The sequence below is a fragment of the Sminthopsis crassicaudata genome, chromosome 3 (assembly GCF_048593235.1).
Source record: "Sminthopsis crassicaudata isolate SCR6 chromosome 3, ASM4859323v1, whole genome shotgun sequence".
NCBI classification, from domain to species: domain Eukaryota; kingdom Metazoa; phylum Chordata; class Mammalia; order Dasyuromorphia; family Dasyuridae; genus Sminthopsis; species Sminthopsis crassicaudata.
This window is the reverse complement of record NC_133619.1, coordinates 512,683,923-512,810,308: the sequence shown is the minus strand read 5'-3', so window position 1 is coordinate 512,810,308 and position 126,386 is coordinate 512,683,923. Positions and strand designations below refer to the sequence as shown.

The following is a 126,386-nucleotide window of genomic DNA, read 5'->3' as shown; positions in this document are numbered from 1 at the left end:
ATGGTTTACCTCTCAGACTTGTGGAGGAGGAAGGAGTTTGTGTCCAAGGGAGAACTAGAGACCATTATTGATCACAAAATAGAACATTTTGATTACACCAAATTAAAAAGTTTCTGCACAAACAAAACTAATGCAAACAAGATTAGAAGGGAAGTAACAAATTGGGAAAAAATTTTTACAGTTAAAGGTTCTGATAAAGGCCTCATCTCCAAAATATACAGAGAATTGACTTTAATTTATAAGAAATCAAGCCATTCTCCAATTGATAAATGGTCAAAGGATATGAACAGACAATTTTCAGATGATGAAATTAAAACTATTTCCACTCATATGAAAGAGTGTTCCAAATAACTATTGATCAGAGAAATGCAAATTAAGACAACTCTGAGGTATCATTACACACCTGTCAGATTGGCTAAGATGACAGGAACAAATAACGATGAATGTTGGAGGGGCTGTGGGACAACTGGGACACTGATGCATTGTTGGTGGAGTTGTGAAAGAATCCAACCATTCCGGAGAGCAATCTGGAATTATGCCCAAAAAGTTATCAAAATGTGCATACCCTTTGACCCAGCCATACTACTACTGGGCTTATACCCCAAGGAACTACTAGAGAAGGGAAAGGGTCCTGTATGTGCCAAAATGTTTGTGGCAGCCCTTTTCATAGTGGCTAGAAGCTGGAAGATGAATGGATGTCCATCAATTGGAGAATGGTTGGGCAAACTATGGTATATGAATGTTATGGAATATTATTGTTCTATAAGAAATGACCAGCAGGAGAAATACAGAGAGGCTTGGAGAGACTTACATCAACTGATGCTGAGTGAAACGAGCAGAACCAGAAGATCATTATACACTTCAACAATGATACTGTACGAGGATGTATGCTGATGGAAGTGGATTTCTTCAACATAGAGAAGAGCTAATCTAATTCCAATTGATTAATGATGGACAGAACCAGCTACATCCAGAAAAGGAACACTGGGAAATGAATGTAAACTGTTATTTTTACCTTCTGAATCCAATTCTTCCTGTGCAACAAAAAATTCGGTTCTACACACATATATTGTATCTAGAATATACTGTAATATATTTAACATATATAAGACTGCTTGCCATCTGGGGGAGGGGGTTGGGGGAGGAAGGGAAAAAATCTGAATAGAAGTAAGTGGAAGGGATAACGTTGTAAAAAATTACCCATGCATATGTACTGTCAAAAAATGTTATAATTATAAAATAAAATAAAAATTAAAAAATAAATAAATAAATAAAAAATGAGCTGGAGAAGAAAAAAAAAAAAAAAAAAAAAAGGAATGATGCTAATGTAGATGTGTATATACCAAGGACCAGTTAATCACTGTTTTAGAGTAATTACATTGTGAGTTTAATATTCTGCAGACTATTACCCTGTCACAGGCTAAGGAAGCCCTATATATAATTTTCAGTAATAAAGCATATATTTTCTGCTTTCATTAAAAAAAAAAAAAAAAGAAAGTCAATGGAGAGAGAAACAGAAGCTATAATGTAGGGATAGTATACTAAATAGATAAGGAGTTTGTGAAACAGATCATAAACCCAGAGACATGATATGTTGGTCAACCATATACTGGAGCACTCTCTCTCTCTCTCTCTCTCTCTCTCTCTCTCTCTCTCTCTCTCTCTCTCTCTCTCTGTGTGTGTGTGTGTGTGTGTGTGTGTGTGTGTGTGTGTGTGTCTCTCTCTCTCTGTCTCTCTGTCTCTCTCTCTCTCTCTCTGTCTCTCTCTGTCTCTCTCTCTTCCTCTCTCTCTCTCTGTCTCTCACTCTTTGTCTCTCTCTCTCTTCCTCTCTGTCTCTCTGTCTCTCTCTCTCTCTCTCTCTCTCTCTCTCTCTCTCTCTCTCTCTCTCATTTTTACAAAAGCTGAGTGACTGGAGTAAGCTTTTAACTTATTTTACTTATAATACCATTCTTCAAAAATAAGGGAAGTGAACAGGAGAATAAGCATTTTGGATCTGATTCTGATGAATGAGAGGAAACTTGTTAAAGTATAAGTGATGGGGATCTTTGAAGGAAGTGACCTCTGCCTTGGAATTCACAATGGACAAAGAAAGGAAAGTAGAATATAATCTAGCACGCTACTTATATTAAGGAAAAGGAGATTTCAAAGAATTCAGAGAAAGACATAAGATACTGTAGTGGAGGTTTTCTCAAGAGGGCTGGAATGTTCTTAAGAAATTACATACAAGAACAACATCCCCTCTAAATCCCAACCCACAAGAAAACATGATTCCTATAAAGAAAAGGCACTATAATGTTGTGTAAAGAGATCCATGTGGGTGTGGGGAGAACTCATCCACTAATTTGAATTTCTTTCCTATTTTTTGGTAATTTTTAAATTTCAAACTTGAATACAAAATGAAAAAAGACAAAACCTTTGCTATGTACATAGCAGAACAGGAGAGGATTCAATATAAAATGATAAATTTCCATTTCAAGAAAACCTATATTATAAACATTACAACTTGTTTATAAAACTTCCCATATTTTCTTTGCTTCCTTATTGGTTTTCTTTTGTTCTGTTCTGCATACTTTTTACTTTATTTTTCCTTCTCCCTCTCCCTCCCACTCTAAAAAAGGCTACAATTACGCATGGACATACACACACATATGAATATCTATGAATATTCATATATATATGTATGTATATATATATACATATATATATATATATCTCCTATGTTTATTTCCTCCTATCTGTTTCTCTGAAAGTGGATAGCTTCTTCCTTCATAAGTCTAAGTCTTCCCATGTTTTTCTAAATAAGCCAGCTCATCATTTCCTACACCACAGCAATATTCAATCCAACCACATACTGAGAGATTGTCTATGACTGTTTTTCCCCACATTTTCTGATCTGATATAACTGAATCTACTTTCTTTATATCTTTCCCCCCTGATTATTTAAGGGCCTGACCTTTTGTTCTCCCAAATAAACTGTGTTATTATTTTTTCTAACTCAATAAAATCATTTTTAGTAATTTAATTGAGATGATATTGACTGAATAGTTAGTTAAAATTATCTTTTTTAGAATTACATTGGCTTTACCAACCCATTAACAATAAATATTACTTAAATTTGAGTTTATTTCTATAAAAAGTATTTTATGTTTCTGTTTCTGTTTTGGCTATACCTACTATACTATACATAGTTTCTGTATCTGTTTTGGCAGGTATATACTCAGGTATTTTGAACTATCAACTTATATTGTCTCAAACAATATTTAATAATGTTGCTAACATAGTATAGTTTCTAATTTTCACTTTTAACTAAATCTATTTTAACTTTAACATAGTCTGAGATCATGCTTACTATTTCTGCTTATTTTAACATACTAAATTCTACTTCTGTCTTTTATTTTTTGTCTGTGTGTATCTCTCATTTTTATATAATGTTTCCTGAAAGTGACATATTGATGAATTTAAATTTTTAATCTGCTAATCATTTATTTTATTTTTATTTTATGGGTAATTTTATGGGTAAATTCATTTAATTCATATTTTAAGCTACAATTACTTGTTACAGATTTTCCTCCTTCCTATTTTTCCTCACTATCTTTCTCATCTTATTTACCCTATTTATTCTTCCTCACTTTTCTGCTTTACCTCCACCTACCTCCTTTTCCTTAACCTATCCATACTTCTTAAGAATTCCTCTTCCAGGACTATCCCTTTATCCCCTTATTTCTTTTTTTTTGTATTTCTTTTTTATTAATTTTATAATTATAACATTTTTTTGAGAACACATATGCATGGGTAATTTTTTACATTTTCCCTTGCACTCACTTCTGTTCTGAAATTTCCCCTCCTTCCCCCCACCCTCTCCCCTAGATGGCAGGCAATCCCATACATGTTAAATATGTTATAGTATATCCTAGATAAAATATATGTGTGCAGAATGAATTTTTTGTTGCACAGGAAGAATTGGATTCAGAAGGTAAAAGTAACCTGGGTAGAAAGACAATAGTTCAAACAGTTTACACTCATTTCCCAGTGTTCCTTCTCTGGGTGTAGTTATTTCTGTCCATCATTGATCAACTGGAAGTGAGTTGGATCTTCTTTATGTTGAAGATATCCACTTCCATCAGAATACATCCTCATACAGTATTGTTGTTGAAGTGTACAGTGATCTCCTGGTTCTGCTCATTTCACTCAGCATCAGTTGATGTAAGTCTCTCCAAGCCTCTCTGTATTTCTCCTGCTGGTCATTTCTTACAGAGCAATAATATTCCATAACCTTCATATACCATAATTTACCCAACCATTCTCCAATTGATGGACATCCATTCATTTTCCAATTTCTAGCCAGTACAAAAAGGGCTGCCACAAACATTTTGGCACATACAGGTCCCTTTCTGCTCTTTAGTATTTCTTTGGGATATAAGCCCAGGAGTAGCACTGCTGGATCAAAGGGTATGCACAGTTTGATAACTTTTTGGGAATAATTCCAGATTTCTCTCCAGAATGGTTGGATTCTTTCACAACTCCATCAACAATGCATCAGTGTCCCAGTTTTCCCACAGCCCCTCCAACATTCATCATTAATTTTTCCTGTCATCTTAGCCAATCTGACAGGTGTGTAGTGGTAGCTCAGAGTTGTCTTAATTTGCATTTCTCTGATCAGTAGTGATTTGGAACACTCTTTCATATGAGTGGAAATAGTTTCAATTTCATCATCTGAAAATTGTCTGTTCATATTCTTTGACCATTTATCAATTTGAGAATGGCTTGATTTCTTATAAATTAGAATCAGTTCTCTGTATATTTTGGAGATGAGGCCTTTATCAGAACCTTTAACTGTAAAAATGTTTTCCCAATTTGTTACTTCCCTTTTAATCTTGTTTGCATTAGTTTTGTTTGTACAAAAGCTTTTTTAACTTGATATTATCAAAATTCCTCTATTTTGTGATCAATAATGGTCTCTAGTTCTCCTTTGGTCACAAATCCTTCCTTCTCCACAAGTCTGACAGGTAGACTATCCTATGTTCCTCTAATCTATTTATGATCTCATTCTTTATGCCTAAATCTTGGACCCATTTTGATCTTATGCTTGGTATGTGGTGTTAAGTGTGGATCCCCTTCTTTCTTTCTTTCTTTTTTTTTTTTTTTTTGCTGAGGCAATTAGGGTTAAGTGAGTTCCTTGCTAGGAAGTGTTAAGTGTCTGAGACCAGATTTGAACTTGGGTTCTCCTGACTTCAGGGCTGGTGCTCTATCCACTGAGCCACCTAGCTGCCCCTGTCCTCTTATTTCTTTCTGAATTTAAAATACTTTTATTCCCTTCAGATCTATATAGATTATTCTCTCTTTAACTCATTTGTTAGTAATGAGTTATGTAATGAGAGTAATATACTAAATAGATAAGGAGTTTGTGAAACATCATAAATCCAAAGACATGATACGTTGGTTAACCATCTACTGAAGTACACTCTGTGTGTGTGTGTGTGTGTGTGTGTGTGTGTGTGTGTGTGTGTGTATGTGTCTGTCTCTGTCTTTCTTATTTATTTATTTTTTAAAAACAAAAGTAGAGTAACTGAAGCAAGCTTTTAACTTACTTTTGTTATAATACCATTCTTCAAAAAGTAAGGGAAGTGAAAAGAAGAATAAGCATTCTGCATTTGATTCTAATGAATTGGATTGAGTTGTGTCACAGTTCTCTTTTACTGTCTCAGTTTCCCTAATTGTCCTGCCTCAGTTACCCTGAATTGTCCTGCCTCAGTTTATAATTGTTCTGCTCAGTCACCCCTCCCTCCTAATCATGATGATCCAGATGAGGAAAAAGGCCTTCTATCTTAGGCATCATCAGAATGTTGGGTGCCTCTCCCCATTCTATAATCCCAGTTATCAATCAGATGTCTCCCATGCCTCCCCTCACCTTGTCAGAACCGATCTGTTAGTCCCATGTTCCAGCTCTCAGCATCCTGACTCCTCCCCTGCCTCTGTCTACACCCTGTAGCTGAACCATGTGTATTTACATCATTGAGAACTCACACTGCTGGATTCTTGGAGAAGATAGTCTCTTTCAGCTCTGGGACAAAACCATGGATCCATTTGGTCCCAGTAAATTTCTCCCTTTCAAATAAAACATTAAATACTCCCAAATCTCTATCTTACCTCAGTTTCTCCATCATTACAATTGTTCCTTGGTTTTAGGAAGAAGTTTGGGTTCATAAAAGCACTAAATAATTTCTCAAAGGCAAGCCAACTTGCTTTCCTCCTTTTCAATTCTGGTCTCAGCTCATTTACTATGTTATTCAGACTTTTTGTGACTCCATTTGAAGTTTTGTTGGTAAGGATACTGATGTAATTTACCATTTCCTTCTCCAACTGATTTTATGGGTGAGGAAACCAAGTAAATAAGATTAAGTGATTACCCAGGGTCAGATTAGTAAATATCTGAAGTCAGATTTGAACTAAGGAAGATGAGTCTTTCTGACTTCAGACCTGGGATTCTATGCATTGCACCACCTAACTGTGGTATATATGTAATGTCTGTCAGATTTATAGATTGTCCATTTAGTTTCATATTGTAATTAAGACAATAAGTTTTCTTCATCCATTTAGTTTTCCCTGAACTCTTTTGAGCAATAATGGATTTCATTCAAAATGTTCTGAAAAGTCTCAAGGCTTGGTGAAATCAGAATGATGCTATCTTGCAAGTGTTAGCATGTGAAAAACTTTTCTTGACTCTGTGTTGAATATCTTCCCATCCCACCCACCCTATCTTTTCATCTGTCACTGGACAGATTGGACCAAAGATGATAATTCTGGGTGACTTAAACCTTTCAGATAGAGACTTAAGTCTTTCAGATAAATAGATAGAGTCATAATTAAATGCTTTGTGTTAGCCATTCTCTTGTACTTGTGAAATTTTAAACTCCATCTCTTCCTGAAAAAATAGTCACCATTATCATAAAATTTGGGGTAGCTCAGTTTAAATGAACAAATGTTTTTAGTTGTTAAAAGAAGAATAAACGTGGAATCAAACACAGTGGAATGAACCATGGAACCTCAGAATTGAAAGATATCTCAATTACTATTATAGTCCCATCCCTTATGTGAACAGAAATTTTCTCTCCCACATATTCAGCAAGTGGTTGTCCATTCTTTGCTCCAGGGACAGAGAAATCTACCATTTCCTAAAACAATCCATTCCCCTGTAGGACAGCTCTAGTTTTTAAGAAGTGTCAATCACTTTGCTGATCTTGCAAGTAAGTCAAACAATCTTTGCTCCCAGGAATTTACAACTTAATGAGGGAAGACAACAAATAAAGGGGAAGTTTTGGAAATCTTATTCCAGGTAAGATAAAGTGGAAGTTTCTCTAGCACCAAAGGTTCAAAGTTCTGGTAGGAGGGGGATAAGGATGATGACGAGTTCAGGCAACATGATGTGGAGATGGCTGGAAATCTGAGCTCCAGAACTTACTGCTTTGCCAATTCCTTTTCCTACATCAAATCTACTATACTTCCTTAGCTGCTCCATTCACATCTCATTTTACTCTCTCTCCCATCCCTTTTCTCACCAAGCCTTCTATAGCTCTGAAACCATTATCAAAGCCACCTTGCCGCTGCTATGGAAAAGGATGTATCAATCTACTTTCACTCTGGTTCCACTCACAGTCCCTCTCATTTTCTGAACCTAAATTATTATTAAGAATGTGACCTTCTCAAGGACAAATATTGTCTTTGCCTTTAGTTTCTGTAGTTTTAGTATTTATAGCACTTGGCACATAGTGAACATTTTACTAAGGACTTATTAATGAATTTATTCATTCTTTTTTTTTTTTTTTTTTTTTTTTTGCTGAAGCATTTGGGGTTAAGTGGCTTGCCTAAGGTCACAGATTACGTGTCTGAGGGCAGATATGAACTCAGGTCCTTCTGACTTCAGGGTTGGTGTTCTGTCCATTGCACCACTTAGCTGCACCTGAATTTATTCATTCTTTAGACATGTCTCACTTGATATTAATGATCAGAGCATGTATTTGTAGTCTTTCAAAGAATCTTATATAATTTTGACAAAGGCAAGATTGCTGTTGGAGGACAGCCATTGAGCCTGCAATTTGCTGTTGAGGATGCTTTTTTTTTTTTATAAACAATGATCTATGAATGTGATTCTGTATCTACCTGCCTTCCTTCTAAGATTATTTTGCATTTTATTTGCATATATCCATATATTTGCATGCTCTCACTCTCCATTACAATGTAAGTTCCTCAAATAGTGAGACTATTTGACCTTCGTCTTGACCTAATGCTTAGCCTGGTGACTTGCAAATATTAAGTGCTTAATAAATGCTTATTGATTGATTAAATAATTGATTGTAAAGATGTGATCTGTTATAAAATATCATTTGTACAAACCTACCATTCCTTTCTCAAGTCTTCAAGAATGTACTTCATGCATTTGTAGAGTATTCATAAAAAATTTTGTAGGAGTCAAATATTCCTTAGCTCTGAGGTTTTTGTTTTGTTTTTGTTTTGTATTTTTGGTAACAATAAAGACTGAGTTCTGTCCCACCCCCAGCATTTGGTATCCTCTTTTATTTCATATATTCTGAGAACCTATCAGTTTCAATATCTACACATCTCAGCCTCCCTAGTAATAGAGTTTATAGATATATTCCCCTATGTGTGGCTAAAGCAATCTTTTCACTCCTCCATAATTAATTTTCTATTTCATTCTCTACAATAGTTATTACAAAACCCTTTCTCAAGTCCTACATAACACCCCCCTCCTAACATCTTCTCAACTAAGGTTCTTGCCTTCCATTTTATGAAGAAAATATAAGTAATTCAACAAAAGCTACCTCTTTTCTCACCTTCTATTCATTCCACAACTCCTGGATAAAATTCTCAAATATTTTCTCCTTTATTAGTCTCTGATGAAAATGTAGCCCCCTTCTCCTCACTCAAAACAATATATATATATATTTGTACCATAGAAACACCTCCTTCTGTCTTTTCCAGCAGATTGCCTCCATTTTCCTTCATTCTGTGTCTGTCTCTCTGTTTGTTTCTCTCTCCTTTCCTTCTCCTCTTCTCTTCTTTCAATTGGTTCTTTCTCTACAGACTGTTGTTTGTCTTTCATTTTGAAGACTAATGACATCACTGGGTGATGTCTTAATTCCCATGTAAATTAGTTAAGTGAGGTAGACTTGCATAAAGTCATCAGATGCACCCTTTTTTCCAGAGTCATCAAAGTCCAGTGGCAAGGAAAGTAAGGACTACTAGGTGGTCTGGGATGCATTGGGTGAATTTGGCATTTTTGATATCTGACCAAGCGCTATCTACTTTATAATGCCTATTTAGGCTGCTTTCATGTTCATTGGAACAGATAGTTTGAATTTGGAAGTACAGCCTTGATAAGAATTCAGCAAGCCTCATACGAGAGGTGCTAATCCTCCCTGAACACTCCATATATCCTCACAACTGCCTATAAATAAGCCCAAGTCTCTCCTATCCTTTTAAAAAATAAATTTTATTCATCCTCCCATTATATTTAAACTAATTTTTTAACATTTGGGATTTTTTCTTTGAAGCTTTGAATTCCAAATTCCATCTCTCTCTCCTTCCCCCTTTCTGAAATGGTAAGCAGTTACATAGAATTCATATCTATACTCTCTCTCTCTCTCTCTCTCTCTGTATATATATATATATATGTATATATATATATATATATATGAAATATACTGTATATATTATACATGTTCAATCATGTAAAATATTTACATATTAGTCATTTTGTATAAGACTCAAATAAAAGAAAATGAACAAATGAAGCAAGTGAAAAATAGCTTGCTTCAATCTATATTCAAACACTATCAGTTCTTTCTCTGGAGGTGGGTTCTACTCTTCATCATTAGTACTTTGGAGTTTTCTTGGATCATTATATTGTTGAGAATAGCTAAGTCATTCATAGTTCTTTGTCGAACAATATTACTGTTGTATATGACATAAAATTGTTATGTTCACTTCTCTTTGCATCAATTCACGTATTTCTAAGTTTTTCAAAAATCAACTTGTCATTTCTTATAACATAATAATATTCCATTATAATCACATACCACAACTTGTTTAGCCATTTCCCAATTCAGGGGTATCTCTTCAATTTCCAGTTCTTAGCCACCACACAAAGAATTGTTATAAATATATTTTTTTGTTCAAATAGAACCTTTTCTCTTAAAAGAAATCTCTTTGGAATACAGACCTATTAGAGGTATTGCTGGATCAAAGAGTGTGCACAGTTTGATTGCTCTTTGGCATAGTTCCAAATTGCTCTCCAGAATGGTTGAATCAATTTACAACTCCACCAATAGGGGAGTAGTATCCTCATTTTCCCACAAGTCTTCCAACAACTATAATTTTCTATTTTTGTTGTATTAGACAATCTGATAACCATGATATAGTACCTCACAGCTGTTTTAATTTGCATTTCTCTAATCAATAATGCTTCAAAAATTTTTTTTCATGTGACTATAGATAGCTTTGATTTCTTTGTCTGAAAATTGTCAGTTCATATCCTTTGATCGTTTATCAATTAGAGAATGACTTATATTTTTATCAATTTGATTCTATATAATTGAGAAATAAGGCCTTTATCAGAGATACTTGCTACAAAATTTCCCCCTAGTTTTCTGCTTTCCTTATAATTTTGCATTGGTTTTGTTTGTGCAAAGCCCTTTTAATTTTATGTAATCAAAATTATCTACTTTACATTAATGCTCTCTATCTCTTGTTTGGTCATACATTTTTCCCTTATCCATAGATCTAACAAACTATTTCATGCTTTCCTAATTATGACCCTTTATGTATAAAACATGTACTAATTTTGACCTTATCTTGGCATATGGTATGGAATATTGGTCTATACCAAGTTTCTGTCATACTGTTTTCTAGTTTTTCTGCCAGTTTTTGTGAAATAATGAATTTTTGTTCCCAAAGTTTGGATCTTTGGGTTTATCATATGCCAGATTATTATGGTCATTTATTATAATCTAATTCCACTGATCCAGCACTCTATTTCTTAGTATCATATTGTTTTTTATAATTATCATTTTATAATTTGAAATCTGTTATGGCTAGACCACCTTCCTTCACATTTTTTTCATTGATGCTCTTGATGTCCTTAACCTTTTATTTTTCCAGATGAATTTTGTTATTATTTTTTCTAGCTTTATAAAATATTTTTGATAGTTTGATTGGTATAGCATAAATTTAAGTACAATTATCACTTTTATTACATTGGCTTGACCTACTCATGAGCAATTAATATTTTTCTAATTGTTCAGATGTGACTTTATTTGTGTGAAAAATGTTTTATAGTTGGGTTCATATAGTTCCTGAGCTTATTTTTACAGATAAACTCCCAAATATTTCATTTTGTCAACAATTATTTAAATGGAATTTCCCTATCTCTTGTTTCTGAACTTTGTTAGTAATATAAGTCCCCCCAACATTAAAAAAAAAAGCACTCACTATATACAACCATCCTCACTAGCTCTTGTTTTTATATATATATATATAGCTTCCCCTTCTGAGTCAATCTTGTGGAAAATTCTGTCTATCCTCAAAATTCCATTTGTGCTCCTCTCATTCATTGCTAGACCTTCTGTAATCTGGTTTCCATCCTTATCACACAATTGCAGCTGCTCTGTACAAAGTTTAACAATGACTTAAGTTGCCAGATCTAATAGCCTCTTCTCAGACTTCATTCTTCTTGACCTCTCTGAAGTACTGGACATAGATGATCAGCTTTTCCTCTCTGCTACACTCTTCTCTGAATATTCAAGGTGTTGCTTTCTCCTGCTTCTTCTCCTACTTGATTGACCACTCCCTAGACATCTAGGTTCTTTCTTTCTATATTCTCATTTTGTGACCTCATCAGTACTCATGAATTTAAATGTCATCTTTATGCAAATGACTCCCAGAGAGGTGTATATGTTTGTAAATATCTGTATCTATCTATCTAGCCCCAGTCTTTCTCCTGAGCTATATGTTCACATTACTAACTGCTCATTTGATATTTCATCTTTGATGTCCCATAATCATCATAAACCCATCTTTCTTCAGAACTTCCCTATTATTGTCAAAGTTACCATCATTCTTTTAGTTTTCCAGTTTCCCAATCTCCTCTTTATCCTGAACAACTTACTCTCTTTCACCCATCTTACATATCCAATTAATTGCCAAACTCAGTTATTTGTATCTCTACAACATCTCTCATATATATCCTCTTCTCCCTATTCCCATTGTTAGCACCATTAATTATTTAGTGCTTCAAAACTCAAAACAATTTTTAATGTAATTGAAAAACATTTAATGAAATAAATAAAAATATATTTTTATAAGAATTGGATTATTCTAATTTTTACTACCTGATATTATTAATCTTTCAAAGAGTTTTCATTAGTTATATATATTAATAATAACAGCAAATGAAATTAAACATCTTAGTAATATTAAGAAAAATAGCTTTGATCTTAAAGACTTACTGACAAATTTTCTTGGACTATACTTTGAGAATGATTGAATTAGGGGCAAAATTTACAACTTTCTACAAGATGTGGTGCCTAAATTGAGCCTTAAAAGAACTTAAGGATTTTAAAATACAAATAGAAGGTTCATTCCAAGTATGGGGAACAATCTGTACAAAGGCAAGAAAGTGGGAGAAGAATTCAGAATTCAGGAAACAGCAAATAGAAACACTTGGCTAGAAAATAGAATTAAAAAAAATTTTCAATGATATTTTATTTTCCAAATACATGTAAAGATAGTTTTCAACATTTGTTTTTGTGAAACTTTGCATTCCAAATTTTTCTCTTCACCTCCCTGACCTTCCCTCTCCCCAAGATAGAAATTATTTGATATAGGTTAAATATGTGCAATTCTTTTAAATATATTTCTGTAATTGTCATGTTGTGTAAGGAAAAAAAAACAGACCAAAAGGAAAAAAGCCCTCCCAAAAGGGAGAAAGAAAAAAAAAAAACAAACAAAAAATGAAAATACTATGTTTCGATTTATATTCAATCTTCATAGTTTTCTCTTTGGGTGTAGATGGCATTTCCATACCAAGTCTATTGGAATTTCCTTGAATCACCAAATTGTTGAGAAGAACCAAGTCATCACAGTTGATCATCACAAAATCTTGTTGCTACTTCCTACAGTGCTTTCTTGGTTCTGTTTATTTAATTCAGTGTTAAGTACATAGAATCTTTGATGGGGATCTAAATTTGGAAATAAAGAGCTTTAAATGCCAAGCTAGGTGATTTTCACTTAATATAAAGGTGATGGGAAGAGACATTATTCTTTTTAAATTTTTTTATTATAGCTTTTTATTTACAAGATATATGCATTAAGTAATTTTTCAGCATTGACAATTGCAAAACTTTTTGTTCCAACTTTTCCCCTCCTTCCCCCAACCCCTTTGCCCAGATGGCAGGTTGTCCAGTACGTGTTAAATGTTAAAGTATAAGTTAAATACAATATATGTATACATGTCCAAACAGTTATTTTGCTGCACAAAAAAAAGAATCAGACTTTGAAATAGTGTACAATTAGCCTGTGAAGGAAATCAAAATGCAGGCAGACAAAAAGAGAGGGATTGGGAATTCTATGTAGTGGTTCATAGTCATCTCCCAGAGTTCTTTCGCTGGGTGTAGCTGGTTCAGTTCATTATTGCTCTATTGGAACTGATTTGGTTCATCTCATTGTTGAAGAGGGCCACATCCATCAGAATTGATCATCATACAGTATTGTTGTTGAAGTATATAACGATCTCCTGATCCTGCTCATTTAATTCAGCATCAGTTCATGTAAGTCTCTCCAGGCCTTTCTGAAATTATCCTGCTGATTGTTTCTTACAGAACAATAATATTCCATAACATTCATATGCCACAATTTATTCAGCCATTCTCCAATTGATGGGCATCCACTTGGTTTACAGTTTCTGGCCACTACAAAGAGGGCTGCCACAAACAGTCTTGCCCATACAAGTCCCTTTCCCTTCTTTAAAATCTCTTTGGGATAAGAGCCCAGGAGTAACACTGCTGGGTCAAAGGGTTGGCACAGTTTGATAACTATTTGAGCATAGTTCCAAATCATTCTCCAGAATGGCTGGATGTATTCACAATTCCACCCTGTTGATAATTTCTTACAGAACAATAAATTCCATAACATTCATATATCACAATTTATTCAGCCATTCTCCAATTGATGGGCATCCACTCAATTTCCAGTTCTGGCCACTACAAAGAAGGCTGCCACAAACAGACACTGATTATTCTTAAGCAGGAGAATGATATGCTCAGGTCTGGGCTTTTAGGATAATAGTTCTTGGTGATCAATGAAAAGGCTCCAGATGAGCAGACATGATGACCCAAACTAAAAGAGTAGTCATTTAAATGGAAAGGATGGGATAGAACTAAGAGATGTGGAAGCAGATTGTGTATGGTATGTAAAAGTTAGGAAGATTGTAGTTTTGAGAATGAAACTGGGGTTTAAAATCTGAGTATCTAGATGGATAATGGCACCATCAATAGAAGTTTTAGGAAAAAGTGGAGTTTGAGACAGAAGAATTCTCTCTGTTGACTTTGAGTTGACTATAAGATATCTAGCTAGAGATGTAATTGGTATGGGACTGAAGTTCACAGGAGAGATTAGAGGCTAATATTTGGATCTGGGTAGGACTTACCTGTAGAGAAATAATAATTAAACCCATGGAAGCTGACAAGATCACCCGTGTAAGCTTGTTTTATTGAATGTTTAGATTTAAGATAATGATGGAGAAAATGTTGCAGATTAACCTGAAAAGTATGTCAAGGTAAATTTAAAGAGCATGTTTTTGGAAAAACATTTGTTAAACATTTACCAGAGTATGCACACTCTTGCTGCAAACTATAGTTCATTCCTAAATAGTGGTTTCCTTTACAGTATTTCTCTAGGACAAATGTTAAGTAAATTGTTAGCTTTACTCTTAATTTCATTTACTTCAGGCCAATGCTAAGAATAGGAAGATTTTCTCTCACAAAGCTGAAGCCATTATTTAAATGTCCAACCATCCTCTTAGTTGTTGCCTTCTGAGAACAAAAAGAGCAAACTAATTCAATTCAACACATTTTATCTATCTTCACTGTGAAAAGTCTACCAATGATTTCAAGACAAGTATCAGATCCTCCTTAAGTTTTCTCTTTTCCAGGATGAGCATCCTCAGTCTCTTCCACTGATATTTGTGTGATGAGCTGTCCAGCCATCTCCAGCTCCTAATTATATTCTCCTGAACATGTTCTAGCTTGTCAATTTCTTTCCTTAACTGTTTCCCAGAATTCAACTCAAAATTCCAGATACAGTCTGAGAGAAAGAGATTATAACATAACGGTTACTTCCTGGTCCTGTACATATTCTTCTCTATACAACCTAAGGTAACCCAATATTGTGGAGTTGTCACATCATACTATTATTGCATTTTGAGCTTGTAGTCCACAAAGATCACCAGACCTTTTCCCATAGAAACTGTGTTCAAGAATACATCTGGGGAGCAGGAATCTCCAGGCAGGGACTATCAATCCTGTTCTGACAACTTGGAGGTAGGACCATAAATTCTAACAAATTGGGAGTTAAGGAGGTGTCTAACTAGAGCCAGGAAGTCTGGAATTTAGAGTTACAAACGATGCCATTAGGTATCTGATATAGGAAATCTGGAGTCTTATCTTCTGGAATTCAGATCTCCACAGCCCTAATTATCTCAGTTCTAATAAGCAGAAAAAAAGAGGTTGCAACCAGGGAAATTGAGGCAGGACAATTCAGGGAAACCGAGGCAGGACAATTTAGGGAAACTGAGGCAGACAATTTAAGGAAACTGGGCAGGACAATATAAGGGAACTGTGGCACAACACTTAGACCCAGTCCTCTGTTCCTCTCCACCATCTAAATGTCTTGAAAAGTGAGTGGAACTTCAAAAGAAAGAGAGGGATCAGAAAGAAGGAACAATCTCTGGAAAGGAAGGAAAGAGAAGAATGAATTTAGAAATGAATCCAATGTAATAGAATCACAGGGTTTGGGTTTGAGGAATGTGATGTGAAATAAAATCAGAAAAATAGTTGGGATGAGGGAGTCTCGTAATATACATGACTTTGAATTGCAGGACAAGAAATTGGCCTTTTATCCTGAAGATAATAGGAATAATAGAAATCACTGAAGGATTGCAGTTTTTGGTTTTGTTTTGTTTTTTTTTTTTGTTTTGTTTTGCTTTTGTTTTGTTTTGTTTAGCAAAAGAGTGACAGGATTGAGTCAATTTTGTAACAGTACAAGTCATTCCCCAATTGATAAATAGTCAAAGGATATGAACAAATAGTTTTCAAAGAAATCAAAACTATATCCATGTGAAAAATGCTCTAAATCACTATTGATCACTATTGCTTTTGAGAAAAGCAAATTATAATAATTCTGGGGTATCATATCATTCATATCCTTCAGATTGGCTAATATGACAAAAAAGAAAAATGATAATGTTGGAGGGGATGTGGGTAAAATGGCACACTAATGCATTGCTAGTGGAATTGTAAATTGCTTGGATAACCATTCTGGAAAGCAATTTGAAACTATGCCCAAAGGTCAGTCAAACAATGTATACTGTTTGATCCAGCAGTATTGATGAGACCTCACCAGCTTTTCTTTCCCCAAGACCAAAATTCCTTAATTCACTCTGAGATCATCTCCCCAACTCTCCCCTGACTTTGCCTTCAGGTATTCTCTTACTCTCCCCTGACTGCCCTTATCCTTCAAGCATTTTCTCCAACTTCTCCCTGATTTTATTCTTCAAGCATTTCCCCAATTTTATTCTTCAAGTATCTCCCCAACACCTTCCAGATTTATCTTTTATCTCTCAACTCTCTATCTGGGCTCTCTCCCCTTGTTTCTGTCTATAAAAATCACCCCTTCCGAATATATGGCATGAAATCATATTTGGATTTTGTCCATCATCTTTACTCATCACTAAAGGCACCCTTTGGCAGAGAGAATGCCTCACTATAACTTGTCATGTAATCAAAGGGATGCCCATTAATTGGGGAATAGGTAAATAAACTGTGGTATATTATTGTAGTGGAATATTATTGTGCTATAGAAAATGGCAAGCAAGATGATTTCAGAAAAACCTGGACAGATTTACATGAACTGATGCACAGTAAAGTGAATATTACTGGAAGAACCTTGTACACAATAACAGCAATATTGTATAATAAATAACTATGAATCATTTAGCTATTCTCAACAATACAATGATCCAAGACAATTTCAAAATACTTGTGATGAAAAATGCTATATATTTTCTTGTGCAGCATGATGATTGTGGAAATATGTACAAAAGAATTACACATGCTTAACATATGTTGGATTATTTGCCATTTAAAGAAGGGAGTAAGGGGGAAGGAGGGAGGAAAAAATTCGGACACAAGGTTTTATAAGGGTGAATTTTGAAAATTGTCAATGTATATGTTTTGAAAATAAAAAGCTTTAATTTAAAAAAAAAGAAAGAAAAATGCTATCTATCTCCAGAGAAAGAACTGATGGCATTTGAATACAAACTGAAGCATGTTTCTCTCCATCTTTTCTTCCCTCTCTTCCTTCTTCCTTTCTCTCTCTCTTAGTCCCTCCCCCTCTTCCTCTTTCTTTTCTTCCTTCCTTCCTTCCTTCCTTCCTTCCTTCCTTCCTTCCTTCCTTCCTTCCTTCCTTCCTTCCTTCCTTCTTTCCTTCCTTCCTTCCTTCCTTCCTTCCTTCCTTCCTTCCTTCCTTCCTTCCTTCCTTCCTTCCTTCCTTCCTTCCTTCCTTTTTTCTTCTACAAAATGATTAATATGAAAATGTTTTACAAGATTGCACATGTATAAGAATACTTACTGTCTCAGAGCAGGAGGGAGGGATAGAATTTGGAACTCAAAATTTAAAAAGAAAAATGTTAAAAACTGTTTTTAGATTTAATTGTGAGGGGAGAGAAATAAAATATGATTTAAAAAAAGACAAGGTCAGGACTGAGCTATAAAAATCTAATGCTTTCCATGTTTAACCTGCATCAGATTGCTTGCTGTCTTGGGGAGGAAGGAAGAAAAACTCAGAACACAAATTCTCATAAAAATGAATGTTGAAAACTAACTTTACATGTATTTGGAAAATGTATTTGGAAAAATAAAATACTATTGAGAAAAAAAGAAAAGGAAAAGGATTTTTTTGGCTGTTCTAGATGAATAGAATAAATTCCAAAGGAAACTTCATAAATAATGCTGGTCAAGGCAAAAAGAATCTAGAAGAATCATTGTCAGAGTATAAAAGAAAGAGGCTTAGTTTTGGAGAGAGGAACAAGGACTAAGCTTATCTTCGGGATAAAACCAGTTTTCAACTAATGGTGGAACTTGTTAACAGCAGAGCAATAGTTTCAGAGAATGTAGTAGGAAAGAAGAGAGAGCATTGAGGGAAAGGCTGAATATGACAGAGATGAGAGTACAGAGAAGAGGGAAATGGATTTTGCCTTCTAGGTGAAGCCTTTGAATTAAAGGGAGCAGAGCAGTCAGATTCTTACAAGAGGCCTGTAAAATTATGGAGTGCAGCCAGAATCAGATTAAAATATAATTGGGAGTTGTTTAACAAAAATAAATAAAAACATAATACAACAGGAAAAAATATCTAAAGCTTCCCAACTTCATGGAAGACCCTCCCAGCTAACAAAGAAGAAATAACACAGAGACTAGTTCTTGAGGCTATTTAAAATAATTCAGACAAGAAGTATTGAGATCTTGATCTAGCTAAATGGTTATATTAGGGAATGGGAGGGGATGGATGGCTACAAGAGAAATTAGGGAGGAAGAATTGATAGATTTGGTAATTGCTGGGATTTAGGGGAGAGGGAACTATCCAAGATCACTCTGATGTATCAAATCTGGGTTATTGGGAGGGTGGTAGTGCCAGTAAAAGAAATTAGGAAGTAGATTAGAAGGATAAATTTTGAAGACACTTTAAGGTATGTCTAATAATAAAGTTATTTATGGCCTCTTGCTTAAATTTGCCTCTTTGTAATGTTACCACTTAAAAAAAGAGAATCATTGAGTAAGGATAATTTCTTAGTTAAATATTTTTATTTATTATTAAATTTAAATAACTTAAATAAAATTATGAAAAAAGGATAGTTAATAAATATTTATGGAAATGTAGAAATGGAAGAGATCTTAAAACAGAGAACATGATGGACTGGAAGGAAGCGTAGAGTGGAAAATGTCAGAGCTGAAATTCAGGGAACTTAGATCAGAAAATGTCTGGACCTTAGAATGTATCTTAGAATATAGAATATCAGAGATTAAAGAGACCTTAAGATTTAGCATATAGAAAAAAACCTTAAACACCAGGAAAAATTCCTAAAGATCATTAGTTTAACTCCTTTATTTTAGAGAACATGATATGGTTTCTTTAAGGTTATAGAAGGAACAAATACTTGTTGATTAATTGAATCAAGGCCAAGAAAAAAACTAAAATCTAGACTTCCTGATTCTCAGCTAAATAATTTTTTTTAACTGTACTGCTTTTTCCAACACAAATCATGATAATTTGGAAGAAAAGGATCATTGGACAAGGCTGTTATTTATATAAAACAAAATAAAGGATGGGGCCCAAACACCTTCTCCCCCCCAATTATTCTTTAATACCCTTTCCATCAGAAGTTCTCTCTCTCTTCTTTGAAATCCCACAGCTCTCTATCTAATGCTCTCTTTTTATCATTCCTTTAAGTCTTGTGAATTGTTATCAGGACTATCTATCTCATCTTATCTCTCCCATTCCCTAACAAACTGGGAATTCTTCGAGGTTAAGGCTCTCACCTTGTTCATCTCTCTCTCCCTCAACTTCCAATTACAGGTCCTGTCCAAGTAAAACTCAATAAAAATCTATTGAATTAAGTGGGAAAATATTTGAAAATCAGAAAGTAGAAACAAAAAAGCAGAAGTGTGATATGAGAGAAAGACTGGGAATCAGTACACAATGATATTGCTGTAACCAAAGACAAATTGTTTCTTCTCTGGAGGATCAGTTTTTTTTCCTCCATAAAACTAAGAGGTTGGGCTAAGGGGCTCTTCTAGGTGTTAGCCACTCTTTTTTCTATTTTAATTAATATAACTTCTAATCCTAGCATTCTATTTTCTATTTTGAGCTCTACCTCTAACATTCTGTTTGAAATTCTATTATTCCATGATTTTGTGACTTCATTGGGTTGTTGGCAGAGGGATGGCATGGGTCTCAACTTGTGATTTCTTCATTGTGTGGAACTCCCACTGTGGAAAATCCCTCTATCAATGCAGCTAGGCAACTCATCCTAACCCGTGGTTTTAGAGAGTAGCCTCTGATTCAAAGAATTTCAGTAGTTTACCACAGTCACACAATTAGTATATGTCAGAGACTTGAACCCAGATCTTCTTGATTCCAAGTTTCATACTGTCTTTCCTGGAAAAAAATATCTTTACTCCTCCATCATCTTTTGAAACAGGGAACTTAAAGGAATCAGACCAAATGTACAGGCTGTTCTAGAAACACCGAATAGATATGAATTGCCAAGATGTCAATTTGAGAGTTTGAAGGAATTCAAGAGTGAAATTGTCAAGGATTGTGCAAATTGTCCTTAGGGAGATCCACTGAGCCAGGGGCTGGAATTCTGCCCATCCTTGGGGAAGTCTCCAGAGAGAACCCTACATACCCATCCATCCTTGCTGTACCACTGTGTGACCTTTGGCAAGCCACCAAACCCCCAGGGACCTCAGCTTCCTCATCTGTGAAATGGGGTTAATGACCCTTTCTTTTCTTGCCTCCCTCTCAGTGCTGTTGGGAGGACTAAATGTGAAAATGAATTTGAAAAGTGTTTAAAGTACTCTTCAAAATTGCTACAGTCATTATTACAGTTGTTGCTGCTTATCACATTAGCTGAAAACTGGTCAAATTTCTCTGAAAGAGGAAAAAGGGAAGAAATGGCTAAATGATCCTTCACAGCTGTGAATTTATATAGACTCAAATTCCAGTTCTGCTATTTACCACTGATAGTGCCTAAACTACTTCTCTCTCTGGGTCTCCTTTTCTTCCATTATGAAATGAGGGATTTGGATATAGATGGTTTCTAAGGTCCTTTTCATCTTTGCAAATCTGTATTTTATGTTTTATATTCTCAGTTCTGATATTCTAATTTTCTAAGGTCTCTTCCACTCTTGACATTTTGTATTCTCTCCCATTTCTGACACTCTCTGTTCTAAGGGCCCTTCCTGTTCTGATAGTCTCTGTTCGAAAGTTCTTTTCAGTTCTCACATTCTCTGTTCTAAAATCCCTCCCAGTTCTGACAGTCTCTGTTTTAAAGTCCTTGTCAGTTCTGATAGTCTCTGTCTAAAATCCCTCCTAATTTTGATATTCTCTGTTCTTATATTCCTTTCGTTCTGACAGTCTCTGTTTTAAGGTCCTTTTTGGTTCTGATAGTCTCTGTTCTAAAATTCCTCCCAGCTTTGACATTCTCTGTTCTAAGCTTCCTCCAGTCTCTGGTATTCCATAGTCTCAGCTCCCTTCTCCCTCTAGCATTTTTCCATCACTTCAATACTCCCTCCAGTTTGGCAGATTCTTTTCCTGGAGGATGCAAGAACTCATCAGCTTTTTGGTGGATATTTTAAGGATCTAGAATCTAGACACTAACTAATCTCATCCAAAATTTATCTAATTTATGCCTTTTTTTTTTTTTTTTTACACAAGTTGTTCCCTTGCCTGGAATGTGCTCTCTTCTCACCTCTGCCTTTTAGAGTCCATAGCTTCCTTTAAAGATTAGCTCAAATGCTGTTTTCTATGTAAGACCTTTCCTGATCCCCCAGCTGTTATTTCCTTCTTTTGCTACAGCAACCTTGTATTTATTTTGTATTTGTATTTACTTAGCTGTATTTGTGTTGTTTATCCTAATAGAATATAAGTTCCTTGAGAATAGATTGTTTCATTTTTCTCTTTGTATCTTAACATCCAGCAGGTGTTTAATAATAAATACTTGTTGATCGATTGAATATTTACCCACTCCCTAGTCCCATCTTTCTACCTCCCTTCCATTTTCTGTGGTGCTAAATCAAGTCTTCCAGTATAATTTAAAAAAAATTTCATTCTTCATTAGAACATAGTTCTGTGGAACCCAAAGTCAGAAGTAGTCTTTGAGAGTCTAGGGTCACCTCCACTACAGGGCAAGATGACTCCTAGAAGTCCTGCCAAAGAAAAAAGCCAGGTGATGGATTGAGTGTCTTTTCTCTGAGGAACAGATCAGCCAAACACCAAGAGACTCAACATTGGATTGGCTAGCTAAAGCACCTGTGTAATGCCTTCTATATAAAGACATACAGGGGCATGCAATCTGCATTTGTGGAGGAACTATACATTTGTATCAAATGATAGATTTTTTGGGAGCACAGAAGTGAGAAGAGAAAGATCAGCTGGGGAAACTCAATCTTTTTTTTTTCAAGGCAACATCCTTAGTTTGTTCTGGACAGTGCTCTTCTCATATTGTGGACCTGGAATCTGATACAATATTTCAGATAGGGTCTGGAAAACAAAGGACAGCAGGTTCATCATACTTTCCTTATGGAGAGTCATTCTCTTTTTGTCAACTAAAATCACATAAGGTTTTTGTTTGTTGTTTTCTTTTAATAGTATTTTATTTTTCAAAAAACATGTAAACATAGTTTTCAACATTCACCCTTATAAAACTTTGTGCTCCAAATTTTTCCCCTTCTTTCCTCTCCTTCCCAAGATAGCAAGCAATCCAATGTAGATTAAACATCACCTAAGGTTTTGAGGTCACCACATTATCCCCCACCCCAGCTCTCTTTGTGTGTGAATATTTGATCACATTTCCTCAGACCTTTTCTTAACTCACATATAAAGACTTTACATGTATCTCCATTAAATTTTATTTAATTAGAGTTGGCCAAGATCTTTCAGAATCTGAATTCTGCACCACAATGTTAACTTTCCCATTAAGTTATGTGTCATCAACAAGTTTGATAAGCACTTATCCAATACCTTTATACAAGTTATTAAATAAAATATTGAACAAAACAGGGTTGAAAATAAACCCTCAGGACCCTCCCCTAGACATCTTCCTCAAAATGGTCTTGTTGTTTATCCACTTAATTGCAATCATTTAGTCTATGTTTCTTGATTTTGTAAGCCAGGATATCATGAGAATCTTCATCAAATGTTTTATTAAAATCAGGGTGTACTGTGTTAACAGTATTGTCAGACTTATCAACCTACTTAGTCTATGAAAAAAAGGAACAAATTTGGCATGACCTAGTCTTCATAAACCCATGCTTCCTTCTAGTAATCACTACTTCTTTTTTTCTAAATGCCCACAAGTCATTCTAAATAGTAATAATCATAACAGTTAGTAGTAATTTGGTGTTTTAAGGTTTGCAAAGCACTTCACATCTGTTAATTAATTTAATTCTTATAACAAGGTAGGTGCTTTAATTATTTTCATTTTACAGATGGAGGAACTGAGGCTGTCTAAAGGTCACACAGCTAGTATCTATGAAAGGATTTGAACTCAGGTCTTCCTGTTTCCAAGTCTAGAATTCTAGCCACTGTAACATCTCACTTCCATATTGAAGATATGTGTTGTAAAGATTCAGAGGATTTAAAAATTTTACTAGGAACCTACACTAAGCTCATTGGCCTATAATTTATAAATGTTCTTTCTGTCTATTTTTTTAAAAATGAGCAGATTAAAAAAATAAATGAGCACATTTGCTGATCTTCAAATATGATAAAGAATCTTTCATCCTCTATTCTAATCTCTATAATTTTTCAGAGATCATAGATTTCAATGATTACTCCTACCAAATATTTTGGTACTCTGGAATATAGTTCATCCAATCCTAATGACTTGAACTCACTGAAGACAGCACTGATGAACTCATCATCATCCTCATCTTGGGGTCTTACATCACATTTCCCAGTGTTGCCTTGAAAATAGCTCAAGAATTAAAAAACAGAAATGGATGTACTTATAAAAAATTTATAAGAGTTCTTTTTATGGTGACTAAGAATGGGGAATTGAGGGGAAATTATCAAATGAGGAATGGCTGAAAAAGTTGTGGTATATGACTGTAATTGGATATTATTGTGCTATAATAAATGACAAGTAGGATGAGTTCAGAAAAACCTGGGAAAACTTACATGAACTGAAGCTGAGTAAAGTGAGCAGAACCAGGAGATCATTGTACACATAATAAGATTGTATGATGAATACCTGTGAATGCCTTAGCTATTCTCTACAATACAATGATCTAACAGGGATTCTCAACCTATGGCCCAAGGGCCAGATGCAGCCTGCTGATGACATTTATGGCCCTCCAGGTTATGGCAAATGGGCTGAGGGGCAGAGACAGAGTGTGTGCTTTTGTTTTTACTATAGTCCGGCCCTCCCACAGTCTGAGGGACAGTGAACTGGCCCCCTATTTTAAAAATTTGAGGACCACTGATAAGACAATCCCAAAGGATTCATGATGACAAATGAAATTCACTTATAAAGAGAACTGATAATTGTTTGAATACAGACTGAAGCACATAATTCCTCTCTATTCTGTCTCTGTCCGTCTGTCTGTCTCTTTCTGTTTCTCTGTCTCTCTCTCTGTGTCACTGTCTCTCTTTCTTGTTCATCTTCTTACATAAAAAGACTAATCTGGAAATTTATTTTACATGATTGCACATGCTTACCATCTTCAGGAGGGGTATAGGAAGGGAGAGAAAATTTGGAACTCAAAACTTTTTTTTTTTTAATGTTTAAAATTGTTTTTACATGTAATCTGAGGGAAGCATTTTTGAAATAATTTAAGAATGGTTTTTTGATGTTCTTAATCATTCTGATCTATTTTCATGGAATGGAACTGAGCCTGTATTCTTATTTTATTCCTATCAGGACAAATTCCAATTAAGTCATACATGTCTATTGGACCAGGACCAGTCTAGCTAAGGGCAGAGAGATTGACTCTTCACAAAGAAATGAGTTTTAAGGCAAGGAGCGATTACTGTCTGTTTTGTTGTAAAGAGCTAGTGTCTTATTACTATTGCAATCATGCCTATATTTTAAGATGCTAATGTAAACTTTGATGATACCAAACCCAAACTATTTCTAGGACTTATCTAGCCTAAACTTATATTGGACTTTATTTTTCCCTTGCACTGTTTTTACGAAATCAGACCATATTTATGTTTTTGCCCTCAGCCATTTGCTTTTGTTTTCATTTTTTGTACATGTTCTTTTAAATTCTGAATGGAACTAACAAATAAATATAACAAAAGATTTATTAAGTAACTGCTGTATGCTGGGTACTGTGCTAGTAACTAAGTATAAAAAAGACAAAGATGGAAGAAATGAACAGCTACTGTTGCTAGTCATTGTAGAAATGCCAGGTACTCATGTTATCTTTAAGCAAACTTTTTTTTAAAATTAATTTTATAATTATAACATTTTTTTGACAGTACATATGCATAGGTAACTTTTTTTTTTTTTTTTTTTTTTTTTACAACATTATCCCTTGTACTCCCTTCTGTTCCGAGTTTTTCCCCTCTTTCCCTCCACTCCCTCCCCTAGATGGCAGGCATTCCCATACATATTAAATATCTTATAGTATATCCTACGTACAATATATATGTGCAGAACCGAATTTTGTTGTTGTTGTTGCAAAGGAAGAATTGTATTCAAAAGGTAAAAATAATCTGGGAAGAAAAACAAAAAAAAAATGCTCACAGTTTACACTCATTTCCCAGTGTTCCTTTTCTGGGTGTAGCTGATTCTGTCCATCATTGATCAATTGGAATTGGATTAGCTCTTCTCTATGTTGAAGATATCCACTTCCATCAGAATTCATTCTCATACAGTATCATTGTTGAAGTGTATAATGATCCCCTAGTTCTGCTCATTTCACTCAGCATCAGTTGATGGAAGTCTCTCCAAGCCTCTCTGTATTCCTCCTGCTGGTCATTTCTTACAGAACAATAATATTCCATAACATTCATATACCATAATTTACCCAACCATTCTCCAATTGATGGACATCCATTCATTTTCCAGTTTCTAGCCACTACAAAAAGGGCTGCCACACACATTTTGACACATACAGGTCCTTTTCCCTTCTTTAGTATTTCCTTGGGATATAAGCCCAGTAGTAGCACTGCTGGGTCAAAGGGTATGCACATTTTGATAACTTTTGGGGCATAATTCCAGATTGCTCTCCAGAATGGTTGGATTCTTTCACAACTCCACCAACAATGTATCAGTGTCCCAGTTTTCCCACATCACCTCCAACATCCATCATTATTTGTTCCTATCATCTTAGCCAATCTGACAGGTGTGTAATGATACCTCAGAGTTGTCTTAATTTGCATTTCTCTGATCAATAGTTATTTGGAACACTCTTTCATATGAGTGGAAATAGTTTTAATTTCATCATCTGAAAATTGTTTGTTCATATCCTTTGACCATTTATCAGTTGGAGAATGGCTTGATTTCTTATAAATTAAAGTCAATTCTCTGCATATTTTGGAGATTTTATCAGAACCTTTAACTGTAAAAATATATTCCCAATTTGTTACTTCCCTTCTAATGTTGTTTGCATTAGTTTTGTTTGTGCAAAACCTTTTTAATTTTATGTAATCAAAATTTTCTATTTTGTGATCAATAATGATCTCTAGTTCTCCTTTGTACACAAATTCCTTCCTCCTCCACAAGTCTGAGAGGTAAACTATCCTATGTTCCTCTAATTTATTTATGATCTCATTTTTTATGCCTAAATCTTGGACTCATTTTGATCTTATCTTAGTATGTGGTGTTAAATGTGGGTCCATGCCTAGTTTCTGCCATACTAATTTCTTGTTTTCCCAGCTGTTTTTGTCAAATAATGAATTCTTATCCCAAAAGTTGGGATCTTTGGGTTTGTCAAACACTAGATTGCTATTTTTATTCCCTATCTTGCCCTGTGAACCTAACCTATTCCACTGATAACTAGTCTATTAATTAGCCAATACCAAATGGTTTTGGTGACTGTTGCTTTATAATATAGTTCTAGATAAGGTACAGCTAGACCAACTTCATTTAATTTTTTTTTTCATTACTTCCCTTGAAATTCTAGATCTTTTGTTGTTCCATATAAATTCTGTTGTTATTTTTTCTAGGTCATTAAAATAGTTTCTTGGGAGTCTGATTGGCATAGCACTAAATAAATAGATTAGTTTAGGGTATTGTCATCTTAATTATATTCGCTTGGCCTATCCAAGAGCACTCAATGTCTTTCCGATTATTTAAATCTGACTTTATTTTTGTGGCAAGTGTTTTGTAATTTTGCTCATATAATTCCTGACTTTCCTTTAGTAGATATATTCCCAAATATTTTATACTATCGACAGTTATTTTGAATGGAATTTCTCTTTGTATCTCTTGCTCTTGGATTGTGTTGGTAATGTATAAAAATGCTGAGGATTTATGTGGATTTATTTTGTATTCTGCAACTTTGTTAAAGTTCTGAATTATTTCTAATAGCTTTTTAGCAGAGTCTTTGGGGTTCTCTAAGTATACCATCATGTCATCTGCAAAGAGTGATAATTTGATTTCCTCATTTCCTACTCTAATTCCTTGAATCTCTTTCTCAGCTCTTATTGCTGAGGCTAGAGTTTCTAGTACTATATTGAATAGTAATGGTGATAGTGGGCAACCTTGTTTCATTCTTGATCTTACATGGAAAGGTGAAAGGTTCCAGTTTATCACCATTACATATGCTGTTTACTGACTTTTTTTTTTTTAACCTTTATTATACTCTAAGATGGGGGAGGATTGTGAGAAGATGGCAGAACAAATCAGAAAATTCTAAGCTCTCCTTCCCCCACCAATGAAACAAAATTGTGTCTTAGGGCTAACATAGACTATTGAAAAACAAATAAGATCTTCTAGGACAATTAGAGAAACCCAGAAGAAAAACCCCAGGCAGAAGATTAACCAACATGAAATGTAAATACCTCCAGGTTAGCTCCGCAGTACTAGCAAGTAGGAGCCATGGGCTAGCTGAGTTTGGAGGTAGCCTTTAGCCCAAACTACAGGAACTTTTACCTCCCAGACAGTTGAAGAATCTGGAGTTGGAATCCAGGAAGATTGAGGGGACTTCTGCTGATAAGGAATGCCAGGCCCAGCTGTGCTGCAGAGAAGCTGTCCTGGACAAGAAGGAAACAGCAGGAGTAAATGTGGAAGCAGTGGGATAGAAAAACTGCTGACTGTGGGCACTTACTGAACAGTCAAATTCTTAGTTTGGGGATCCAGGCCAGAGGGGATAACTAAAATGAAATCAGAGGCACCACTCCTTGACCCCAGGATGTGAGATGATAATACTATTAAGTTCCTATTTTTTTTTTTTAAATGAGCAAAGGAGAAAGAGTCCAATCATACTAAGTTACCATGTGAATAGGGAAGACCCAGGATCATCATCATCATAGGATACTGAAATTTTTAAAAAGCCTTTTCTGTCCAAAAGAATAATGTTAAATGGATCCCTGACCAGAAAGAATTTGTAGAATTTAAAAAGACTTTAAATATCAAGAAAGAGATTTCAAGGAAAAACTGAGAAAAAATGATAATCAAAGAAAAATAAGTTATAGAACCAAAGCCTTAGAGAAGAAAATGATTCTTTGGAAATTAGAATTAGGCAAAGCCAAGTCAATGAAGTTATAAGAGAACAAGAAATAATAAAACAAAATAGAAAGAATAAAAAAATAGAAGAGAATGTGAAACATTAAAAAAAACATATTTGGAGAATAGATCAAAAAAGAAAACGTAAGAATAATTGGACTTCCTAAAAGCTACAATCAAAAAGACACACAATATTACAATAAATAATTAAGGAAAATTGTCTTGAAAGGAAGTACAAGAGAGAAAAGTAGAAATAGAAAAAAAATTCCACCAATCACTACCTCAAGGAAACCCTAGAAGGAAAACATAGAAATATTATTGCTAAATTTTGAAACCCCCAGATCAAAGAGAAAATTGTATAATTAACAACAATAACAAAAAACCCCCAAACAAAAACAATTCAAATATGATGGAACTACAATTAGACTTGTATTGGCTACAATAAAAGATCATAAGTCCTAGAATACTGTATATCAACAATCAAAGAAACTAGGTTGTGACCAAAAATACTTTATCAAGCAAAATTAAACATAATTTAGTGAAGAAATACAAATGGACATTTAATGAACTATCAGATTTTTAGGGTTTTGTCTAAAACAAACTCAAACTCAATAGAAAGTTTAACATATAAGAATGTGTATTGTGTGTATGTATATGTATATGTAAATATATCCCTGCTTAATTGTAGCCTATTTAGAAAGAAGAAAGGGGGCGAAATAATGAAGTAAAATGTATAATACAGAGAACAAAGTAAAAGTTACACAGGAGCAAAGAAAAGATGGACAGTTATGAATACATCTTCTGTTATTTTACATGCTTTCTTACAATGGAAATTTATTGTTATATATTTTGAATCCTCACTGATGTTTTGCTGGATGCATAATAATGTTTTCTTGAGATTTTACTTTTCTTTTCTTTTTCTGTCTTTCTTTTTTCTATTTTGTTTTTCCCCTTATTTTGCACTTAAGTTTCAAATAAGTAAATATAGTTTTTTATTAAAGATTTTTATTTTCAAAACATATGCATGGATAATTTTCAGCATTAATTCTTGCAAAAGTTCAAATTTTACCTCCTTCCTTCTACCTCCTCCCCTACATGGCAAGTAATCTAATATATGGTAAACATGGTAAAAACTATATATTAAATCTAATATAGGCATACATATTTATACAATTATCTTGTTGCACAAAAACATCAAATCAAAAAGGAAAAAAATGAGAAAGAAAATAAAATACAAGCAAATAACAACAAAAAGAATGAAAATGATATGTTGTGATCCACACAGTTCCCACATTCCTCTCTCTGGGTGCAAATGGCTTTCTTCATCACAAGATCATTGGAACTGGCCTGAATCATCTTATTGTTGAAGAGAGCCACATCCATCAGAATTGATCATCATATAATCTTGTTGTTGCTGTGAATGATGATCTTCTGGTCCTGCTCATTTCCCTCAGTATTAGTTCATATAAGTCTCTCCAGTCCTCTCTGAAATCATCCTGCTGATTATTTTTTACAGAACAATAATATTCCATAACATTCATGTACAACTTCTCCAACCGACGGACATCCACTCAGTTTCCAGTTTTTTGCCACTACAAAAAGGAGTGTCACAAACATTTTTGCACATGTGGGTCCTTTTCCCTCCTTTAAGATCTCTTTGGGATATAAGCCCAGTAGAAACATTGCTGGATCAAACGGTATGCACATTTTGATAACCCTTCAGGCATAATTCCAGATTGCTCTCCAGAATGGTTGGATCAGTTCACAACTCCACTAACAATGTATTTGTATCCCAGTTTTCCCACATCCCCTCCAAAATTCTTTATTATCTTTTCCTGTTATCTTAGTCAATCTGAGAGGTGTATAGTAGTACCTCAGAGTCGTCTTAATTTGCATTTCTCTGATCAATAGTGAGTAAATATAATTTATTGAAAAAATCCTGGGAATCCTTATCTCATTCCTATTTACAGTGATTGGTTAGATAAAAAAAAAAAAAAAAAAAAAAAAAAAAAACTCGCACTAGCTACATTTACCCCTCAGAGTTCTCAGAGTTCACAAGAGATGATGGGGTGTCCTAATGCTATAGATTCAAGCCACCATTTAAGTATATTCTGACCAATATAAATAACCAGTAATCTCTTCAATAATCATCTAACTAGTTTCAATTAATATCTTCACCACATCATCAATATCATTGATAAATGTCTTACTATCATTTAACCCAGGGCTTCTTAAGCTTTTTACATTCATGACCCCTTTTCACTCAAGAATTTTTATGCAAACTTTGGTATATATGTATGTAAAATAGTTATACAAATGAAAATTTTATTATAATAATCACTCAGTTACACATTCAGTTACAAGACCTCATAATGGGGTTGTGAACCAAAATTTAAGAAGCTGGGATTTAATCAATAAGCATCAATTAGCAAAAATGACCAATATGGAAGTGTTTTACATAGATTCACATGTATAATTTATATCTGATTGTTTACATCTAAGAAGGCTTGAGAGGAGGGAAGAAGGGAGGGAAGGAAAGAATTTGGAATTAAAATATTTTTAAAATGTTAAAAAGAATAAATAAGAAGTAAAATAAAATTTAAAAACAATTCTTGACACTTAAGGGTACATTTTCTTCTATATCACCTCAGCTTCTAGATAGAGTGAGCTCAAATTTAGTATAGTTGCCACAAAGCATTCATCTCTACCAAGTTCACTTCCAAATGTAGTGTAACAAATAATCAGAGTTGTTACTTTTCTTTAAAGACCCAACATCTTGGCTGTGGAATCAATACTCTGCTAGGTTGGATTCCAGTCATTATTCTGAGTTTTTCTTGAGGGTCCAACTCAATTGCCCTAAAACTCAGGCATGGGCTCTGGTCCTTGAGCCTCTGATGGCTTTCCTCAGTGTTTTAAGTTCTCAAGGTCAAAGCATAGTCTGTTTCATCTCTGATACTGTTTTATCTAAGGGAGTAAAGGATGCCTACAACTGAGACAAAAACTTGGGTAGGCTTCAGGTGGACCTTTGTGGGGATAGTGAGCTGCTGATGTCATGTCTTTCAGGATAAAAAAGGCAAGGCAATATTTTTAATGTTTCATTCTGCCTCCAGGTGAGAGAGAACTGGAAGGTCTTCCCCAACCTGGAAGATCTCAGCAGCTCATCATTCTTACTCTTGCAAAAAACATAAATTTTTGTGTGCCTCTTTCAGATCACAGAGGGCACCATGTCCCCTTCCTTGTAATATGGAAGGGATTGTTGTATGTGTATAATAACATGTTTTGAAGGGTAGCTAGATGGCATAATGATTAGATCACCAACCCTGAAGTCAGGAGGATCTGAGTTCAAATCTAGCCTCAGACACTTCCTAGCTGTGTGACCCTGGGCAAGTCATTTAACCCCAATTGCCTCACCCAAAAAATAAATAAATATATTTTGATTAATAAATGATCTTATGAACTTCTTGGGGGGAGACCTTTGCCTTCTACTCTAAGAAATTGGATTTTAGGTACTTTTTAACCTTCTTTGTTCTGATCTTTGAATCCTTCAAAAGGCATTGAACTTCTGAACTTTGCCTTATCCCAGAGTCTGTTTGCCTACTGGGGTTCAAAAACCTTTGATAAGGGATCTCTGATTGCTTTGCCTCTTCTTTAGCTCATTGATTTATGTAAATTCCATTTCCAATCTTCCCTTCCCTCTCTCTACCCCATCTCCAACACCATCATACCCATTTTGTGTTGCCAGAAAGTGTTTTGGGGGTCTCTTCATAAAGGAAAAGCAAATATATGGATTCAGAAATAACACACTAGGATCAAGTTTTTAGTAGTACAAGAGAAAAACACAGTCCCACAATGGTCAGCCTATACACTTTCCTTCAACAAATATTAATTAAATACTATGTCAGTCACTAAAGAAAATACAAAGATGAAGAAAAAGTGCTGCTTTACAGTATATAGAAGAGGATTACAATTTACAGAATTTCATATTTGGAAAGATCCTCATACCTGACCAAGTACTGGCTCTATAATATCCCCAAGAATTGGTCAAACATGCTTTCTTAGATATATTTGAAGGCCCCTAGGAATTTTTAATCTGAGGCATGTGGATAGGTTTTTGGAAGGTTCATGAACTTGAATGGAGGAGGAAAAAGTACCTTTTTTAGCTAATGTCTTAAGGAAATGTAGCATTTCCTATAATTATGAATTTTAAGAATTGTATTCATATAATTATGAATTTTATGAGAAGAGGGCTGACTAGGCTTCCCCAAAAGGATCTATAGCACAAAGAATGTTAAAAACCCCTGGTCCAAGCAGAGGGAATCCAATGTTTCCCAAAGAAGCCCATTCTATTTTTGGATAACTCTAATTACAGAATCACAGAAATTCAGGTTGGAAGGACTTTGAAAAGCTAAAAGTTTTATATAAATACCAGTTATTTTAATATGGCATGAAGTCAAGATTATTCAGCATCTTCGTTGCTTTTCTTTTGGCATTTTACATCTTAGCAAGGTCTTTCCTTCATATGTTACAGTAACTGAACATAATTTTCCAGATATAGAGTATGGTAACACAATTATCTTCCTACTTCTGAAAACCATAACTCCTTTAATCCTAAAATCATTTTACCTTGTGTATATAGTTAATACAGTGTCAAATTGTTAGAGCACTAAGCCTGAAGTCAAGAAGAACTGAGTTCAAATCTAGCCTATTTACTTATTAGTTGTATGACCTTGATCAGGTCACTTTATATCTGTCTTAATCCGTTTTTTCATCTGTAAAATGGAGATAATAATTAGAACTTACCTCTCTGAATTTTGGGAAAGACCAAAAGAGATAATATTTGTAAAATGTGTTGCAGGTTATGAAATGCTATATAAATTGTTAATATTATTGTTGTTTCTTGTTCATTTTTTCAATTGTATCTGACTTTTTGGGACTCCTTTTTGGAATCTTCTTGGAAAAGACGCTGGAGTGGATGGCCATTTCCTTCTCCAGCTCATTTTAAAAATGGAGAAACTGAGGCAAACAGAGTGAAGTGACTGACCTAACTAGTAAATGTTTGAGGTCACATTTGAACTCAGATCTTCTTGACTCTAAGCCTGACACTCCATCTACTGTGCCACCTATGCATTATGGCAACAATTAGCATTGTTACTATGATCATTTGTCATCGAGGTTGGGGTTAAAGCTTTCATTAAGATTAATAATTGGAGTAAATTTTAGGAATAAGATATGAGTTTGGATTGAAATGAAAGCTGGACCTAAAGTAGGGTTTGTGGCTATGTTTAAATTTCGATTAGAGCTGAGCTTAGTGGAATTTTCAATTAGCTTCGTCAAGCTAATAAATCTCCCCAAATCTTTTTCAGATGAATAGACATGTCTTGCTCTCCATTTTGTGCTTCTGAAGAATATTTTTGAACCCTTGTTAGGAGTTTACATCTATTCCTACAAAATTTAATTGAATTTTATTGATATTTTGGGGGAGTTTCTTGAAAAATTTTAAATTCTGAATTTAATAAAATGGATTGGATTAATAGAAGAGAATTGAATGTGGAATTGTGGATCTCTAAGAAAAACTTGTTTTTCTTTTAAATATATAATGAGTTCAACAAACTTTCAAAGCTGTCTTATCTGTAATTTTCTTTTGCTTGTCTTATGTTCTCTTCTATTTCCTTTCACCTCTACCCCCAAATGGGGAGGAAAGTTCTTATGATAAATATGCACAGTCAAACAAAGCAAATTTGTACATTGGTTGTGTTCAAAAATGTATGTCTTAATCTGCATTTTGGTTCTTTCACTTTCTTATCAGTAAAGGATAGCATGTTTTATAATGAATACTTTGGAACCAGTACTTTGGAACTGTGTGGTTGGTTATTACATTGATTAGTGGTTTTAAATGTTTCAAAGTTGTTTTTCTTGATAATGTTGCTGTTGTTGCATGAATTATTCTCCTGGTTCCACTTTACTTACTCTGCATCACTTTATACAAGTCACCACGTTTTTTTTTCTGAAATCTTCTATTTCATCATTTTTTATGACACAATAATATTCCATATACCACAATTTCTTTAGCCAATCAATGATCCCCCTTTAGCTTTCAATTCTTTACTACCACAAAAGAGTGGCTATAAATATTTTGTACGTGTGGATTTTTCCTTCTTTATTTTACATCTTTGGGGGTATGAGCATCATAGAGTCAAAGAGTATAAATAATTCAGTAACTTTTGGGATCATGGTTTCACAGTGCTTTCCAGTATACCTGGACCAATTCACAATCCCACCAAGATATTTAATTTCCCATAATTCCCTCCAATTTTTTTTTTTTTTTTTGGTTCTCCTAACTTGGCTGATGGGTGAAATCTCAGCATTGCTTTAATTTGCATTTCTCTAATTATTAGTGATTTGCAGACTTTTTTCATATTGCTATTGACAGCTTGGATTTTTTCCCCCCTTAAAAACTGTCTGGTCATATCATTTGGCCATTTATCTATTGGGCAAATTGCCTTTTTATTACATTCATTTCTAAATATATCCCTTTCTTCTTTTTTTCTCACAGATGACTGGGTTTTAGTCTAATGGAGCTATTATGGGTCACATGGGCTTCCAAACCAAAGTCTACAAGGCGTCATGTGGAAGAAGAGAACACATGATGCTGGAGAGTTTGAGATCAAGAGTGATGGGAAATGATATTAATGAGATGCCTCTCCTCTCAAAGAGGAAGGTTTTGCAGCATCTAACAGGTGCATGAAGACATTTACACTTTCAAAGAGATAGTCCCCATTTTAACAAAGATTTAAAATAAAGAGAGGAGTTTTAAAAGCCCAGATAAACAAAATTAACCAATATGAAGTCCATACCAAACAGCTTCTATAATATAGTGTATACATCATCCTCTATTTCTACAATGGGATGAAAGGGTACATTTTCTCAATCCTTCTAAAAAGCAGAATTTGGTATTATAATTACAATCAAGAATGTGTTGGGGCCCTTTTAAACAAGTCAGTGAGAGCTGATTGTTAAACTTTCAGTGTAAGGATTTATACCTCATAAATCAGCAAATACTACAATCAGGGCTTGATTTATTGTTTTGCTGATTGTCCTAGCAGAAGAAAGTGATGAATAAAATGTAAATAATGCAGATTCAACTATAAAAATGTGTTGTGGATACAATTTTTTTCCATTTAGTTAGTCATTAAGCATCTACCAGCATATTCCTGGCAAAATAATCAATGTCATTCTTTTGGTTCTTTCCATTTACATTATAGAGTCATTGAATGTTATTTTCCTGGTTTTTCTTTGTTTACCTTTATATCTTTCCTGAATTCTCCATATTGATTGTTTAATACAGTTAAAGAACTATTAGATTTCCTTCTGTCTTTGACCCCAGGAGATATAGCAATAGAATATCTGGGCCAAAGAGTATGTATATTTTAGTCACTTTTTTACATAATTCCATATTCCAGAATTGTCATATCAATGGTCATGACTTTACCAACAATATATTAATATATTTTATTTCCATAACCCTTTGTACAACAATCATTTTTATCTTTTGCTATCTTTACCAATTTGCTGAGTTTGAGGTAGAACCTCAGAATTCTTTTGATTTTTTTCTCACTTATTATTTGGAACATTTGTTCATATCCTTTGATAATTTATTTATCCATTGAGAAATGGTAGTTGTACTTAAATATTTACCAATTTCCTATATATCATGGGCATCAGATTCTTATTAGAGATATTTACTGCAAAGATTGTTTTATTTTTTAGTAACTCCCCTTCATATCTGTCTACATTGATTTTATTCTTGGAAAAGTTTGCCAATTTCACTGAATTAAAAAAATACCTATTTTTAAAAATCTTTATCTCTTAATTGATTAAAATTTTTCTCTCTACACATGATTTGAAAAATATCTATGTCCTTCTGTGCCAATATTTTGTTGTTATACATTTATATTCAGATTACTCTTATATTCAGATCCATGTAGAGCTTATTATGGCATTTGGTGAAAGACGTTGATCTTAACCTAGTTTCTACCAGACTATTTTCCAGTTCCCAGAAGTTTTTATCAAATAGGTCATTCTTTTCTTATGGGGTTAATTCTCTTGAATTTATTAAATACTGGGTTATTGAAATAAATTGTGGGTCTTTATTATGTACAGCTTGCTTTTCTTTTAAATATAGTAATTTAATTTAATTAACTAAAAATTAATTAATTAAATATATATTAAATTCAGAAAACTTTCAAAACTGCTGAAAAGTATCTAATTGGGATAATAGTTTCATTGCTGGAATTGAGATTAGGGAGACCTCAATAGCTGTGTGAATGTGGGCAAGTAATTAACCTCTCTGAGCCTCATTTATACAGCAGTTTTCTTATCCACAAATTGGGGATTATAAAAGCATTCTGTTTCTGGAGTTGTATAATATTTAAGGTGCTTTGTAAATCTTATGCACTATATAAATGTTAGTTATTAATATCACTTATCTGTGACTCTGTGGTTTCCTTCTTTCCTCATCTGTAAATTTTTTTTAAAAAATGTTTCAGTTTTTCTGATTTTGTCAATCCAGTTTGATCTATTTTTCTATTATTTAATCAGTGTCAAATAGTTTTTGATGATTATTGATTTATAATACAATTTGAGGTATGGAAGTGATATTCCTCCTTTACTCCTTTTACTCATTACTTTTCCTGAAATTCTAGATGTTTTGTAATGATTTTGTTTTGTTCTATAAAGTATCTCCTTTGGTAATTTGATAGATATTACACTATCCCAATTAAATTCCTTTTTACTGGATTTGGTTCAATGTTCTAGGCTGTCAAGATCTTTTTGGCTCCAGACTCTGTCATCTAGAGTGTTATCAGTCCCTCCAAGACTTGTGTCAGTTTGATAAGCATGCTATTTGTGCTTTTGTCTAAGTTCTTAATAGAAATCCTCCCTAATTCTTCTTTTTTTCCATTTCCTCAACCTATTGCTATTATACATCAGGGCTCTCTTTCCCTTTCCATCATGGCCATCATTTTCTCAAATTTATTCTTATTTGCCAATGCCCTTCTTAAATGTGTTGCCCAGATCTGAACAAAAGATTCAGTACTGAAGTGTCCCTTGTCCATTATCCAGCACATGGTAGAGACTCACTTGAATAATTCTGTACTAAGAATTTACTACTGGTTGTGAAATGAGTTTATCTAAACCTGGTCTTTCACCTCATGACTATCACAGTGAAATATATACAGAGAAGGTGCTTAATAGTGTGTGTGTGTGTGTGTGTGTGTGTGTGTGTGTGTGTGCTCATATTTGCTGAATAGAATTTCTGAATTTACCAGGAAATGGGATGACTTATATATGTGCTCTGTTTGAATTCTTCTAAATCTAACTCTTTAGATTAAGAAGATAAAGTGAGGAAGAAGAAGGGAATAAACATTTATATTATCCCTAGCATGTACCAGGCTTTATGCTAAATCTTTAATTATTATCTCATTTGATCCTCATAACAATCTATAAGGTAAGTGTTATTATTTTTTTCCTTACTATAGTTGAGAAAAGTGACTTGTCCAGGATTACAAAATTAATAATTATCTGAGACTGGATTTGAACTTAGATATACCTGACTCCTGGTCCAGTATTCTGTACACTGCACCACCACCAAGTGTCCGAAGATAGGGTAAGGAATGAAGGTAGCAGTGGAGGAGGAGGTGTATAAGAGGGGTATCTCATAGTTCTAGCATTCCGGGGTTTGATAAATTAAATTCTTATTCATCCTTGAGAATAAAACCATCATCTTTCTAGGTTTGAAATTCTTCATCTTTTTTATTTTTTTTAATATTTTAACTTATCTTCAAGCTTGATCATCCAAAATGCTCTCTGCTGGATTAATTGACTGTACTTAAACATTGAATTTGGACACAGCATTCTGGCATGGCTAAATTTTGGCACAAAGAACAGCAAATTTTGTAAATTGGACTAATGCACACAAGTCAGTCATCCCACCTCCAAATAAATATAGCGATTCTATTGCAATAAATATGTCAACACATTCACATACACATATTATTAAACATCTATCCTGTGCACTTCACTGTGAGAGTCACAAGGAGAAACATTAGGTTTGGATAAGCCATAGTCCATTTGCTAATGAAGCTAATAGGTTATAGAGAAAAATAACAGTATTGTATAATGGTTATAGTGTTGTATAGTTTTATATTACAATCCAGCTATGAAGTGGGGTTCCTACTGTGGGGATAGGGTTCCTTATCTGTCCTTGCTTTCTCCCAGATGCCTCGGTTTATGGATGAAGGAAGGGGAACTCAAAAGGGTCACCACCTGGGTCAGAGTGAACAAGCCTAATTCTTTGGATACTCACTAGGAAAGCCTGCTGGTAATAAGTGGAAAATAATGCATCAATAATCCTTTAATAAGGCACAGAGATTCCAGAGGCAGATTGCCTATCTGCTGGAGGATTTCCAGGTCTCCTCTAAGAATACCTTTCATATACAAACACATGCAATTTTATATACATATATACATAAATATATATACATATGTATACTTGCAATTATATATTTGTGTGTCTTTGTTGTTGCTTGCTTGCATTTCATTTTGCTTTTTTTTCTGGTTTGGTTTGATTTTTCTTGTGCAGCACAATAATTGTATAAATATGTATGTATATATTAGAGTTAACATATATTTCTACCATGTTTAACATGTATTGGACTACTTGTCATCTAGGGGATGGTATGGGGGAAGGAAAGAAAATTGAAACACAAGGTTTTGCAAAGGCTAATGTTGAAGAATTGTCCATGTACATGCTGTGAAAAATAAAAAGCTTTAATAAAAAAATATATATTTGTGTGTATACACATGCAACTCTAGAAATACGTATATATGTATATACTACCCACCTGCTGGAAGATTTCCAAGTCTCCCTTTAAGAATGCCTTTCATATACAAACACATGCAATTTTATATATATATGTGTGTGTGTGTGTGTGTGTGTGTGTGTGTGTGTGTGTGTGTGTATGTATAGGCATGCAACTCTTAAAATTTATATATATATATATAAATATATATAATTGCATGTGTATGGTTAGTTATATGTCAATTCCCCATTATTAGAATGTAAGTTTCTTGAGGGTAAGAATTATTTTTTTTATCTTTCTATTTTCAGTACTTAGCACCATGTGCCTGGCACATAATAAGCACTTAATAAGTACTTGCTAATGGATTTTCGAAGCATTAAGCGCATTGGAGTAAGCCCAAAGAGGTAAAAAGTGCCATATTGAGGTCTGAGAGGATAAAAGAAAGGTCATTAATGCCTAGGATACAAAACACCAATAAGTATAATAACAATTTGTTACCAGCAAGGGCATTAGGTGGACCAAAGTGCTATCTGAGGTCTGGGGAGGAAAGTTATCATCAGTCAATAAAGTAGGGCTTCCTGGGTGACATGCCATTTGATTTGGACTTGCTGGGTTTTTAACAAGTAAAAAAGGAGAGGGAGGGTGCTCTAGACGTAGGAAACTGCCCGAGCAGAGACATGGAGACAGAACTTATATCTTCAAAGGACAGAGCGTTCTGCAGCTTGACTGGCACAGAGAACATATGGAATAATGGTAATGATAAGATAAGATTAGGGGCAGATTGTGGAAAACTTTGAATGCCAGGGAGTTTGGACTTTATTTGGGAAGCAAGAAGGAGCCACTAAAAATCTTGAAGCAAAAGAAAGATTTATAGGGAGCAGATACAATTTTATTTTTTACTTTCCACACTTTTCTGACATACAATAATAGTGACCTCTCCCTCCCACTAAGAATATATAGGGAGGAATTCTAGAAAGTTTGCATAATCTCACTCAGTTTGTTTTCAGAGGTAATTGAAGCTATTTGAAAGACAATTTGGAGAGAGAATTAGACATTTTGGATTGAGTCTAGCAGAGGAGGAAACACCAAGTTGTACTGGGTAGGGGAGTCACCATATTGCAATCTAGTGCCAATGACATGCCAGAGATGAGAAATATAGAGCTACATTCTTGATAAGGGAGAGAGTTTCAGGCTTTGAGAATAGCCAGTAAAAATACACAGATTGGAGATGCAACACTGTGTATGGAACACAGGTAGGAGGATAGTGTCACTGCATCACCAAAGGAGGAGTAAGACGACTGGGAAGGTAGGGAAGGACAATGTTATGGGAGGCTTTAAAAGCCAAACCAGGTTTTTCAGTTGATCCTTAGAAGAAATGGGTGCCATTGGAGTTGACTGAATTAGGAAGAGGATGATTAGTCAAGCTTGAGATTTAGGAAAATAAATTTGACAGCTAAGTGGAGAAAAGATTAGTCTTGGGAGAGACTTGAGACAGAAGACTCAACCAAAAGATGTTGCACAAGAGATGTTGGAAGATAAGAGATAAAGTTTGACCACAGATTGAGTATGAGGGGTGAGACAGAATCAGAGCTACAATTTAGGATGAGATGTAAGCCTATTAGGAGGATGGTGGTGCCGTCAATAGTAAAAGGGAAGTTAGGAAGAGAGGAGGGTTGGGGGAGGGGGAAGGTAATGAATTCAGTTTTGGATATGTTGAGTTTAAGATACTACAAGATAACCAATTTGAGATATTCAATTAGCAATTGAAAGGTTAGGGCTGCATGAATAGATCTAAAAATCATCTACATAGAGATGATGATTAAATCCTCAAAAACTGATGAGCTCACCAAATTAAATAATATAGAGGGAGAAGAGTGCTTAGGACAAATTCCTGGGAGTCATTCCCAGTTAATGATCAAATCCTAGATGAAAATGCAGAAAATGAGGTTGAAAAAAAAAAGACAAGTAGGAAGAGAACTATGAGAAAGTATTATCATGAAAATCTAGGGAGAAAAGAACATCAAGAAGAACAGAGTAATCAACAGTGTCAGTTAATCTATAAGCTTCCTGAGGGCCTGGCAAGTCACTCTTAATATTACATAAATATTTAGATTATTAAATTCCTCTTGTATTTCTTACCAAAGTTGATGGTAGATGGAAAGAACAGTCATATAATGTTTTCTCCAATGTCTCAAAAGTCAGAATTCTTTAAGATTTTGGTAACATAACTCAGTTCAAACTTGGAAGAAATGTTTCTTTGTGTCTGGAACACACTCACTATTTATATGTTTCTCCCTAGAGAAGCTATCCCAGATGTAAATTCCTCTGTGGGTCAGTCCCATAGCCTTACTGATGTGCTTACTGTTAATAGCTACCTGGAGGATACTTTAGGTCAAAACAATGAATGGAGCTATAATTTCACTAGATAGCAAAGAGTTAGAGAACAATTAAAGAACTGATTAAATCACTAAGTGATTAAATGATTGTCCAGAGTCACAATATGTATCAGAGATGGTACTTAAAAATCAGATTTTCTCAGCTTATAGGCTGGCTTTTTATTATTCCATACTGCCTTTGTTCAAAACAAATAGCATAACAAATAATAAACAAAGTAGTATTTATTAAACATAAGAAAGTTGTGATCACTTGCAACAATTTGAATGTGGAACAAAACTAAGAATTAGGAGGACCCGGAAATGAATCTTACTTAGAAAGTGAAATTTTAGCAGATATTTGAAAGGCAGCAAAGCCAGGAAGTAGAGTTGAAGACAGTTCCAATCTTGCATGACAAGCAATGAAAACACCCAGTTTTCAGTAATGGTATCTTTTATATATCGTTTGAGCAGTTATTTGAATGTTGTCTTCCTTATTAGAATGACAGTCCCTTAAATGCAAAATTATTTCTTTTACCTTTCTTGGATCTTCACTCCAGCCCCCAGCACTTAGCACAGTGCCTGACACATAGTAATACTTTATAAATGTTTCTTGATTTGACTTGTATAGTTTCTTCTGGGATTTCAAATTGATCTTATAGGCAAGCTGTATTTTTCTCAAGAGCTTTGCTGGTACATGTTTTGGGTGAGATACCATTTCTCATTTCTAATTGAGGGATCCAAAATCCTTAGTCTCCCAGATTCTTAATCTCAGAACCATTCTTAACATCTCAGTCTCCCTCGTCTGACTGATTCAGATTCCAAGTCACCACAACTTCTCTCACATGGGTAGCTTAGGTTTTCACTTGAGAAAACAACTCAAGGCCATCCTCTTGGCAGTGATTAGGCAATTTAAAAACAGAACTCCCCAACTATATTCTTTGGCTACTGTCTTGTATTCGTATTGTATATATATGAAGTTTAAATTTCTTCTTGCTTTCTTCTGCTGCTATCCCTAAAGCCAACTCAAGAGGTCTCTGCCTATTTCACCAATTATAATTAAAAAGATTAGTGTTCATCTGGGTTCAAGTGGCTGCATTGCACCTGGGATCATAGAGCAGAAAGAATTATCCTTTTATTAGATGATATCAAATAGATTAGGGACCATTCCAATTCTGTGTTCTCATCACCTTTAACTACTCAGAAACAGACGGATGTAACTTTAAATACAGGGTTAGCATTTTATCCACAGTGCCATCAGCTCCCCCTATGTGTATATATTCACATTTACATTTATACATATATGTTTGCATATACAGGAGAGAGACAGAGAGAGAGAGAAAAAAAAAGAGGGAGAAAGGCAGAGAAAGAAAGAGACCGAGAGACAGAGAAGAAATGAGTGAGAGGGAAAGAATATTTTCTCCTTTTTCTAGTTGCCAATAGCAGTTGGGTAGTGCATCGAATAGAACACTGGATGTGGAATAAGAAAGAAAGAGCTGAGTTCAAAGGTAACCCCAGACACTTAAGAGAATATAAGTCTCTTTACCCTTATCTGTCTCAATTTTCCTAAATGTAAAATAGAGATGATGATACTACCTACTTATTAGGATTATTATAAGGATCTAATGAGGATATTTGTAAAGCACTTAGCATAGTACCTGGCATATAATTGGTCCTTGATAAATGCTTATTCCCTCTCCTACCTTTTTTTTTTTAAAGTTTAAAACTTTTTTCATTAGTTTTACAAGATTTCTAGCAAATATATTCTTATGGGCCTCTGAGAGGAATTCTCCATCTTCAACCACGAATTTTTCATTTCTGTATTTTAAAGCATAGTCTGAAAGTTCAAATTCCATCTTTTAGTCAGACATTAAATGTCCAGAATCATCTTTCTCTTCCACTTCTCTTGCCTTATAAAGGCAGTAATTGGGAAAACACAACCTGTTCCCAATGGTCTTTGGTTTCTTGGCCTAGATGACTATTCAATTCCCTCCCAAGTTTCAAATAATGGGATTCTGTGTCAGGAGCACTAAAGCTCAGGATAAACTAAGGACTGCTAAGGACAACAAAAGCTACTTCCCCACCCCCAAAGCAGTGTTGGGTGTTAGAGAAAGATCAAAAGGAGATAAAACTGCTGCTCAGAGTAGACAAAAAAATGAGAAGGGGCAGAAGTATGCAATTCTAATTTTTCCTTCTGTTTTCTCAATGCAGAATAATCTTTGAGGTGGAAAGAAAAGAACAAAAGTAACTTTGATTAGTAAGAAATGAAACATCAGATAAAATAAGGTGTTGGTAAGAAAGCACCTGACTCTCTTCAACTAGCTCAGGGAAATAAGATGATTGGCAATTATAATTGATCTTTGAAAAATGGCAGAATGGGAGGGTTGTGTTAAGACTGTGGACAGGCTGAGATTGTGTTAATTTTTTCAAAAGGGAAGAGGGTCCTGGATTGTCACAGAAAATAATAAAGGGACAGTTTTTGAGTATCTAAAAAAAGAAGTGATTACTAAAACCTTGCATGCTTTTTATCATAAACTGTTCTTTCCTTTCCCTTTTTTTCTTTTTAGATAGTATAATTTAACTGGTGAGTTAGGGAAATGCTGTAGATTTTAGATATAGTTTATATCCTTTTCAGACACTTATCTTATTCTGTTCTTGAGGAAAAGCTGGAGAGTTGTGGACAAAACAAAAGTATAGCTAGGTGGATCTGTAATGATAATGGCCAGTTCCAAAAAGCAGGATCATAAAAAAAAGTATTATGATACAGGCAATGAATTGTGCACTTAGAGCTGAAAAGGACCTTAGAGTTTGTTCCTGATTTAACAGTCAAGAAAATTAAGGCCTATAAAGTTTGGATTTACTCAAGGCCACATAATAAGTGGGAACCAAGGACTTCTGATCCCAAATTCATCGAACTGACACTTTATTTCCTCATTAAAGGTTATTGTCCATTTGGAAGATTTCCAGCGTGAGAGATTTGTGTTTGGTCCAGTACTGTTTGTTGTTAAAACATTTTTATCAGTGACTTGAATAAAGATTTGGTTGTGGTTGAGTTGTTTGAGTTGTTTGATTCTTTGTGATCCCATTTGGAGTTTTCTTAGCAGAGACACCAGAGTAGTTTTTGCCATTTCCTTTATCAATTTATTTTACAGATGAAGAAACTGAGGCAAAGAGGGTTACATGACTTAAGCAGGATTACAGATCTAATAAGTGTCTGAAGTCAGAGTTGAACTCTGAAAGAAGAGTCTTCCTGACTCCAGGTCCCACATTCTAGTCAGTGCATCATCTAGCTATCAAATAAAGATTTAAATAGCATGATTATCATGTTTTCTGGTAACATGAAACTGAAAGAAAATAGCTTGCATTAGTTGATAGAGTCAAGATACAAAAAGATCTCAGTTGGTTACAACAATCTAATAAAAATTAAATTTAATAAATATGATTGTAAAGTACCACAGATGTTTGTTTTGTTTTGTTTTGTTTTTTGTTTTTTTAAATGAGTCACTTCAAATTGCTTACTGTCTTGGGGAGGAGGGAGTTAAGGGAGAGAGGGAAAGAATGTTTGGAACTAAAATCTTATAGAGGTGAAGGTTGAGAACTATCTTTACATGTAATTGGAAAAACAAAATACTATTGAAAAAATAAAATAAAATAAAAACGAGTTAACCTCTAGTTGGTCTTGTTCCAATAGTCAGGACTTTTCTGAGAGAACTGACCTCAGGCTAACTTTTGCAGACTATTGCCCAACCATGTGATTTTCAATCTTCTTTGCCCCCATCCTCATGCTCCTCGTTATGCCCATGTGGGGGAAGAGGAACAAATTTAATTCCTCTTCTATATAATAAAAACTTCAAGTCTCAAAGATTGCTATCATATATCCTGTAAGTTTCCTCTTAAACAGCCTCACTTCCTTCAACCACTCCTTTTATTGCATGGTCTCTAATGCATTTAAAATTCTGGTAATCCTCGTGTAAACTATCCCATCTTTGCCAAATGACTATATCAATAATATCACCAGTTTGAATGTGTCTTCCAAGCATGCAACTCATTCCTCAACCACATTCTATGTTTTCCCAGAAGTTCATCACAGGGCACTCACCCAGTGTGTTTCACTGACATTGCAAGGATACGGGTGGAGACTCTGGGAAATTGTCAGCATTATTCCTAAAACCAAAAGAACTGAATACACTGTTAACAGGTATAGACTGTTGAAGAAATGGATTCTGATGTATGGAATGACATTTAGGATAAAGGTGGGGCAGGAATAAAGTTGACAAACTAGCTCAAAGTATAGAGGGGGAATGTATGACAAGCCAATGGGGAGGATGGAATTGAGCAAGGCACCTAAAGGGGAGGTGAAATAACAGCCTGGATTAGAATACCAGGGTACCTAAGATAGCAGGTACAGAGGCCATTCTTGGGAGCTAAGAGGTTTGAGTTCAAATCTTGTCTAACATTTACCTTTGGTAAGATGTTCCATTTCTCTATGTTAAAATTTCTCTAGCTATATATTGAAAGTAATAATGAACTACTTCCCTCATAGAGTTCTTATGAGGACAATAATTTGTAGTATTTAAGTATTTAAATTAAGTACTTAAATACTATAGAACTATGAGTTATTATTTCCTGATTAGTGTTGAATTCTGTATTTTATAATAACATAATTCTGTCTCTGTCACTGAATTACTATTTGGCTTCCACTAAATATCTTGCCCTGGAGGCGAAAGCTTTAATGTTCTTTCTTGTCAAATGACTGAATGGCATAGGTAGCCTCTGAGGCTCCTGGCATTCTGGAAAGTGTGTGAATCTGTGAGAGCAGTCAGCCCGGCCTCCTTATGCAAGGGTGTGGATGCAGAGCTATGGATATTCCTGCAGAGGCTGCCACTTGGTAGTGCTTGACTTCAGCTCAACCCTTCCTTCTCTCACACGTTCCTCCCAGGGATTCTGACTTTTCTGAGGGCATGTAGCAGACCAGTGCACCAGCCTAGAAAACACAGACACACAACAACAATGATGGGGTGAGAAGAAGCCACTAGAAACTGCAGAAACAGATTTCCTTATCAGAGAAGATCCTAAGCAGGCAAGCTTACTCTCAGATGCTGAGCTCAACAACTAAGTCCTTCCACAGCCCTAAAAAGTGGCTAGATGAGATGAATAGCCCAGGGATGCTTCCCTTTTATTGGATCTTATAGCAATGGCATCATAGCCCCTTTTAGATGGCAATGGATGGCTCTCCTGTGGTGGCTTTACTTGAATAGCCCATCCTATGCCATTTTCCATCAGTGGAGACCCTTCTGCTGCTGTACAAAGAATAATATGGTCTATGGAAGGCAGCATATTGGGAAGAGTGATGAACTTGGTTTCACACAGAACCAGGGTTCAAGTCCTACTATATCTGATACTTCCTACCTGTGTCACCAGCTGAACCCAGGATCAGTGTTTGATCTCTGGAAATGGTTGGGCAATCTCTATAGCAAGAATGCTCTGGTCTTACTATCCCAGAGCCAGGCCTGCTTCTTCTCCCCTCCAGCTTTTAGAGGTCTCCGAGGAGTTGGGGGTATCAATTCAAGCTCCTATCAATTGACTTTCCCCTTTGTAAGCACCAGCTATTAGTGCCCAAGTCCCATTTAATCAATGTAACATCAAATTTCGCTTAAAAGGGGATGATTACTTTGAAGATATAGCAAGAATAAAGATGCAAACATACCCTCCACACAAACTTTGGGGATATATCCTACCTTATTTTCATTGCAATCTCTAAGCTGAGTGGGCTCAAATTTAACTCAGTTCCTACACACCAGTAGTTCCAACTCAGCTCTTACTCACCAAGTCTGATGAGACACAACATGAGACTCAACTACTATTAGGCTGGGCCTGAAAGTTACTTCTAAAGATAATTTCTTGTTCCTGGGGCATTGATGCTAAATTGACTGCAACATCTGGTATGAACATTGACTCTTAGACTCTGGGACACTGATAGTGACCCTCTTGACTTTTTGACTTTTTTTTTTTGCTGAGACAATTGGGGTTAAGTGACTTGCCCAGGATCATACAGACAAGAAGTGCTAAGTGTCTGAGGCCAGATTTGAATTCAGGTCCTCCTGACTTCAGGGCTGGTGCTCTATCCATAGCACCATCTAGCTGCCCTAACTTTTTGAAATTTACAAGTCCAAGAGTCTCCAATCCCTTTGCTTAAAAACAAAAAAAGAACTAATATTGAAGGAAACAAGATCAATCCCTTTTTTTTTCATGAAGACATGTGTAAGGATTGGATGGAGGAAGGCTCAACGCTTCTCCCCATTCAGGATTGTCTTTTATCACATATAGTCAACAGAGAAGTCAAACCAAGAAAGAGTAGGCAAAGTGGAAACTGGCCAAGTCTCTGTCACTAGTGCTCTTTTGAAAGCACTCCCAGTTCTAGCTACACAGCTAATTTGAAATACTTCTCCTAACCGTGTAGTTAGCAGACTAGAAAGCAATTACAGAATATGACACATATGCTCTGTAATCATTCCATGATATTTACATCACATGTCACCTCAATTCTCTTAGAATTAGGCTCATTTACCTATTTGTTCTGTGTGTGAATACATTGACAGAGACACTCCAAATATACACACACACACACACACACACACACACACACACACACACACACACATATATATATATGTATATATATCAGTCCCCTCCTCCCATGGCATTTTCTAGCTGTATCTCCTTTCACCAAACCTCAGTTTCTTTATCTATGAAATGGGGATGAATAATAATAATTCATACTACTGCTCAGAATTATTGTACCAAAAGTGTTTTTGCAAAGAAATATGTAAATGCAAATTACTGCTGCCATTACCAGATGTAACAGCTGTGAGGCGCAATGATAAAATCAACTTTTGGATAAATTCAATCTTAATCTGCTATTTCATTCTTTGCATTTGTATCTCCAGTGTCCAGCCTAATGCCTGACAAATATAGGGCCTGGCACATAGAAAGCACTTAAGAAGTGTTTGCTGACTGACTTGATTAATTGAACTAATGGAAGGGAAGAATTATTGTGTGATTTAACAGAGGGAAGTGAAGGAGATCAAGTGAGGGAGGACAGAACTCCAGGCTATCTTTAGATGTTGACATGATGAATATGGCATAATGTAGCTTCTAGAGATTCTTTCCTCTAGAGGTCCTTCGGTCTGATTTTCTTTTTCTGTAGTCAAGTGGCCAAAAAGAAATTCAACAAATGAAATTATAAAGAGTCAGTGGTAAAAGGAGCCTTGATAATAACATATATTTATATACAATTGAAGGTTTTCAAAATATTTTCTATACAATAACTCCAAAAAGAAGGTAGATAATATAATTACTCCCACTTTATTAATAAAGAAACTGGATCTTTGAGAGGCTAATTGGTTTGCTTATGGTCACATCTAAATTGCTGTGTCAAGATTTGACCTTAGGTCTTCTGAATTAAGGTTCAATCCTTTATCCATTACACTAACTGCCTCTCAATGTAGAGCATACACATAAAATATTTTATGCCATCCCTCCATAATTAGTTCTCATAAGGACAGGAGCTGATGGGAGCAATATCCTCTAGAAATATTTTATATTTTAAAATTCTTTAAAACAGACCATAACAGACCAGCATTGCTGGTGGAGTTGTGAAATGATTCATCCATTCTGGAGAGCAATTTGGAATTATGCTCAAAAGGCTACCAAACTATGCACACCTTTTGATTCAGCAGTGTGTCTATTGGGTCTATATCTCAAAGAGATCATAAAAGAGGGGAAAAGCCCGTTATGTGCAAAAACATTTGTAGCAGCCCTTTTTGTAGCGGCAAAGAACTGGAAATTGAATGGATGTCCTAATTGGGAATGGTCAAATAAGTTATGGTATGTTGTTAGTATAATGGAATATTATTGTTCTATAAAAATGAAGAGCATACTGATTTCAGAAAAGCCTAGAAATACACGAGGGAAGTGAGCAGAATTAGAACATTGTACATTGTCATAGCAAAATTGTGTAATGAATTATGAAGGACTTTACTTTTCTCAACAATGCAGTAAATCAAGGCAATAACCATAGACTTGGGATAAAAAATACCAATCACATTCAGAGAGAGAACTATGGAAATGGAATGTGGATTGAAGCATAATATTTTCACTTTTTTGTTATTGTTTGTTTTTTTTCATGTTTTTTTCCCTTTTGATATGATTTTTCTTGCAAAGCATGACAAATTTGGAAATATGTTGAAAAGAACTGCACATATTTAACTTATATCTTATTGCTTGCTGTCTTGGGGAGGTAAAGGAGGAAGGGAGAAAATTTTGGAACACAAAGTTTTACCAAAATTAATGTTGAAAACTAACTACATGTGTGTTTGGAAAAAATAAAATACTGGGGCAGCTAGATGGCGCAGTGGATAGAGCACCAGCCTTGAAGTCAGGAGGACCTGAGTTCAAATCTGATCTCAGACACTTAACACTTCCTAGCTGTCTAGCTGTGTGACCCTGGGCAAGTCACTTAATCCCAATTGTCTCAGCAAAAAAAAAAAAAAAAAAGAAAAAAGAAAATACTATTTTAAAAATAAGACCATAAATGTCAGAATCAGAAGGGACTTCAGAGCACTGAGTGTCAGAGATAGAAAAGAACAATTTTGAGTATAGAATATCAAACTCAGAAGAACTTAGAACACAAAATATTGAAGCTAGAACTTATTCAGAGGTAATCTAGTTCAATCCATTCTTTTAATAAATGTGGAAAGTGAGGTTCAGTCAAAGAAGCTAATTGTCAAATGTCATACAGTGATTTAGTGGCAAAGCCAAAATTAGATCCTACATAGTTTGATTCCAGGCTGAAGGCTCATTCCAGTGCACCATTAAATCCAAGTCAATAATTATTTATTAGGCATGTACCTTATGTAGGAAACTGTGATAAATATGAGATACATATAAAAGAGTCAAGTCAGAAGTCATGATCTCAAAGAGATTACAACCTAATAAGGAGATAGCTATGTAGGTAAATAATTACAATGCAGCAAATACAAAGGAGTTACTCATGCAAACTACTATGTGAAATGTGAGGAAAAAGAGATCATGTTTGGATGAAGAGACGGAGAAAGATAGCATGGAAGAAGTGGCATCTTGGTTGGGCTTTGAATGGAGGGAGGAACTTCAATAAGTAGAGATGGGTGAAGAGTGAAGATCTCTGTTTTGGGCATTAGGGCAAAGGGATAATGTATATAAGCAATTCAAAGAGAACAGGATGACAATGGAGCACAGAGAATCAGCCAATTTCACTACAGGATATTGCATATGTAGGGAGAAAGCTAAAACAATACTAAGGTCATTAGAAATCTGATTATAAAGACTCGTGCATGTCAGGACCTGAAGTTTGGGTTTTATTTTGCATAATACATAAAGGTTTCCGACGTGTTGAGAATCATAGTCAGAGCAACAGCTTAAGAGAGATTTCAATTTTGGGGATCTCTATTTGATTATCTATAAAATGAGGGAAGGGAAGTGGACCAGATGACCTCAAAAACATCAGAAAAAAAAATCTGATTCTAAGTCCTGTGAACTATAGCATAATTTATTTTTTTGTTTGTTTGTTTTTTAAAGAGTCCTGGAATGAGAGGATCTGAGTTTGAATGTCAACTCTTCTACTTACTACATATGTGATCTTGGGCAGGTCACTGGCTACTGTAAGTCTTCCTTCCTTTATCAAATGAGGATTCTTGAATGACATGATTTTTATTATTATGATCCCATAGGATCAGAGTAACAACCTGCTTCTTGGATCCCTTATTCTATACTTTTTCAGTTTCTTATGCTGCATAAACCTCTATTGTAATATGAGCCAGTCATGCCTTCTGGTCCTGTCCCTACCCACCAGCACTATAAAACACACTTCTGTTGACTTCCTCCATTATATGTTTCATATTATAGATGAACTTCACTTCAGGAGAACATGAAATTGTCCTCCCATCATATCCTCTACTTGTCAGACCCTGAATAAAAGCCTTTCTATGTGACCTTAGGCACCTTTCTTCTCTGGGTTTTTGTTACCACAACAAAGTCCTTTAGCTTTTTCTTTTCCACCATTTCACAGGATTGCAAGGATAGAACGAGATCAGAACTGTGAAAATGCTTTGAAGACTGAAGTCTTGGAGAATTCCATAGTGCTTATCAGAAGGAGCTGAAAGGCAGTGCCTTTCTATAGGATTTATTTATGCGACTCAGATAAAGTTTATTCCAGCTATTATTAATCTGGTCTTAACTCACTGGAAAACAGGCTGTGTCCTTCATACAGAGAGATGACTCATTTCCCCTTTTGATAGCATTATTAGTCTAGTAGATCAGAATAATGCTGAGGACAGAATGCACTGGATTTTAGAGAGACATCTGACAAACTCTCATGAACAAGATGGAATACTGGACCAGTGAAATCCAATCAATATTAATTAAGCACCTATTGAATGCTTTCTGAGGGCAGAGGCAAAAGTTTAGAGAAGACGTGGTTCTTGCTCTTAAGTCACTCAGGACACATACATAAAAATAATATGTAAGCGAGGGAGGCAGGAACGAGAAGATGGATGGCACTCCAAAAAGTTGCTTTTATTTGGGGCTATCAATAGCCACCCGGAGTCCAGAGTGAAGAAAATGAATATTTCACTGTCCTTTGTCCTGGTCAAATCACATCTGCAACTTTGTAATCTAATTCCTAAAACGTGGGACATATTTTCAGAAGGATATTGACTAACTGGGGTGTGTCCAGAGTAGAATAGCCAGAATGTTGAGAGGTCTGGAGATCATGCCATCCAAGGATTCATGGAAGGAATGAGAGATAAGAAAACTTAAAGTAATGAGAGTCATGATAACTGCCAATTATTTAAAGGATTGACCTGTAAAAGAGAGATTAGGCTGATCTGGTTGGCTCCTAAGGGTGGAACCAGAAACAACTGAGAGAAAGTAAAGAGAGATTGATTTAGGTTTGATGAAAGGAACATCTGAACATTTGTTGTTGTGCCAAAGTGGAATGTATTAACATTGGGAGATAGTGACTAAAGGTCTTCCAGCAATGTCTCAGTGAACATCTGTATGGGATTTTGGGAAGATATAGAAGGTAGAGATTCCTGCTTGAGTCTAGTTAAGCCTAGATAGTCTGTGGAGTGCCTTCCAGCTTTGAGATTCTGTGATTTTTCAAGAAACTGACAGAACAGTCCCTAGCTTGGGATGGTGACTTAAGGCAGTCTCCTTCAGCATGTGGAATTATATTTCAGAATTTATAGTTGGGTGATACAGTGAGCAGAGTTCTGGACCTGGTGTCAGGAAGACCTAAGTTCAAAAACAGCCTCAGCACTGATGCTAAGTGAAGTGAGTAGAATGTTATACACAGAAATAATAAGATTATATGATGATCCACTGTGATGGACTTGGCTCTTTTCAGCAACGAGGTGATTCAGGCCAATTGGGAATGTGCTCTTCATCCAGAAAGAGAACTATGGGGACTGAATGTGGATCCTAACCCAGTATTTTCACCTTTTTGTTGTTGTTGTTGTTTTCTAGCTCTTTTTCTTTCTCATTTTTTCCTTTTTGATCTGTTTTTTCTTGTACAGCATGATAAATGTGGAAATATGTTTAGAAAAACTGCACATTTAATTTATATTGGATCACTTGATATCTACAGGAGGGGATGGGAAGAAGGGAGCGGGAAGGTTGAATATTGAAAACTATTTCTGCATGTATTTTGAAACTAAAAGGCTATTACTTAAAAAAAAAAAAACATTTTTCTTACTAAAAGCTTCTATTTTGATAGCATTTTACAGGACTTTTTGCTAACACCAAACTTGTGAGATACATAATGTATTATTATCCCCATTTCACAGAAGATGAGACTGAAGTTCACCAAAATAAAATAACTCATTCACAGTCATAAACCTACCAAGTGTTGGATTCTTGTTGACTCCTCCAAGGTTACCTAGGAATGAATGGCAGAGCTGGAATTAGAAGCTAGATTTCCCTCCTAAGCCAGGGCTATTTCCCACTATTTTTAGTAAAAAATAAATAAATAAATAAACAGAGGAAGATATAGTATGGAAGGTTGGGCCAGCATCTTCTCAGAGCTGAGGGGTGAAAGTGACAGCCAAACTCTGATAAGTGGAATAATGATAGACAGGGATTTTTTAAATTAGAAAATATCAAGGTTAGAAAGAATTGAAGCAATATGGGAAAGGAGAGGTCAGAAAGAATAAGCACCACTGCTCTTCTAAAGCCTTAAAATGAGAGCACTAAATGACAAAGCCTTGCAAAGCTTCTGAGTTTAAAAAACAAATCAAAGCCAGTTTGTAACCCAAGCTTTTGGTAAGAAGAGGCAGAGAAGGGTTAGTGGTAGAATCAACAAGCCTACTACATTGTGCTTAGGTGCTTCTGTTTCTTTACATTATGCTCTAAAGGATATTTTTCTTTGAGAATGATATGCAGAAATAAATCATTCATCCTGAGTTACTGATCCCCATTATTTCCAAATATAAAGGCTAATAATCTAATTCATTTCATTACCAAAAGTTCTTACAAAACAGTGGCAAGGGAATAGTTTATTCAATGATAAAAAAAAAAAAGTACACCGGAGAAGGCATCAGGAGATAGAGATTCCAGATGGACTCTGTCACTTATTTAGTATGACTTTGGGCCAAAGTGCTTGACCTGAAATCAAAAGAACTGGGTGCACAAAGGAAAGTCGGGAACCATATGAACACAATTACAAAACACTTTCCACACAAATAAAGTCAGATGTAATAAGTTGGAAAAATATCAAGTGGTAATCAGTAGGCCAAGTGAATGTAATAAAAATGACAATACTATGCCTATTTAGTGTCATACCAATCAAACTCCCAAGAATTTATTTTACAGATCTAGAAAAAATAACAAAGTTCATCTGGAAGAACAAAAGATCAAGAATTTCAAGGGAATTAATGAAAAAAATGCAAATGAAGATGACTTAGCTGTACCTGACCTAAAACTATATTACAAAGCAGCAGTCACCAAAACCATTTGGTACTGGCTAAGAAATAGAGCAGTCGATTGGTGGAAGAGGTTAAGTTCATAGGACAAAATAGGTAACTAGTGTTTGGTAAATCCAAAGACTCCAGAGTTTGGAATAAGAACTCACTATTTGACAAAAACTTCTGGGAAAATTGGAAACTAGTATGACAGAAACTAGATATGACTCACACCTAATACCATATACCAAGATAAGCTTGAAATGGGTTCATGATTTAGACATAAAGAATATAAGCAAATTACAAGAACAAAAGATAGTTTACCTCTCAGATCTGTGGAGAAGGAAGGAATTTGTGGCCAAAGAACTGATGTACATTATGGAACGCAAAATGAATAATTTTGATTATATTAAGTAAAAATTTTTTGCACAAATAAAATCAATGTAGACAAGATTAGAAGGGAAGCAATAAATTAGGAAAACATTTTTACATGTAAGGATTCTGATAAAGGCTTCATTTCTAAAATATAAAGAGAATTGACTCAATTTTATAAGAATTCAATCCATTCTGCAATTGATAAATGGTCAAAAGATATGAACAATTTTCAGATGAAGAAATTTAAAATCATTTCTAGTCATATGAGAAGGTGCTCTAAATCACTATTGATCAGAGAAATGCAAATTAAGACAACTCTGAGATACCACTACACACCTCTCAGATTGGCTAGGATGACAGGAAAAGATAGTGATGAATGTTGGAGGGGATGTGAGAAAACTGGGACACTGATGCATTGTTGGTGGAGTTGTGAATGGATCCAACCATTCTGGAGAGCAGTTTGGAGCTATACCCAAAATATTATCAAACTGTGCTTATCCTTTGATCCAGAAGTGTTTCTATTGGACTTATATCCCAAAGAGATCTTAAAAGAAGGAAAGAGACGCACATGTGCAAAAGTGTTTGTGGCAGCCCTTTTTGTAGTGGCAAGAAACTGGAAACTGAGTGGATGCCCATCAGTTGGAGAATGGATGAATAAATTATAGTATATGAATGTTATGGAAGATTGTTGTTCTATAAGAAATGACCAGCAGGATGATTTCAGAGAGGTCTGGAGAGACTTACATGAACTGATGCTGAGTGAAATGAGCAGAACCAGGAGATCATCATACATGGCAATAAAAAGACTATATACAATGATCAGTTCTGATGAATGTGACTCTTCTCAACAATGAGATGATTCCGGCTAGTTTCAATGATCTTGTGACAATAAGAACAATCTATACCCAGAGAGAGAACTGTGGGAACTTAGTGTAGATCACAACATAGCATTTTCACTCTTGTGTTGTTGTTTGCTTGAATTTTATTTTCTTTCTCATTTTTCTTTCTTTTTGATCAGATTTTTTTGTGTGTGCAGCAAGATATTTGTATAAATATGCATGCCTATATTTGATTTATATATTTTACCATGTTTAACATATATTGGATTATTTGCCATCTTGGGGTGGGTGGAGAAAGGGAGGAAATTGGAATACAAGGTTTTGTAAGGGTTAATGTTGAAAAATTATCCTTAAATATGTTTTGAAAACAAAAAGTTTCAATAAAAAAGAAAAAAATAGAAACTAGGTCTCACAGGTCAAGTGTCCTTTCCTCTATAACAGAATTAAAATGAAGGTGATAGTATCTCTGAAAGGAGTGAGGGTGATAATAGTGAAGGTGATGGTGCATGATGACAGTAGATTGTAGGTAGATATCCAATGGTAGTTACAAAAATGTTACATTATTACATGGTTAGCCACATTTTACAGATCATAGAATTATTAAGTATCCTCTATAATATTCATTATAAATAGTCACCTACCTCTGCTCTGAAGACCAGGAATATAGAATACTCCACTTTTCAATATAGTCTGAAGATTCTATTATTGGACAGATCTTTCAGAGAAATTTGTCCTTGTATTGAACTCGTGTCTGCTTCCCTGAAACTTATGCACATTTCTTCTTATCCTGCCTTCTGGAGAAGAGAGTAATAGGTCTGATGTCTCACCTACATGGAAATCCTACAAATACTTGAAGAGATTGTATTATCTACAAGTCTATTTCTTAAATTAAAAATTCCCAGATCCTTTAAATTAGTGGTGTCAAATTCAGATAGAAATGGTTGCCATTCAACTGTACATAAGCATCCCTATGGGTGTATATTGACTTAGAAAGCCACATTTATCAACAGTATTTATGTTTTATCATATTTTTGTTTATGTTGTTCAATATTTTCCAATTATATTTTAAATTAGTTTAGGCCACACTCAAGAGTATTGTGGGCTGCATATTTGACATCTCTGCTTAAAGTGATTCTTACATGGAACATTTCCATTCCTTTCACCATCTCAGTTGCCATTTTTTGCCTCAATTTATCAATTTCCTTCCTAAAGTGTAGCTGCAGAATTGAACACAATTTGTCCAGACATGGCCTGGCTCAGGCAGAACGCAGCAGGACTATGGCTTCCTTCTGTGAGGATATTCTACTTCATGTGAGATAGTTAGAGGTACTACTAATTTTTCTTTCTTTCTTGTCACATAATTAACTCATATTGAGCTTTCAGACTGGATAAAATCCTCCCATATTTTTGATAAAATTAGTATTAGACATGCACATACAAAATCAAAATGCGTATGTATTTTGTATTTGTGCAACTGAGTTTTTGAACCAAAGGGAAAACTTTATATTTACTCCTATTAAATTTCACTTTGGTAGAGACATTGTTTTAGTCTCTTGAGATCTTTTCAAATGCTAGTTGTGTCACCCACTACTAACTATTCCTTTTACTTTCATGTCATCTACCAATTTGGCTATATTCTAACTATGCCTTCATTCAAATTATTAACAAAAATGTTGGATGGAGCATAGCAAAAAAAAAAAAAAAAGAATTATACATCTATCACTAGGACCTCTCACCCAGTTAACATTAACCCATTAGTGATTAATCTTCAGGCCTAACAATCTTTGGGTTATTCAAGCAATTCTAGACTGTGCTATCATTTTAACCATAGCAGCTCTCCTTCTAATATTGTTTTTGGTGGCGGGGATTAAACCTGAGACTTCTTTTGAAATGGTATGTACTGATGATGGCAATAAAGGTGAAGATGATGCTGGTGAAGATAATATTGGCCATAATGAAAGCATGGGTGAAAATGCTCTTTCATCTGACATGTGACACTCAAAGCTGTCTGGCTTCAGTGTTTCTTTCTTGTCCTGATTATGAAATCAGTTTACAAATATCTGTGTACCAGTTTCATACCACCCGCCCACCCCTTAAGAGGCTGGAAGGATGATCAAATTCAACCAGAGGTATTTTTAACTTGACTCCCTTCCTTCCTTCCTCCTTTCCATTTTCAGCCCTGTGAGTCTGTCAGAGCCCTGCGCCACCCGAGGGAAAGGTGAAGACGAAGAGATAGAGACAGAATGTAACTGACAGTGTTTGCAGGGCAGACGTAAGCCATCACGGCAGGGAGGAGAAGCGACAGCCACTTTGATGGAAACTTCAGAGCATGGATGTTGTGGGTTTTTTTTTAAACTTTTATTAGAGAATTGGCACTTTCAGGAAAAGTGGCATATCTCACTGTATTAGGAAAAAGGACAAGAAATGGAGAGACAGAGATAGAGAGACGGCCAGAAAGAAAGACAGAGACAGAGACAGAAACAAAGAGGGAGGGAGGGAAGAAGGAAGGGGGAGAGAAAGAAAGAGAGAGGAAAAGAAAGAGGGAGGGAGAAAGGGATAGGGAGAGGGAAAGGAAGAAAGACAGAGAGAGGGAGAGGAACAGGAAAAGGGAGAAAGAGAGGGAGAGAGAGAGGGAGGGAGAGGGAGGAAAAGAGGAGGGAAAGAGGGAAAGAGAAAGAAGGAGGGAGAGAGGGAGAGAGAGAGAGGAAAAGAGGGAGAGAGAGAGGAAGCGCTGCTCTGGATGTGCAAAATCAGCTATTGATTTGAAGTACATGTATGTATACAGGTAGTGTGTCTACAGGTACATATTACATCTATCTTCAAATTTCTGTGATTGGCCAGCTTTTATTCTTTCTCTATACTATATGTTTTAAATCAGGATTCATAGATCCCTCAAAGGATTTGTGGATCAGTTTCATGGGATCTGCAATTATATCTATATCTATCTATCTATCTATCTATGAAGAAAGAAAGAACAAGAGAGAGAATGAATCTATATAGATCTAGATAAATCTATCTAGATATATTTTGCAAATATAGATATCACAGAGATATAACTATCTCATAGATAGATATCTCATATATATGTATACATACATATATATATACATATATGTGTGTGTGCATATATTCATAATCCAAACCTGTCTCAAGATCCAGACCTATATTTTCACATGCCACATCCCTTAAGAAGTCTTTAGTGAATTCCCATATTGTTTTTTAACTTATTTTTTAATTAAAAATATTTTCCCCAGTTACTTATAGAAATATTTTTTTGGCTATACAATTTTTGATATATATAATGAATCATGTTGGAAGAGAAAATTCAGAAAAAGGGGAAAAACCATGAGAAAAAAAAAAAGAAAAAAGTGAATATAGCATGTATGGATTTACATTCAGTCCTTTCTCTGAATGTGGATGGAGTTTTCCATCCAAAGTTTATTGGAATTGCCTTGGATCACTGAACCGCTAAGAACCAAGTCGGTCATAGTTTATCAATGCACAATCTTGCTGCTTCTCTGTATGATGTTTTCCTAGTTCTGTTTGTTTTGCTCAGCATCATGAACTCCCATATTATTAACACTCTTTCCCTTCTCAAACTATATTGTATGTACTTCTCAGTTTTGTGTCCTGTATCATGCTACCCTAATAAAGCCCCTTGTCTGTTTTGGGAAATACCAATAACTCATATGTTTATAATACTGTTAACAAATTATTTCCCCCTCAACAATTCCATCACAGTATATTTCTATTACTACTTAAGAGTTGGGAAATTGAGACTCAAAGAGGCTAAGTGAATGAATTCCCTCAGGTTAGACTTAGTAAGTGTCAAGAGTCAGGATTCCAACCCAAATTTCTTTTCATTCAAGTCCTCTTGGCCAGTGTCCTCCAACAACTTCCTTCTCCATAAGATGAAGTAACTCAGTGGATGCTCTCCATGGTCCCTCTCGGTGCTAAAATCCTATACTTTCCATGTTTTCAGGTTCATTTCCTTTCTATCATTCTCTGATTCACTACCTGGAGCCAGAAAGAAAATCAGCTTGGATCCATACAATCTATGGCCCTGGAGGTAAGGGCAGATTGGAGAGGAAGAGAGAGGCATAAATCAAAGACTTTATACCTGGAAGGAAGTCTATGGACTATCTAGTTCAATCTCTTTATTTTAAAGTAGGGGAAACTGAGACTCTGCGAGGGGATGTGGCAAGTAGAAGTAGAATTCATGCCAGGATTTTTGAATTTCAAGTTCCATTGGGATCCTCTGATTCTAGAGCCAATGCTTTTTTCTAGTAGAACATGTTGTCTTTCTACTGAGTTTATTTGGCAAGGGAAAAAGAAGACTGGCAAGAGAGAATCAATAACCTTCATTGATGATTATTAGCAGTTTAGTTTCTGCTCTGTTACTAATTTCCTGTTTAAGTCTGGTTCATGTCTTGTTTCTTCTTAGGACCTCAGGTTCCTATTCTGTAAAATAAGGAGATTGGATCAGAAGATCTTGAAGTTTTCTACAACTTGAGAATCTATATACCTATTAGTATTGAAAGGAAAAAAAAAACTCCCAAAGTTTCAAGTGTCAAAAGGAAAAACGGCAAATGCTTCCAAGATAAATCATGAAACTTTAGTAGCCTAGAAAAGGGAGTTCAGAGGATGTTAGAGGTTCAATTTCCTTCCCTTTATATTTCTATAATCATTTTGATAAGAGGTCAGTCAGTCTTTGAATGTCTTCAGTCGCAAAGGAATTCACTATTCTATGAAGCGACCCATTCTAACCAATGGGCAACAGCTTTATCATTTCTGGCCCCAGTTCTACCTCTTGTACAGGAATATTAATAATGTAGTCTCATTGATGAGCTATTGCACAATCACAATAGTTTTCAGATGCCTCCATTTCCCTCCATTGGAATCATTTTGTCTGTATCAGCAAAATTTTCTTCTTTAGAATTATTCATTTCTCTTGGAGCCATTCCTTTATAAATTCTCAGCCTTATAATTCCATTCTTCTTCTTTTTTTTTTTTTTTAACTCTTTGATACTCATTTTCCTAAAATATTTCTATAAGAGTACAGGTTTTACTTTGCCTAGTTTTCTTTACCTTAATTTATCAAGAGATAAATTAACAGGATTGTTTCTTTCTGGAGTTCTATAATTTCTTCTTATTTAACAAGCTCTCTGTTGATCAAAAACTATCAAATATAAGTTTTCTGTTTTTTTTCTACTTCTGAGAAATAAAACAATGATTAAGAAAAACTGAAAATTTATCAGATTCTCTGATTTTAGTAGAGAGACTTCTAGAACATATCTGGATGACTGAAGTTGATAATGACTACTACTTCCTAACTGAGCTAATTTGTACTTTTTGTAGAATTTTATCATCAATTTCTTCCATCTGTCCAGAGGATCTGTAGTACAGTTTATGATATTTCTTCTGTTTCTCTTTCCTTTGATTCCAACACAAATATTCTCACTCGTGATTTTTCATTTTTGCTGTTGTTCAGGTGTTTTTCCAGTTATGCCTGACTCTTTATGATCCCATGTGGTGCTTGGCAAAGATACTGAAGTGGCTTGCCATTTTCTTCTCCAGTTCATTTTGCAGATGAGAAACTGAGGCAGCATTAAGTGACTTTTCCAAGGTCATACAACTGATAAGTGTCTGAGATTGGATTTAAACTCAGGAAGATGGGTACTCTATCCACTATACCACCTAACTCTTTCTCATTTAGGTTCATGGATTTCCATGAGATTAGATATCATCTTCACATGAAGTCCTACTCCACTTCTTTTATATCTTTTATGAATAAGATGTACTCTTTAATCATTGTATTGTTGTCATGAATATCCCAGGTGAATATTGAAAACAAGAAACTAGATCCAATCTTTCCTAGAGAAGAAAGGGAAAGTATTTATAAAAAGCAATCTGTTTGAAAAAGACAGGGATAAAAATATAAAGGTACTGTTGTCTCTGGACCTTAGCCAGCAGAACTAACAATAAAATATATTATTTTTAAAAATTAATAAGCCTACTTAGTAGGTATTGTAGTTTTGCAGTTTTGAAGGACAAGGGGTCAAGTTAATTATGGCTGGAGTGAGTAAGGTCTAGGCAGGGGCTTTAGATTATAAAATTAGAAAAATTTGAGTATCCTTTATTTCATGGTCCTGTGTCTATAACAAAAGTATCTAGAAGAAATACTTGCTTTTTGGAAAATGGGTATGTGGACAGTGATCAGTTGTATCTTACCTAAGACAAAGAGCTGAAAATGTACTAGAAAGTCAAGCTTAGAGTTTGTTTCTATAAGAGGTAATATTTTTCCAGTTGTTTCCATTGCCAGATGTTCTGTTGTTCATCTCCATAATATCATTCCTACTTACCATGGATACAAGAGCCTGCAATAATTCAGACGAATCTCCCACCTCTTTTTATCTGATGGGCATCCCCTCACTTCCAGAATCATTCACCCTTCCAGTTTTCTTCATCTTCCTCATCCTCTATCTCCTTATTGTCACTGGCAATATTCTAATGGCTGTGATGCTGGACTCCAACCTTCACAAGCCCATGTACTTCTTCCTGACCAACCTGTCAGCACTGGCCATCCTCTATACCACAATCACCATCCCCAGGATGCTCTCCCTCTTCTTGCTAAGTGACCAAATCCTCTCCTTTCCAGCATGCTTCCTGTAGATGTATTTTTTTCCACGGCTTTGGTTGTGGGGAAGCCTTTATCCTGGTGGTCATAGCCTATGACCGCTATGAAGCTATCTGCTACCCATTGTATTATGCAGTCCGCATGACCCACAGGTCAATGCCAAGCTGGCAGCGGGTGCCTGCATCGCTGCCCTCCTGTTGCCTATTCTGGCAGTGGTCCAGTCATCCCAGACCCTGGCCCAGGTCTTCTACTGCTTCTGTGACCACCTGGCAGTGGTGTAGGCTTCTTGCTCAGACCCCACCTTCCAGACATTCCTGGGGTTCTGCTGTGCCCACACCTGGTGTTGGTGGTCCTCTCCTATGTTCGAATTCTCATCTCCATTCAGAAGATCAGCTCAAAAGAGGGCCAGGCCAAAGCCTTCTTCACCTGCACATCCCATCTCCTTGTTGTTGGCACCTACTATACATCCATTGCTGTGGCCTATGTGGCCTACAGGGCTGACCTTCCTGTGGACTTCCACATCATGGGGAATGTGGTATATGCCATCTCCTCTCCTGTGGTGACCTCCCTCATCTACACTCTGAGGAACAAGGATGTCAAAGCAGCCATCATCAAAATCATGATTCTCTGAGAAAAAAGACTGTGAGCTTCCTATCAGCTGCATCTACTTCTCCCCATGCCATCCCACTGGCTGTTTTATCACCTAGGAATCAATCATACCTGGCTGACAAGGAAAGCCATTTGAGTGTTCCACTGGGTGTTAGTTCTCTCCCTAATTTGCACCACATCTACCTCCTGCCTTTGCAATTCTAAAGATGTTAAGATGAACAGAGTAAACTGGTGTTATATTGTGATTCACATGCAGACAAGAATCCTAAGTCCTTTTTATTATGTTAGGCTCTTAGGGTAAAGGGACTCCAGAAATCATCTATTATGGCAATGCTTTCCCAAATCAGCAACTATCATGATAACATGGAACCACTAGGCCTACTCCTTTTCAAGATATCTTCTAGTATCTGTTTGAATGCTTCTTTTATTGGAAAGCTTACTTTCCATTTCATTTTTGAATAGCCCCAATCATTAAAAAATTCATTTTTATGCAATCCCCAAGTCAGCCACCTCAATTCACAAGCAAAGATCTTAGAGAACATCTTGTTTAGGGGTTCTTAACATGAGGAATATTTAATAAATTTGGATGGGAAAAATTACATCTTTATTTTTTTAATCCCTCATTGAAATTCAATATTTCCTTCAATTTTGGATTTTGTCAGTAAACATGATTCTGAGAAGAGATGTACTGGTTTTCCAAACTGCCAAGACATGACACAGAAAAGCTTAAGAACCCCTAATCTAGTACAATTCTGTTATTTTAAGATCAGGCAAGGTGGCAAAAGGAAAAATATGCTGATTTTGGTGTGTCAGAAAATCTGAATTCAAATCCTGGGCCTTTGGAATGATGATTCATGCTGTCCAATCCTTGAAAGTGAAGTGATACATTCAAAATGCAGAATTATTTTTGGCCATGGCCAATACAGGAAAACTATGCTTATTTATTACAAGTTTTTTTTTTTCCAATGGAGGGTGGGTGGGTAGGGAAGACATAGCGTTAAGAAAATAAATGCTTATTAAATCCTAGTTATATGAAATCTCAAGTCAGTCATCTCTCTACAGACTTTAGTTTCCTTTTTTATAAAAAGGAGATAACACTTACACTCCCTCCCTGAGTGGAAAGCACTTGTTGAAGTGGCAAATACCATAGAAATATGAACTACTGTTTCACAATGATGTAATGTAGGTGAACAGATTTGTCTAAAGTCACACAGTTAATTTCAGAGCTAAGACTTGAACTCGCATCATCTAGCTCTTTTCATTGCATCACAGAGGATAACTGCTTCTGATTGTTTGTGCTAAGGGGTACAGGATGCAGCACATTGGAGTAACTAAGTTTCAAATGCAAAGCCATCTGAACATGAATCAGACATCGGTACTGACCGATAGGCCACAGCAACACTCAGCCTTCCCAAAAGCAGACCTCCTAAACCAGCATTTCCTCATAGACTGTCATCTGATGATGTTTCCTTGGCAGGTACCACATCAGTGCAGGGGCAAAAGCACCAGACTTAACAGTAGCAGTACTCAGGACAAATCCCAACTCTTGTCACTGCTCTGCTGAAGTCACTCCCTTTCTCCAAGCCTTTGTTTCCTCCTCTAAAAAATGGGGATAAAAACCCCCAACCTGCCAACTCCAAAGAGATTAAAGAAGGTCATGATTTTTAAATTGCTTTAGGGTATAGTGAAAATGGTTCTAAACTTGGCATGGGGAAATTCCTGGTCCCTAAAATTCCTTGCTACATGACCTTGAGATGTTGTTCCTCTGGGTCTCAGTTTCTTAATCTTTAAAGTGGAGAGATGGAAGACTACATACACTCCTTGTTTTACAATATTAGTGTAGACTTCTCATTTTTAATAAGATTTATTATTAGTGAAGAACTTTGTATACCACCAAGATCCCTGCTCATAAAAGGCATGGAATAAATGATTAATAAACTGAACTATACTGAATTTCATCATTAAGTCCACAAATGTCTGTCTGTCCTTGTACCTTCAGCTCTCCTCTATTAATAACAGTAACATAAATTTTAGACTCATTTAAGGTTATAGAATTCTTAAACATTGGACGTGAAACTCAAACTCAATTTTTGAAGGCTCAAAACATTGTGGATGGTAGTTATTGCCAGAGTTTGCCCTCTATTGGTCCAAGGTCAATTCTATTCCATGACAGACATAGATTAAAGATGGTAACGATCATCATCAATGCTTTTTCTAAGACCATGAAGCACACCAGCCAACAAGAAATTGTTGCACATCAGTTGATTTATTTTGCTAAAACTGAGCCTGGACTAAGGATGAATTTTAACCATTTATTCTCTTCTTCTTGACCTTGTTACAACATATCTCTATTTCACCTTCTGCCAACAAATTCCTATCAACAAGAGCAGACACAAATCACTTTAGTTTTATCATTGGGATGATGCATTGAAATTCAGGTCGGTTTCCCATGTTCTCCAGAACTGCAATATTAACCACCAAAAACCTGAGATCAGGCTTTTTCCATTTCCATGGCTCCAAAAGATGTGTAAAATAAAAATTTTCTTGATAATGTCTAGCTGTCTACTGATTTTTCTCCTTTTTTGCATACTGGTAATAACAATTATCACTATAATAATGACAGCACTAAGAAGCAGCCCTGGCATAATTGATAGAGAGCTGGTTTTGCCTTTGAGATATACTGATTTTATGGGCCCTTGGACACAGAATTTCTCAGCATTTTAGACAACTCTCTAAAAGTATACATTGAAAAAAAAGTGTTTACCTACATTGCTTGAGGAAGTTTCCAAAACTGGAAGTTCACTATATCAATAAGTCACATTTTCTATTATTATCTCTAACAAAAACATTTCTATGGGATTTTACAGTTGCAAAGCACTTCACATATTAGTAGGTTAGATCCTTACACCACACTTGTGAAGCAACTAGGGAGAGGGTTATAAACTCCATTATATAGCCAAGGAAACTGAGGGCTAGAGAGAGAAAGGGAGGGGAAAAGATTTGTCTAAGGTCATGCAATCATAAGTGGCTTGCCTGGTCTCTGACCTAACCTATACCTGGCAAGAAATTGGCAATCATGTACTGGCCTGAAGCTATGTCTTTGACTGCACGAAGGTTAAGAAATATCTGGAATCATTCCCAGGATACACTTAAGGGGAATTCTGTAGGGAAATTTGCTTTAGGTCAATTCCAGCTAAGGATTTCCAGTTCCCTTTTTTACCCACATAGATTATCCTCTAAGTTTTATTGTTTAGATTGTTGCTTACCTAGGCTCTTATTCACTTCCCCTTTTCTATACTGAATATCTACTGTTTTGAGGTAGAAAGAGCATTAATATTTGGGTGGGACACTCTAGTTCTGACCAACATAAACTGTGTGACATTATCTATATCACTTAATGTCTGCACAATTGTCTGTTTCAGCTGTAAAATGAATGGAGAAGGCACATATAATGATCTTTAAGGTCACTTCTAAATCTGAAAGAGTCTATTTCTTAGGAAAGTATTTTATAAACCTCTACCATAAAATGTGAGTTATTTTTTTTTATCATTACTCTACACTTAGCTTTGATTGGTTAGTTCCATGTAACAGGGCCAATATCTACCAGAGATCCCTCTTTCTCACCATCCCAACATAGGCTAAGAAATGGCATCAAAACCAAGAAGAAAGTGACCTAGTTGTCAGTCAAGTTTCAAGCTATGCCTCCCTTGATACAGCTTCTTGATGATTTTTGCCTATGTAGATGTGACTTCTTAGTCACCAAAGGGTATAAAAGGTTCCCATGAGACACCACTCTCTGATCTACCTAAAAGGTTCTATATGAAGCTGAGGACCCTCTATCTGTAGAAGCTAAGTCCCATTATATCCCTGCTGCAAATCCCTGCTAATGTTGGGCTAAAAAGCACTCCTTTTGCTAAGTGTTTAATGACTTACAAATACTTCAATTCATCACAACATCAAAGTTGAACTAACAGGGTGCTTGCCTCATACTGAGAGCCCCTGGGAATGAACCCCATTTGGCTCTTAATGTCACCGGTAATGCTTGGTACGGAGGATTCCCTTACTTCTCCCAGAATCTGTTGGAGTCAAAATAAATGTTTTCTTCCTTTTTCTTGGTTCATCTGATGTAAATCTTCAATATTTCTACACTTGAAAAGATTAATGATGTTTTTTTGTTTTGTTTTGTTTTTTTTGTTTGTTTGTTTGTTTGTTTTGGCCAGGAATCCTCCCTTCATTTAAATTCTAACTTCTTCCCATTCTAGACATATATCTTTTTTCTTTTTTATTGAAGTTTTTTTTTAATTTTCAAAACATATGCAAAGATGATTTTTCAACATTGACCCTTGAAAAACCTTATGATTCAATTTTTCCTCCTTCCCTCCATTCCCTCCCCTAGATGACAAGTAATCCAATATATGTTAAATCCAATATAGGCAGCATATCTATACAATTATCTTGCTACACAAGAAAAATCAGATCAAAAAGGGAAAAATGTGAAAGAAAATAAAGTTCAAGCAAATCACAACAAAAAGAGTGAAAATTTTATTTTGTGAACCATATTCAGTTCTCACAGTTCTCTCTTTGGGTGTAGATGGCTCTCTTCATCACAAGATCATTGGGACTGACCTGAATCATCTCATTGTTGAAAAGAACCATGTCCATCAGAATCGATTGTCATATAATCTTGTTGATCTTCTGGTTCTGCTCATTTCACTCAGCATCAGTTCATGTAAGTCTCTCCAGGACTCTTTGAAATCATCCTACTGGTCATTTCTTATAGAACAATAATATTCCATAACATTCATATACCCTAACTTATTCAGCCATTCTTCATCTGATAGGCATCCATTCAATTTCCATTTTCTTACCACTACAAAGAGGTCTGCCACAAACATTTTTATACATATGGGTCCCTTTCCCTCCCTTAAGATTTCTTTGGGATATAAGCCCAGTAGAAACACTGCTGGATCAAAGGTTTTGATAATATTTTGAGTATAGTACAAATTGTTCTCCAGAATGATTGGATCAGTTCACAACTGCACCAGCAATGTATTAGTGTTCCAGTTTTCCCACATCCTCTCCAACATTTGTCATTATCTTTTCCTATTATTTTAGCCAACCTGACAGGTGGGTAGTGGTATCTTAGTTGTCTTAATTTGCATTTCTCTGATCAATAGTGATTTAGAGCACCTTTTCATACAGACATATATCTTGACTCAGGGATTCTTAATCTGGATTCCATACAATAGATTTCATGGAGGTCTGAGAAGTTATTTTTTAAAACATATTTTGATAACTTCATTTTGTAATACTTGGTTTCTTTAGGAATCTTATGGATTTTATTTTGTAAAATTAAAAACATTGTTCTGAAAAAGAGTTCATAAGTTTTACTCAATTGCCTAGACGTTTTGAACATAGAACACAGAAAATTAGTGTTGTAAAGGACTTTAGCTGAGAGAAGACGGAATGTCAAAGGTGGAAGTGACCTTAGAAACATTAGATCTGAAGAGACTTGAATCATCATGTAATAATTACCCACATTTATATTGTGCTTAAATGTTTGCCAAGCGTTTTACAAATATTTCATTTGGTCCTGAAAACAATCTTGTGAGGTATGTGCTATGATTACCTCCATCTTACTACTGAGGAAACTGAAAGTAAGAGAAGCAGTGATTTGACCAGGGTCACACAATAAATAAGGTCTGGAGCTGGTTTTGAACTCAAGTTTTTCTCCCTCCAATTCTGGTACTCTGTTCACCACTATTCATGCCTTGAACTGTCATGGATAGTCAGGGAATTGACTGGTTTTTAAATTAGGATAGGAAAGAGAACATAGAGATCACTTAGTCCAACTCATTCATTTAATAGATAAGGAAATTGAGTTCCAAGAGAAGAAGTTACTTACTCCCAGGTAGTAATTTAAAAAAAAAATCCTTAGATTTAAATCTACGACCTCTGAATCTAGTGACCTTTTCTCTAACCCATACTGTTTTCTCATCTAGTTACAGAGGCTGGTTCAGCTTCCTAAGCTTACCAACTGACTCTGGACTGGTTTTATAATGTATCTATTACCATCATTCTCTAGCAGAAAAGATTCTATGTATAAGGCTTAATGCACTTTTATAATGTAATATTTTGTTCATAACAATCATCAATCTTACTACTTTATCCCTTTACTAGGTTGTAAGCACCATAAGGGAAAGGATTATATCTTGTCTAAACTTTACATATTCCCTCAGTATCCAGCATATAATAGGTATGTAATAAATATTTACTACTAAATGAATTAATGAATGAATGAGAAAGTTTCCATCTAGGAAAGTATCATTTCTTCAATTTCATCAGTTTCATCATATCTTGCTCCTCCTCTCAGTAAAATGTAAGCTTCTTTTGGCCAGTGATTATTTATATTCACAAGTTCTACTGAAACCAAGTAGGTGTTAACAAAGGCTTGTGGAGTTGTTTAGAATTATTATTACTAATACTAAGAATACTACTACTAATTACTACTATAAATAACAATTACCAGTAACAATAAATATTACTATTAATAATTACTACTACTAATAATAATGGCAAAATAATAATCCCTTGCATATTCAGGGCACTTTGCAATTTGAAAAAGAATTTATAGTTTTTAAACATTTTCTAACTACTCTCCTGATTTCAAAGTGTTTTATTATTTTAAATAGCTCTATCATTTACACAAACACTTTACGGGTACTGTAGCCCTATATAGGTTTCAAAGAACTTTATTATTTAGAAAACACTTTTATATCAATTCTAACTTGAGAATCACAGTGTAGGAATCAGAATCTCAGAACTGAGGAGAGACCCCATTGGTCATATAAATTAAGCCCAACTTGAAGCAAGAATTCTAACTATCATATCTTCAATGTGTTGTCAGTCATCCAGACTCTGATTAACTATCTTCAGTGATGAAAAACTCAACTCCTCCCCTAAAATAGCCCATTTAACTTTTGAAAACCTCTAATTGTTAGGAAGGATTTCCTTAATTGAGCCAAAATCTTTTTCAAAAAAATCTTCATACACATGTACATTCACATGCGCAGATGTGTGTGCGCATACACACACATACACACACACTCCTATTATTGTTGGCTAACTCTCTCTAGGGCCAAATAGAACAATTCTATACTCTCTTCCCTATGATAGCTCTTCTTCAGGTTAATAATCTTCTTCAGTTCCTTCATTCAATTATAATACAATATTCCAGTTCAACCCCTGGATTCTTTTTACTTTGTTAACATTGGTTATCTATCTATATAAAACAGACAAGGCAGAAATCATTATCCCTATTCTACACATGAGTATGGGTTTCAAAATAGTGACTTTTTCAAGATCACAGTGCTTACAAGCAGAAAAATTGTGACTCAAGTATTCTCACCTCAAATTGATCACCAATATACTGTATTACAAGACCCATAACAAGGTAATAATTCATAATTTGGAAATAAAAGTGTTGACTCTAGTGATATATTATTGCCATGGCACTGTTCCTGGTACAAGAAACAGGTTGCTAACCATGGTGCTGACTTAGCTTAGTTCCTCATTTGTTTATTATTATTTATGGATCTTAGAATTTGCAGCTAGAAGGGACTTTAGAGGTTATATAATCCAATCTCCTCATTTTTCTAGATGAAGGGAATTAAGCCAAGATAAAGTAAATAATTTGCTCAAAGTCATATAAGAAGCAAGTAGCAGAGCAGGACTTGAAACCACATCCTCTGATTTACCATCAAATGCTGACTAAGGTATTTACCATAAACTGGCCACCTTCAAATTAGTGACAAACTAGTGAGAGCTTCTGAGATGAACCAGAGACTCTGTTCTCAGCCCTTAGACAGTAGAGTCCTTTTCTTGATAATCAATCAATAAGTATTTATTATGTCCAAAGTAATATGTAATGTAAAGGGCTGAAACTCTTTTTTTTTTTTTAATTTTATTTATTTATTTTTTTGAGGCTGGGGTTAAGTGACTTGCCCAGGGTCACACAGCTAGGAAGTGTTAAGTGTCTAAGACCAGATTTGAACTCGGGTCCTCCTGAATTCAGGGCTGGTGCTCTATCCACTGTGCAGGGCTGAAACTCTTAAAGGGTATGCTTGATCAGACAACCAAGCACTTAAGGCTAATTACCTATTGGACAATGATTAGCATATGTTTGCAAATGCTCTTTTCTCAGTTAATGTTGGCTCAATGTTTGGGGTTAAGAGAATTGTAGGTAAGGATTAGGGGGTGGAGTGAGAGAGGCAGAGGACCACACTTTGCAACAGGACCAGTAGAAGGGAGGCTGGTGGTGAGCTTGAGGCAGTTTTGTGCATCTTCTTCACTTCTCCCCCTAAAGACCAAGGACTTTTGCTTATCCTGACTCTGGCTGATCCTGAGGCCTCCAGGGAGCTAGTTCGGATTTCACAATATAAGGCATTTTTCCATGATTAGGCCATGTATACAAAAAGGGGTCAGATGTATTTATACATGAGATAATTAAGTCACTTTAGGTCAGTGGTCTAGGATAAAGTTTGGCTCACAAACAAGTCAGCCCCCATACTTCTGTCTAAGATATGAAATTATAAGGTCCCACTATCAGTCATAATTTTTTTTTTGTTTTTGTTTTAAGGCAATTGAGGTTAAGTAACTTGCTTAGGGTCATACAACTAGGAAGTATTAAGTGTCTGAGACCAGATTTAAGCTCTATCATTCATGAATTGGATAGGTGAAAGAGTCAAAATAAAAAGGATGGAAACTGTTCCGTAGTTCCACATTCTTGGATCACACTTCCTCCTTAACTCTACCTTCTAGGCTCCCTCTCTTCCTCTAAGACATAGCTTATCTCTTGCATATTTTCACATATTCCCCTAACTGCTGATGTTCTCCCTATATATTCCTTCCTCAACATGCTTTTAAATGAATACAAGGAAATGAAGCATATTGAAATATAGTTATCACTTGTTTATAAAAATTCACAGATCTTAGATTAAGAATCCTTGCCCTAAATCCCTCAATTATATAGAAGAAATTGAGGCCCAAAGAGAAGTGATTTGCTTAAAATCACACAGATCTTAACAGCAATGGGATTTGATCCCAGCTTATCTGACTGCTAAGATCCTTTCCTCTCTACCACAAAGTCATGGATATATGGAAAGATTTTATAACCAGAAAGTATGATCCAGAAGGGAGGCATAATTATTGTTATTGCTATGGGGGCTGAAGCAGGAACATAATGCCCCCACTTCCTAGTTAATCTCAAAAAAGCAAACCCCAGAGGCTCTCCTCTTCTCCTTTGGTGCCAGACAGTTGTTATTGTCTGTCTGGCAGGCAGCATCCCCAGGGCAGGAGAGAGAAAAAGCCTTAGGGGCAGAGGTGTTGGTGCTGATCTTCAATAGCCTGGGGAAGTATCAAACCCTCTAGGGAAGATAAGAAATGGAGAAGGATGAGGAAAGATCATAGTCCTGGATTTAAAGGAACCAGGGAACCAGGTAGAGTTGGATTCCCCTAACCCCATAGAGCTGGGGGCCTGTGGCTTAGCCAGATGGGGAGGGGAGACACTGAAACCTTTCCCAATCTGGGCAGGTGAATAGGGACATAATATGTAGGCCCCCAGATTCCTAAATTCTCAGGACTTCCCAGGACTGTGCCTAGAGACAAAGTCAAAGAGAAAAGGAACAGTCTCTCTAATTTTCTATCTCTCAGCTCTAAAAGGGGAAGCTTCGACTCTATATATCAACAGGGAAATATGGTGGCCAAAAAAGGCTGATATAATCTTAGCTATCACTGAGAGGCAGGACCAGACTAATGAGAGCCTTGGTGTTCTCTTCATTGGTCAGATCATATCTGAAATGTTGTATATAGTTCTAGGGCTACACAAAAAGAAGGGTGTTGCTAAATCAGAAAGCATTTGGAGAAGGAAGATAAGAATGATGAAGAAACTCTAGAATACAGTATTTCAAGATCAGTTGAAGGAACTGATATTGAAGGAATATTTGGCCAAGAGAAAAGAAGAGAAGATTAGGAGAAACATGAGAATTACCTCTAAGTATTTGGAGAATTTTCATGGGAAAGAGAGAGATTAAATGAATTCTGCTTGGCCCCTGAATACAGAATCCAAAGACTGGAGGAAAGCTTATAGAGAGGAATATTTAAGCTCAAATTAAGGGAAACATAATTATTAAAGTTGTCCTATAGTGGAATGGGCTGCCTCCAAGATATATTAAGTCTATCATTCATCTTCAAGCAAAAGTTGGATGACCACTTGTTGGGGATGCTATGGAAGAAATTCTTGTTCAGGTATGGGTTAACCTAGATGGCCTTCTAGTTCTTTTTTTAATTCAGAATCCTGTGAAATTTTGTGACTTAGAAGTTTGAGCATTGGATTGTGTGGGATGCAAAGATCCTAATTCAAATTGACTACTCAGGGGAGTCTTTAGGTGCAAACAAAAAGTTTCTTTATTTCGATTCTCAGGAGAAGCAGAATGATACCTCCACCAGAAAATCTGAAGGAGGGAGGCCCAGAGTACAGAAGCAAAAGCAAGGTTATGTAGCTGAAAGCCACCAAAAAAAAACCTAACCCACCTACCTCCTGTTAACTTTTAAAATTATTGGGTATCCCTATTTTTATTCCCTTATTTGTCTCTGAGTTGTTGAGCAACCAGGATGCAGGTGGGTCTCTCCATGGAACTGGGGATCCTGGTTAAGCAATAAGGGTTGGGTTAAAAGCACTTCAAATATTTCTTCTAGGTAGGCAACTAAGCAAGGGGATCTGGACTGTTTTGAATATTTCTGCTGATTGAGCAATTAAGCAAGGGCTTGGTTAAAAGTATTTTAAATATTTCTGCTGGTTTAGCAAGATTTGCTCTTCTCTCCAAAGTCAGATGATTTAACAGAAATTTGGGCCTAGGATCTGAACTATTTTTGTTTACTATCTTGAGAAGTCCTTAGTTCCTTGTCTCACTCAGGATGATATGCTTATTGACCACAATAACTCAGAAAGACCATTTCCTAAGGTGCTGAGAGAGTCGTAAGATGCATTAATGAAAGAAATATCCACATTGATAAAACCATGGAACATTAAGGTTCTTTTTGGCAATTAAGCATGCCTTCTATGTTCTTTCCTTTGCCATTATTTTGCTCAGAAACCTTTTCCTTCTATAGTGGAAAAGGTGAGCCCCAGTCTCAATTCACAATAAAATTAAACATAAAAGATATAATGAAGTGAATGGTATAGAACAGAACTTAAAGCTGAAGATCAATCATAGAGAACAATTAGTTTAGACTTCTTATATTTTAAAGAAGAAAATTGAGGGTCAGAAGTTAAATAAATTGTACAATGACACAATGTATTAAGTAGCAGAGTCGATTTAAATTTTCCTGCTCTGACTTCCAATCCAGTGCATTTCCCAAAACACCATTCTCTGTAGCAGCATGGATTGGAATAAGGTATGATGGGGCAAGGAGGAATAGAATGGACAGAGTAGAGTATTGGATAAAAGCTTTGGATATCTAATCCAATTCCTTCACTTCAAGGAGTCTGAATTTTATTTTTTAAGTTTATTCTCTAATCATAAAAAGGTTAAACTCATTCAGCTTATTTGCTGGGTACCAGAAACGGGGCCAAGTGTGAAGGCAATTGTGACACTGAAAAAATCTGCCTTTGCCTTGTGTCACCATCACTTCCTCATTGCAATGCCTTCTCTCATCTCAATTCAAGTGTCTGGGTACTTCTCTCACCTTTTATTAGAAGGAAAAAAATCTAATAAATTTGTACCCACCAAGATGCTGTGAATGAATACGCTTTGAAATTTCTCCCATGTATGCTTTCATTTTTATAAGAGGTCAATAATTACTCCAAAGGAATGAACTACTACCAGACAGATGAGAAGAGGTTGGAGACTAGGTTAAAGAGACACATCTAGTGTCCTCTGTCACACCATGTAGACAGTCTCCCATCCACCTTGTGAATTAAATCTCAGTTATTTCCTTTCTCCCCAAGGGCTGTCTTATCACCACTTCTAATAATGTCACAGACTCCATTGATTTGAAATTTGTTCTTGATTTTACCTTCTAAACTTCCCAGGGCCATTATGGAAGGTATGAAGCAATTAGAAATGTTCATTCTGGAGGGAAAAATTATTTGGGGGAGGGAAATTAATCTCTATATTCTGAAATATGGAGACAATGGAGCAGATTTGCTCTATTTGAATTCGAAGGAGAGAATTAGAAATAATGGATGGAAAGATTCCTAGACTGGGAATGAAGACACCTAAGAAGGATGACATAGCCTAGTAAATAGGAAAATGAACCTTGGGATCAGGAAGACCTAGGTTTAAATTTTATTTCAGATACTTATTGTCTGTGTGATCCTGGGCAAGTTACTTAACCTCCTTTATGCCTCAGTTTCCTCATCTATAAAACAAAGGGATGGTCTTTTCTAGCTTTAAATCTAAGATCGAATGAATTCTAGCTCTATCACTGACTCACTGTGTGACTTTTAACAAGTCACTTCTCTTTGGACTCCAACTGGACTAGATGATTTATGAAATTCTTTCAGTTAGGATATCCTACAATTCTAGTCTTAGATCATCCTCCTCAGTTTAAATCTAGTCTGAGAAACATTAACTATGTTACCCTAGACAAATTACTTAACTCTGTTGCTTCAGTTTTCTCTTCTATAAAATAAGCCAGAGAAGAGTCAATGATGTTTCATTTATTCAAGTATTTACTAAATACCAGACATTGTTCTAGATTCTAGGAATAAAAAGATAAAATAAAAATCAGCTTTAACCTATTATTATCCCCATTTACAGATGAGGAAATTGAGGCAAATAATAATTAAGTAACTTAACTTGCTCAGTCATCCAGATAGTTAATACCAGATGCCAGATTTGAATTCAAATGATGAGATTTCAAGCCAGGTCTCCCAGTCTCCAATATCAGCTCTCTATCCATGACACAGCACAAAGCAAAATGATAATGTGCATGTAAAGAAATTTAAAGAGGGACAAAGTACTAAAAAGTGGAGGAATCAGAAAATACCTAAAAGTATTCCTTGAGCTGTGCTTTGAAGGAATCTTGGGGCTGCTAGGGAACACAAAGGATAGAGTGCCACAAAGGATTTTAACAGGTAAAGAAGCAAGGAGGAAGTGTATTCCAGGTACAGATGACAATCTGTGTAAAGGTATGAAGATAAGAAATGGAATATTTAGTAAGGGCAATAGCTAGTTGGGCTATTTAATAGAGGCATGGCGTATAGAAAGAGTTGTATGAAACAAGATTTTAATCCTTCTATAACCCACTCCTGAGAGGATACAAAGAAAAGATCCAATGATTCTTAAAAAAACTATTAGGGACTCATGGAATTATTATTTTTTTAAATAAATGAAAATGCCTTTCCTCAGTGTTTACTATTCACCAAGAACTATGATAAGGGTGTGTTACGGGAGTGGGGGGGATAAGGGAACAAATATAGACTGTAACCTCAAGGAGTTTACATTCTAATGGGGAAACCAACATATATAGAGGAGTGGTAGTTATAGCATTCCAAAATTATAGAAAGAAGCATGAGTGGAGCCAAAGTGGAAGTCATGAGCAAGAAACAAACATCATGGCTGAATGACTGAAGAGGAAAATAATGTCCAATTTCCAAGTAAACCCCCAAAAGACCAAAGGTACAGGCCTCTTTGCCTTTATTCATGTTAAGGTGGTCCATGTTAGCAAAGGACAGACTTCTAAGTCTAAGAAACAGTAGTAGAAGGCCAGAAAAAACTTGTAATAAGGAGGAACAAATATATATTAAGTACCACTATGTACAAATGCTCTCTCAATCGATTCTTACAACAATCCTTGGAGATAGATGTTATTATCTTTATTCTACAGTTGAAGAAACTGAGGCAGACTGAAGTGAAGTGACTTGCCCAAAGTCATACAGTTAGTAAGCATTCAAGGTTGAATTTGAATCTAGAATTTTTCTAACTTGTAGTTCAGGACACAATCTTTGACCATTGACAGGACAAAGGAAGATTCTTAGCTTGGTCAAACAGCTTGCAATATTCAGTGGGATTCAGTCGATTAGTATCATAGGTAGGGCTTTAAGCCAGGACCAACTGCCATTCCATCCTCTTGTTCCCAGACTGATGATTCTCATAGATGGCTACTGAAGGAGCTCATCTTTTTACCATACTTTATAAATGAAAATGGAGGTTGAAAGGTCATAAATCACAGATGTTTAAACTGGGAGAGAGCTTAGAGGTCATTTAGTCCTACTCCCATTGTACAGATGAGGAAACTGAGATCCAAAGAGGTTGTGATTTGACCAATGTAGGACAAATTAAAAGTGGCAGAAGGAAGAATCAAACCCAAGTCTTCTGACTCCAAATCTAGCATTCTTTACACTAGAACCCATTGCCTTTTCCAGATGGCTTGATTTCCATGGAATTACAGATCTAGTAAGTATAATCTACTCCATTAAAGTTTATTAAGTACCTACTATGTGCTATGCAGTGTGTTAAGTGCTGGAGAGACAATTAACAAAAAATTAGTCCCCGTCCTCAGGAGCTTACAGTCTAATAGACAACACACAAAAGAAGGTGGGAAACCAAGGTGGGGGAAGGGGAAAGACCCGAGGAGCATCACATTCTGGGAGTTGAAGTCAGGTAGAGGATCAGACACAAAATGGAGTAATATGAATCCAGTTTCTGCCTTCTATAAAGAAAGGCTTTGAGGGGAGTTTGGTATCCCATCCTTCAGCCCTCCAAAAAAAAGGAAGTAGAGGCTGAAGGAAATGGTGCCAATCAAGACTTATGTTGGAAGCATATGGTGACAAGACTAGAAGTGATGAACTTATCTTGGGAGAGGTATCTTGTTTCTTGGAGTTGAAACCAGGCAAAGCAGCAGACACAAAATAGTAAGGGATTTGAACTCAGATTATATCAGTCTAAAAGCAATACTCTTTCAAATGCTCCCTTCCAATTGGTAGTGGCTGGATTACAGATGATGGAAGAGAGATTTGCCCACAGAAAAACAAAGGCATCTCTGTAAGGACTAATATTTTTCTCATGGTTCCCATTTTTAGATGTTCCCAGCATTAATACCAATAAGGCCAAGCTCTGTCTCATCATGAATGCATGGACCTGTAACAACTCAGATGGCTCTCCCACTTTCTTTTACCTGATGGGCATCCCCTCCCTTCCAAAGTCCCTCTTTCTCCCTGTTTTTTTCATCTTCCTCATCCTCTATCTCCTTGTCATCACTGGCAACTCCCTGATCCTGGTGGCTGTGGTGATTGATTCCAACCTTCACAAGCCCATGTACTTCTTCCTGACCAACCTGTCAGCACTGGACATCCTCTTTACCACAACCACCATCCCGAGGATGCTCTCCCTCTTCTTGCTAGGTGACCGAATCCTCTCTTTCCCAGCCTGCTTCCTGCAAATGTATTTTTTCCATGGCTTCTCCTGCTCTGAGGCCTTTATCCTGGTGGTCATGGCCTATGACCGCTATGAAGCTATCTGCCACCCATTGCACTATGCAGTCCGAATGACCCCAGAGGTCAATGCCAAGCTGGCAGTGGGTGCCTGGATGTCTGCTCTCCTACTGCCTATCCCAGCTGTGGTTCAATCATCCCAGATGACCTTTGGCACTTTGGCCCAGGTCTTCCACTGTTTCTGTGACCATCTGGCAGTGGTGCAGGCCTCCTGCTCAGACCCCACTTTCCAGACATTCCTGGGTTTTTGCTGTGCTATGACTGTCTCTTTCATGCCCTTGATACTGGTTGTCCTATCCTATGCTCGAATTCTCATCTCCATCTTAAAGATCAGCTCAAAAGATGGCCGGTCAAAGGCCTTCTCCACCTGCACATCTCATCTCCTTGTTGTTGGCATCTACTATACATCCATTGCTGTGGCCTATGTGGCCTACAGGGCTGACCTTCCTGTGGACTTCCACATCATGGGGAATGTGGTATATGCCATCCTGACACCTGTGGTGAACCCTCTCATCTATACCCTGAGGAACAAGGATGTCAAAGCAGCCATCACCAAATTCACAAGCCATTGGAATAGAAGTTACCATTGAAGTCTTTGATGATGAAGACAATTGTAATAATGGTAGTAATAGCTAACATTTATATGATACTTACTATGTATCAAGCACCATGCTAAGTGCTTTACAGTTATTATTTTATTTGCTCTTCACAACAACCCAGCAAGGTAGGTAACTATCATCCTCCCCATTTTATCAATGAAGAACTGAGACAAACAGAATAAAAGTGACAACCAGGGGTCACAAGGTAATAAGTGACTGAGACTGGATTTGAATTCAAGTCTTCCTGGCTCCAGACTTGCTCTCTACTCATACCTATTTCCAGAGCTACCAAGATAGAAAAAGTGAAAATAGCTGTGTAAGCCAAGTAATTGTCATATCTCCTCTAGATAATATCAATTAGTTGAAAAGTTAAGGGGTTCACTGATGGATCCGTTTGTTAGGTCTTTACATTTCTTAGGCTCAGCTAAAAGAAACTTTAGAACTCAGCTCATCCTAGTCCTTTATCTTACATTTTCCCAGATAAGGGAACAGTAAATGGTCAAACAAGTTATAAGGAGGAGAACCAGGATTGGGATTCAAATCCTCTGCAAGGTATCTAGGTTAATGAATAGCTGTTTGACTATGCTCACTCTACTAATGCTCTTAGTGAGTTCTCATTCTCCATTTTCTTTTTCTCATTCTCCTTTTATGCAATCTGTGTTCTAACCAAATAGGCCTACTTTGTTTCTTAATGTATCATAAGCCTCTAGTTTCTAAGGCTTTGCTTACAATGATCCTTTTGACGCAAATATCTTCTTTTCCTTCTCTTCACTTATTCAGTTTTCAAATTTACTTCCAGAAAGTTTTCTATGCTATTCCTATCAATAAACCACTTCAAATATCACTTTTTGTTATTGCTGTTATTGCTACCTTTTAAATAGCCTGTTGCTACCCTGATAAAGAAAGCACAGGCTTTGTCCATAGTAGGTGTTGAATAAATGTTTGTCCAATGAATGTTGAACGAATATCAGGACTACTTAGATAGAACTAGCAATCATTCAGTTGAACAGCTTGTTTCAGATTTGTCCAGAGGAGGATCAGTTCCCATTTCTTTACCACCTTTAGATTACTAATGAGTTTTTTTCATAATAGCCCTATGAAGGAGATAGTATAGGCATTGTTAACTCCATTCCAAAGATAAGGAACCTAAGATTCAGTGAGACATCCAGTGTCACACAGATAAGAAATAATGGAACTAGGATCTGAACTCAGGTTTCCTAATGATAAGCCCAGTGTTTTCCCTACTTTTATCATATTTTCTTTTCAGCAACATGAATTTCCTGTTCCCATGTTTACAGAGATTTGATAAAATAGAGTAACACTGGTATTATAATGTAACCCTCAGGCACTAAGTTATAAATGTCAAGTTCCCTTGATTAAAACAGGCTTTTGTGTTATAATTGACATCAGAGGCAGAAATCTTTACAGAAACCCCACCAAGTGATAACTCACCTTGTGGTTGAACAGCTCCAATAACAGTGAGCTCACCACTTCAATTATTAAAAAGTTTTGAGCCCAAATTAATCTACATGTCATACTTTCACTTTGTTCCATAGTTTCCCTCTGAAGCCACACAAAATAAAATTAATAGGATTGTATAAAATTTGGGATCTGAATATGAATTACATAACAGAAAAGTTTAGACTAAGCTATATCTTTAAAACAACTATTTCAGAAAATTTACTAAAATCAGAATAGGTCTTGATACACAGACAATAGGACCTTCTTAAAATTACATATCAGATCTATAGATAAGGAAAGAATTTACAACTAAAGCAGAGATAGTGAGGTTCTATTAAAGAATTTCTATACAAATAGAACCTATAGAAGGAACTTGAATCAAAATTAGAAGAAAAGAAGGAAACTGGGGGAGAGCAAATATATTGCAAAATTTCCTGATAAAGATATTATTTCTTAAATATACAGGGAATAGAACTGAATTTATAAGAATAAGAGCCATTCCCCAACTGATAAATGGTCAATTGATATAAACAAGCAGTTTTCAAAGAAAGAAATCAAAATTATAGATAATTGTATGAAAAAAAAATCTAAATGACTATTAAAACAACTTTGAGGTATCACCTCATCCCTATCAAATTGGCTTACATTAGAAAAGGCAAATAATCAATGTTGAAAGGGATATGGGAAAATTAGACCACTAATGCATTTACAGTTAGTGGACTTGTGAACTGGTCCAATCATTCTGAAGAGCAATTTGCAACTGAGTTATAAAACTGTGCACACCCTTTGATACAGCAATACCACTGCTAGCTCTATATTCCAAAGAGATTTTTAAAAGGGGAGAAGGAAGGAATGTCTTATTTGTATAAAAATATTTATAGCATCTCTTTTTTAATGGTGAATTGGAAATTGGAAATTGAGGGGATGCCCATCAATTGGGTGATGGCTGAACAAGTTGTGGTACATGATTGTGATAGAATATTACTGTGATGTAAAATATTATGAAGGGGCTAATTTCAGAAAAAAAACATATGAAGACTTATATGAAATGATACAAAGTGAAGTGAGCAAAATCAGGAGAACAATTTTCACAGTAACAGCAATATTGTAACAATAATCAATTGTAGAAGACTTAATAACTGATCAAATCAATGATCCACCATAATTCTAAAGCGCTCATGACAAGAAAAAAAAAATGTTATGCACCTTCATAGAGGTGCATAAAGGACTTAGAGAGCAAATTGAACCCATTTTTCTTTCCTTGTTTTTATTTTTTTTTTCAAAACAGAGCTAATGTGGAATGTTTTGTATGACTTTATGTGTATAATGGGTGTTATATCTCTTGCCTTTTCAATGGGTGGGGTAGAAATGGAGGGAGGGAGAAAATTTGGGATTGAAAATAAAAATAAAATTGAATTTTAAAAAGAGGGGAGAAATGGAACCTTCTTGCAATAAGATTTGAATGGAACATTATAATAAGGGGAGTTGCAAATATATATATATATATACATATATATATATATATACATACATATATACATACATGATATATATGGATATGTATACACCTATACACACATATTATATCAGGTTATTTATGATATTGTAATGTGTGTAATGTGTGTATGCATGGTACTTTTCACAGATTCTTAGAACCAAAATTTTAAGAGCTGAAAGCATTTATAATATAGAATATTAGAAATGGAATATAGATGTCAAAATTAGAAAGGACTTTAGAACATTTTGTTAAAGCTAGAAGGGAATTTAATTTAAAATTATTCAGATTTTGTTCTTTAAAATTTACAAAGTACTTTTTTTCAGAATGATTCTGTGACATAGTCAATATAAGTATTATTGTTCCTATTTTATCAGTGAGGAAAGTGAAGTTCTGCTTGAATTAATGACTGGTCCAGTGTCACAAACTAATAAATATCTGAAACAGGATTCAAACTCATGTCTACTGATTTCAAGGCTAGTTCTCAGCTAAAAAAATATTTTAAGAAGGTAGAAAGTATAGTTAAAAGAAACCCCCAATATTAAATAGTAAAATTGGAAGAGACTTTAGAATTCATCTAGTCCAAAACTGAGTCTCAGAAGTTGTAAAATGATTTCTGAAGAGAGTTCCACAGCTATCACAAAGCTGAAATTTCCAGGGCTCCCTGCACCATATCTCACTGCTCCTTTGCTTCTAAATACAATGGAAATGATGCACAGAAAGAGACCTATAGAAAAGTGTATCCTAATCTTCCATTTCTATGCCTTTGCACTGGACATCCCACATTTCTGGAATACACTTCCTCCATTACTCATTGCATCTCTAAGACTCTATATAGAATCTCTCTCTTATGTTAAAATGCAATTCAATCACCATATTCTTCTGTGTAAAACCTTTCTAATTCCTCCCCTGCCTCTGTTGCTTTTGCCTTCCTTCCCAAATTGTCTTGTATTTAATATTTTGTATGTATTTATTAACTATATTTATGCTATAATGTCTGTGCATTTGGGTCTCTTCCATTAGTATATTGCAAGTGGGGATTGTTTTATTCTTTGTTCTTATATCCCCAGTGACTAGTACCATGTTCAGCATATAGTAAAATTTAATAAATATTTATTGATTGAATGGTTATAAAACACTGGGTCCTGGATATGGAAAACTGATAGTTTACAATAGCTACTTCAAAAATAAATTTGTTGCTAACACCACTAACTAACTTTTAATTTTTAGAAGATTATCCTGATGTTGAAAGAAATAGGTTAAAATGTGGTCGTGACAAAATGAATTTATATATTTCTTTAAAATTATGTAAAGTCACTAGTGAAAAAGGCACTACAAGCCCCAAATTATATGAGTAGCACATAGAGCGCTGTACTCCATGACTCAATTAAGTCTGTCAGCAGTGTAAGTAATCTAGAATTTGGGGAAAAAATAGCTATTGGCAAAAAAAAAATGACTACCACTGGCATTCTATAGCAAAGAGGGGTACCAAAGTGTTTTCAGTGGGTTCAAGAGTAGGAGAATCAAATTGTGACTACAGAAATGCATATCAGGTGTTCCTTCATAAAAATTTTTTTACAGCAATTATCTCTGATGCACAACATTTCTCAAATATATAAAGAACTGAATGAAATTCATAATTATACAAGTCATTTGATAATTAATAAATAGATCAAAGGATATGAGTAGGCTGTTTTCAGAAGAAGATATCAAAGCTATCAATAGTCATATGAAAAAATACTCTAAATCACCATTGATTAGAGAAATGAAAATTAAAACAGCTCTGAGGTACCACCTCACATCTAATCAGATTGAGTATTATTACAGAAAAGTAAGGAAAAGGAAGAGATGAAGTAGAAGTACATTGCAAATATGGCAGAGACTCTGTGCAAAGGACAGAGATACATGATGGAGTCTTAAAAGTAATGGACTTTTTTAGATATAAATTGAACTAGAGGCTTTGGAAGTCTCTTCTAAGTTTAAAATTCGATGAGCTTATTCCTTATACAGTAATTCCACTAAGGAAGGTAGATTAGAATCTGTATCTTTAATGAATATGCATATTAGAATCATTAGAACATGAGCATTATGTACTATGACAATGTTGAGAGTTTACACCAGGAATGCATGGTTAGTTGAATATAAGGAAAACTACAAGGATAATGGATCTTGTTAATAATGTAAATAGTACAAAAACACAATTATATCAATTGATGCTGTAAAAACTTTTGACAAAATCCAACGAAATAGTTTTTTAAAAATATTGGAAAGCACAGCAATAAATGGACCTTTCTTTATTATAAATATCAACAACAAATATATAATGGAGAAAAACTAGAGACCTTTCCAAGAAAATCAAGGCTAAAGCAAAGATTTCCAATTATTAACAATGTTATTTACCATAGTCCTAGGAATATGAACTGTAGCAATACAAGAAAAATCAAAAGAATAAATGTATAGATAGTGAAAAAACAAAATTACCTCTTTTGCAGATGATGTGTAGTGATTTATTTAGAAAATATTAAACTTAATCATAAAAATCACCTGAACCAGTAAATTCAGCAAAATTAAACTATACAAAATAAATGTATAATTTAGAAGATATACCAGAACATTTCTTAAAGCAAAAAGATATTGAATAATTTGTTTAGGATTCTAGAGATGTAAGTTTTAGAGACAAAATTGGAACTAGGTCTTCCTGTTTTCAAATAAATCAATTCACACATTAAGTATTAAGTCAGGAACTTTGCTAGAAACCTTGAATACAAAAACAAAATGAAATCATTCTTTCCCTCAAAAAACTTATAGCTTATTGGGGATTAAGAAAATCTTCTTACAGGAGATAACACTTTTAACAGAATTTTGAAGGATAAAAGGGATTCTGAAGAGGTGAAGTAGGAGTGTATTGCAAATACTGTGGAAGGCCGATTCAAAGGCACAGAGATAGATCATGGGGTGTTAAGAGTCAATGACAGAAAGAAAGCTAACTTTGCTGGATTGTAGAGTGTATAAAGAGGGAGTGATATATAGTAAGTTTAGAAATGTGAGCTGGGCCCAGATTGTAAAGCGTTCTAAAAGATGATTGGAGGGAGAATTATTTGTTTATTTGGGGAGGTTGTCTGTTTTTAGTATAGAAAGAAAGCCACTTATAACTTTTTAAAGGATGGTTTGAAGAAAAGAGAGATTTGAATCAGAGAGATCAACAAAGAAGCTGTTACAATAGTCTAGGTGGGAAACAATGAGAACATAAACTAAGGGGTGATGGTAATTATATATGATGGATAAAAGGGGACAGTTATGAAAGCTATGGTGCAGGTAGAAATTCTGAGATTTAATGATTGGATATGTTGGTGAGAGTTAGGAAGACATGTGCAAAAATATTTGTAGCAGCCTTTTTTGTAGTGGTAAGGAACTGAAAATTGAGTGGATACCTATCAGTTGGAGAATGGCCGAATAAGTTATGGTATATGAAGGTAATGGAATATTGTTATTCTATAAGAAAGGATCAGCAGGTTGATTTCAGAAAAACCTGGAATAGATTTACATGAACTGATGCTGAGTGAATTGAGCAAAATCAAGAGAACATTGTATAGAGCCAGATTGCAATAACAAAAACCTTAAACTTGGAGAATTATAGTGATATTGCTGGATCAGTCTTATACCACTTTGGGCACAGTTCCAAAGTGCTCTCCAGAATAGTGATATCAGCTCACAAGTGCACCAACAGTGCATTAATATCCCAGTTTCCTTAAATCCTTTCCCATCATTTATCATTTCCCAGATTGAAGAAATCACAGACTATTCACATATTTACTTATAGAGATCATAAGTATGGGCACCAGGATTGGAATCCAAGTTTCCTGCCCCCAAATCCAGAGCTCTTTTTTCTAATATCATGAATCCAAGAAACAAATTATTGGTCTTATTGTTATGATAGACTCCTGGAGCTGTTTGCCTTTATTTTGAATTGCATGTGAATTGGATTTAAGTGAGGCAAAGTTGCACAAAGTTGTCAGCGTCACTCTATGTTTCAAAGTTCACTGAAGTCAAATGGCAGGACAAAAGTCAGAATAACTGGCAATGGCCCAGGATGCAACCTTGGCAACTTTGATACTTGACCAAGCTCTAAGTGCTTCATAGAACCTGCTTCAGTTGCCTTTGTGGCCAGTGGAGTAAATTGTCCCCAAATGCCCATTTTGCCAGGGAAAGTTTTCACATGCTTGGGGTAAACATCTCCCTAATTCATCAATTCAACATTGGTTACCCTCAATCTAGTTTAGCCTTTGTTCTGAGACAGTTTACTTGGTGTGACTGTTGTATATGTTAAAACTTCTTGGAGACATCATGAGAGTTGAATAAAAGGGGACATCAAAGGTGGATGAGCAATCCTGAAAAAGGCTCTCATACCAGAACTGATAGTCCTTTCTGAACATCTCATATACTTCAGCTAATGGAGTATAGTTCTTGCAGTGGTATTGATAGATCTCTCCAAGCCATGGAATGACTATGGAATGGTCATGGTACTAATAATACAGCCCTCTGAATTACACCATCTTTAAAGTCTCTGCCAATGTCAACATTCTATGAGTCTGTGAATACACTGAGATCACTGACTCTGATGTGCTATTAGGAAAGTATTGGATTAAACCATTTGCCGTGATACTGACATTATTATCCAATTCCTTTCAACTCAGTTTAACCCAATAATATTCATGGTCTATTATGCATGAGGCCCTGTACTACATGATAGGAAAAAGCAAAATCCCTGCCCTCAGGGGTTTTATATTCTGCACGTAGAACACAACACATACTCAGATAAGTAGATTTTCAACTAAATATTTTTTTCAGAGTTCATTCTATTTATAAACATTTATATCTTGATGAAGTACAATTTAGACTCCTCCATTATGTCCCAGAAATCCTTTCATTTTGGAAGGTGAGTTCAATGCTGGAATTTATACCTTGTTACCCTCTTGTGGCCCTTCCTTCAGTTGGATGGCTCCTCCCAGAAACTCCATTTAATAAGAATATCCATGCAGGCCATATTTTCATTTCTCACCAGGCTGTAATACGACTACACCATAAATCTTCCTCTTCCCACTGTATTTTCAGCTTCCTTATAAATGTGTACTCTTTTCCCATTTAGAACTTATATCTTTATTGTCATAGCTTTTATTGTTGTAGAGTAGGCTCTGTGCTAAACAAACTAAACTTTGGAGATTTCAGATCTAAATAAATGAAACTTAATTTGAAGAAGGAGAAAACATTAAGGATGAGAGGATAAACAAAGGGACAAGTACCTGAAGGAAGCTGTAAATTCTAAGAAGCTCAAATGAGGAGGTAGTGAATTCTAGGCATGAGAACATTCAAAGGCATGGAAATAGGAGATGGAATGCCTATTATATAATATTATATTAATATTATAATAGTTCTCATGCATACCTCACAAAATTGATATGAAGATAAAATGAAATCTTGTATAAAAAGCACTTTTCAAAACTTAAAGTTCTATATAATCATTCTATGTAATTATTATTAATAGAAGGAGAGGGGTGAGGTTAAGAAAGAAGAAAGAGGAGAGAGAATTTGGCATGGAGTAAGGGAAGGGATTAGACAACTGGACAGAAAATGGAAAGGGGAGTCAATTATTTCAGAATAGACCCACTAATGGCCATAGAATAGACTCTTGGCCATGGGTGTGGCTTGACTGAACTCCAATAGGTACTGATTTTTCTCTTCCTCGAGTAGATAAACTCCCCCCAAGATACAACTTTTGCTTTTAAATTCTTTGAAGTGGAGCACTGGTATGACCTCATCTGTGCCTGCAGACAGACTCAATGAAGCAATCTATGAGCTCCACCCATTGCTAAATCTGTACACTACACCATCCTCTGTGCTTTAGACAGGAATAGACATAGAGCAGAGGACAATGGTTTATTAGACAACCACATCTCATAGGAAATACCTATTAAAGAACCCAACTCCCTATGGTCTAACTCCATGCTTACTGAGCAATCTTCTGATCTCTGATTGGATCTCTTGAGCAGACTTATCTATGAGATCAAGGATTCAGGCTGAATTTTCTAGTCAAGCACATAGTCATAGAAGAGGACGAAATAATATTAATAGGAGTGAAGAGATCTAAGTTCTGATCTGATCTGCCCATAGATGCATGATCTCAGACAAGAAATTTGACCTCAAGGATCTAATTTTCTTCTCTGTGAAATGAGAGAGTAAACCGGCTGTTTTCTAAGACTCAGTTTTTCAAACTGTGGGTCACAATCACATATAGGGTCTTATAATCAAATAGGGGGTTGCAAAATTATGATTTATTATCAATAAACATTTTATTTATATACTTATTTTTTACACCTACATACCCAGGGGTCATGTAAAAATTTCTCGGGTAACAAGGAGTCACAAGTGGAAAAAGTTCAAGAAACCCCTCCTTCAATATATCTCTGATATATTATATCAGATGTCTATATATCTGATATAGTATCTCTGAATATATATATCTATATATATATTCATATATATGTATATATACATACACACACACACACACACATATATATGAATACTATACTGTATGGTCTAAGTTCTCTTTTAGCTCTAATGCAGCCTAAATAGGATTTTTTACAGAATGAGATTCTAGACATTTAGTATCATTTTTTACTTTAAATATAAGAAAATTAAGGCTTAGAGAGGCTAAGTGATTTTTCCCAAGGTCACACAATGAGTCCGTTGAAGAACTAGGTCTATAAGCCCAGTGCTACCACTAATTCAGTGTTTTCTTTGGGCAAATATAAAATCATAGGACCATCTCTCTAAACAGTGTCCCCCATTGCTTACTGATGTCTAGATTTTTGAAGAAGAGCTCAGGCCAGCCAAAATTCAATTTCCTCCCTACTGTTCTTCTAACTTTCCAGATTTCAACCCTATGAACCACCACAGATAACCTTCATCCCGCCTGGATTTCATCTTCCGTCCTTGTGTCATCTTCTCCCATTAGAATGTACGCTCCCTGCTGTTTGGACATGGATACATATATTGTATTTAATTTATACTTTAACATATTTAATATGTATTGGTCAACCTGCCATGGGGGGGAGGGGAAAAATTGGAACAAAAGGTTTGGCAATTGCCAATGCTGTAAAATTACCCATGCATATATCTGGTAAATAAAAACTATAATTAAAAAAAATCAAGTTTACCAGACTGAAAAGTAATTCTTATATTATTGTTCTATAAGAAATGACTAGCAAGATGATTTCAGAAAGGCCTGGAAAGACTTACATGAACTGATACTGAGTGAAATGAGCAGGACCAGGAGATCATTATTTACTTCAACAACAATACTATGTGATGATCAATTCTGATGGACGTGGCCCTCTTTCAACAGTGAGATGAACCAAATCAGTTCCAATAGAGCAGTAATGAATTGAACCAGCCACACCCAGCAAAAGAACTCTGGGAGATGACTATGAACCACTACATAGAATTCCCAATCCCTCTATTTTTGTCCACCTGCATTTTGGATTTCCTTCACAGGCTAATTGTACACTATTTCAAAGTCCGATTCTTTTTGTACAGCAAAACAACTGTTTGCACGTGTATACATATATTGTATTTATCTTATACTTTAATATATTTAACATGTATTGGTCAACCTGAGATCTGGGGAAAGAGGTGGGGGGAAGAAGGGGAAAAGTTGGAACAAAATGTTTTGCAATTGTCAATGCTGGAAAATTACCTATCCATATATCTTGTAAATGAAAAGCTATAATAAAAAAATTTTTTTTAAAAGGAAAGAAAAAAAAAAGGAATGTAAGCTCCCTGAAGGCAGGAATTGGCTTTTTTGATTGTATTTATATCTTCAGTGCATGACCAGCACAAAGAAAGCACTTAATAAATTCTTGTTGTTTTGCCTAGCTTCTATGAAATGAAAAAACACATTTTTGACAAAGCTTAATCATAGAAGTTCAGGGATGATCAGACAAGGACCTGCATGTACAGGTTCCTTTGAAAAATGGGAGAAAAAAATGCTTACAATGGAAGAGTTCTGGAATCACTTGGGAGATATGGATTCTAGGCTCAGCTTCGTCCCAAACTTGGTGTGCTTTATACAAGAATTTCTTACTCTCTGGATCTCAGTCTCCTTAACTATAAAATTAGAGTTTTGAATCAGATGGTCTTCAATCTCCTTTCTATCCCAGTCACCCTGTGTTTTAAGATCCTTTCTAGCTCTGGCATTCTATATTAATAATAGCTGGTAGCCTTCAGAACTCTGATTAATGCAGTGGCCAGTTCTGACTTCAGAAGACTGATGATGGAGCAGACTTCCTACCTTTTATCAGGGAAGTGAAGAACTAATGAGACACTAATTCCCATATACAAGGAATGTGTTGATTTGATTTGCTTGATTATGTAATTTGTCACAAAGAAGGGTTTCTTTGATGGGGTAGTGGGAGGTTGTGGGTATTGATTGTGAGGGGAGGGGAAAGGAGAAAAAGGAAAAAGCATCAATGGAACGTTTTTAAAAATACTCAGAACAAAAAGGATCTCAGAAGGTAACATAGATAAGCAGGGTATTATTTTTAAATTAAAGTTTTGTTGATATGTTTTTATTTTTTACATCACAAACATTGACAGATTACTCATCCACCCACCTTCACTCTGTGAAAGGTCTCTGGCAAATAAGTAAAACTAATAATGCAATTATTTCATTTCATGCAACATGCCATATCAGTAGTACTTCTTTCTTTTTAAAAAAATATAAATTTGTTTTCTCTGCCATCCCCACACCAAAGTTAAAAAAAGAAAAGAAAAACAAATTTCTCATTATAAAATAATACAAGTAGGCAAGCAATACAAATTATCTCAAGGGCTACATACAAAATATCTGTGTATCTATAATGCCAATATCTGCTTGCCTGTCTGTCTACTTACCTGCCTGTCTTCCTGTCTGTCTGCCTGCCTGATTGATTCTGCACCCTAAATCTATCACATCTCTCTAATGAAGAGCATGCTTTCTCTGGAATAGCATGGTTCCTCTGGAACCATACATGGTCATTGTATTGACCTTGCATCTGTCAATGTTTTGCTATGTTTATTTGTTGTTGTTGTTGTTTTGTTTTTGTTTTTGTTTTTTTGCAGCATTGTTGCTATTATAGAAATTATTCTGATTCTATTCATTTCATTGTTCAAATATTTATTAAAGTCCTCAAAACATCTCATATTTTAAGATATTGAAATCACAGTACACATTGTTCTGATCCTGTTTACTTCACTCTGCATCTGTTTCACATATCTTTGAAATCATCTATCTCTTTTCTACCCCAGTTCAGACCCTAATTCCCTCTCATTTGGGATATTAAAGTTAACGGCCTTGAAGCCTCTTTTAGTTCCAGGAGTCCGATTCTATGAAGGAGCTGTTCTCTAGCCCCCACAATGGTGAAATGGTCTCTAATTCATTTTATGAGGATCAATGAATAGAACTGAGTTTGTCTGGCCTGGAGAAGGGAGAGCTTTAAAGCTGTGGTCTAGTAGTTGTTTTCTAGTTCTGAAAGACTGTTACATGAGAGAAAGATGTATTCTTTCCATTTCTCTTCAGGTTACAATCCAGACTCCTACATCAAGCCTGGGAAAACTTATCATAGAAGATAATTTCATCCCAGAAATTCACATCTGGAAGTATCCTAAGTCTCTGGGGTTCCTTCCTCAGATGATATGGCTCTTTCCAAAACCTCCATTTCATGAGGGAAATCCAAACTAGCCATCTCTTCATTTCATATGACACTGAAACCCCCAGTCCTCTATCCTTTCCTTCCCCCCTCCAAATTTTTTCACTTTCCTTTTATGTGTGGCACAGGTATAGCACTGCCAGGAGTTAGGAGACAAGTTCAAATATGACCTCAGGCACTTACCTGTGCAAGCTATTTAATTTTTCTTTGATCAGTTACCTCATCTGTAAAATGGGGATAATAATAACACTTATCTCACAGCTTTGTGGGAAGATCAAATCAAATCAAAATAATATTTGTAGAAAGGAATTAGCACAGTACCTGATACATAGTGCTATATAAGTGCTTATTTATTCTCTTTTCCACCCATTAGAATGTAAGCCCCTCTAGAGCACAGATGGTCTTTCTTTCTGCTTATATTGGTATTTCCAGCACTTAGCACGGTGCCTGACATACAGTGCTGACTGGCCAGTTAAATAAACTTATTAGAAATGTGATATAGTGGGACAAGTAACAGATTTGAAATCGAAGGATTCAGATCTGCTGTTCATTGGCTATGTGATTTTAGATGTCATTTAACCTCTCTAAACCACAATTTCTTCAGTTGTAAGAAGGAATTGGATTGAAGAACAATTAAGGAGTTGGACTAGATGAAATTTTGAATCCATGATCCTTGAAAGAATCCAAGAAAAGGCTCATAGAAATGGGAAGTTAGATGATATACATGAAGACCATTGAGTAGGCCAGTTTGACTGAAATGCAGAATGTGTAAGGGAAAACTGTATATAATAAGCCTAGAAAAATAGATTGAAACCAGGGTAGGAAGGGGCTTTTGGTGCCATAAAAAGGAATTTGTTTGTTAATCCCAGAAGCAGGTTCAGAATTATGCTTTAGGAATACTGACCTGGCAGTGATATGAAGTAGATTAGAGAGGGAAGAAGCTTATAATCAAGACATCATTTAGGAGACTTGCAATATCCCGGGCAAAAGACTTTATTTAGGGAAGGGTCATGAGAGCAGAGAGAAGGAGATGGATGCAGCAGATATTTTGATAATAGATTTGGCAAGAGTATAGCAGCAAGGATGGTTCTGAGAGTGACTAGAATAGATTGCACTCTTCATCTTCTCTTTTTCTAAAATGCAGCTCAAGCATCTTTAGCATGAATTCCAACTGCTAGTGTCCTCCCTAACTACATGTATTTAGTCTTTATTTTATGTGTCTGTGCGTGATGTATGTGTTGCACATCCTTTTACATGTGCTTGTCTCATTTAAAATGAGAGAAAGGATTATTTTATGCTAATATGTTTTATACTTTTATCCCACGATGCCTGGAATATATTATGTGCTTAATAAATACTTGATTGATTTATTTTGTTGTTCAACCATATTTGACTCTTCACGACTCCATTAGGGGTTTTCTTGACAAAGACACTGGAGTGGCTTGCCATTTCCTTCTGCAGTTCATTTTATAGATGAGGAAACTGAGGCAAACAGGGTTACATGACTGCCCAATGTCAAACAGGTGGTAAGTTCTGAGGCCAGATTTGAACTCAGAGTCTTCCTGATTTCAGGCCCAATCCCCATTATTCTCCATGTTTAGGGAAATGATCAGATATTGACAGTTTGAAATGAAAGATTAAGGGTAGGGGAATGGTTTGGGTTGCTTGTTTTGGTTCTCGCTGTATTATATAAACAAGAAACTAAAATTCCTGGGAAGGTGACGATGGGAATGGAGATCATGTTATAGAATCAGTTGAAGGAGTTGGAAACAGCCTGGGAAAAGAGAAGACTTAAGGGGAATAGGAAGTTGTCTTCAAATATTTGAAGGGCGGTCATGTGGAAGACAAATTACACAGTTTTATTTGTTTCCAGAAGGCAGAACAAAGAGCAGTAGTGAAACTTATGGGGCCTCCCATGAGCATTTTAACTTCCTAACAATTAAAACTATCCAAGCATGGAGAGAGTCACCTTGTGAGAAGGTGAGTTTGATGCCATTGGAGAATCTCAAGAAGAAACTAGATGATTTTCTGGTAGAGATGTTTAGCCTGATCAGGTACACTTTAGAACGCTCATATTCAGGGATTCTATACCTATATCCTAGACTCTCAATTTCCTTGTCTGTGAAATGGGGGTGCTAATACTTGTACTATCTGCCTCAGAGGAACCAGATATGAAGGAAGCGCTGGTGGGGGCTTATCCCATTTCCAATCTGACCACAGACTACTGTGTGACCCTGGGCAAGCCACTTAAACCCTGTTTGCCTCTAGTTCTCCGTCTATAAAATGAGCTGGAGAAGGAAATGGTAAATCACTTCAACATCTTTATTAAGAAAACTCCAAATGAGATCCTGAAGCGTAAGAAATTACTGAAATAATGGACAACAAATCCCAGCTCTGAAAAACGCCAGCTTTGTGACCTTGGGCAAACCATTTCTCTCTTTGTTTTAGTTTTTTCTTCTAAGGAATGAGAATCAAAACATATACACCACCCACAATAGAGGGCTGTTGTGAGGGTAAAATAAGTTGGTGGGAAGAAAATACTATATTATGAGAAAAGCACCATAGGTGAAGAATGATGATGGTGACAATAATGATCACATAAGCATCTGCCTTGAGGCCTTGGTTTTCCCTAGTTTTGAAATTGGGAGAATCATTCTTGCCTTATATGACAGTAATAATAATATTTTTGGAGACTAGACCCGATATTTCATTTGTATATGGAACTCCCAGTGAGGGAAAATTCTTCCACCAATGATCAGTAATATCTCTGTAACTTGTAGTCTTAGAGGGTATCCTAAAATACTGAGAGATGAACTCCACTAGCAAATTTCTGGATTGCTTTAAGGTTTACCAAGTGATTTCCTCACAATAAAATTGTAAAGAAGATTAGTACACATTCATTTCACAGTCAAAGCCGAGTCCCAGAAAGCTATTTGCCAAATAAATACACATAGTTAACAATCAGTATTAACTCAGTTACATTGAGAACTCTTTGATGTCACATTTACTTGTGACTCTGTTGTCTTGCCTATAATAAACATTTAATAGATGTTAAAGTTTTGTTTTTTTTTTAAATGTTTCCTTCAGGCAACACAAGTCAGTGGTTTTGCTGTCAAGGGCTGTTTTGTGATTCAAGTGAGATAATGTAAGGAATGCACTCTGCAGACTTTAGAGTCCTATAGTTACATGTCAGTTATCACAGAGGGGGAAACTGAGGCTATTTGTCCAAGATAGATTCAGTTTTCCCCAACAAGATAGCTATTGTCTAAAGTAGCTTCAGACGGCACAAGTTAACCAGGTTACCCTGATGAGACTCTATGGGTGTAGAAACCAGATAGGAGATTGTACAAGGTTTTCCAATCAATCATCAAATCCTACGGGCTCAGGGAAGGCTCTCTGTGTAAGAAAATAAGGAAATAGAATGTTTAGCACTCAAAGCATTCAACACACAAATAGTCCTGTCCCTGCCTTGTCTTCTCCTTGGCACTTCCTACTATTGCAGAAACACACACACACACACACACACACACACACACACACACACACACCAGGTTGTCCGACTCCAAGAACAAGGTTCTTTCCACTATAATACATGCTAAGGGGATTTGGGAAACTGAAAAAAAAATGTTAATCATCTCGATGCTTCCAAATATCCAGGTATTTTAAATCAATCAGCCCTCCCCTGGACCTTTATGACCATAAATAACCAAGCCATTTCCTCTTCTCTGGACACGTGTTCCCTCATTTCTAATATGAGGGGGTGAGACCATGTGTTCCCTAAGGTCAGTTCCAGGACTGACATTCTGTGTTCTAGGATGTCTGATCTCTAGTCCTGGTACTTCTCTGCTCCCTTGGATAAATAACCTCAGTTTCCCCTCTCTAATAACTGACATGCCTATGGGATTTTGAAGTTTGGACTGTATCATTTGAGTCACAAAATAACCCTATGAAGTTATTACATGTATTTTTTTTCTCTTTTACAAATGAGACAACTGAGATTCTGGAGGCACAAAGGGCTTAGCCATGGTCACATTGCTAGCAAAGGGTCAGAAGGAGGATTAGAAACCAACTTGTCCTGGTAGTGCAATGGGTAGAACACCTGCCCTGGAATCAGAAGGACCTGAGTTCGAATCAGAAGAGTTACTAGATATGTGACCCTGCATAAGTCACTTAACCATTTTTTTTTAAGTATAAAGAAGGCAGCTAGTCCTGACCCCAGGGCTCTCTGCTGCCTTTATGTACCAAGAAGGGCTTGGGTCACTTGTGGGGGATGCACACCTGTAATCCCCAATACCAGTGAGGCTGACAGTGCAGATGAAGAGCTCAGACATTCCGAGCTGCAGCGGGCTAAGCCCATCCAGTGTCTGCACTAATGCCATCAATATGTCAAGCTTGTAGGAGGGGGAAGTGAGGACACACCAGGCTGCCTAAGGAATGAGATGCTAGAACAACAGCTCAAGCTCAAAGCTTCCATCAGTAGTGGAACTGGACCATCCCCAGCCCCTGCATCTCCAGCTTGAGTGAGACAGGGAGGCCCCGTCTTTAAAAAGAAATAAAGCAAAATAAAAGGAGGGGGTTAGACTAACTGGCATCCAAGGTCGGTTTCATCTCCAATGATGTGAGCTACCTCCATGAAAGTCTCTTAATCCTTGTCTTCATTCTCACACGGCCACCATCTGCACTGACCCCTTCCTCCCTTGGGTTTCCAATCCCCCCCCCCCAAGTCTCATTAACAACCCTAGTCCTTTAAAGGTCCTCTAGGGGCTCCCTCCCCTGCATCACCAAAAACTCGTGCAATCTTCGGGAAACAAATCAAAGCTGGTAGGGGGAATTGGGGCCCTAGGGAGAAAAAACTGGTTCTTTCACTCCGGTGGCTTAATTAGAACTCTTTAACAAGACCTGCTCCCTCTCTCCCCCCGGAGCCAATTTAGCAAGTCTAGGTCAGCAGAGGAAGCAAAGGGTGGGGAGGTTAATCTGACAGAGGAGGGAGGATGAGTCCCAGCAGAAGGATCCCAGCTGGGGACAGGCTTAAAGGGGAACAGCCAAAGAAAAGTCTTGGCCATACCCTTCTCCAACAGGAAGTTTCCAAATACTTCCAAGATCAAGTCACAAAGTGATAAAATCATATAGTGTCAGAATTGAGAATGTCAGAGCAGGAAAAGATCTAGAACAGAATGTCAGAAATAGGTGAAATCTTAGAAAGTCGGAGCTGAAAGAACTCTTATAATAAAGAATATCAGAGCTTGGAGGGAATCTTAGAACCTAGAATGCCAGAGCTAGCCTAGAATATCAGAGCTGAGAGAAGTTGGAACCCAGAATATTGGAGCTGAGAGGATCTTTAGAGCAAAATCAGAGCTGGGAGGAACTTAAAATTCAGAATGTCAGAACTGAGAGGGCCTCTTGATAAGGAATACCAGGGCTGAGAGAAACCTCAGAACACAGAATATCAGAGCAAGACAAGCTCTAAAAACAGAATGTGAGAGATGGAGAAAACCTGAGGACACAGAGCATCAAAAGAGAATGTTAAAGTTAGAATAGAAAAGATATAAAATAATGATGAATGGCTCTTAGAACATAGGATAAGGAACCCTAGAGCTGAAAGGAGCTTCAGGACCTAGTTATTACCAAGCATGTAGAGGGGTAGCTCTAACACATGACACTCTACATATATTATCTCATTTGGCCAAGTTATCATCCTAGATGTTACCTTCTCGCTAAGTTTTCATAATATTACTTCATAATTACTACTGATCCTTAACTGTGTGTACCCCCAAGGGTCTGTCCTCTCCCCTTCAGTCTCCTGCTCTCGAGGTGCCTCAATCAGCTCATATGGGTTTAATTATCATTCCTATATAGACAACTCCCCTCTCCAACCTACAAATCGAGATGCAGTATCCCTCCTGAGCTATGGTGACAGCTTATCACTCATTCATTTTCAATTCGGTGTCCCATAAGCATTTCAAAGTGAACATATCTAAAATTGAACCCATGACCTTCATACCTGTCTTCTGAATTTTCCTGTATCACTGAAGATTTGACCATTTTTTCAGTAATCCAAGTAGTAAACATTGAGTTATACTCAGCTCCCCATTCTTATTCATGTTATATATTTGGATGCCATGTCTTATCAGTTTTTATTTCCACATCTTTCACTTCCATTCCCTTTCTCCATTTACAAAGTCTCCCACATTATTAGTTCAGACCGTCATAATTTCTTGTTTGGACGACTGTCATAGTCTCCTGATTGGTCTCCCTATCCCAAGTGCCCTATCCACACAGTTGCCATAGTAATATTCATAAAACAACATGATTCCCTTGCTCGATAAATATTGCCACTACAGTGGCTCTCTATTACCATTAGGATCTAAGACAAAATTTTTGTTTTGAGCATTTAAAACTCTTCATAACTTGACTATACATTTCCAATATTATTACACATTACTACCCTTTATGTATACTTTGGTCAGGTCAGAGTCTTCTCGCTTCTTTACAGATATGATGTCTTTGCACAGACAATCTCTCATTCCTGGATTACTCTACATCCTGACTTCTACGCTGTCTGGTTTCTTTGTAAGCTGGAATCAAGCACCTTCTATTACATGAGACCACCCCCAATTATTGATGCTTTCTCCTCTAAAATTACTTTGGTTTTATTTTTGCATGTATTTATATACTACATATATATACTATTATATATATAATATATATATACATATATATATATATATATATACAGCATATATATAGTATATACTATAAAATTTGGCTCCTCTAATTACAAGCTCTTTCTGATACACTGACCAAGTCATATTTAGATTTAATATAGATCTTTAAAAAAAAAAAGAAAAGAAAAGAAAAAAAGATTTATCTAAAAGTGGGATGACTACCTCAAGGATGAATATTTTGTCCTCCCACAATTCCCACTAGAAGTCTTCCACCAAACGCTAGATGATCATTTGTCAGGGATGTTAGAGGGGGTATTCTTGAAGAAGGATAGGTTTTATTTATAAATGGTCAAAGGAAATGAACAGGCAGTTTTCAGAAGAAAAAAATCAGTTATTACTACTCATATAAAATGCTCTAAATTGCTATTGATTATATAAATGAAAATTAAAACAATTCTGAAGTACCACCGTGCCTATCAAATTAAAAAAGAAAATTACAAATGGTGGAGGGGATGTAGAAAATAAGGATACAAATGACTGTTGATGGAACTGTGATTTGGTCCAATCACTCTGGAAAAGTATTTGGAACTACACTCAAAAGCTTATCAAATTGTGAACACCCTGTGACCTGGCAATACCACTGCTAGGTCTATACACCAAAGAGATCAAAGAAAAAGGAAGAGGATCCCTATGGATAACAATATTTCTAACAGTTCTTTTGTGTTGGCAAAAAACTGGAAACTGAGATGTCAATCAATTTCTGAAAGACTAACAAGATATGGTATAGAATTGTGAAAGAGTATTATTGTTCTATAAAAATAATGGGCAAGATGGCTTAAGAAAAAATCTGCGAAGGCTTATTTGAACTGATGCAAAGTGAACACTACATACCATAACAGCAATATTGTAAAAATAATCAAATCTGAAAGACTTAGCTACTCTGATCAAGACATGATCCAAGACAATTCCAAAGTACCCATGATGAAAAATGCCATCTCTAGAAAGAGAACTGATGACCTGAGTGCAGACTGAGGCATACTTATTCCCTCCCCCCCATATTTCTTGCCTTTTTGCAACATGGCTAATATGGAATTATGCTTTGCATGATTTCACATATTGTGAAATCATATTGTTTCTTTTCTCACTGAGGAAGAAAGGAGAAGAAGGAAAAAAGTTTGGGACTTAAATTATTTTTTAAAAGAATGTTACAAATGGTAAAAGTTTTTAAAAGAAGGATAGTTGAGAGGTTAGTTCCGATGATCTTGTGATGAAGAGAGAGGACTATGGGAACATTTTTTGTTGTTGTTTGCTTGAATTTTATTTTCTTTCTCATTTTTTCCCTTTTTGATCTGATTTTTCTTGTGCAGCAAGATAATTGTATGAATATGTATACATATATTGGATTTAACATATATTAATTTAACATGTTTAACACATATTGGATTGCTTGCCATCTAGGAGAAGGGTTAAGGGGAAAGGGAGGAAAATTTGGAACACAAGGTTTTTCAAGGGTCTATGTTGAAAAATTATGTTTTGAAAATAATAAGCTTTTAAAAAAAATAACCAAAAAAAGGATCATTTAAATTTAGTGCTTTCTGAGTTCTCTCTTAGCTCTTAAGACTCAGATTCTTCGATTCTATGAAGTCCAGTTTCATTGAATGTGATTCAAACGGGTGGAATTTTTTGCCAGTTATGCAGACCCAAAGATGTTTGGAAGTAGAATTGCTGTGCAGCTAACTCAGTCTCAGATCCCTCATATGTAAAGGTTCTGCTAAATTATTTCCAATGTCCCTTTCAGCTCAAAAATCCTATAAACGTAACAGTAAGAGGTTGATACTAAAAGGGATCTTAATATAACAGAACATCAAGGCATCTTAGGCAATATGTAGCCCACCCCCTCCTTTGAGAGAAAAGGAGATTGAAGCCCATGAAGGTGGAATCACATGGGCAGAGTTTAGACAGAACAGAATTTAGATCCCTTCCTTCCATCAGTATTATTTACACATCTCCATAACTCTGTACTTGACTGGAGAACCCAGACTGAACCCTTGCCCTAGTGGGTAAGTCTACTCATGAGACTCAGTTAGAGATCAGCAGATTGCTTGGTAAATTCACATAGAGCTAGACCAAAGGGAGTTGGTTGTCTTTAAGGGACATTTCCAAAGAGATGTGGGTTTCTAAAAATACTAGTCTTCTCTACGTTAGGGATATTTCTGTTCAAGCATGGAGGGTGGGTAGTGTATAAACCCAGCAATGGGTGGGGCTCCTGGATTTCTTCCTAGAGTCTCTATGTCTGCTCCTGCCATTGCTCACAAGAGGTGCTCTCCTTCCAAAGCATTTAATAACAACAGCTGTATCTTAGGGGAGGTTTGTTTTCTTTTGGGGCAGACATGTCAACATTTCCAGGAGTTCAGCCAAGCCAGATTCATGGTCAGGAGTCTTCTCTGTGGCAAGGGACTGCATTTTCACTGTAGTGATTTAATTTGTTGAAGATTTTCAGTTAGGGGAAAACATTTCTCCTAAGGCAGCTCATTTGTCTTTGGGGAAATTAATATTCATAATATTTTCATCAAATCCAACCTAAATCTACTGACTTTATACTTCTTGTCAGCCTCCCTGCTTGTGATTCTTTGGACCAAGAACCACACTCTGGAGGAATTCACCCTCTAATATCCAAAAGTTTTCCCCTGGATCCCACAGTCCTTGGTGATGGATGGGAAAATCACTACGTGCAAGATACTGGGCTAAGAACTTTACAATGACCTCATTTGATTTTCACAACAACCCTGGAAGATAGATACTATTATCCTCATTTCACAGATGAACAAACTGAGGCAAAGGTTAAATGACTTGTCCCGGGTCACCCAGTTAGTACGTGCCTAAAGCTGGATTTGATCTCAGGTCTTCCTGACTATAGGCATGGTACCCTATCCGCTGTGCCACCAAGAAGGACAAAATGAGCTTCTGTTATTTCCCCTTGGAAGGGTAAGCTTATAAGGGGAAACAGAGCAGATGAAAGAGTTTTTAGGACCTAACAAGAGCTTTCTTAGGACTCATTTTAATACACTTCCGCCCCTCTTACATCAAGTCCCCTTTGTGGATTCTCTCCTGTGCATGTTTGTGCTTTGAGGAAGAAGAAAGAAAAAAGAAATGAAGGCTCTACCTTAGGAATACTCATGAGAAAGTACACTCAGAATGGTTCAAGAATAATGTTAAAAACACAATAGTAATATAATATATGGGTACTTTCAAGGAATTCTAGCACTTTAAAAAGCTCAGAGAATCTGTGGTCCAATCCATACCTGAACAGAAATTCTTCTAATTTAATAAGTAGTCATCCAATCTCTCCTTAAAGAATTCTAGTGATGGGGAAATCATTGCCTCCCAAAGGAGCCGTCTTCTTTTAGATGGCTCAGATTGTTAAATTTTATTGTACATTAAGCTCCAATCTCATCTCTGATCCTTACTACTTTTGTAATCTTGAGCAATCTAGTTAAGTTACTTATGTAACCTTGGACAATCTAGTTAGGCTACTTTAAAATCTTGTGTTACAAGTTACTTGTGCAATCTTGGGTTACTTAAATTATTTGTGTGACCTTGGGCAATCCAATTAAGTTACTTGGGTAATTTTGGGGCAATCTAGTTAAGTTACTTGGGTAATCTTGGACAATTTACTTAAATTAGTTGAATAACCTTGGACAATTTACTTAAGTTACTTGTATAACCTTGGGCTACTTAAATTATTTGTGTAATCTTGGGCAGCTTAACTTCCCTAAATTTTAATTCCCTCCAATAGAAAATGAGAAGCTTGGAAAAGGTATCTTCAGAAATCCTTTCCAGACTTAATTCTATATTGCCTCTCACAATCATCAACCCACCTCCCTACTGCTCCTAGCTTGTCTTTCTGGGGCCAAGGAGGCAAGTCTAGTCCTCTTACCAATACTTGGAGACAACACTTAGATTTATCTCTCCAAGCTCAATATAGTTCCTTCAACCAATCCTTTTCAGTACCTTCTTTATCCTGATAGTCTTCCCCTGGTTGAAGCTCACATGTAAAAGAAGAAAAGGAAGGAAAGAAGGACTACAACATACACACACATGTGTATGTACAAGTATGTAGACATGTACATACACACATATAAATGTATGCGTATATATGTTTATATGTCCAAATACATAAACATATATATGTGTATATATATATATATATTTATATACACATATCCTCTCAAAAGAGAGAAACAGTGCTTTATGAATCTTAAATATAATGTGTGTATATGAAATCTCATTTGATAGAATAACTAAGTAGTGCTATTATTTTTCCCATTTTATAGAGGAGGAAACTGAAGTTGAGAGATGTAAAGCATATGAGACAGGATTTGAACTTGAGTCTTCCTGACTTGAGTTGTAAACATGATTCCCCCACCTAGCTACCTCAAGTAATAGAAACTAGGGTCTTCCCAAATATGGGGACTGAACACTTTGAGAATATGCAGTTTCTTGGGCCCCCAAAATGAGGACAATCCATAGGTGGAACCTCCCAAGATGGAGATTATCTAGTAAGGGTCAGAGGAAGAAGAAATAAAGCAGTGTTCAATCATGCAAAAGGAGCCATCTTCCCATCAGACAAACCCTAAAAAATACCTTGTCATTCTGGAGCACATGTCCAGGACATGAAAAAGAGCTACTTATCTCTGTTGATTCATGTGAGAAAATAAAATATCAAGACAAGGAACCCAAACAAGATACAGGTAAATTAGGATTATAAGGTCCTGGGTAAGAAGTTTTAAAACATCACTTCTACCAACTGAAAATAGGGTTTCTGAAGGGGGGGGAAGCAGATTTCTGAAATGAACAATTCATTAAAATTATATGTGATTAAAGGATTCAGTTTTCTAGATCATAGCTTAAAATGAAGGCTCTTGACTTTAAAAAAAATGCAGGAATTGTGAGTTCATGATTAATGTGGAAAAGAAATCTGAGCATTTATTAAAAAGAACTTTAAATTTTAGGAAAGAAGATTTTGGGGTTCAAAGAAAAGGTGGATCCTATAGGCTAAAATTCTGCAGAAGTCTACCCTAAAACATTCAGAAATCTCAAGAATGAAACCCTGAAGAGATGAACAACCATACTTCTTGTGAGGAATAAAGGGAGGAGCTGTCTAGAGAGATTGATATAACTGCACAAAGAATTCATTAATTAAAGTTAATATGTAAGAAGCAAAGGGAAGGAACAGAAGTGGAATACCAAAGAGCCATGCGGTCCTGTTAGAATTGCATCAGTGTGTTTACACTGTGAAGAAGTGAAGCCAGTGGCAATTGGTGAGGACAAGAAGGAGCCTTTTCCCCCTAGATATTTCAGGCAAGAAAAAGATCAAACTTGGGGTAAGACAGCTTCTCATCATAGACAGGATAAAGGTTTTAGACTGTGGAGAAAAGACAGAATTTATTTGGCTTAGGAAGGCTGGCTGGCTTCAAAAGGAACAGAAAAAAGGAAAGAAACTATTTTACTCTGGGTCTCTGAATGCTGGCCTCCATTGTTGTCTGAGAACCCTACAGCCCCCTGCCTTTCTCATTGAGAAGGACCCTGCAAAAGAGAGAGCTGCCCCTGACATCAAAAACTAGTGTGCTCTCCCCCCCACTCTCCCCTTTCCTCTTCCCATCTCTCCTCATTGCCTCTCTCCTATCCCCACACCCATTCCACTATTTGCTATCACTGAACTTCTAAACCTGGATAAGCAATTCTCCTTGCCCCATAACCTACTGACATATGGAGGGATCATATTGTCACCCAAGTCATGGAACCATCAGAGAAAACCATGGCCTGGCTACTAGTATTTCCACTGAGTAACTTATCAGGACACCCTCCAGGGCCAGAGTCTTTCATGGGAACTAAAGGCCATTTTCTATTTTTTTAAATTTGTGAAATGTACACATGGGAATCTGTAGAAATTCTTAGTGGCTAGAGCACCGGGAAAGGTTTAATTCAGGTAGAAGGTAGCCCTGATATAAGTTTTGAAGAAACTGGAATTTTCAAAAGCTAGAGATTAAGAGAGAATACATTCTAGGTAAGAGGAACAAAAACTGGAATAGCGATGGAAAATGTAATGTTGTGAAGGCAAAGCAGTGAGTAGGTCAGTATGGCTATGTCATAGAGTATGGGGATAGGATTAAAAGTATAAGAAATCTGTAAAAGAAGGGAAGGGGCCTGATTGTTACAAGTTAAATGTCAAGAGAAGAAGCTTTTTTTAAATCCAGTGATACTGGGGAGCTCCTGGAGTTTATTTAGCAAGGGGTGACACGATTAGGTCTATACTTTAGTAAAATCAACTTAGGAGGTATGTGGAAGATGGATTAAGGAAGAAACAGTCTCTAAAGCAGAGAGATGGAAGACAATCTGCAAAACCATGGAGATGAGCAATAGGATGTCATGCATATTCTTACTATATATTAGACTTTTCCAATCACCCAAATTGCTACAGCTTTCTCTCAAAGGTTTCCTTCCATCTGCTCTTATGTATCTTATAGATACTATATATACATATATATGTGTATATATATATATATATATATATATATATATATATATACACACACACACACATATATATATATATACACATATATATAATCTACCATATTAAAATGCCAGTTCCTTGAATGTAGGGAGTTTTTTTTTGTTTGTTTATTTGTTTTTTTGCTTTATTGTATCTTCAATACTTAATACAATGTTTGGCATGTAGAAGGCAAAGAAAATTTCCTTGGTTGACTGAAAATGAATAAATGAATGCAATATCATAAAAGGGCAGCAAGTAAAACACTTTCTCTGGACCCTAAAGTGTATAAAAGGAGTAGCTAAGGCTAGATCAGGAAAGGCTTTAGAATGGTGACTCTTCATTGTCAATAGGGAATCAAAATACAAGATAAGTAATGATAAGAGATTACTTAGCTGTCTTTAGTGAATTTATGTCATCAGTTGTTGTACTATACCCAAAAGACAGCTGATTAGCTCATCAATCATTTATGAAGCACCTATCATGTGTTAAGCAACACTGTGCAAAGTGCTTTACAAATATGATCTCAGTGGCATTTAGATGGCACAATAGAGCACCAGCCCTCAGAGTCAGGAGGACCTGAGTTCAAATATGATCACAGACATTTAACACGCTCTAGCTGTGAAACTCTGGACAAGTCACTTAACCCCAATTACTTCACCTTCTCCCTCCCCTCCGAAAAAAAAACAAAACCTGCCATAAATATTTCATTGGATGCTCAAAACAACTCAGGGAAGCAGGTACTATTAGTAGCCTCATTTTACAGATGAGAAAATTGAGACATATAGGGATTAAGTGACTTGCCCAGGATTGCACAGCTCTTAAGTGTCTGAGGATAGATTTGAAGGCAGATCTTCTTGACTCCAAGTTCACTGTACCAGGTAGCCGCCACTGAAAAAACTGGCAGATGTAGGTGCTGAGCGGGTATCAGTGATCTCTGAAAGACTTCTGAGAATGTGAGAGATGCTATGGCTCTGAAGAAGGGCCTATGCTGTTCTTATTTCTTTAATTGGAATAAGGTAGAATGAAGAAGGTCTAGTCCAGCAATCCTGATTTTGATTCCTGGACCAAAAAAAAAGCATTATTAAAGGGTTGGTTGGTGAGCATTTAGAAAGGAAAGTAGTGATCATCAAAATCCAGCATAATTTCATTGGAGATATAATTAATTAAATTTAATTTTCTCCTTTGTCAGGGTAACTAGACCAATAGATAAAGGGAGTGTTATAGTCATGCTGTTTTTGTTCAGTCATTTTCAGCTGTGTCTGACTCTTTGTGACCTTATTTGACAAAAAAAAACTGGGGCAAACATCTTTAGGTGACTTCTTAGAGTCATACATCAAGTCTGAGCAGATTTGAACTCAGGAAGATGAATCTTCTTTACTCCAGATCAGGGACTGTATTCATTGTACCACCTAGTTGCCTCTGTTATCTATATTGTCCACGTATATTTCAACAGTCGTTCATGCTGTCTTTATGTACAAACCATGAGTTAGATGATCTGACAACCAGATGCGTTCAGCATTGGTCAAAGAACTGAACCCAAAGAGCGATTATGAATGGTTAACATCAGTGTTGGGGCAAGGGCTCTGGTGATCTGCCCTTGACTCAGTATGGTTCAGCATCTTTGTCAAATTTGCTGATGACATTAAACTAGGAAGGAAATATGTCAGATGATAGAGTGAGACCCAAAAGGACCTTAACAGGTCTTAACTCTTCTGTAGATCTTTAAAGTTCCTTGAGAAGAGGATCGGAGGTTTTTTCTTATTGGATATTGATAATAACTAGGCATCAGAAAATGGCAGGGTGAAGACAAACTTTACTGAATGATTTTAGTGGGACAGTAATAGATGAGCTCCACCAAATTTCAAATGGAAAGATAAATTTTTCCAGAAATATTTGAAACATTGAATATTGGAATATTCAATAAGCTGAAGTGTTAAAGTGTGCTTTTAAAAAAATTACAAATTGGCCTTTATTTATTTTTTTTTCTTGATCTTTGAGCTTTGTCAAAATCTGGGAACAGATGTTAGACAAAAGCAAAGAGCTATTTTTTATCAAAGTGGGGTTTCAAGGTAAATATTCCTCTAAAGGTAATAATATGTGTCAGATTACTATAATGTAGATTCTGATGATAGAAGCCCTTTTGAAAATATCTTCCTATCTTCTATTACCTTCAATATATAATATAGTACCTTGCACATAATAGATACAGTAATTATATGAATAAATAAATGAAAATATGATTAAAGACATCACTTATCTTCTTTGGTGAACCCTACTTAATGTAATTAACCTTCATTTTAATGAATTGCATAAGAAGTAAGGAAGAAGTAGCATCAAGTGGTGGATAGAGGCTGGCTTTTGGGTCAAGAAGACCTGGATTTAAGACCTGAATTTGATACAAAGTTAAATTTTCAATGCCCCAGCAAGTCACCAAGGCCTTAGGTGGCTAGCTAGCTCCTAGACTGCATCAATGAAGAAAATTCTTTGAATTCAATATTTTTGAAAATTCAAACAACATTTGTCAAGCACTATAAGCTTGTGCACGTGTCAGGCAATATATTGTAGCCTGGGGACACAATAAAGAATGAAAAATTCTCTCCCCTAAAAGAGCTTACCTTTTACTGGGGGAATATAATATGAATGCAGATAAGTATATAAGTATAATATTTATAAATAAAACACACAACACACACACATATATGTCTATATTATATATGCATATGTGCAGTATATTTATATATGTTCTTATATGTCTGTATACATATATGATATTTTATACACACAAAGTATTCACAGAAGGAATCAGGAAAAACCTTGTGTAAGAGATGGCACCTGAGTTGTGTCTTGAAGAAAGCTAAGGATTCCAAGAGAGAGAGATGACAAGAGAGTGCAATCCAGACATGGCAGACCACCTGTGTAAAAGCATGGACTATCATGTACTGAGAATATCTAGGAGACAGTTTGACTGGAATGAAAATTCAGAAGGGAAGCAATATGAAAAAATATTTGAAAGGCAGATGAAAGCAATTTTCTGGAGAGCATTTTCAAATGCCAGGTTGATGACTTTGTATTCTATCCTCTAAGTCTGAGGCAACAAAGATATTTGAGTGAGAAAGGGTTGACAAAGAAACATTTATGTTTTAGGAATCTATATAGTTTGCAATTGTACGAAGAGTAGCTTGAGAAGGGAAGCAGAAAGATAAAATAGGAGTCTAAATTCAAATCCAGGTAAGAAATGATTAGGGCATGAATTAGTGTGGATAGAGAGGAGACAAATGTAAGAAGTTTGGGAGAGAAATTGAAAAAAGACTTGAAAACTGATTAGATGGGGGAATAGGGAAAGGAAGAGGGAAAGTCAAGGGAATGGGATTGTAAACAAATGAGCTTTCTCCTTGTTGAGTTTTAGATCCCATTTAAGTAGAAATGCCCTTGAGGTAATGTCAGATTGCTCTCAAGAGAGAGTTGGAAGCTGGTGAGAAAAAAAAGAGATGAAGGCCTTAGGGTGAAGCCCTTGTTTAAGTAGTCAGTGCTCAATGATAATTCAGCAAAGGTAAATGATAATCTTGAGAAAAAAATCAGGTAACTGTTTTATACATAGGATTATCCAGTCACCGATTGCCAGAAAGCAGGGTGAGGCAATGAGGGTACACACAGCAAAAAGGATTTTCAGTGAGAATTCTTTCAGATTTAGGCTGGATATAATGAAAATCTATATATTAATGTTCTCTAAAAAAGGAATGAGCTAACTTAGGAATAATAAAAGCTAGTATTAATATAATACTTCAAAGTTTATAAAGCACATTACCTCATTTCATTTTCATATCTCTATGATAGAGCAGATGCTATCATTATCCTTATTTTTCAGATAAGGTAAACTGAGTCAAAGTGCACTGACCAGAGTCACCCAGCCAGCAAATTTTCTCTTGTTCTTAGAGCTTTGCTTGAAATCAGACTTGAATCTGAGACCAAATTGAGATGCAAGTCTTCCTGATTCTAGGTCTAGCAATCCATCTACTGTGCCAGTTAGCTGCCTCTAGGAAGCAGTGAGTTCCCTTTCACTGAAAGTCTCCTGGAAGACTACTTTTCAGTGATGTTGGGGAGGGGATTCTTGCTTAGGAACAGGTTAGACTAGGTGATCTCTCAGATCCCTTCTAATTTGAGATTCCATGATATTCAACTCAAACATGATATTTGGAATATTTTATTTGCCAAGGAGAATGGTTGCTCTGATTTTCAAAAAGGAAACAAAACTTTTAAAGGTTAGCAGGGAGTTGACATCAAACATAAATGAAGACATGGTAAGAAAGGATCAAGCTTGGTCTCAGTGAATTTGAGTCAACAGGATAGTGAAATAACTGATAAAAGTAATTACAGAACCATTGTCAGTGATCTTTTTAGAAATCATGGAGAATAAGAAAGATGCTGCAGAAGAAATGATGAATAAAAATTTTTAAAAGAGAAAGGCCTTCAAACTTCAGATAATCAAGGGCTGTGAGATTGTACCTCTGCCATGTGAGCTGTCTCAGCTCAAATTCACTTTTCTGTAGACACTGTATATACTTGTAAGAGAGTGTGTTTCAAATCTGGAGGTTAGGAGGCACATATTTTATAACCAATGTTCCCCCTTACACCACTTTAGTAAATACTTTTAATGAAAAAAAAGAAGTCTAGCTGGCTAATTTATATTGACTGAAAATTACTGAGGGGAGCACACAGGTAGGGGCTTGTAAGATATATTATTAGGAAAACTATCTCCCTGATCTCAGGGTCTCCAAGAATCCTGAAGGAGAAGGGGTGGCCAAGCTCTGGAAGGATAGCCTTTCACTGTGAGGGGGACATGAAGTATGAATCCCAATTGAATTTTAAAAGTAGCCTTTGTAAATTGTGAAGCTCTATAATAATGGGAGTTGTTATATTTCATGACTCAAGAATCTTCCTCCCAAAATGACAGAGGCATTATTTAGAAACAGGTACATTTGGGCTTTAATTCAATCCCTGATTCTCATTCTACCCACAACCAGTCCCTAGCTCACTTTCTTATTTATATTATTTTATATTCATGGATCCTAGGTATGTAGTAGGCATATGATAATACCTATTCACTGATTGACTGAAAGTACTTGGTAAGTCTCAAGGTGCTATATAACTATGAATTAATTTTTAAGTTAATCCAAACCTGTATTCCGTCTTAAGATTCAAAGCCTCAGAGTTAAAGAGGTCCTAGAGGACTTACTTGTACAACATGCTGTATATGCTCCATCATCCCCAACCTCGGGATTAAATTATCAGTCTGACACTACAGCTCAGCCAAGCACTTCGGGAGGACCCTCTTAGTGAATTTATCACAAAATACAGACGAGAGCCTTACAGGAGAGATGGGCAGGAGTGAATGAGTTATGATATGCTGCCATGACATCATATATCCACTGGAATATTAGAGAAGAAGATCAAGTTAGCTTTCCTTTCTTTTTATTGAAATATAGGAAGACTCTAGGAAGTCAGGACAGAGAGCAGAGAATTTTATTCATGTGAACTGGGTTCCTCAAATGAGAATTAACATACCCTGTGAGAATAGAGACAAATTAACTAAGCTAGAGAAGGGACCATAGATAGGAAGATCCTTGAATATTATATTAAGAACTTGATCACAGGAGATCTTTTAGCAAGGCAAAGATGTAATCAGAGAGATGGCAATATCATTAAGCTATGATAATAATCCAGGCTTGAGATGATAAAAATTTGAACTCCATTGGTAAACACTGGTGACTCCAGGGTTGGGGAAGAAATAAAATTGAAAAGATGGTAAAACCTAGAGATCCTTAGATGTCATTATAGCTTGTTGTTCTCTTGGTGAACTACAAAACCTTCCTCAGAGGGAAGGGATGTGATCAGAGCTGAACTGTAGGAAGATGATTCTGGAAGTATATGCATGATGATGGACTGGAGGGGAACCAGAGACAGGGGGTCAGTTAGGGAGTTATTACAATACTCCAGGTATGTGAGAAGATCAGAGAGGCTAAATCCAAGAACATTATGAAACCACAAATTTAGAGCTAAAGACGTCAGAAGCCATCTAGTCCAACCCCACCATTTTACATATGAGGGAAATAAACCCCAAGGCAGTTAAATGATGTATCCAGGGGAATAAGTGTCAGAGGTAGGATGTTAGCCTGAGACTACTTGACCACAGAGCCAGTGAATTCACTGTGTGATGCTACCTTCTATAGATCTGGCAGGACTTAGAAGCTGATTGACTGTGGCAGGTGAGAGGGGGAGGAATCCATAGGATTTAGAGCCAAAAGGGACCTAGAATGTAAAAAGGTTTGGATTGAAAAGATCTTTAAAGATACTCTACTTCAGACCCTCTTGTATTGGGGGATTTTGTTTGTTTGTTTGTTTGTTTTACAAAGGAAGAAATTGAGATCCAGAGAAACAACTTGTCCAGGATTAAGTAATAGAGCTGCCCGTCTGGGAAGATGGCGATGATGTTGATCAGAATAGCAGAGTTTGAAGGACAACAGTGAAAATTTTATTTCAGAGCCCAGTGGAAGCGGGGGCGGAGATGTCTCCAACAACCACCTCTCTACTCTGTCTGAAAGTGCTTATGTAATGAACAAGCCAATAAATCAGAGCTGGGTTGAGCTAAACCAGTCCGAGCTAAGATTTAATCAGAGGATCCCAGAAACGCAGAGCTGAAAGAAATCTCAAATGTTTCGTCTACCATGAACCTGAACAATAATCTCCCCTAAAGCATTCCCAATAAGAAGACACTCCATCTTCCCTTATAGATTTCCAGGGAGAAGAAATCATCTCCCTTCCCAAAGTTATCCATTTAACTTTGGGGAAAACTCTAATTGTTAGGGAGTTTTCCCTTTATATTAAAATGTAATTGAATCCACTGCTCTTCACTTTGATCCCGTGATTCTTATTTCTTCCCTTTGCTAAGTAAAATAAACCCAATCTTTTATCCATGTGACTCGTGCAGTGAAAAACAGAAAACAAAGAACATTGCTTTTAAGAGTCAGAGAACCTGGTCTCAAACCATGCTTCCAATCCCTGCTACCTTGTGTGAATTTTGGGCAGATAACTTCTCTGGATTTCATTTTTTCAGCTCTGTAAAAAGGGGGTCTAGATGAGCTAGTCTTTCCTACTCTAAATCGACAGTTCTTTTATAAAATATTTGAAGACAGCCGTCATGTTCCCCATAAGTCTCTTCTCCTGCCTAAGCATCCCCATTCCCTTTAATCAATCCTATTACATTGTAATTCCTAGTACCATTCCAATTGCCCACATCTAGACTCATTCTGGCTTATCAAAAGGATAACAGAGGCTGGTAAAACATTCTACAAGGCTCCTCACAACAACCCCCGGAGATTAATGTTTTTCTTATCTCCATTTTACAGATGAGGAAACTGAAGTTCAGATAGATTAAGTGACTTGTCCACAGTCACACCAATAAGTACCTGCGGCAGTATTCAAACTGAGGTCTTCTTGAGTCCAAGCCCAGCACTCTACTCATGGTGTCACTCAGTGCCCAGAACTTCTCCAGCACTGCACGCAGAACTTGATTAAGTCAAAGTACATTAAAACAATTAATCCACTCCCCAACCCCTCCTCATCCAGTCTCCAAAACCACACCCCCTGCTTGTTCTAAACACCATTCCTCAATTAATGCTGCCGAGGATAGCATTCTTTTTTCAGCTACTGCTTCTCACTGTTGACTCATATTGAGTTTTCAGTCTACAAAAAAAATTGGACCTTTCTCACACAAACTACTGTCTAGCCACACCTCCCCTATTTCATGTGCATTTGTTCAGTCAGTTTTCTGAGCCTAGGTGCACAAGGGTGCAGTGGGAAGAACAGACCGTGAGAACAGCCTTCAGTGGACTTAGAGCCATTAGCCATCTGTAACTCTGAAAAAATCCCCTCATCTCTGTATGCCTCCGTTTATTTTTCTGTAAATGAAGGGATTAGGCTTTGTAATCTCTCCTTTTCTGAGTGCATGACCCTGTGATGTAATGCCTGATCATGTCATAATAAAGTTCAGTAGCTCCTTATTGTCTTTAGCATAAAATACAGTCTCTTCTGTTCGATATTTAAGGCCCAGCCACAATCTGTCTCCAACCTATTTTTCCAAACTAATTTCATACTCTATGCTCCAGCCAAATGAACCTATTTGATGTGGCCAATATACAGCAACTCCCACCCCCGTGTTTTACACAATCTATCTCCGTTCTTGGAAGGTCTTCACTTCTTGCTCCTGTCTTATCTTCCTTCAAAACTCAACCCCTGTACTTCCTCCTACAAAAGATCTTTGCTGATTTTCCAAGCTATTACTGCTCCCCTATATACCTGAACATACCTTATATTTCATTTGTCTACATTGTGTTTTTACTTATCTTGGTACATAACATCTCCCCCTAGTAGAATATAGTCTCCTTGACAGCCAGGACTGTTCTGTTTTTGGCTTTGAACTCCCAGGATCTAGGATAGTGCTTGGCATGTGGTGGGCAATTAATAAATGTTTATTTATTATTTAAATAAATTCATGGTTGAATGAATATTCAATGAAAATTGATAACCTTTATTTGTACCCATTGCATTTCTTGTTAGAATTTGGCTTATTTTTCTGAGCTCTCCCAACCTTTTGGATTTCATCTGACACCCAGTGTGTTTAACTCTCCCTCCAAATTTGTGCGGTATGCTGACTTGATCAGCCTGCTATCTATGCCTTTGCCCAAGCATGAAATAAACTTTTTAAAGAGATCTCTGGCCACTTCCCTGGAGACCTCCTTCCAAGCTTTTGTTGTTATTCAGTCACTTCAGTCATGTCTGACTCTTTGTGACCCCATGCGGGGTTTTCTTGGCAAAGACATTGGAGTGGTTTGTGATTTCTTCTCTATCCCATTTTACAGATGAGGAAACTGAGACAGTGTTAGGTGACTTGTCCAGGGTCACATAGCTATTATGTGTCTGAGGCTGGATTTGAATTCAATTAGATGAATCTTCCTGACTCCAAGTCCAGCATCCTATGCTGGTGGTTACTATGGCAACACCTAACCATTATCCTTTAATGACCCCCTTTTGGATTGACCATTCACCCTTTCCAGATGTATCAACCAAACTATTGCCTAGATCACATCTCTATCTGGTCCTCAGGAATGCCATAAAAGGTTATCAGTAAAATACAGATAAACCATAGCATTATCCTCTTCTACTGGATTAGTAATCCTGTAGCAAAAAAAGAAAGAAAAAAGAAGAGAGAAAGAAAATAGGATTAGCCTCACATGATTTGTTCTAGATGAAGCCATTCTAGTTCTTTATGACTGTTGGGTCTAGACAACCACCCAGGTCTCCAACTCCCTTACAATGCTATCATTTAGCCCACAGTGTCCACAAGAATAGAAGGAACCAAAATGTTTTGCTGAAATTCAAGAATATCTACAGCATTTCTTTGGTTGGCCATGCAAGTAACACTGTCCAATAAAGGGAATGAGTTCAGTCTAGCATGACCCGTTCTCAATGAAGCTATTCTGGCTTTTAGGGATCATTGCTCCCCTTTGTAAATGCTCACAAAGTTTCTCTTTGAAAGAAAACAAAAACTTCTGGAAATCTGGCAGAATGGAAAGTCACATTCCCTGGCCTCTAGTTTTCAGATGCCACTCCATTTACCTTTGAAAGATAACTATAATAAAAAAACTTATTTTTAAAGTCTCCCCTATGGATCCAGGGTTTATTCAAAAGAGAAAAGCCTAAAAACCTATACAGGAGGGGAAAAGTCACAAATGGGTAAAAAATGCTTATTTTTCACGTTACAACATTCAGTCCCATGATCAATACACTAAGTTAGGACATCAACACATCTGTTTGAAATACTGGAAATGAGAGTTAAAGTGACTCAAACTTGTGTAAGACAAAGAGACTGAGATAGTTGGGAAATTTTGTAGGACTTTTTAATAAACTTCCTGATGCAAAGATCCACTTTTCTTTTCTTTTTCCAACTAAAACTAATCAAATTTCATGTATTTACTTTTAAGGAATATCTTATTTTCTCTAATCACATGCAAAGATAACTTTTAACATTCATTTTAAAACATTTGAGCTCCAAATTTTCTCTCTTTCACCCTCACTTCCCTCCTCACTGAGACAGTAAGCAATTTGATATAGGTTAACACGTTCAATCATGCAAAATGTATTACCATATTTGAAAGACTCATTTTTCAATGCAATGTTTTCCCAGCAAATGTTCTATGATTGAAAATCTGAGAACTTCACAATCTCTGAATAATCAAAATCACAGATGACCGAAAGGAACATCACTGAGGACATTTATCATCAGATAAGGAGGCAGGCTGGTCATATGGGCCAAGGGAGAGAGAGAGGGTGGACAGCAGGGGACTGAGAACTGGGAGGGAGCTCAGTGGTCATCTTAAACAACTCATCTATGAAAGGAAGCCCTTTCTGACAAGTGCTCATCCAACCTACAGAACAGGTGCTTCAGAAAGGCTTGTGGATTGATTAATGGGACTCTTTCAAGCTTGTTTTTCCTCAGCCATTGCATTCAGAAAGGATTTAAATTCTCCAAACGAGATTTGACCAGGGCAAAGAGCAAACAGAAAAAGATATAAAAAATGGTGGCAGCTTAGAACATAGACTGTAGGTAGCACAGCAGGAAGGAACCTTGCCATGGTGGGAATTACGAGTGGCAAATTACCTTAGAGGCCCTGTAGTCTATTTGATTTAAACAGGTGAAAACTGAGACTTAGAAATAGAGTGGCTTGCCCCAAGGCATACAAGTATTAGCTGGCAGAATTAGGGTTAGAGTCTGCCCATCCTTTTTTCCCTCTTGTTATGTTTTGTTAACAGCCTTTTTTCTTCCATTTGGGGAAACAGTCCCAGAGAGGTCACAGAAAGCTCCTGAGAAGCAGAGCTGGGACCCCCAGCCAGGCTTCTCCTGCCTTTTCTATCACCTCCAGTGCTCCTGCCTGCACTGAATGAGCCCACACAGGCAGGACTCGTTCTGAATCCTTCCTTCCCCAGGCCAGTCTCAGTGTGCTGCGCCCCTCCCCCCCACAAGTGATCATCCCCATTCATCTTGCCTCGGGCCTGGGATATCTGGAGCCTGCCTTCAATTATGAGCCAATAAATATGAGATGGGCAATGAGATGGTTCTCTCTCTCCCCCCGCTCTGCTCAGCGTTCCTGAGGAGATTGGATTCCGTGTCGTTCATTTTTTATCTTCAGCCCTGTGTCGGATGGGGAGATACACAAAAAGGACAAGGAGGTAATTTTATCCTCTCTCTGCTTATCAGAGATGGGGGGGGAGCCATCCTTCTCCTAGGAGGCTTCTTCTGCCCTCCCCCCACCAAGGGCCCAATTCCCACCCCCACCTAACAGCAGAGCCGGCCTAAAATCTCTGGTCAGGGCTCCCATCTTCTGGGGCTCGGCCAGAGCAGGGTGGGGGACCAGCTGCGAGAGCTGGTTCTGCTTCCATCTCTGCCACTGACTCACTGGGTGACCTTGGAAGGATCCTTTGATCTCGGTTTCTGTTTACACATCTGTAAAATGAAGGGATTGCATTAAGAGGAGAGCAGGGGGATGAGGGGACTGAGGGACCCAGAGACAGACAGACAGAGTGGGGCTCAGGAGCAGGATAGGTGTTGGCCAAAAGATGTTAGAGCCCGGTGGGGCACTGAGGAGGACATCATGAGGCGTCAGGCCTGGGAAGGCAGGGACCCAGGAAAACCCTCAGGACAGGGTTGGAGCTTGGCTGAGGCACCTGAGCTCTCCTCGTCCCTGCCAAGGGTGACAAAGGTACACCAGCCCCAACTGTGAGGCGCAGAAGGAAGGAGGGCTGGGAGGAAGGCGGACTACTGCACGCAATCATTTCTCCCTCTGCCTCTCTCCCTTTTTCTGTCTCCCGTTTTCCCTCTGCCTCTCTCCCTTTATCCCTCTTCTCTCTCCTTCTCTCCCTTTCTCCCCCTTCCTTTTACTCTTAATTCTCTCTCTCTTTCTTTCTCTGTCTCTTCCTCCTCTTCATTCCTTCCCTCTCTTCTCTTCTCTTCTTTCTCTTCCTCCTCTTCTTTCCTCTCATTACTCCCTCTCCAGACTCAAAATGTGTTGCTATCACTTTGGGTGAGTGATTCATCTTTGTCTGCCAACGTTGGGGAGCTGTGAAACACTGCAGGGAGAGAGAAGGCAACTGTCAGCAGCAGTGATGCTGCACAGAGCCTCTGCACTCCCTCCCCTTCTTCTAACCGTCTCCCCACCCTGCCTCTGGAGCCTCCCTCTGCTGCCTCCACTCCTGACCAGCCAGCCTGCTGACTGACACTCAGTTCTCCTGTGTGATTTTATCATTGCCTTTCCTGGAGGCAGGACCATAACAGCAATCCCTGCTCATGGGGCAAACACCAGGAACCATATGGGAAGCGGGTGGGAGCTGCTGGGTCCTACAAGACCAGTGCTGGGGACACCAACTGGCAGCTTCCTTTTTAATTAATTATTCTTCACAACAGTCCCTCCTCTGATGCTTCCAGTCTGTGTGACCCCGAACAAGTCACTTAAATTTTCTAGTGATTTGTCCCTGCTTGTCCCTGGAAATTATCTAATGTATAATTTACAAAGTAGTATTGACCCGTAGACATGTATTATTAGAGATGATTATATCTGGATTTCTCCATATTATAAAATATTGTTAAAAACAATGATTTCTAAGTAGGTGCAAAGGTCAGTTGTTTCTTCATACTCCAAGAAACCTGATCACTTTAGGTGGGTTTGGGCTGGAGGTCAGGGGTGACCTTTATGGCAAAAGAGAAGTGCTTTTTTAGAAAGGGACTTAAAGAAGACATAAACCATCATCTGTGCCCTCCTCCATGAATTCTCTAAAGATCAGGTCAGAGCTGTGAGGAACCCTGGTGATCATAGCTTTCAGCTTCTTTATGTTATACAGGATAAACAAAGGAGGGAAATTCCAGACAGGGGAAGATATTTACTCAAACTCATGGAAGAAGGCTTGTTTAGCTCTTACAGAAATGACTTGAAGTGGGGAAGAGTCAAAAAGAAACTAGAGACCATTTTGTCTGACCTCGGTTCAGGGTTCAGGGTAAAATGCAGAAGTCGAAAACAGTGTGAAAGCAAAGGTAGAACCCAGGACTCCTGGCTCTGTCAGCCAGGTGGAAGTCTAACCTCCCTCGGGAACTGGCCCTTCCTGTGCAGAGGCCTTTGGCCTTCTGACCCTGGACATGCAGCTGAGCAGGGAAAGGGAAGGGGTGACTCTTGATTCAAGCGCCAAGTTGCCCAAGCCTCTTAAAAGAGCAAAATTCTGAAAGAAACTATATTCTCATTAGGAAGGAAGAGACATTCATTCCTAGAAAGGCTCGGCCCTTCAAAAAGGAGTTGAAGGTCCATGACCCTTTGCGCTCCCTTCCCCCCATTTCTTGTGATGACCCAGGAAGGATGGTACCAAGAGGCAGGAGACCCATCTTTGGGGAGCAGATTGGTACCTGGCCTCTACAGATCTCATCTTAACTTACGGGATTGCCTATTTTACTTTTGATCCAATGTTTCTAATCAAATCTCCATTTGGGAGTCTAGCGATGGTTCCCCAGGATTTGCCCAGCTAGATTGCTCTCCTTCCCAGATGTAACAGTGCACAGTAAGGCCCCTGAAGTTTCACTGTTACTGTCATTGAGAAGCCTAGCTCACCGGACCTGGACCACAGTCAGAGTCAAAGCCCAGGCCCAGTGGGAGCTCAGCCTTGACCTACAAACTATCCCCTAAAAAACTCCAAAGATAAAGCCTGAGCTAAAATCCACTGTTCCCCCAGGAGGAGATTCCTTTCTGCCCCAAATCTCATCATCCTCAGGTTCACCTTATCTTAGCTCTCCCAAGCTACCAGGTTGTAGCCCATCTTCTTCCTTAGACAGAGTCAAGTGCTGTCACCTGGCTCCTTTACATTCCCCTTCACTGAGGCAAATGCCCTGCTTGCCCTGTCTCCCTGCCTCGGTTTCAGCTCTGCTTCGTGGCATTCTGGGAAAATCACTGAATTTGTGGTGAGGAGTCCTGTTATGCACTAACTGTATGAATGTGGGCTAATCGACTTCTCTGAGCCTAAATTTCTTGAGGGTGTTGGAAAAGACAATCTTTATCTAGAATCTGCTAGCTTGAACACTACGACCCTCCCCATCTTCCTCCCATCCTAAGCCTTGTCCTTCCTGCCTTCAAATCTCTCTAGCATCTTTACCTCCTCCAGGAAGATCTCTTGGATTAGCCTCTCTAAATTCTAATCATTTCTTTGCTCCATTTCCCCATGGCACTCATCCAGATAGTTGGCCCCAAATCCCTCCGGATTTAGGATGTTTTATATCTCTTGAAGGCTTTTTCAAATTACTTTTTCTTATGTGTGTTTAAGTCATCCTAAGTGCTGTGTGAGGAAATAGAAATGGCATTGAAGAAAACAAAGATGGGAAAAGCAGCTGGATCAGAACAAGCACATGTAGAGAAGACATATAAAGGAGAGGACATAGCATTAAGCAATTAATTCTTAAAATAACTGAAATAAAGGAGAATACTAAGTTCTTTGAAAAAATCATGAATATTATTATTACCCCTGGAGAAAAGCAATTGAGAAAATATTAATAACTAGTAACCTATATGCTACTTTCCCATCTATACAAAATCTTTTTGAGAAAAAAGTATACGTACACTGCACATATATACATACATGTGTATATATATGTGGCATCTGAACATATGCACTTATATGTATATATATCCACCACCCCTCCTAGCAGATTATGTTAGTTTTTCCTTTAAAGGTATCACAACTGTCCCTGAGATTTACTTGGCTGAGGCTGTGGACATCACTTCCTAGTCTTCCAAACACAAAAGCAGCAACCAGGACACAAATGGCTGGGGTTCTTTCCTAAAGCTTTGTGACCAACATTTGTGCAGTATTATGAACATTGGCACAAGAAAGTTGCACTCAACTAAATCCATTGTACCCTTAGGGAATATCCTTTTCCTCTTCTGGATGTCCTTCCCCTGCTACAGCTAAGTAAACTACATTGGTTAATTGTTAACTTAAAAAAGAAATAATCTACCCCTATAAGGAGAATCTTCACTGAAAGTATGCAAAGGGAACAAGAAGGTTTTCACAAATAATGTTCTATGATTGCAGCTTTATGGTCACGCAAGGGACAGAAAAGGGAAGAAAATACATGACTGGTATATTTACTGTTTGTTGATTATTAAAAGGCATTTCATTTGATAGAGCACAGTCACCTAAATGCTTTCCTCTTTCAAAGTATGTCTCATGCATATGTAAAATCTTTCAAAATCCCTCGGAAATGTTTTTCAATGACACCATTATCCAGCAAGGAATAAAGCAAGGAGACATATGTTCATGGATGATGTTCATCACTGTCACAAGCGATGTCCAGTGCAGAATGCAAATGGGAAAGGGGTTGTCTAGAGTTAGAGAGATACTTCTATTTGTGGATGGCCTTACATTAAACCCCAGAATGTTGCAGATTCCTAAATGAGATACATAATCACTTTAAATGTCTCACCTAACTATCTATTCAGGGAATATCAAGTGGATGATAAATACCTATTTTATGATATACAGTTGGAAGGTCACCATGGATTTCAGCTCATATTTATGGTCCATCAGCATTGTGGATTGACAATGATCAGTGACTAGAATGGAACTGAAGGAGACAAAGCTAGATTCCCATTGGAACAATTGTGCAAGGAATGATCCCAAACGATCCCTTATTCCTGAAGGAAAAGCCTATATTTTTTAACATCAAAATTTATCTAGTGACACTATGTAAATCAAGAAACACCCCAGGATCCAAAGAATCAATTGCTCCAAAGAGTAATGGAGGAAACATAGTGAACATAAGTAAACTGATGTATATTATCAATGAAGCATTTCACCTAAGAAGTAGTGCAAGTGGTAAGGAGCATTTATAGGACACCTATTATGTTCTAGGCACTGTGCTAAGTGTTGTTGTGGTTATTGCTGTTTTAACAAACTTTGCCTTATTTGATCTTCACAGCAATCCTAGGAAGTAGGTGCAATTATCATCCCCACTCTACAATTGAAGAAACTGAGGCAAACAGAATTGAGTTACTTGCTCCAGAGTCACATAAGTGGTAAGTATCTGAGGCTGGATTTAGATGCACATCTTCCTGACTGCAAACCAAGGTCTTTATCCACTGAATCACCAGATACATGAATGGAAAAGGAACTGAGTTTGTGTTATATAAAGCTAGAGGAAGGGAGCCTGGAGGGCTCACAGATCTACTGAAAACTTGAGGTTTTGAAAAATCATGAATCATTCCCTAAAAGCACGGCCCTTCTCAGCTCCTTAGATCAAGGGTTTCCTGAAGGCAAGTACTATACTCCTTCCCTTCCTCATACTGGGGCTCCTTGAGAGGCCGAGTGTCTTCCCCTCAGACCATGGACTCTTTGATCTCAAGAACTCTGTCTTCCCACTCTTTTATCCTCTCCTCCTTTGTATCTTCCCTCATTCCTCTCCTTCCCCCTAAGGCCCGTTTTGTTCCCCAAAAGTGGTCAGCACTCATGAGTGCATGAAGAGTCCTGGTTTCTTTGTAGAACTTAGTAAAAGGTGACCTTCCTTCTAAAGCCAGGAAGCATTGCGCTCCCAGTACTCCATGGTTCAAAGAAAAACAATGTGGATTACTGATATTCATTTTAATTTTTAGCATTTAAATAATACTTTAAGATTTGAAAAATAGTTGACATATTTAATTCATTTGATTCTTCAAATGATGTCTCAACTCCATGTAGACTGTCAGGGGAGAGTGATGTATGTGAGTCAAAAGCACCCCCCCTGAAGTCAGGAGAACCAGAGCTTCAATCCAACCTCAGGCGCCTGAGGCTTACTAGCTATGTGATCTTGGGCAAATCACTTAGCCCGAATTGCCTCATAACAAATAATAATAAATAATAATATGGAACATAATAAAAATAAGATAATAATAATAAATAATAAAATTAGATACAAATTCTTTCCAATAAAATGTCAGCTCCTCGAGGGCCGGGTTGTTCCATTTTTGCTATTGTATCTAAAATTCCTAGGACATTGCCTTGCACATAGTAGGCATCTAATAAATACTTCCTGAATTGAATTGTTGGGGAGAGGGTCATGAAATGCTCAGCCCACAGTGACCTAGGAGTCTGAAGACCTAGGATTTTGTGGAAAAGGAGGAGAGGGAGAGGATAAAGCAGAATGGACTTGGGTCTGCATAACCAGGAGAAATCCCAGTGACTCAAGGCAAAAAGAAGAAACTACAATCAGTGGAATAGAATAAAATCAGTAGTCTATAGCACATAGAATATGAGAGCTGCAAGGGAACATGGAGATTCTTTACATAGTCTTCATTCCTCATTTTACAAAGAGAAAAATAGATAGATGCTGGAAGGTCATATGGCCACCAAGTTTCCAAGCTAGACTAGAACCCCTCACACTAGATTCCTGGTTCACTGTCCTTACTGACACACCTGATTCAAGGTACTTCTCCTCTTGAAGACCTCACAACAAAAATCCTCTCTATATCTTGTTTGTACAGAGTTGTTCCCATGTTGTCTTTCTCATTAGACTATAAACTCTTTGAGGGCAGGGACTGTCATATATATATATATGGTAGCCACTTAATAAATGTTTATTGGCTGAATGAACTACCTTCTAATGTTAAGTTGCCCCTTTTTAAAGAATGGGAACAATGGAATGAATATGAATTTCTCTGCTTGAAAGAGGAGAACTGACTACCTACCTTCTTCTTTCAGGCACCAAGGAAATGGAAACTTCCCCTCCTTTCTGTGGTACATGTTTGGCCACAGTTCCCCCAACCCTTCACTCCCGAACCCCTGATAGATACTTTGAACAAAATTTTTCCAGGTGAAAATGTCACAAGTATGGTTCAGAATGCAATAAGGAAGACTACTGGACAGGAAGTCAAGAGGTCTGACTTCTGGAATCAGAATTCTCCTCATTTTGCACAAATTGAAGATACTCAGATCTAGTAAACCCAATGGAGCTTAGACCCTCTGGGTCTTGCTCCCTTTGTTCAGGCAAGACAATTCAATAAACAACTAATATGTGCATTGTGCAAGTCTCTGGGGATCGGAAGACAAACACAAAATAGGCCCTATTATGAAGGAACTTATATTCTACTGGGGCCATGTTAAATAGTTGTTTTAGACTCCAAAGGCTGGGCTCTACTCTCAGGGCCAAAACTATTCAGCTGTTTGATTTTCAACTAGTCATTCTCCTTCTATGGGCTTCACTTATCTTTACAAATGAAAGGGTTGAAATAAATTATATTCAAGGTTCTTTTTAGCCCTAATATTTTAGGTCATATATTCTTGGGTCCTTTCCAGCATTAACATTCTATATTCTCTCTTCCACCAGAATACTCTATGGTCTAAGGTATCTTCCAGCTCCAACATGCTATGTGCAATGTTTGTGTCCCTTCCAGATCCATCTCAAAGTCTCCAGGGAAAAAAGGAAAAATTGAAACTTGGAATTTTGTGTCTCTGGCAAGGCGGAATGAGCTGAAGACCTCACCTGAGGGATAGTCCCAAGATGGGGCTGTTGGTATCCTCTGAATCTCACACCCAGAGGTTAATCCCCAGTCACCAGCACCACCCTTTATAGCTCTAGAGAGAAGGAAGAGATAATTTACAAGGTCTGCAATATGTAATTAGTTCCTTATCTCTCCTGAGATCCTGGGAGCCCCTTTGGGGAGCACAGATCAGGTGCCAGGGTGAAGGAGAAACAAAATGGGCATATATTTGCCCTGGATTAGGAGTCTGAGATTGTTATGGGGCTGAAGAATGAGGCATTTGCCAGTGGCCCAGCTAACCTGGTAAGGAAAGGAAGGATTCCAGAGATGTTGTGGGTACTGGACACTGGGGCAGGGAGAGCATGAAAGGAGGAGAAGAGAGTTTGAATGTGAGAGGGAGCACAGAGTCAGAGACAACTGAGGTTTCATGCCTGAGGGATAAGATGGCATCAACAACAGAAATAGCGATTTGGGATCATAAGTATAGATAGGATATGGGAGGAGGGAGCAGAGAGTTTGTGAAGCAGTGTTGGGTGAAGGAGAGCACGCTAATATTACAAGTGTTAGGGTCTCCACCTGGATCTATGACTAAGTCACCAGGTGACTAATCAAGTCCCTTCACCTCTGAGGTCCAGGTTCCACTTCTGAAAAATGAGACTCTACTGTCTCCATGGTCTCTTCAAACTCTGGTAGTCTATGGCTCTTTGGCAGTTTGGTTTAAACGTCATCCATTTCAGGTGCCAGCTAGAACATCTGAGTAGAGATGATAGGGAAGCAGTTCGAGTCAGATCTGGATTGGAGGTATTGATTTTGATTCATCTGCATAGATGTGATCATTGACCTATGGCAGGGGATAGGTAGAGTGGGCCAGGTTGAGAAGAGTTTTAAAATTTAAAGAGAAGATATCCTTAAGGTGATAAAGAACTTGATAGTTTCCTATTATGGGAATTTATGGGGGGGGGGTGAGTGAGAGAGACAGAGATGATAGACAGTGAGAGAGAAACAGAGACAGAGACAGAAAGAGAGAGAGAGAGGAACAAAGAGAAAGAAAGAGAGATAGAGACAGAGACAGAGAGAGAGACAGACAGAGAATTAAGGTTGACTTTGAATAAAGATGATTTTGACAACTACAAGTCTCCATCTTCTATCCATTTCTTCATTTCCTACCCTTTACTCAAGCCTCCATTCAAGTCCCACTCACCTGATCCAGGAAGCCCTCTCTACCTTCTCCTCTCCCTCTTCTGACCTCCTAATACATTTAGAATCTGCCCAATACACTCTATTATTATATATTTCTTGTACCATACTCTGACTCTTGTGTCTCCTTCTTTCCTATGGTTCACAGTCTAATGCAGAGCCTAACAACATGCTAGTTGTAGAATAGAGAGGAATTTGAGAGGAAATAAAAGGGACTAGGACAGGATTTTGAGGAGCAAAAGCCAGAAAGAAGAAAGGAGAGAAGGAGCCCTGAAAGCACATGTCAGAGAAGGAAGAGAAGTAAATTAGTGCAATGTGATGGAAATCAGAGTGGCCATCCTATGAAGGAAGATAGCCTGTCAGATTCAGGGGGAGGTTGGGGCTGAGCTCAAGGAAGGTAAACACCTGGGAGAAAATCAATTTGCAGATGCCTCCTCACTGGAGGACTTGGAGAGGGCTATTCCAGTAGAATGATGGCTTAGGAGTTTGATTGCAGAGAGATGAAGAATGGCTAGGGAGTGAGAAAGTGGAGACAATGAGCAGAGAAGATATCTCCAAGAACTTTAGCAATAAATGACAAGAAGTCAGATGATAATTTGAGGGGATAAAAGTATCAAGAGGAGGGCAAAGTTTTTGTTGGTTTTGTCTTGTTTGTTTTCTGGGTTTTGTTTGTTTGTTTTTTTAGGATGAGGAGACCTGAACAAGCAGGTGGAAAGAAGCCAGGAGATGTGGAGACAGTGAATCTGATGGACTGGAATGCTCATTGGAGCCAGATATAGAGGAAACCAAAAGGGATAGGATCAAAAAGCATAGGTTTGGGGTAAGTGGGCAAGGAGAAGTGAGAGCCATCTCACTCTCTGAGATCAAAAGGAAAGAAGGAGAGATGACAGAGGTTTGGAGGAATGGAAGGGAGTGGAAATAATCCATGAGGAAAGGGCTCAAGCTTCATAAAGAAGGCATTGCTTGTGAATGGTGCTACTGGCGACTTGATGAAAAAGGAGAAAGTTTGGAATACCTGCTATTGAAGAATGGGGTGAGGAGATTAGAGCAGCAATCATCACACAGCCCCAAACAACCCCCAGATGTAATAAAGGAAGTTTAGGTTCTGCTTTCAGAAGACATCAGGGAAAAGGACCACAAGAATC

At 36.6% G+C, this 126,386-nt stretch overlaps 1 protein-coding gene, 2 long non-coding RNA genes and 1 pseudogene across 3 annotated transcripts; 3 read left to right on the top strand and 1 right to left on the bottom strand.

Moving 5' to 3' along the window:
* Positions 1-22,547: 22,547 nt before the first annotated feature.
* On the bottom strand, positions 22,548-113,018 carry LOC141559775 (uncharacterized). The gene is made up of 3 exons (XR_012487546.1): positions 112,912-113,018; positions 28,081-28,272; positions 22,548-22,608 (listed from the first exon to the last, which is right to left on the bottom strand). It is a non-coding gene; the product is annotated as an uncharacterized LOC141559775 (long non-coding RNA).
* Positions 62,548-63,452, top strand: LOC141559709 (olfactory receptor 2AT4-like; annotated as a pseudogene).
* On the top strand, positions 78,560-79,516 carry LOC141559706 (olfactory receptor 2AT4-like). The gene has a single exon (XM_074297443.1). It carries the CDS (start codon positions 78,560-78,562, stop codon positions 79,514-79,516), a length of 957 nt encoding a protein of 318 aa, XP_074153544.1.
* Positions 113,019-123,972: 10,954 nt separating the features above from the next.
* On the top strand, positions 123,973-126,115 carry LOC141559771 (uncharacterized). Its single transcript, XR_012487545.1, has 2 exons — positions 123,973-124,102; positions 125,927-126,115. It is a non-coding gene; the product is annotated as an uncharacterized LOC141559771 (long non-coding RNA).
* Positions 126,116-126,386: the final 271 nt, after the last annotated feature.

Coding starts and splice junctions, on each gene's coding strand:
- LOC141559706 (XM_074297443.1), top strand. CDS start 78,560: ATGAATGCATGGACCTGTAACAACTCAGATGGCTCTCCCACTTTCTTT.